Below are 144,179 nucleotides of genomic sequence, written 5' to 3'. Positions count from 1 at the left end.
TGGCTTGGACATGGTTCTGGCTTAATCTGAGCACTATTAGCACTCTTAACACTTGAATGCTGTGCACATGTGAATGTTATAGTGTATGTATTTGCACTTGCATTGCAGGTCATCAGTACACTTTCACTTCAACCAATTGTTCTCTGACAAGTGGCCATTTTACCTCAGCCATTAGGAATAGAGTCAATGCTAGTAACACATTTCCTAATGTTTGTGCAGACATTTCCTTGGATCTGAACGTAGATAATGCTTGTGAGGACGTGCATACGAGACTGTAGCCTTTTCCTGCTTTAAAGTCATTTTGTTTTTTGTCTTACGGTCTATCAGTTTCTTATCTAATGACTGCTTTTGAGCCTTCATGCATACTGAGAGGCTGGTATTTCTTTGGCTACTGTTGTGAGGCACATTTTCTCTCTCTCTCTCTCTCTCTCTCTCTAAGCTTCCTATTGAGATTCATGATGAGTCAGATTTGGACGGCTTGGCAACCAGCCTCTCAAACGATGTGGCATTGTAATGTTGCTCTAATTGCCCTGGTATAGACTAGAATTCAGTCTGAAAGAAAGTGGACAAAAGTTCACGGTGGGTCACTTTTGCTCACTAAGATGAAAGCAACTTCCATATTTAATGAGGATTAAACCAAAATGTCCTTTTCAGCTGGAACTCTGCAGGGACGGGTAGTGTCATATACATCCTCTCTCATGCAAAGTCCCTTTAGCTGTCTGAGGGCCTCCACTCCATGTCGCCCATGGCCAGAGGTAAATGAGTTTGCATTGGGCTGCATCAGTAAACGCCTTTCATAGTATGAAGCCCAATTGAGGGTTAACGTGTCACTTTATAAAATGATGTCCTGTATGTCCCATATGTAAGGGGGTTAATCCTCTTGGCGTGTTTTGGGGTAAAACCTTCATGAAGAGAAGTTCAAAGAAAGAATGCATATGGGTCTACATGTGCACACACACACACACACACACAGAGAGAGAGAGAGAGAGAGAGAGGGAGAGGATCTGAGTTATTCGCAAATCAACTCAGGTGTTAAATGAATGGGTATTGCTTTAAATTAAATTGACATAAACAAAGCATGAACTTCAGCATTAGTACACCATTGCACAATTTATGTTTTTGCAATTTTTTCAAAAAATTTTTCTATTAGAATAACCTTTGCTCTTCTCAAAAACATTTCCACTTGATATTTGCATGTAGTCATCCACACAATTAATTAAAAAAAAGGTGTTCATTGTGGTTGTGGTCAAGGCACTGTGCAGGTCACTTAGGTTCTTCCACTACAGCCTTGGCAAACCATGGTTTTATGCAGATGGATATTGTCATGCTGGAAGAAGTTTGGACCTCTTAGTTCCAATAAAGGAAATTCTTAACACTACTACATTCAAAGACATTCTATAAAATTAAGTGCTTCCAACATTTTGGGAGAGAGCAAATTATTGTTCTGATGGTGAGGTGTCTGCAATCATTTTGGCCTTAGAGCGTAAGTCCACATAAATTAATACTACAAAAATGTTCCCAAATGTCAATAATCTGCCGAACTCTGGTCACCAGGTTGGTACTAATTAAAATTTGTAAACATAATAATTAAGATGCTGTTCATACTGATCACTTTGGACTTATTTGGCAAGGATGGTATGTTAATGTGGCTGTGGCTTTTGATTAGCATGTTTGCCTCAAACCTCCGGAGTTGGGTGTTTGATTCCCACCTCCGCCCTGTGTGCACGGAATTTGCATCGTTAAATTGTCTGTCCTGGGTGAATGGGCATATGTGTGTGTGTGATTGTGCCATGCAGTGGGTTGGCACTGTGTTTAGGGTGTGCCCCACCTTGTGCCCTGAGCCCTTTTTATACTGTATGCTCCAGGTTTCCCACGACTCTTTGAAGGATAAGCAGGACGGATAATGGGTGAATGGATGGATGGCTTTATGTTACTTTCAGTAAAGTGATTTCATGATGTGTTCATGTAAACTAATCTGTTGCAATGTTTAATTTAAAGGATTTAATTTAATGTAATTTTACATAAAGCATTACCAATGCTGTATAGTTTAATATGTCTGAGATGTGTAGTGCCTTTATTTAAAAAAAAAAGAAGAAAAAAGCTGGTAATAAAATTATTTTGATTTAGTACCGATTAACAGATTTATTAAAAATCAATAAAGAAAAAAAAAATCAATATCTGTTTATGTTAATGATGGAAACCTCACCAGATGTTGTTAGGTGAAAACACTTTAAGTATTTGGGTGAATAACCCAAAGAGAGGATCATGTAAGGGAGTGCTTCGAAACCTTCCTAGAGAACTTTTCCCATGAAGCATGCTTAATCCTAACCTTATCCTGACACTTGACAACCCCCCCAGAACACACACACACACACACTCTGAATCCAGCAACCAGCAACATCCCCATGGAATGCTGAGGGAGAGGGCAAGAGTTTGTTTATGAAGAGAAAGCCTTCAAATGCTAATGCGCTTCGCTTGTTAGACGCACAGCAGCACCACGGGGCAGCAGGATGCAGAACTTACTAGTGAAGTGTTTCATTCATAAGATCACTAAAACTCTTCTTTTGTGATTTTAACCCCTTAAACTCCCAGCAGCTCCAGACTTAAATTCCTCACTCTCACATGTACCTCTGTGTACCTTTCCTATTACTTTCACTGTAGTTTCTAAATGCACGACTCAATGATAAGGCAGGATTTAAAGCGGTGATCATTTGTTATCAGGTGCATCCTTATCATTTTGACCACACAAGGTCCAACTCAAACATGACCTAAATTTACCAGCACAAAAAACTGCACTCAAATAGGTAGCCTACATAAAAGCTGAAGGTTAAAATAACATTCATGGGGATGCGAGTCTATTTCAAATAAAAGCTTGAATAAATTTCGTGAGTAATGGGAAGATCACAGCGTTTTCCAAAAACACAAATAACTTTTGTTACTCTCATGCATGCTCAGAACTCAAAGGGATTTGTTGGAAAAAGCCTATGGTGTTTTCCGAAAAATCAGTAGGCCTCATTAAAGAAGTCATAATAAACGTAGAGGGTATGACAGATCACAGTTCAGACAGATGTCCTATTTATGGGGTGACTGTTAGTGCATCTATAAAACATACAATGGACTTTTCATGGCTTACATCTCACAATAGCTAATTTCATTCAAGCCAAGGAAAATATGAACTAATCACAGTGCAGTCTGGCATCACTGACTAAGCGGCGAGCTGGCTGTGAAAAACATTACATGTTGTGTAGTGGTGAGTGAATCTGTAAAATAATAGGCATTGCGATTTTTCATTTGATTGTTTTCGTGTTTTCTTTCTTTCTTTTTTTTCGGTTTTCTAATCATTTCCAGGTGTGCAGTGCGTGTGGCTCAAAAGAGCAGCAATCATGACTTGTTAAATCAGAGTTCAGGGCTATAGACTCACAGCAGGCTCTGATAGTTTTAACTTGTTGATAGTTGTGAGCGTTTCATAGTTATATTGAGCACACAGGATTAAACAGAGGTTTTGGAGAATGAAAAAGGCACTGCTTCATAAGAATCGTCCAATTGTATACATTAGATATGCAATATTAAACTTCTTTCATTTTTAAGTATACAGTCATTAAAAAAAAAAAAACAGCATGTGTAATATTCCTTCAGATTCCGGGTTGTTAATCATTTGTAAGAGAAAGTTGTTTACGTTTTCAAGCCCCATGCAACTGGAGCAAGTGTGTTTCTCTGCTATTATTCAGTACATAAGGCCACAAGCACGTTGAAGCTGACCCTAAATTATTTGTCCTCATTGAGGCTTTTCAAAATAAACACTAGAAGAGGCAGATTCCTCCGGAGCCAGCAGTTCACAGAAAAAGTGAACAACAAATACAGTGGAAGCTGACAATGTGTAAGGCTCAGGGTGATATCCCTAGGACACTTTCTCGAAAATAATAACTCTCTAATGACATAATCCGAAAAGTTGTTACTTTGAAAGGATAGAAAAGAAAGAAAAAAAACTTGTTAAACCTGATATTTATTTGTTTATTTAGTAATCCTTAATTTTTTAGGAATCTGTTGTTTGAGTGTTAAAAATATTACTAGGATTAGTCGAAGAAAAAGTATTTTTATAGTTTTATAAATTGGCCTAAAGATAAGGATGTACATGAACTGTGCATGATTTTTATTAAGTAATTAATTGAATAATACAATAACATCGATCTCATTTTTATCTCCTACTAGTGACATCCATGTATTTATGAAGTATGAATACCTCTTCATCCAGCTTATTTTCAGTCACTAATTCTATTTCAAAGAAATTCGTTGTTAACTATTTTTCATTCACCATTTACTGAAATAGTGACTAAAGAGCTAAGAATGCATTTTGGCCTGCTTAAACGTCTATCAGCCAGCAGATGGTCATGTCGGAGAGTGGGTTCATAAAGTTTTGTGAAAAGGCTGGATACTCTCCAACAAAGAGATATAGTCATATCAACAAATAGACTTTGAATTTCACTCACTGACTCATTAACTCTTTCACTCACTCTCTCATTTACTCACTCATTCACTCAATCCCTCATTTGCTCACTCATTCACTCAGTTAATAAAGGGTAGTTACAAGCACACCTTTGGGACTGGACACACACATTCCTTGGCAGACTTTGCAAAGTCTACCTTTTCACTGGACTTGCTGCAGGACTGCATTTCAAATGGCTCTCAGTTTTCAAAAGAATTCGATAGTTCAGATCAACAGGGTGAAGAGGCCTTATTCTGTCTGCAGCATCAATTCTTTATTATTATTATTTTTTGTGCATCACGTGTCTGAGCACAATATTTCAATTCAATATTTTTAATTTTGAGACTAAACTTAATAATTTCTAGGGGTTTGTGGAGTCAGTTTAAAAAACCTAAAATAGAAATTGTGTAGCCTTTTACATGCACAGTTGACTTTTTATTTTATTTTATCTGAGAGTTTATGGTATCTATCAGTTAAACAGTCTATCCAGATCGTAGGCTGAAAAAGTAAGGTAATGTCAGGTATAATATTTCAGAAATCGAAAATGACAAAGGTATCATGAGAGAAAAACAATGTCAAAAACATCACAAGACAACAAGAACAGGCATGTATACATTATGAGAAGGCAAAACTCACATGCACCTGATCTTAAATGATCAAAACATATATAAAGCATCGCATAATCATGAGAAAAATAGAAATAAATAAATTCCATACTTGTCAATACAGATTTTAAATCCCACTATACACAAGCACTAAGAAGTAAGCACGAGGTCCTCATTGATGTGGATTCCTGGGCCTCACAGGTGTCATTGACCCTGTTTGTACGCATGTTGCATTAACTTCCTGGGACCTCATGCTTACATTTCAGTGATTAACAGGTAGTTTGTGATATAAACTAAAGGGTGATCCACGTGTGTGCGAGTAGTGCAAGTCACCCTGACGCAAATGAAAGTTTATTTTTTAATAAACATATAAATGCATTAGTGCGTTTGCAGTGACGCAAGGAGTGATCGCATAAATAGCAGCACAATAATATGCTTCAGAAACACTTTAGTGGTTTGTGGGTTAAAATAACAGCTATTACTTTCAATGTCAAGCTTAGTCATTCTTTTCATTCCACACATGTTGTTTCTTAATCTCTCGATATAAAACTATAACAAGTTAATACTAAATACTTTATTAGAAAATGACATCATGCCGCTGTAACTAATGAGTCCAGCACATTGAATTGGATTAGCAGTGAAACAATTATTATAATGTGAACCTGCAGAATGTCAGCTTCAAATGAAAGACTTTTACATCTTTATTGGTGAACCACATAGAATTTAAAATACTTTTGTGTAGAGCACCAATATTGAAGTATCATATCAATATATTTGGAACTATGAATGCTCAGCACTGTCTAAGGCCTGTAGACATTAAAATTAATAGATATACATTTTGCATCTTGTCTGCTGATATTGATAGTCCAATCCTGCAAAGTCAACCTTTTCCGTTCCCCCTCGGTACAGTGCGGTCTTTAGTGAAACTATTGTGCATTTAACACCTGCTTGATTACACATCAACTGTACATGCAACAACTTTTTACAGATGTACAGATCATTCAATCCTGCTTTTTATTTATTTATTTTTTACAAATTCGTTTATATTATGTCAGTATCAATATACGTATTGATATATGTCAGAGACATTCCCACATAATTGAGTTAATCAATATGCTTTTGACATCTTCATCTGAATGCAAACTAAATTGCTAGAATTATGTCCATTTTGCTATGGTACACAGCTATTCAACAACTCAAAGCATGACATGGCACTGTGTGTGAGAGAAAATCACACTTAGCTGGGGAGGTTCGGGTAGACTAAATGTATTTTGACTGTGTCTGTTAAACTGGCTGCTTACGAAAACATGATCATTGCAGACAGACAAACATTTCCACATTGTTTAGGTAAAATATATCAATGGCTTCTTGATGTAGTGATGTCAAAGCATACTGCAGGCAGAAAAACTCGTGTCAACCCCCCTTTTATTTTGTCTGTTTTCCACAACCAAGCCAAAACCTTAGTTGATCTGTGTCTACATAACATGAACTACTGTAACATTTGTAACAGTGTATACTGTATATCATGTAGAAAGTCAGATGCAATTTTTCTACAGGGTCAGTATCCTACAGCAAATGCTGTATATTTTGTTGGTCAGATGTGTGGTCAGTTTAGTTCAGAATTCCTTATTATTATTTCTTATCTCTTATTTAAACCGAATGGTCCTGGACCTCTAAAGGCATTTCATTTACTCTATAGACATCTATAGTCTGGTCTTCGTGAGGTTTACCCTCATTTTTTTTTCACCATGTGGTTGAGCCGGTGTCCTATTCTCTTTATTGAAGCCCTGTCCACATATATTTCTTACTGCTACATGCATGAACTGTAAAATTTACATTCTCAGTCATTCTGCAGTTGTGCCCTGCTGTGCACTTCTATAGTCCATCCGATTGTTTACTATTGTTGAGCTCACCAGTGCATTCTTGCCCCTTAGTAATGTACCACACAGTTTAGTTTGGCACCCCTAATTGTTTGGTCTCTGTCACTGTTTGATTGATTATTCCTTACTGGTACTGACTCTTCATTTTCCCCCTCACATTGTGTAAATGCCACATCAGGAATCAACACTAGACATTTGCTTATGTCTTTTGTGCAACAATACAACAACAGAGTGAGACAAGAAAGCTAAGCAGTTATATGTCCGGTTACTTCCGATGGTTTTGAATGGGGAAAACTGTATTAAAAGGATTGTGATTTCTGTGTAATTCACCTAAAACAGATGTCAACACCATCCGATGAATGCAGATGGTTATTGTTTTAGTCTTTTGGCCATTGTTCAATTTCCGGTCATTTACTGAGATGATATTCTAATACTGAAACTTGAAGTTCAGAAAAAGACAGAAGATGTTTTCAACTGTCCAGTTTTTATGCAGATTCATATTCCTGTTCTTGGCTGACAAGTGTTGAACCCAACATAACCTTTTTGCTGTTGGAGCCCTTTAGGCCATAAAGTCACTGTTGTGTTAATCGAGTTTGTCTGTTGCAATTGGATAAACAACCCCAAGCTGACAATAACACTGATAAAATGAATAACACTGTCTCAACCACCTGACATCGTGCAGACATAGTAGTATAAAACTACAGGTCAACACAAAACAGTTCATGTTTTTTCCTCGCTCCATTTTGAAGCTGATAAAAGGAAAATTGGCTGAAAAACTCAGATGAGTCACCGTTGCTAACAGCTAAAAAGGATACTTTTAATCTATGCTTTGGTCAGATAAAAGATCTGAGGAGATCTAAGAAGTCTGTGCCCTTGCTGCATTTTTGTTCTATGGCTTCTTGAGATTACTGTATACTTGAAAAGGAAAGACCGGCGCACTTTCTCAGAGAAAATTGAGTCACTGAAAGTAGCCAGACATCTGATGAATGTGTATGGCATGACAGCCCGACCTCTCTGAAGTAGATCATTTATACAAAAGATATTAAGTGCATTTCCTCTCGGATGCCATATGGTCTGGCTGAATAACTATTTCACATGTGTAGTCAGTGAATACAGTTGATGTGGAATTTGAACCCAGAGTGACTTGGTTACAAAATATGATGTGCTACTCCCATATGACTGGTCCATAAAAATGTCGAGCATAGTTCTGCCGTGTGGGTTATCAAATTATGTATGTGTCTTTTCTATGAGGGAAAACCTCTAAAAACACAAAACCTCACTGGCCTCCATTGGCCTCCCTCTGACAAAGAGGACTAACCTCTTTATCTCATGAAAGCCAAACAGCTGTTTTTTTTACACACCCCTTGTTCATTTTAACCATGTATCTGACATATTTGCTATATAGGCCAAAAGGAAGGAAGCTCATTAGGAAGTGGAGTGAGAGGTAGATACTCTCCCTGAAGACATGCTATTATTCTTAAACAATGTTTAGAGTGCAAAGTCTCATTTGTTTTTTGTTAGGAAAAGAATCACCTTAGGTTTGCCAAGGATCTTGATCAAAACCAGCCGCTTACGACTTTTAATTGAAGTAAGCTGGACCTCCATGAAAAGCACAAGACACATGATGTGACAAGTTATCCCATCTCTTTAATAGCTTTTCTCGAAAACAAGGCAGAAAGAAAAACAAGGTGAATAGCACAAGCATTACAGACATCCGGATTTTTCATATTTCAATATCGCGTTTAGGATCAGGGAAAGCACAAAGTCACTATGGTGCTTGCTGCTGCAGCTTGGAGACAGCTGCAGACATGATTCAGTTTTGTTTTTTCTAGCCTTTATTGATGTTTTGTACATGTGTTTTGTTCAAAAGCTTTTTTTTTCACCTCAGGACAACTTGGCAACCGGTGTGGAATGGAGCACAATGTGTCTTTCTAAATGGCACCAGGCTTTGAGGGGGAAATCTTTTCAGGAAATTATCATAGAAATGAAGATCACTGAAGCTTTCTTCTTATCATTCCCAAAGAAAACTGATTGAAAACTCAGCTTGTGTATTAGCATTATTATTGTACCGTTTTGCATCACTCACTATTATTCGGACTTTTTTTTTTTCTTTTCTAATCACTCACCCTGTGTGGCTCTTAAACACACAGCAATGAAGCTAATGTCACAGGGCATTTCCTCAAACACTCCATAAACACATACACATTATTGTAATACACTCATGAACTATGAAGTTGGGAAAGTCAGTCAGTTATGGTTTTTAATAGCCTACTTAAATGTTTCTGCTTTCACCGAACTTTCTTTACCAAATTGCAGTAAGTTTATGCCTCACTTGGAGAATAATACAGCTTAATGTTTGATGTTTTGATGGTTTTTATTTTCCTGTTGCATTTACAGCAGCTGTATGTGGGAGTCTGATGAGCAGGACAGATTTTTGGCAGGCAATCAGTGGACTAGACAGAAAGCTCCAATATGTCTCATGGTATTCACTATGAAGAGAAGAAGGATGATGGACAGTCCTCGCCGTATGTGCATACGCTGCACCTAAATAGTTTTATTTCGAGAGGTCAGGGTATTACAAGCAAGGTTTTGTTTTCAAATATGAATTATTTCTGCATTGTAACATTAATAAAATCCACCGTTTTCCCTTCATCCAAAGCTGATTATAATTTATTGGGCAGTGACCTCTGTGGGCTCCTTGGAATGAAAAGGAAAGGCAATAAGTGGACCTCAGGCATTGAGAAGTTAGCATAAAAACAGTCAGGGGGAATACAACCACTATGACTATCATGTCCGGGAAGGCCTTGGCAAAGCCTCAGCTTTTAAACAAACATTATAGCCTCAAACCCAGTGGATCTGACCAAAGGAAAACCATTATCACATGTGCAATTTCATTTCAATGAATCTGATTTTTTTAATGAGATAATTAGTGATTAGCAAGATTAATGATGATCAGGATGATTCTTATGTCTAGACATCTTCACAAACAACTGTTTTGAGGTTTTTGTAAGGGTGGAAACAACTTAATTTGTTTCTTCACCACAAAGCCACTTGCGCCACCATGTCCAACAGCCAGTTATGTACGCTGAGCAAAGCCTGGGTTTGAAGTAAAACTCCACTGGTATTTGAAAGAATAACACACCTAAATATCACCCAGTGAGTCATACAACTAACTAGGAACATTTACAAAAACACAAATAGACTCGCTTTCCAGTGTATCAGTGAAATTTAGCACAAGAAGCATACAGTGTCATTATTCATTTCATTTGCCGTGGTTTTGGCTGACTTTAGCTAAACTTTTCCAGTATGCACCATATTTAAATTGTTAGGTGTGACTGTAAACTGCTTATATGGAACATTTCAACAGCTTAGCCTTCTAAGAAACAGTACATTTACACATTTGTTGCTGTTTTGACAGGAGCACTATTGTTGTGTAGCAACAGCACCATTTAGATAATTTTTGCAGTCACATAAGCGCTTACATAACGAGTCATTCATTGCAATTGATGTGTAGCTCCTAACTTGGCCCCAAGGTTCTGAACGTCGGCACAGCCAGCTGACTCTAATCTCTAAGAATGTGGTACAGTACTTACAAACCGCCCTGAACAGTGGGAATCCCAACAGGCACCTAATACTTATTGGCCTACTCACCTACTATGGCATTTCAATGGTGTAATATATAGTGGTGAAAAAGAAATCCATTAAACAGTGTTCTTGAATGTTAATGTAGTTTTAGTTGATGCTTTTCCTGAGGGGGCTGACAGAAGAAGTTTAATGACAGTTCTACACAACATATTCCCAGAGTAATTTATGTCACCGTATTGATGACTCTTTATGCTTTGTACAAGCCTCTCTCTCTCTCTCTCTATCTCTCTCTCTCACACACACACAACACAGTGTATTTTTTCAACTCTGAATCACACTTTCCTACTCAGTTACAACTATAGAAATAGACCAAGTGAGCAAGAAATATGTATGTCCACATTCAGCAAATCATGATGCCATCAAAAAAGAGCAGTACAGTATAGTGAGTGATAAAAAAAATATAATGCACATAATAATAATAATAATAATAATAATAATAATAATAATACATAATACATAATACAATAATATAAAGTAAAAAATAATAAATATTACAAATTAATTAAATGTAGAATATAAACCTTGCTTGGTCCGTTTCTTGCTCAGAGTCCTGTTCTTGGCTGAGTGGAGTGGAAGCAGATGTGATCTTCTTTTGTTGTAGCTCAGCTGCCTCAAGAATAAATGTGTGATGCTTTTCTGCTCACCATGGTTGTAAAGAGTGGTTATTTTTGTGTTCATAGCCTTCCTGTCAGGCTCAAACCAGTCTGGTCATTTTTCTCTGATCTTTCTAATCCACAAGGCGTTTTCAGTAACAAAAATGCTAGTCACTGGGTGTGTTTGCTTTACACAACATTTGTAAACTATAAATACTGTTGGGTGTCAAACTTCCAGGAACTCAGCAGTTTGTGAAATATCAAAACTAGTCCATCTGACACTATCAACCATTCCCCTCTCAAATATTTTTCTCCATTCTGATTCCTTTTTTTGCATTGTGCTGCTTCCTCATTATAGTTTTGCCATTTTTAAAATAGATCTGCTCAATATCCTATCCAGCTACATGTCTGAAAATTATTGTTTCCCATTTATGAGTAAGCACATAACAAATGTAGACCTAGTATTAGTAATGGTTACTAATGGGGCTCAGGGAAACCTTGAAAGAGGGCCTCCCTCTACAGATGGGATCTGTCTAAAATGTGAAGAAAAAAAACATTGTGCACATTTTTTCGGTTTTATTGGCCATAGATATACAACCAAGAGTCAAAGCCTAATATTTATTATATGTTTAGACATATCAGTGAGGCACGACACAGGGAAATACTTTGATTCCAAACATCAGGCCATGCAGTTGACGTCAGTACACTCTTCACTGGTAAATAAGCTGGACCCTGCACAGCCTTCCACAATAAGAACAAACAGACGGAGAGAATGAGAGGGTGAAAATCAACAGTAGGGCAGTCATCTAGGATGATGGAACACATAGCTGTTCCAATGGCGTTTATATAGAAAAGTCTACAGCGGTTTGATGTGGGGGAAACCCTGTTGGTTAACTGTGAATAGTAAAAAAGTACTTTTACTAACTTTAACTGGAAAACCTATTACATCATATCCAAAATTAGGGAGCATAGAAAAGGAGAAAGGGAGGAGGAAGAAACGGAGAGGGAAGAAAGCAGTAAGGTCAAAAATTTCAACTGATTAACTGTTGCCAGTAAGAGGAGTCAGAAAGAACCAGACAGGTTGCCTAACTGGAGAATGTGTGTGTGTGTGTGTGTTTTGGGGGTGAGTTTGCCCAGAAAGTTTTCCACAGTTTCCTGATTTGCGTTTGTTGATTTTAGTGGCAATACTCACACTGTGTGATCTGCTCTCACTATGAAAGGCTTATGCATGCCTGTGTGTCTGACAGGGGAGCAGGGGTCAGGCTAGGGTTCAGATGAAGTCAGAATGCAATTATGTCTCAATGAACTAAGAGGGAAAGTAATAAAGAACAGCTGGGCGTTTTCTCTCTTGAAACATGTAGGCTTTTATCGTTCTCTTTTTCTCTCTGCTACTCAAGCATAAGGTTGGACTTTTAACATCTTTTTTCTTTTTTTTCTCAGGACGGTGTCAAATAAAAGGGGTCACAAAAATGGAAGTATCACCTCTCTTGCTGTAATCTTTGTGTGTTGTTACCTTGGATACTTGGCAGGAGGCGAGCGAGAAGTGGTCACTGAGTACAGCAGCAGGGGCCGACACAGGGAAAACCAGGTGGTTCTATTCGGGTGATCTTACAACTGCCTGCATATGGAGAAAGCACAGATGAGAGGAAAAAGGCCTACATAGCCGGGAAAAAAAAGGAGGGAAAAACAAATCAATCTCTCCTTGACAAGCTGCTCTCATCATCATCTCCCTATCTGTCTCCTTCAGACGTGTTTTCCAACCCCTGAGGTCCATAGATATGGTATCCAGCAACAGTAGCCAATAGTTTGTGGGAAACCACACGGGGAGTGGGCTCATGGAAGGAGAGATCACAGAGTGACACACATATAAGCAGCTCAAAAGCAGGGGAAAAAAAGCACAGTGAACTTTTTGTTTCATGATAAAGAGCTCCTGTTGCCCACATATCTGGAAAGAAGCAGAATGAGAAACATATTGTACACAGAAATATGTGCGACAAAAAGGAAAGGAAAATACTCAAATGCTCCACTTGGAAGAACATTACTCATCTTCCATACCATGTCAGCTCAGTGGTGCCCTGTAGAAAGTAACCGATATCAAGCACATATGGTATATATTGCTAAAGATCACATACAATAATAAGGAAAACATTTATTCACTGGGGTTTTTTTATGTTTAAACAATTCAAAAAAACTCCATTAGCACATTAACATTAGCACTTTTCTTTCTCACCAAAATTGTAAATATATTTAATAAAAGGAATGTTGACTATATAATTTAATACAACAAAAAAAAATAGAGAAACAAAACATTTTTTTCAGGAAAATAACTGGAATAATAGCTTTTTCCAACAATTAACTTTTCAGCAGTAAATTAACATTTTCTCTCCGGAAAATAAGCAATCTGTATTCCCTTTTCTATTCTTGGACGTCTTAGTCATACAGTTCCATTAGCTATAAATTATCATTATTCACAGCACATTAATGGTAGAAGTGTGCAGTTTCAGGTTTTTAAGTGTACGTTCCAAATGTTTTCCACTTTCGTTTGGGGGGTCATATTTTAAACAAGCTTCAGGACTTACAGTCTATAGTATTCCCCAGAAATGCTAGTTAACCACCACCTCACCCCAACCCACCATCCTATAAGCACACACAAGCATACACACACACACTCATTTTTTTCTTCACTTTCTCCTGCTGTTGTAACCAGCAAAAGATGTGTTTTTTCCCAAAAGCGGCCAAGTTCTGCTGTCTGGCTCTGATCAACGTCTCTGGGCAACAGTGGTCGACTGTGTGCTCAGCCCTCTGACTGGCTGCTTTCAAATAAACTTTCTGTGTTTCAGTACGCAGCATCCTGGCTGACCTGGTCACAAGTTAATAAAATTCCAGTCTCCACCCACAATCCCAAAGAGATACTCATGAATACTTCTATGCTAACTTTGCTTTTGTAAACAGTAGAATAATAGGTTTACAGTATTTAAATCACCTGAAAAGCCCTTTAGGTGTTTTTTTTTTGTTTTCTTTTTGTTTTTCTCATGTGCAGAATACTTTAAAAAATAATCTTTTGCATAGAGGTTATGAAGCTATCTCAACAGATATAAATGCATGTTTGATTAATGGTTGAAATAATAGGCAAGGCAGACAAATAAAAATAAATGAACAATTACAGAAGTGTCTGTCATTATTATATACAAATAACAAACATTAATCCAAATGTAGACATCCCCCTGCTCTTGAAGGCATGCCTTATTCCTCATATGCGTTAAATTATGAGATGCTTTAGGCTGGAGAGTATAGTTTTTAAACTGTACAAGCAACAGTGCTGGGCAGCAGTGGTACCTTATCCTCCAGTAGATTGAACACTCCCAAACATGGTGAACTGTGTGCATCTCCACTCCAGTTAAATTGAGGACATGCAGAGCCTCATGGGTAATCTCCAAGTGTGAAGACTCCTTAGATCCCAGCAGTCATTGCCTTGATGTAAACTTGAGACAAAATTATTTGAAGGTTCCATGTAGGGTCATCAGTATGCTGGCTCTGCTTTGTATCCCAATGGCAACTCTCCAAACACTGAGCTCTTTTCTTAGAAAGACCCCCACTCAAAAACACTATATGAATCAGCTGTCATAAACTAAAACGCCATACAGTCTGTATTGTATCATTAAAGTGGTTTAAATAGAACTGCATGCCAGGTTCGTCCATTAGAAATAAAGTTTATTCTGGGATTAAACAAGATATTCAGTGGAAACTCTGAAAGTTTGGCTGAAGACTAGATCTAATCTTTACATTGAAATCCATCCCTTAGTATAATACTCTAGATATACAAACAGTACAGTAATATATAGTGATCCATGACTTATTAACAGCAGAGGACATACAGAGCAAAAGGCATATATGGACATTTATAAATAAGTATCGAAGATGACCTCATTTTATGAGGGTCAGATGGTTTCAAAACACGAAAGAATCATTGAATATCTACAGCGTTTTTTGGCTTGGCTCAGATTGCTACATGACTACAGAGTCTGGCGGTGATACAACTGTCAGGAACAATCTATTGGATATATTTAATGAATGAATTCAAACTTTGGCAGATCAGATCTGCAGAGTTTGGCTCACATTGGTGCACATTTCCTCATGTGCTTTCGAAATAACTAGTAGTATGTCTGTGCAGTGATTAATCTGGTCAGTTTTCTCACAGACTGCCTAGCCAATGCGTAAAATTTGAATATTTAAACCTCTTAATTAACAGGTTGAACACATGTTTCCGAGCGTATTCCTGTCTCGCACTCAGTGTTCCCAGGATAGACACCTCATCCACCACATCCCTTAAGAGAAGATGAATCAAGGAATAAATTGTGTTCACCTCAGTCATTAAATGATGTTGACCTTTTTAAAAAAGCATTAGATCATGGCTTGCCTGTAGCAGATCTTTGGATATACTGTTTGTGGAATTAATAAAACAAAAATAATAAAATGACCTATAAAAATAAAACTAAATACAAAAAAAAAACTAAATAGAAGAAACAGAAAACATCACATAAAATAGAAAAAAATATAAAATAAAATAAAAAAAACATTCTCCACCTGTTTTTTTCACTGGCAGGCTAGCTCTTTAATAGTTTTGATTCACTTTTTGCTCACGTAGTTACAGACAGAATCTGACAGAATGAATACTTTAATATAAAGATAAACAGCTTAACATTTCCAGTAGTGTTACTCCTCTTATAAAGAAACCCAAAGCCAATTAGCAATACATGATATGACTTCACCTTTAATAGTGCGAACACACTAGTACAGGAAGCACAGGTTTTTTTTTTTAACATTGTTTTTACCCTCATTAAATACTTAATGCTCTTGTAAAAGTAAGGGGGAAAGAGTTTTAAGAGTACTGTCCAATCTGCTTACAAGAGGGAAAGCTGAATCATCTGGCTGTCTGAGTCCACGTATGCCACATATGTTTAACATGGAGGAGAGAGAAACAGCCTGTGGACTACAAAGATGCTTGCTGATGCAATTATTTGCTGTCTTATTGCGCACAACTTTCCACTGCTGGAAAGCTGTAGCTGAAAAAGAAAAAAAGTGTAGTCCTAGGAAAAAATTGATTTCCCTGATTCTGTATCAGTTAGATATTGTTTTTGTGGACTGACACAACCCCAGGACACTCTGGAGGATTCGTTCTAGGAAGAAAGATGTTATGCAATGTAAAAAAAATAAAAAATAAAATAAAATAAAAGGAATTTAATTACAAATAAGCCGGTTGCTATGATGTTGTTGTGTGGTCTCTTTCGCAAACAATAGAGATTTGCTTTCAGACAGCAGCATGCATCCACTCCCTTTGTGTGCCCTCCAAAAAAGCAGAATTACAGTAAACTAAGCCAGTGTTTGTACATAACAGCAAACTCAGGACACCCCTGGAGGCAAAAAATGTTTAGTTCCATCTCTTGATCTTTCCCTCAGAGAAGCACTGTTATTGCTTGTTGTTGCTCTATTTTGTTACTGAGCCCTAGGATTCGATTACAATAACACCGAACAAAAGGCCACTATGATGGTTTTTACTGGTTGTGCCACAAAAGCTCTGTACTTCCACAATAACTGTGCGGAGGAGGTAGATGGGAACGAGGCCAGTTTAAAGATTAGGAACTTTCTTTTATCTTTGTGGACACATTGTTGTGTCCTCCCTGTTAGAAATCACTGTGTGTGTGTGTGTGTGTATGTGTGTGTGTGTTTGTCCCTTAAATGAGGTAATGGTACTGTGACGTAGTTACTGCTGGGAGCTGGATGTTTAACCCTGGATATTGTTCTACTGTCTCCATAGCAGCTCATTCTTCTGATGCTATTTGTGCAGTTATAAAGTCACCACTAAAGCTTTCATCTTCTATTTGTCTTAACCCTGTTAAAGGTTATACAGTTTCCCCGTAACTTCCTCAGAATTAAACATTCACTGCTGCAGAACAAACATGACAAAGCAAAACTATTTCAGAGATTGAAATACACTTTTTCATGTGGACATTGTCCATGTGAGTTCTCCAGTTTTCTCCTACCTCCCAGAAATATACTGGTAAGTAGAATGTCTAGTCTAAATTACCCTCAAGTAGGAATGTGTGTGCTTTGTGTCATGTAATGGACAAGCGTTCCATTAAAAAGTGGCCTCGCACCAAGTATACCCTGACAAATGGCTCTGGGTTGTTGATCAGAGGGTTGGGGGTTAAAGCCCCAGCACTGCCACACTGCCACTGCTGGGCCCTTGAGCAAGGCTATTAACCCTCTCTGCTCTGCTCTGGTGCTGTATGATAGCTGATCCTGTGCTCTGACCCCAAGTTCCTGGGATATGTGAAGAAAAGAATTTCACTATGCAACAAATAACAGCTTCTTCGATAGGGGTTACATCATCACGCTTTATGTCATTCATGAGGTAAACAACAGACTTTCAAATGGATTCAAGGAAAGTGAGCTGCATCTGCAGAATAGTGGCCTTTTCACTCCAACTCCAACAGAAATTGCTTACTCTGGGTACTGTTTGACTACCACAGGGATTGTATGGCTTCCCACACAACTAAGTGCCAGCTGAACTAACATAACCTGGACTCAACTGCACTGCAACCATTTCCCATCCGGGATCCATTGTCCGCAATTAGTACTGAGGCACTTCACCCTGGTTGAAAATTCTCTTTTTTTTTTTTTTTTTTTTTTTTTTTTACAACTTCCCTTCAAAAAAGACAAGGGATAGAATTTTCTAGTTCTGAAAGTCCTGAGCAAAAGCAAACACTGGAGAGTCTCAAAATATTGAAAAACACTCAAACACGAACGGGTCTAATTATAAGGGAACAATACGTCAATTTGCAGCGCAAGCATTGGAACAGTTACAACTAAAGAAAACACAAAAAATGTGCTTTTCATGGAGAGGGAAAAAATCTGACTTTACAATCCCCTAGTCTCTCTCTGCCAACTTTATGCTGGCTGTTGGGGGAGAGGAAATGAAAGCGTGCTAGATTCTCCCCTCCTGAGAATAATACTAGCCCCGCAAAGCGCAAATCAAACATACAATCGACGTCACAGGAAACCATTTTAAAGCCTAAAACCTCCCATTGGGAGATGCAAGTGAGTGCGCGGGTATGGGCTGCTCAGCGTACCACTACACCTCCCTTTTTCAAAGCTTCCACCGCAAAATAACCTGAACCATACCACAACAGCACTGTGAGGACAGCAGTCTTTTCTTTCTCACTCCTCTTGTGTGTGCACGCTTTCTCTTTTCACTCTTTCTCTACTTGCTTCCATGTTAATGAAGTCTTCTGATGTGTTTTCAAAGGCCTTAAATGTTACTTAAGAATGGCCCTGTGGAGCAAAAAGGGACAATTCTTTCTCACCGGTCTGAATGAGGGATCCTTTCGTCACTCTCCTATCCACCAGCCCAAGCAGGAGAGTCGGTATTAATCTGTATCACATTAGCTTTAATTATCCTCAGAATCTGGTTGAGGCCCTGTGCCAAGCCCTCTCACATTTTCGTCTAAGGAACCCACATGACCCCAACCCCTCCTCTTCCCCCTGCCTGACATCTGAAAGAGGGGAGTCAGGAGGTCAGATCCCAAGCATTATCAGAGGTGTGTTTGGATCTTCTATTGGCCACGGAAAGGGCTTGCTGTCACCTTGCATGCCTCCGAGTGAGGCAAACGCATTTGTAACCTACTAAGGGTTGAGTCCACACATTTTGCTCATCTTGTACAATTTTTTCCAAAGTAGGCACAGGTCTGAGAGAGAGAGAGAGACAGACAGAGGCAGAGAGAGACAGAGATAGAGATAACCTGGCTAAGATGTTGTATGAAATGTAGTAGTGCTAAACTTAAATAGAAACCAGAGAGAAAGACATCACCCACCATCCCTTCAACAAACACCTCTTCAAATTAAACCCTTTTCAGAAGCTGTGCAGTCCAAAATAACATCAGAAGCCTTGCGTGCAGGTTTAAACAATGAAAAGCTTAAGGCATTCACAGTGAATACTTTCCTTGAGTGAGACCAATGGGGTTTCTCATATCCATTAAATGAAAATCCCCAGATGTTCAAGAAGCTCTAAATCTATTCCTTAAATATTTATTGCTGTCATATTTAATTGGACCCTAATTTACACTGATGTTTTTCAATTAACCTTTCAGGTTTTCCAAACGTCTGAATGTTTTTGTTTATATGAAGTAAGAGAATTAAAAAGGAAACTTACTACAAATATTGGTAGTGCAACAATAGAAGCCATTGAATATCAACCCTGCTTCAAGATTTCAACTTAATTCCTCTTGATTAGCAAACTCAGAGCTAATCACGAGGCGGTGGTGCTATTTTTCCAGTTCCTGACTGGGGTTTTTAAGGAGTAAAACATTTTCTCTTTCCATGTATACAGTAAAGCCTGAGCTAGTTTCTCCTGAATGATTAATCTGAAATGATTCTCATCTGCCTTCATTATTACAAACAGGTGTCATAACTGGTCACACATAGAGATACAGATAGTGACTACACATAGAGATAGAGATACAGATAGTGACTACACATAGAGATAGAGATACAGATAGTGACTACACATAGAGATAGAGATACAGATAGTTACTACACATAGAGATAGAGATACAGATAGTGACTACACATAGAGATACAGATAGTGACTACACATAGAGATAGAGATACAGATAGTGACTACACATAGAGATAGAGATACAGATAGTGACTACACATAGAGATAGAGATACAGATAGTGACTACATATAGAGATAGAGATACAGATAGTTACTACACATAGAGATAGAGATACAGATAGTGACTACATATAGAGATAGAGATACAGATAGTGACTACACATAGAGATAGAGATAGTGACTACACATAGAGATAGAGATACAGATAGTGACTACACATAGAGATAGAGATACAGATAGTGACTACACATAGAGATAGAGATACAGATAGTGACTACACATAGAGATACAGATAGTGACTACACATAGAGATAGAGATACAGATAGTGACTACACATAGAGATAGAGATACAGATAGTTACTACACATAGAGATAGAGATAGTGACTACACATAGAGATAGAGATACAGATAGTGACTACACATAGAGATAGAGATACAGATAGTGACTACACATAGAGATAGAGATACAGATAGTTACTACACATAGAGATAGAGATAGTGACTACACATAGAGATAGAGATACAGATAGTGACTACACATAGAGATAGAGATACAGATAGTGACTACACATAGAGATACAGATAGTGACTACACATAGAGATACAGATAGTGACTACACATAGAGATAGAGATAGAGATAGTGACTACACATAGAGATAGAGATACAGATAGTTACTACACATAGAGATAGAGATACAGATAGTGGCTACATATAGAGATAGAGATACAGATAGTGACTACACGTAGAGATACAGATAGTGACTACACATAGAGATAGAGATACAGATAGTGACTACATGTAGAGATACAGATAGTGACTACACATAGAGATAGAGATAGTGACTACACATAGAGATAGAGATACAGATAGTGACTACACATAGAGATAGAGATACAGATAGTTACTACACATAGAGATGCAGATAGTGACTACACATAGAGATAGAGATACAGATAGTGACTACACATAGAGATACAGATAGTGACTACACATAGAGATAGAGATACAGATAGTGACTACACATAGAGATACAGATAGTGACTACACATAGAGATAGAGATACAGATAGTGACTACACATAGAGATAGAGATACAGATAGTGACTACACATAGAGATAGAGATACAGATAGTTACTACACATAGAGATGCAGATAGTGACTACACATAGAGATAGAGATACAGATAGTGACTACACATAGAGATACAGATAGTGACTACACATAGAGATAGAGATGCAGATAGTTACTACACATAGAGATACAGATAGTGACTACACATAGAGATAGAGATACAGATAGTGACTACACATAGAGATACAGATAGTGACTACACATAGAGATAGAGATACAGATAGTGACTACACATAGAGATAGAGATACAGATAGTTACTACACATAGAGATACAGATAGTGACTACACATAGAGATACAGATAGTGACTACACATAGAGATAGAGATACAGATAGTGACTACACATAGAGATAGAGATACAGATAGTGACTACACATAGAGATACAGATAGTGACTACACATAGAGATAGAGATACAGATAGTTACTACACATAGAGATACAGATAGTGACTACATATAGAGATAGAGATACAGATAGTGACTACACATAGAGATAGAGATACAGATAGTGACTACACATAGAGATAGAGATACAGATAGTGACTACACATAGAGATACAGATAGTGACTACACAGAGATAGATACAGATAGTTACTACACATAGAGGTACAGATAGTGACTACATATAGAGATAGAGATACAGATAGTGACTACACATAGAGATAGAGATACAGATAGTGACTACACATAGAGATAGAGATACAGATAGTGACTACACATAGAGATAGAGCTACAGATAGTGACTACACATAGAGATAGAGATACAGATAGTGACTACACAGAGATAGAGATACAGATAGTGACTACACATAGAGATAGAGATACAGATAGTGACTACACATAGAGATAGAGATACAGATAGTGACTACACATAGAGATAGAGCTACAGATAGTGACTACACATAGAGATAGAGATACAGATAGTGACTACACAGAGATAGAGATACAGATAGTGACTACACATAGAGATAGAGATACAGATAGTTACTACACATAGAGATACAGATAGTGACTACACAGAGATAGAGATACAGATAGTGACTACACATAGAGATACAGATAGTGACTACACATAGAGATACAGATAGTGACTACACATAGAGATAGAGATACAGATAGTGACTACACAGAGATAGAGATACAGATAGTGACTACACAGAGATAGAGATACAGATAGTGACTACACATAGAGATAGAGATACAGATAGTGACTACACATAGAGATAGAGATACAGATAGTGACTACACAGAGATAGAGATACAGATAGTGACTACACAGAGATAGAGATACAGATAGTGACTACACAGAGATAGAGATACAGATAGTGACTACACAGAGATAGAGATACAGATAGTGACTACACAGAGATAGAGATACAGATAGTGACTACACAGAGATAGAGATACAGATAGTGACTACACAGAGATAGAGCTACAGATAGTGACTACACAGAGATAGAGATACAGATAGTGACTACACATAGAGATAGAGATACAGATAGTTACTACACATAGAGATAGAGATACAGATAGTGACTACACATAGAGATAGAGATACAGATAGTGACTACACATAGAGATACAGATAGTGACTACACATAGAGATACAGATAGTGACTACACATAGAGATACAGATAGTGACTACACATAGAGATACAGATAGTGACTACACATAGAGATAGAGATACAGATAGTGACTACACAGAGATAGAGATACAGATAGTGACTACACAGAGATAGAGATACAGATAGTGACTACACAGAGATAGAGATACAGATAGTGACTACACAGAGATAGAGATACAGATAGTGACTACACAGAGATAGAGATACAGATAGTGACTACACAGAGATAGAGATACAGATAGTGACTACACAGAGATAGAGATACAGATAGTGACTACACAGAGATAGAGCTACAGATAGTGACTACACAGAGATAGAGATACAGATAGTGACTACACATAGAGATAGAGATACAGATAGTGACTACACATAGAGATAGAGATACAGATAGTTACTACACATAGAGATAGAGATACAGATAGTGACTACACATAGAGATAGAGATACAGATAGTGACTACACATAGAGATACAGATAGTGACTACACATAGAGATACAGATAGTGACTACACATAGAGATACAGATAGTGACTACACATAGAGATACAGATAGTGACTACACATAGAGATACAGATAGTGACTACACATAGAGATAGAGATACAGATAGTGACTACACAGAGATAGAGATACAGATAGTGACTACACAGAGATAGAGATACAGATAGTGACTACACAGAGATAGAGATACAGATAGTGACTACACATAGAGATAGAGATACAGATAGTGACTACACATAGAGATAGAGATACAGATAGTGACTACACAGAGATAGAGATACAGATAGTGACTACACAGAGATAGAGATACAGATAGTGACTACACAGAGATAGAGATACAGATAGTGACTACACATAGAGATAGAGATACAGATAGTGACTACACATAGAGATAGAGATACAGATAGTGACTACACATAGAGATAGAGATACAGATAGTGACTACACATAGAGATAGAGATACAGATAGTGACTACACATAGAGATAGAGATACAGATAGTGACTACACATAGAGATAGAGATACAGATAGTGACTACATAGAGATAGAGATACAGATAGTGACTACACAGAGATAGAGATACAGATAGTGACTACACATAGAGATAGAGATACAGATAGTGACTACACAGAGATAGAGATACAGATAGTGACTATACATAGAGATAGAGATACAGATAGTGACTACAAATAGAGATAGAGATACAGATAGTGACTATACATAGAGATAGAGATACAGATAGTTACTACAGCAGTGACAATCACAATCCTCTAAAAACCTTTAGATTTTTTGTTTTCTTCTAGACATCAAAACACCTCCCCAGCTCTCACTTTTATTTCATCATTATAATAAGCTTATTTACAATGCAAATGTGTTTCTTGAGGAGAAAAAAAAAGACCACCCAGTGGGAATGAAGCATTGTTGATTGCAAATAAGCACTATGATGGGATGTCAAGAGTGATGTACTCACTCTCTCTCATTCTTTTCCCGTAGACTTACAACACATCCGTTGTCCAAAGAACAGTGCTTAACTGAATGCAGTGACGTTACGTGAGTTAAGATGAAACAGAGCTCCTGGTGAGGCAGCAAAAGCGTAATGAATGATCAAACCACGAACTGGTAACTATTATGAACTAATGGGAAGAGCAACATGGGTAGATTTTCCGAGCAGAAAACTGCAAGAACAGACCAAAAAATTAAATACAATTAGTGAAGTCTTAGCAGTCTTAGTTGTAAATGACGTCTTACCAAGTAATATCATAAATCTAGTCAGATTTGTCTAAATTTCATCATTATAATATTACAATAAACTATAAGATTATTGAGCCTATTTCTAGGCACTTCAAGTTTTTAAGCATTTTTCCTTGATCTAGTCTAGATCATTTTGCTTCTTTATAGAAACTAATTCTTAAAATTAGCAAAAGAATCTGCCAGGACAATAATAAAATTTAAGGCTTAAAAGTAGAAAAACATTCTGAGAAATAATCTTGGATTGCTTTATTGTAATCTTATAATAAGAAGTAGATCATTTTGACTAAAATATTTCTATTTACTATGAGGTCATTATTCGCAATCTGAACACAAAAAGAGGCAAAACAAATGAAACCATGAAAATGAATGGTTGAGAATCTAAAATCGAGTATTTTCTATTTAGACAGTAATGCTCAAATCACATTAAACATTGCTTACCTAAGACTTTTGTGCACACTTGTATATTAAACTACAAGACCTTTCAATTTCCTATTTTAAGATGATAATAAAACAGATTATATGATTACTAAACCTATTTTTTTGACCTATTTTTTTTAATGTTATGTTATGCATTTATTTCTAGAAGAAGAAGATTTAAAGCTTGAAGCGATTAGCGTTTAAAAACAAGCTGAATAATCTTACATTCAATTTATTAAAAAAATTCAATCTCATAATAGGAAATAGATTAATTTGCTTTTAATTCAAAAAGAGATTTTTTTCCCTTTTTTTCCCTTTGCAGTGTGTTTACATAATGCTTGCTGGTATCACCGGTATCTCATTATTAACTTAAACTGGAATATTTTTTGTCAACTGCCCCTTTAAGATCTCAAAAAATAAACAAATGAACAAATAAATAAATCATGTCTTTTCAAGCCTTGTATTATTTTGAGATATTTAGTGTTATATGTGCAACAATATATAGCAGAATGTCCTAAACGACAGCTGTGTGCACGGGCAGTCAGATGCAGTGTCCCGCCGGGCCAGAAAACAACGGTGTTTGTGGACGGGGCTGAGAGAGAAGCTGCGGGGTGACAGAGTGCATTGGCTGAGCTCAGATGAACTAACAGCAACCTAGGGGAGTCAAGAATGTGTCTGGCTCTGGTCCAAAACTCCTGCCTGCACAGGGTCTGCTCTGGTTGTCTTAGTGAACGTTGACAGTGAAATGAGTAGTAAATGCAAGGACTTTCTAAAGCCTGGTTTTGCCACTATTTATATGACAGAGTATTTATTGTCCTGTCCATCTTTGGTCATCTCCTACTGCAAGTCCAACACTGCAGGCATGCTCCTAATGTGCTATGATATTTGTTTTTCAGTGTTGTTTTTTTTTTGGCAGATAGAATTGGACAGAATGGCAGATTGATTTCAGGACTTCAGGAAAGGTCGCTTAGGATGCTGTTTATTTAATCCGCACACCAGGTCTCTCTAAGAACTCTTGTTTTGTATCAGCCACCATTCATGAGTCAAGATGACAACAGCTGTTATTATGAGGGGGAAGTAGCCCCATTACAGTTTGAACTACCAGACCACACAAGATGTTGGTAAAACCACATTTTTATTTGCCTGACAGAAACCACAATATATTAATATTGTTGAAAAGGTTAGTTTATCTTTCCTGATAGCTTTTGTAAATTAGCTGACGCTATGAAAAAAAAAAAACCAGTAAAACACGCAATAGGTCATCTCTGCTGTGGTTAGATGACGCTGACGTTTCAAAGGGGGTTAGAGACTCGCACGGCTGTAAAAGATTTAAAAGGAGGATTATCATTGGCCAAGTACGGATAGCTTCATTATAATTTTAGAAGCTTCTATGTATTCAGTGTAACATACAGATACAGACATGTACTATCTATCTAGTACAAGCACTACTATAGTACTAATTACTATCCTAAGTACTTTCTTGTGTATCACTGAATTTACATGGGTGTGTGCGTTTGTTCACACTCACAGTAAGAAGGCGAGAGAAACTGAAAGACTATTTAAAATATTTACACCCTTTCCATTAGCTTTTAAAAACTGAGCCATTAAATGACTCCACACACTGTAACCACACACACACACACTCACACCATAAAAAGGACACATGGTAACAGATGGAAGCGATGATGCGCAGCACTCCTAAATGGAGGAAACGCAGGAGTCATTTAACATGACGTTTCCCACTCAGGCACTCGATCACGTGTATGAAAGAAGTACAGCGCTCACATAGACACTAACTCATAGCTTATAAATGTGCACTCAATAATACCTGGTCCTCAGTAAAGACTAACAGTTTTGGAAAGGTGCATGCTGAAAAGACTGTAATTGTGCTCTTTATCTCCAGTACTGCTGAAAAGATTTTTCCTTGCAGTTATGCTTAACAATGAAGTAAATGGTATTTAAACAGGATGTGGAGATTAATAAAAGCTGAATTATATCATTGTTTCAATTACAATGCAGTTACAATATTCAGAACCCTTTTCATTAACACTCATACAGTTTTCCAGAAACAGTAGTTATTAGGCAAACAGGGAGAACACTAAATAAAGCACTAATAAGCTAAGGTTGCCAAATAACTGCTCTATTTATACTTATTACTCTACCACTGAATTACTAGAAAATTAAAATTTAGTATTAATAATGACATGTTTGTGATGATACACCCAAAATCCAAGATCTAGTTAACTAGAACAAGTAACACCACTGAACTACAAATAAGTTTTATATAATAAGATCACATATTGCAAGATTATTGCTCGACAAGATCTTCCGAAATCTGTTTAATTATATATTATAGTTATTATACAGTTGTCATAATATCCACTTGGATATTTTCTCACGATGCAGCTGTATGATGGCAGCGCAGTGTTTAGTAAGTCATTTAGGAAGTAACTGAAAGAAAAAAAAAATACACAGGAAGTTAAATAGGGGTGCTCATCAGGGTGAAACGGGAAGCAGATGAGGGTGATTGAGGCAAGTGAGTGTCATGATCATGTGACATGCAGGGGGTGATGTTTAATGTAGTCCAGTGTAGGATAGGCATCAAGGATGTATCATTTCATTTCCTGTGCCGCTTATCCGATCTATACTCGGGTCACGGGGAGCCTGTGTCTTTCTCAGGTGTCATCAGGCATCAAGACAGGATGCACCCTGGACAGAGTGCCAACCCATAGCAGGGCACACACACACACACTCATTCACTCACACAATCACACACTACAGGCAATTTAGAGACTTCAATCAGCCTAGAAGCATGTCTTTGGACTGTGGGAGGAAATCGGAGCACCCGGAGAAAACCCACCAAGAACATGCAAACTCCACACACACACAACCCAGGACAGTGGAGGTGTGAGGCGAACGTGCTAACCACTAAGCCACCATGCCGCCGGATGTATTATTTAACCAAGTAACTGCTAGTAAAACTGGAGCGCTGCATTAAATATTTATTAAAAATTTAAGGCAGAACCACAGAATTTTAACAGTGAAAAGGAGGAAGAAAAAATTATTAAAATTACTTTTAAAAAATTCTAATGTTTAAAAAAATGTTAATATATTTTATATATGTTTAAAAAAAAGATGTCACAATACTGATGATATCTCAAATGTGTACAGTGAGTTTATTACAAAATCAATGAGTTAAAGGTGATTTTTTTTCTTCATTTTCCCCTCAAGCCTTACACTCTGTCCAGTTATACGTCCACTCATGTTTTAAAATCTTTTTTTTTGTTGTTGTAATTTTTGCTTAAATTGACACAAAATGGATTCTACAGATTTCATTCCAAATGGGTTCTGCTGGATTTTTGATTTTGTTTCAAGACCACTGGTTAAAATGAGTTAATGAGTAACTGTTTAAACGTCAGTCCCTGAATGACATTCCCATCAATGATCAGTTTAGTTTTGACGTCACAAACTCTGGTATGTTACCAGAAGACCAAAAAAAAAAAGTGCATAATCAGCACTTATGTGAACTTAAGTGTGCATCCAGGATTTTATTTGATATGCGTAAGAGCAAAGAGGGGGCTTGGCAAATGCTGCACTAGATTTCCCAACTTTCACGTGGGGTTTCTTCAGACGATGAGAACACTGGACAGGAATCCAGAGTTCTCATCTCAGCACAGTTCTCTCTGTTGTCCAGCTGTTGTCTTAAGAATTTTTTTCTTCAATCAAATTGCTTTATAGCAGTGCAGGGGGTACTTGTTTCCCAGCAGAAAACAATGGACAAACACTATCAATATTGACGTTCTCCTTGGAGATCACTGGGATGGCAGGGTGAAGTCAGCCTCTCTGGTATGAGAACTGGCACAGGGATACTCAAGACATCTGTGGTGAAGAACAGCAGGAAGACACTGTTCTCATCAATACTTGAGGAAGAACTGTTTGGGCCACTTTGTAGAATAATACTGATGGAACTGATTTTATTGATCAATAAAGCAAGTTGCCAACACTGCTGACAAGAGAACAGCCAACGTTTGACCACAAAACTCAAGCATATGTCAGCGCTTGGCTGAGTTTATTTTCCAGATGTGTGCTACAGAAAGCAGTACCCTAATATCACCCTTAATTCATAATTAACGGCTAATTAGATTCCAGTCCCATCTACTTGTTTTCTATTAGTTCACAAAACAGACTCAGATATTCACAGGTCAAAGATCAAGCTGGCACAAATCGAGCAAATCCGACTTTTACAGTCCTGGGTGATTTTCATCTCATGCTTTAGCTTACAAAGCTGAGAAACATAGTTTTCAGGTGCTGCTAAAATCATAGCTGCTACAGCTATAAATGTCCCTCCAGAATTTCAGACATTTTTTTTATTGCTGTGTAAAAAATTGTGTGAAGTGAAGACAAAAATGTAATTATTGCTATGATAGCTGTACTCGTGTTCAATGCACGTAAATCTAAGAGTGGTTTGGCTGAAAGCACGTGGTGATGATGAAACGATGTGTCTTGGCCGAAATTTGCATCACAAAACTACAAGCTCCTCTGAATATTGGAGTTTGCTCGATTTTCTCTTAAACTCTGCGATTGCGAAATCCTGGAGGGACTGTTATACTGCTCAAGCATAGATATCTGCTCAAGCAAGCATTTAGACAATTATTTATGAAAACTTGTCAGAAATCCAAAACATTTGAGACACTAATATATGTAGGTTTTTAATGGAAAATGCATTCACAAACATTCACAAATCTTTGTAGGTTTAGGACATCTGAGACAGTAAGACGATAAAGCCATCATTTGAACCTGTCCTCTCTGGATGCTGTGTTCTGGACTCAAAAGGCATAATTAGACATGAATTGTGGCAGGTCTTTCAGAGGAACCTAAACCCATGATGAAGGCTCTGTGTGCTGCTTCATGTTAACTTCACCTCCGTTGGGGATAACAGTAGAGCAGACACAAGGCTGATAATATACAAGGCTTTGGGGACGCATTGTGAGTTCAGGCATGTTTACAGACAGCACAGAATGTACCGTGTCTCGGAAACAGAGGGCCAAGTTCAGGCGATATCGCTGCAAATAACTGGCCAGTGCAACAGAAACGTCTTAATAGTTCTCACGCCTTTTGCGATGTGTCTTTAGAGGCCAAACCATTCGGTGACTCCCCCTCTTCTAGGGTCTGGTTTCTGCCTCTGTCGCTCATCCTCCATGAATTTCTCCTGCATCGCCTCCACGGAGCCCTCCTCGTGCTGTTTTTCCTTCTCTGGAAAGATATCTGGAAATTGGAACGTCTGCTGCTGACCCTGTGTGGAAAGCAAAAATTCCATCAGGTTTATGTAGAGATAACATGAAAATGAGTCTACATTTCCTCTGATTGCTGACCATAAGCCTCTCTGGTGAAACCTGCTTGCTTTTACTGTAAGAGTCCTGTTTTAGATCGAAATCAAATGTCATCCATCATGCAACTGAGACTGTGAAGCATCTTAGGAAAACTTAGTCAGCCTCAAAGTGCGTAATAAAAAGAGGGTGGCTAGATCTTGAGGATGGAGGAACGGGATAATCAGGGAAACACTTCTTAATATAACCAAAGTAGTACTTCTTGCCTACACCCAAGACATAAAGACACGTGAGTGAGCTTTCACTCGGATGAGCTAAAATATCTACGGTCTGCTGCTCTCTCCGATTTTACTACTAGCAGAAGACATACTTGGTCTTTCATTTATTTAGAGATTGAAGAACATCCATAATTTAGTCCATTCCACAGTAATGGTTCAGTGTAACAGAGTGAAGTTAAGACAAACAGCTGTAGCTATTCCATACGAGCAGTTGCCCATTTTCTTCAACCTCTCTCTTTCTCGGCTAAATAAATATTAGCCTTTCCACTGTGCATACTTCACTCTATAATATCTAATGAGCTGTAATTCATTACATTTATTTAAAAAAAAAAAATCCTTCTCATGTCAAACGAAGGACATTTTGTGGTTCCGCTTTGGAGAAAGGATTCATAGCACCAATAACATGTCCCAGTAAATCAAAATATACATTTTTCATTTTAAACAGGGATTAGATTCACAACAGAAGTGCTAAAACTCCTGGATATAACATTTAAACAAGGAAGAAAACTAGATGAATGATCTAAACTTTTTTTTTTAAAACATACATTTATAACAGGAAGCCAAAATGGTCATGAAAATTGGCCACTCTGTGGCTTACTCAGTGCAATGGAATGAATTGAGGAGGAAGCCCTGTGGGTGAGCCTATTAATCTATTAATTAACAAGGGACAAGAAACAATAAATAGACCATACTTTCAGGTTTTCTACTAACTTTAAGAAAAGAGAACATTATGACCTCCATCTGGAATGTTGGTTTCTGTCTAACTAAGCCCCCAAAAATGCATAGACCACTACATTTCAATGGCCCGGTCCCACCAGGAGGACAATGAGAAGTTCATTACTTTGAAAAGGGGAAAAAAATAGCTGGCTTGGTCCCTCCAAACACAGTGGCTACATGCTGGTGGTGCTGCTTTTCCTCTGTGGATTAGGGCTCACCAATGTTGTTCCAGAGATAAAACAAAGTTGGGCAGCAACAAGAGGAAACAGGGGGATTGCTGCAAGCCATGTTTAATGAGAAGCAGTGCCGCTCTGGACAAATACATTTGGAGTTCCAGCATTTCTAACGGGCCGGGCTCTTATTTGGGCCGCAGTGAAGGAGCGTGGGAGTGGTGGGGGTACCTAATATCAACAGACTGGCCTCCAAAGCTCGGTAGTGGTGTTCGAACTTAACCATGTAGGAATGCGAAACCCCACACTATAAACACAGAGGACGAGCCAAGTCAAAGTACGAGAAACAAACCTATTAAATAGGCCCTTGGTAACGGAGTATCAAATCGGATGCCAAATATGCTCAGTCCTTTCACCTGTTGTAAACTCTGCTGAAGAAAAACACATTTAAGCCAAGACCGGCAGAGGGACCCTGTTTGCATGACAATCCAGCATGGAGCTCAAAAGTTTGGACACCTTGTATAAACACTAGAAGAACTCTCATGCAGACAGACTGTGGTCTGATTAAAGAATGGTGCATTCAGATCATCAAAACATTCACATACATTAAACAAGTCTCTTATTGCTGGCAGCAGCTGATGATCTGAATGTATATGATGTGTACTAAAGTTCTGTCTGGAGCTGGGGCACATTTCTATTCAGATTTACGAGTGGAATAAAACATTACTATGTGAAATGTATACACTGCACTGCCTACTGAGTCAATTAGTGCACTGTACAATATGGAATAAGCAGGACGGTGCTTAAAAGTTAACATTTTTCCACCACGTGCTCTAGACACATTACGTACCGTCACATTTCGTGAACTGCTTCTTCAATTTTCAACAAGAAAAGTGGGAATAACACAGTGTAGCATGGAACACACACCATGTTGGGCTCAGCCCAGATCTTCATTATATTGTTGCTGTTTTTTTTTTTTTAAACAATCATTTCAATGTCTGAGCTTCCTTCATGGATTGAACACATGGATTACAAATGCTTTAAAAAAAAAGAGTTAAGCAAAAGGAGCATCAGTCAAAAAAAGTCAGAATAAGTGGGTGTCCTGCAGTACAGGGAATTTACATTAAATCAAAAACTGAAAATCAGAAAGTAGAGGAGGTTACTTAAAATAAACGTGGATGAAGAATTTAATGCAACTAAATGTCAAACACGTTGACTAAAACATTAAACTAGGACTAAACATTTTGCTGTTGCATGCAAATGTAATTGCCCCATGCTAGTCACAATCATATATGCAATCAGTTAAACAGGAATAGCCGGCAGGACTTGGGCTGGTCTTGAAAAGATCAACAGTAATAGAAAGAGCAACACCCTGCCAACCTCACTCACCTTTTTATCCCTGATGTGTGCTCTACAGTGATGATCGCAAACAACATGAGCATGTTAGAAATGGCCAACAACCGTGCCAGACGTTGTTAGTAAGTGATTTGGGAGCTGTAAGTAAAGCTGTCTGCAAGAGTGGGGCTCCGATCTGCAAGCTTTCCTGTATCACTTCAATGATACGCTTCCAAATTTTATCACTGCTTCTCCACTTTATTACCCCAACATGATGTCCGCAAATATCCTGCTGAAGCTTATATTAACCTACACTTGGTTTTACAAGTGTTAATATAACCAGAGTTGTTGGAGTAATGTTGGAAGACTGTTAACAAATCCGTTACTAGTTGGGAGATCAGGAAATGCAGGAAGATGCTTGTAAATAGCTCTTTCTACCAGGCTTACTGGGTGGGCCACACTGTTACTTCCTCTGGCTTCAAAGTCTGGCCTATCAACTGATATACACAAGCTTCAGCTATTTATCTGCACTTACGATGCCTCATATCTCTGGGTCTTGACACACATACCACACCAGAAACTGGCTGTAATCAAGGTAGCAGAGAAGTGCTGGTGACAGGAAGAGCAGTCCGGGTATAAAGTCAGTCCTGAGAGAAGGTTAAAGCTAACAATGTGCAGACTTGCTGTTGCACCACAAACACTTAAACCAAAATGTTACAGGTAGAAAAGTCCATTTGGATCATTTACAGATTTCTGAATAAACTGCTACTCTTCTACTCATCGACAGCAATAAAAATATCAGAACAATAGAAGTGTTAATTTTACCGTTTTCCCCCCACTTAGGACAAAATAAGACTTCAAGCTCCGCCCAGATTCGCCAGAATCATGTCATATCCCTGAAAAGCATGTTTTCTGATATTCATGTTATGATTACAGTCCATTTCTGCTATAAATTCCACAATCTAGAGTAGATATGTATTCAATGATGGTGTATTTTCTATTTATTTTTTAAATCTAACATGGGGAAATACTGATCTATTGTTTTAAACAATTGACCCTGTTCACGTGTAGTGTCTTGCTTTAGACTGCTTCATAACTTGCAGCGTGTAAACTGAGTCACGTTCCATCTGCAGTCGATTAGCACCTACTCTTCTCAGTACATCATATTTCCTTGAAGCATGATCTGAGACTTACAAAAGATACACAAATCCAATCTCTTACTAATACATTGCACTTACCCCTCCTGATGTGCATGCTTGTGCTATGTTCTGCCTAAAATTAGATGTGGTTTTGAATTAAGGAGTAATTTTGCCATTGTTTATAGGTAAATGCAGTCCGCACAGCAGATGATGTCAATTATAAAACCAAAAAAAAATATTAACAAAAATATTGATAATTACTTATTGCAGCTGACTATAAACATTCAGGGCTAATGTCAGTCTAATGTTGTGTTTATTATATTAAAAAAAATGCGGTGGGAAAGAATAGCGTGACATTTTTCATAAGCAGTAAAAGCACAGATTGAGAAACAAATAAAAGGAAATAAACTTAAGTCAAGAGCAAGCTGTTCTTACCCAGCATGTGACCTCTTCTCTTGAACCTAAACTTGGACCAGCATTTAACCACAGTTCCTGACAATACAGCAGTCTGAACTAATTGATTTAGGAACATGTTTAGAATGGGGCAGATGGGAATACAACATAAAGCACCATTCTATCTGGGCCTCTGCTGAAAATTCTCTCTAGTCTATAGGAATAGGTATAAATCTATAATCATGCCTAATGGAAGCCATCTGAAAAAGTTATTGAACAATTGAACAGAGATGCATGTGTTTCATTTTCACTGCAATCTGAAGCTGGGATCTATAAGTGGTCAAAAAGCAAAATGATTGGGGAACAATTATTTTGACTTGTAAATATGATCAAATGTGGTGCCGGATCGTCAGCTCACAGTGAAAACAGCTTTGACCCAAAGGCAAATTACAGAGCTCTGCAAAGACCATTGGATCTGGCCCTGTCTTTGGTCCATATGGCCCCGAGCCAAGCTGTCTGTCCGCCTGCCGACCCCACCGCCTTCCTCATCCAGCAGCAGAGGGCCAGTGTTTGTGCAAAACACACTTCCTCTAAACATGAGTCGAGTGACCCAGCTGTCAAAACCAACTGCCCACAGCAGTTGAGAACATGATTCATGCTTGGCATTCCCAATGCCAAGACGAAGCTGCCTCACGAGAACCAAGCAGGAGAAAAAGCTTTAGTGTCTTTGTTCCCGTAACCACTCTAATGAAACTTCAATGCCAGGGAAAAGTAGTGCTAGGGAAAAATGAAACAAAACGTATTATGTTTCCTCACTGAGACGAGCCATAAGCCAGACATTTCACCCTTTACTGCAAAACAGAAGCGTGTTTCCACTGCGATTGCGAGCCTGTATTTCCCGCTGTGTTGTTCTAGACAAGCATCTGGCACGGAGTCCAGCTTGTTAAATAAATACAGTCAAGCCAAAGAGCCAACGTAAGGGAGGGGTGGGAGTGGTGGTACTTTCGGCCCTGTATCAGAAATCAGTCATGTCATTTTTTAAGCCACTGAGTCACTCATTCCACAGTGTCCTGCCTGACAACAGTGAGACCTGCCCTACTTGTTCAGGCTTGTTGGAGTCTTGGCTATTTTTTGGGCCACCAAGATATTGGACCCTGTCAACAACACCTAAAGATAAACCCAACGGTGTTGAAATTCCACCAATAAACATGGCGTCTAGACCCCTTCCTCCATTTCCAGCATTAGAAATACACAAAGGAAAATTAAGCATGGTTGGGGAAAAAAAGTCAAGTAGCAAAAAAAAACTGGGGAGTTGGCAGCATAACAGGAAGACCAGTGCCAGTATCTGAGAAATTTATTCTGAAAATGAGGCCAAAATAAAGCTGGGTGGTGCCTCCATGTTGAGAGACTGATCAGAGCAGCGATAGAGCACGAAAAGGTCAAGCGTAATCAAAGGGATTTTTATTACTGAAAGTGTTTACAGCGATATCTAAATGAGAGCGACCTGCAGGAAATGACAGAGCCGAGAAGCACAAGGTGTCTAAAAGAGGGGGTGATGGGGTTTAGTATGTTTTTCCTTATGTATGTGCCTGCTGACTCTTACAGAAGCTGTTGTGCAGTGGCTCCCTGCTGAAGAGCGGCATGTGTGAGCGAACTTCAAACAGGAGACCTCTACTTTCCCTTTCCATTATTTATATGCTGTATTCTCTCTTCCCATCGTTCGCCTCGAAGGAAACTCTGTTGCTGTCAAAACTGCAAAATCTTGTTGGAAATTGTGTGTTTGCATACTGCAAAATCATCCAAACATCCAAAATGTATATTTCTGACATTTTCTTGTCACTCGTCTTTGTAAAATAAAATCTTTAAAAAAAATATAAATAAATAAATAAATAAATAAATAAAAAATTGCCACTGAGTGAAAATCTTTTCTCGCTCACCATTTACAAAGAATTCCAGGACCTCCACAAGCCTTGAATCCAGCAATTCAATCTTTTTGCTCATAAGAAAACATGAGAAATTTGAACCGTGTGACATGGTGAGCAGAAAGAAGGTGCAGATGAGTTGAGATGAATACAATTTCTCTGAGTTTAATTGAAAAATAGGATTCAAGAGAGTTAAGATTTAGAACTCAACAGGAAGCCAGCTGTGAAGGGGAATGGTGGGGGATTTTTCCTGCCATTTGTCTTGGACACTAGGGAAAGAAAAGCCCCTCACCCTTTCCCTTTTGCCGCTGAAAGCTTAAGCTTAAGCTTACTGTACCCTGAACCATAAAGAATCCAGACCAGTGAGGTCCAGGGGTCCGGTGGTATGTGAAAATGAGCAAAGCCAAATGTTGCCACCTAGTGTTGATAAGATCAAGATTGAGATTTTAACACCAAACATTTTTTTTTTCAGTAAACACTCAAAAGGGTGTTAATTTGCTTTGGGTCAAGGGGGACACACTTAGAAAAAGGAAACTATTTGAATAGGAAAATAACAGTGTGCTTGATCCAGACTGGGTTTCACACTGTTTTGTTCCATGACAATTGAGCAGGGTTTTCCTCCAAACCCAGGTAGAACATTGTGATCTGATCCGAAAGGTAGCCTGGTTACCAGCTGGGCCAGCCTGAAACACTCCCCCAATAAAAACTCTGGGTTCTGGAGACGAGGCAATGAGATCTCTAACAAACAACCGACAATTAGCAGCAGCAATAGCTGATGGGTACTGCCAAATACTAGGAGGCACAATAAGACCCCTGCAGAACAACAATATGGGGGACGGGGCTGTTTGTGCAGAGCTACACCATGGTCTCCTGAATCATTACACGCATGTGTGATGAGAAAAGTATGAGAGAGGAGACTGTTTTTTTTTTAATGGAAAAAAAAAATCACTAATCTGATATTTAAGCCTTCAACGTTTCTAACGTGGGTTAAAAGGGGCTAATTAGACAAAAAAACAAGTCCCCAAGTCCCCCTGCCTTCCATTCACAAGGTAACTGTACACTAAGTTGGTTTATTGGGTACCTACTTTGTATCTATAGCCACTGGCCACTATATCCTGTAGGTATATAATTATTGATGGTAGGAATTTCCAATAGTTTCCAAATTTTCCACATGAACACAGTTAAGCCCAGAATGCTTTTAAACCGCAACTCAGCACGTTGTTTTTGGCACGGCTAACTAACCATACTCAGTGCGATAAAACCATGCGGGTGGGATAGCTTGATGTAGGTGTTCACTCATTCTCTTTCAGTATGTGGTAAAAAAATGGAGACAATTGTGCTAATTAGCATCTGGGACGACAGTTAAAAAAAAAAAAAATTCAAGCATAATTAAAAGGACAAACTAGAAGGGGGAAAAATGTTTGCTAGGTCAGACACAGCATTCTTGAGTAAATTGTTTGGTTTTACTGTAAATGATGACCATTAGAGTCCAATCATTCAGTCATTCAGACGAACACTGCTTTGAAAGGATCGTTTTACTGCTGGCCATTTAAGGCGAACCTTACGAATAAACAGGAATGACATAAATAATCTTTTTTTTATCTTTGTATAATTAATTATTGCTTAATAAAAATGTTATTAAACTGTCAGGTCCTCAGGTTGGTTGGTTGGTTAAGTTTATGTACAGAGTCATCTGATACATCATAACTGCATGGGCATACCACGACCTGCTGCTCTATAAACATCGGTCCAGGATAAAATAGGCTGTTTTTTACTAGGATATTAAACAGATTAATAAATGTTAAATATTGATAAACTAATATAAACATTAATTAGTGTGCAAAGGCGACAGATGATACTTGAAGAATGAAGAAACCGTAACCCAGGTGCCATAAAGCCTAATTATTCGTTGATTCCATTGTTATTTATAGAAATGGGCAAGTAAGAGGCCACGTTGGCAAGGGAAAAAACTCCCTGAGACGACATGAGGAAGAAACCCCGAGAGAAACCAGACAGCAAAGGAAACCCATCCTCTTCTGGGTGACAGCAGTGATTATGAGTCATTACTCATCCACAACTGTACACTATAAAGACAAAGCTGGTATACATTCATTCTTTCTGTAAATAACAGTCACTTTTTGGTTAAACGTATCAAGAGAAAATAAAACACTAGCCAGACACATCAGACTTTGCAATGCAAATTGCACAGCACAGCCAAAACATTGGCCAGCAGCTTGCTAGAGTTTTGGTTAAGGGCTCAATCATGAAATTTTACATAGAATTGTTTGTCTTATAGTCTGTAGTAATGCGGGTTACTAGCTCGCAATCCATTATTACATTAATTTTCCAGGTTAACCAAAACATGGCCAGCAAATTGTAGCTTTGACTCGTCTGGTGGGATAAGGAATTTATTACTTGTCCAATCATGCATCCACTCTCTCTTCTGGTACACATATCTACTAAAAAATGTAGAACAATTTCAGCTCACTGGATGGGTAACGCACCTAATACCTATTAACCACAAGTACCTGGGACCTTTGCAAAACAAATTAGCAATTTTGGAAAAAAACAAATCATATCCTAATGAGATGATGTTTTCAGGCTTTCGGCACATGTTTCAAATATGTTTCTCCAGATACGTTTAAAAAAGAATTTGCCTGCTTTGTCTTTCTTAACTCAGAGAGGCCAAAACAGCATCAGCTTTGATAAACAATGATTGTTTTGACCCTTTACTTCTGCCATTCTCTTGGTCTTGCTTAAGGCCAACATCTGCAGTTGTTCTACAAGTGTCTGGTCTAACAAAAGTCGATTTGTTATGCAGGAGATCTTAAACCAGCGAGTCCATATTTGATAAAAATTCTAAGTTAGAACTAAGTTAAGTTATTATTGTGAATATAGAAGCATAATCGTACATTCTTAACTGGTCGGTCACAATTTTTTACCATGCTTTTATTTCATGTAATTCCTGCTTTAAAGCTATAATAGTTTTACACATTATCCTAGGGTCTGAAAAAATGGAAGGTTTAAAAACATGTAATTTAACTATAATAAAAATATAAATAAATAATCATAATCATAATAATCAACAGTCTTCTCCTATTTCTTAACCACTACCACATTTTGAAAAATCGCTAAACTGTCAAAAATCACTGCTCTAAATGTTCATTCAAAAGCTGTGCATCTTGGTAATGATCTTTAGTGAAAACACTGAAATGTACCAAGACTTTACTCACTGCACATGTACATAACAGACTTGCACAGTTTACCGCGGAACCTAGATATTCTCTTTTCTGTCGCTCAAGACCTCCCTGCCCTGTCTCTGGACCTCCCTGTTTTGGCACAGCAACACTATGCGCTCAGTCGTCTCCCCGGTTTCACCCGTCAACCCCATTCACCACCCTCTTCCTCCATCGCCTCCTACAGCTCACAGCACCCACAGTCCCGTCTCACGTCTGTTAGCTGGAACCCTGTGCCTCACTCCAATCCTGGAGTTTGTAAAACGGGGGGATAGAAAGGGAAATAGAGCTGGAATATTAGCTCATGGAGCGTGTATGAGGAGGAGTTGGACGGGGGGAACCACTGTGGGTATCAGACCACAAAACACTCCCCCACATGTGGTGTCAATTAGGAACAATCTTGTTTTTTTACCCACCACTGAAAGGAAATGAGTTTTTTTTCCTTGTGCAGTGTTTTTTTCTCTGCAAACGCACCAGACTTAAAAAAAAAAAAGAAAAAAAAAAAAAAAAAAGAAAAAAAAAGAGAATCGGAAATTCGTTTTCATATCTATGCCTTTGTCAGCTCCAGATTTTTACGTCTACGATTCAAACCTAAATGAGGATGTCAAACAAATAGTTAGTTTTGTGTAACAATTCACAACAATAACATTTCATTTTTAAATTGCTGATGTGTATATTTAGTGCAGTTATGAAGTACAGCGGGAGTAATGCAGGCAACCTGATGCTGGATTTGAGAAGATTAAATTGACTGCACAAAGGCAGCAAAGGAAGTGATTCAGCTTTTCATAAGAGGAAGTTCCTCTTTAAAATATTGATATACGCTGATCCCATTACAGAAGGCTGTGTTTTAACAACTTTAATTATTTATTCATCTTCAGATTGAGGCTTAAAAGGGAGGATAAACAATCCGATATCTCTTTGACAACTTGAAAACTTCTGAAAACAAAGAACCTTTGCTAGAGAGATCAGAGGAGACCACCGAAGATATTTTCCTCCCTTTCAAAGCGGTGAACTTAAAACGCCAGGTTCCAACAATGGCCCTGGATTCACCCCAAGCGCAGGTGTGAACCCTGCAGCTGGCGATGCCTCTGGACCAAAACCAACGTTAACATTCTGGTGCCCACAGAAACAAAACTCTGAGCTGCCTGTGATAATAACCATACTTTGCCTGGAACTTTATACTATACTTCCTGCACAAGGCCTTGCACGTAACCAAAGACGACCTCTTGCCCCCTTCAGCCCATGTGAGAATCTGGCTTCTCTCTCAGGAGAGAAGGGCCAAGTGTGTGAGAGAGACAGACAGCAAACAAACAGCACAGGGATGCTGGGAGTAGACCACAATAAGATGAGGATTTCACATTAAAGGCCACCTTTGCCTCAGGGTTCTCTAAAGAAAAATAAGCTGTAACAAGCCCTCAAAAAGGAGACAAAAGCTCATAATGCCAACTTAATAAAACATTCTCATGAACAGATGATTGGGACTCTGTTGGAGGTTGTTTTACAATAGGCTCCCTCTGGTTTAAACTGTGTAATACTCATGTTTCTGAACATCGAGGTGGTCAGCAAGGTCAGTAATTCAAGATGCAAGCTGTTCCCCAGACAAGTCCAGGCTTTTTATTTTCCCCACGAGATCACACTCACCAGCTGAACGTATGCCACTTTGTAATCTGGCCTCTTCACTCGCTGGTTTAAGTGGTTCCTTTTCTTGTTTGTACCTGAAATGGAGAAAAAGCTCATTAATGACTTAGTCACCAGCTTTTAACAATTTTAATCATTGCTAACAAATGAAAATGGGAACATGGTTTTGACCGCTTCCTAATAACCGGCATCCTATGAGCCTCTTAAAAAACTGGACAATGTTCAACAGTTGTAAAAGTCGAAAAAATGCAGGAAATACTACCTTGCATCTCCAAACAAAGTGAAAGAGGGGGGAAAAAATCCATCCTGAACAACATACCTATTAATCTGTTTAATTAGCATTAACTATCATTTACTTTATAATGAAATTCTGAGCTGATTTTTATTTTCAATTTGCTGCTATATTTTCACACGGTTAACAATAGTGAAAAAAACTAGTGATGCAGCGGCGCTTTAGTCCTTTAGTCACTCCAGCTCCCATCAATATGACAGTGAATGTTGCTGGAAAACAGTAAATAAGAGAACAAGCTCTTGTTCTATTGCTTTTCAGATCAAACAGTGAAATTTGATTATCATATATCTTTGAGCTTTTTTTTTTTCCCTCTAAATGTGCTAGCAATGTCTTGCTTTTACATCAGAGAGCCAGACAACCGCTAAAGTTCTCATGGGAATAACAAAAATACAGCAACCAACCAACTAAACATGTTTCAGGTTGGACTTTCCCTTTAAGAGAGTGTATCTGACCCCGAATCTGATTTTGTGGGTAGAATTTGTGCATTTGCACAGTCACACACACAAAAAGGCAATTATTCTGCCTTCTTTAAAACAATAAATGTTTTCACAGACAGAAACGGGGTGGGTTTTGCCTGTAAGAAGGCTCAGGTCCATTGACTGTGAATAGCATGTTAACCTTTTACCAGATGCGCATGATGTCATTTTAAAAAGCCTGGACAATTTACCTAAAAAAGACGGCAAAAAAAACCCTTTTCCAATTTCTCAACCGCTGCCACATTTTCAAGAAAGGAACAACCGTTCCTTAATAAAAAAAAAAAAAAAAAAAAAAAAAAGACTGATGACTTCATTTTGAACCAAAAACCCAAAAAATGATCCTTAGAGAGCTTGGTTTTGCAGGGAGTACATTACATTGACATGTGATTAGAGCAGCGTTCTTGAACAGCCTCAGTGATTTAATGAGTGATAGTTCAATAGAGGTGGGGAAAAAAAGATGGTGGAAACCTCAGTTTAAGGTCAGCTGGTTCACTCACGTAAACCAGATGAAAAACATACTTTAGTTCATGTGTACCAACACGCTGTGCTCTACTCCAGCAGCATCCCACCCCGCGCTCTGTACCCCCTTCAAAAAAAAATTACATATTCCCCTTGTTTTGGGATTGTGGTTTGGCTACTGCAACATTACAAATCCCACGACAGAGGGGTAGCCATGGCAACTGCTTCCAAAATACCCCACCACACTCAGGGAGGGAAGAATGGATCCCTTGAGCGCTGGGGCGCTGGGGCGCAGGCCGAACCCTTCGGCCCACTCACACATCCTTTACGTCGCCAATGGAGTGGAACCCATGACGCAGACTGGGATACCTGCTCTGACGCACAAATGGATCACTTTGCCTTTGTTGTTGTGGGTGAATTTTTTTTTCCTTTTTTTTCCCTTTTTAATTGGTGTTCCACTATTTTTTTTTGTGTGTGTTTTATGTGGCACTCGTAAAAAAGGCAGCAGCCTGCTTGCCGGCTCCCCACAACATTATCGCAAAGAGCTGCTCGCAGGGAAATGGGACTCCCGGTGGCTAAAACCCAACAGGGCACTCATAAAAGTGATTCCCTCTTGTATTCAACAAATCGGTCTTGTTGCAATTTTCTGGGATGATAAACCTTGTAATAAGCATCATTTGCTCGTCCATAAAATCTTTTACATACAGAAAAGCCTTTTCGCTTTCACCCCCTCCATCCAAACACCACTATAAAATAAAAATCTAGCTGTGTAACTCCTTGGCTGCTGTGTTTAACAGGGCATCCCAGGACAGCTGATGGCCAGAATGCTGGAGCAGCAGATTTAAAGATAAGTGGCTGTGGAGAAAAAAAAAATCCATCTGATCACGCAAACTAGTGCTTGATGTCTAACTCTTATTGTTGTCCTCTACACCTCGACTGCTGTTATCAGAGAACACGGTTTCTGTGTAATATGAGAAGTCTAAAATATGCTCTGCTTGGTGGCTTAGGCCAATTTTTTGGCAGAAAAAGGATGGAGACAAAGCTTTATAGTGGAGTAGAGTGTCAATGGACTTTTTTTCCCCTTCTCTTATCACTGCATACCACAACATTTATGGCAGGGCAAAAGCTAAGCTGGTCTCAAATGCCTCAACAAATGATCAAAAGGTGCACAGTACATCAGTGCACAGGCTCCATCAGTGAAATGCAGTTCTGAAGACGTGTTAATAATGACCTTAGTAAAGTGTACAATCAATTATGTGGTAGCTTAGAGGTTAAGCAAGGACCTTAACCCTAAAATGCTCAATCGTATAAAATGAGATAAATTGTAAGTCGCTTGGGATAAAGGTGTCTGCCAAATGCCAGAAATGTAAATGTGATCAATTAGATAATACGAGAGCTCTGACTGGAGCAATCGTAAAATGGGCGTATGCTGTGAAATGTTTGGCTGTCCGGGAAAAACCATCGAACGTAACTGCAACTGAGTTCTGGGAAAAACAAAAAATTTTTACTAAAATGATTTTTCTTCTGCCCAACATGCTTGAACAGTTCAACTTTGAGAAAACAATATTTAATGTTGCCTTGGATTTTGAATAAGATCACATTAGGTAAATAAGTGGCCAGTGTCACCGCTAAGCGTGCTTCCCTAATGCAGTGAAGGTCATGCTTTGATCAAGCTTTTGGTTAAGTGCCATAGTCATATGTGTAAAACTATTTAAGTCTTGTCTTTGAGACGGACACAGACAAAGAATAAATATTTGAATGAATTTGGAATTTGAAAGCTAATGAAAAAATAGAAATTTGGAAACACAAAAAAAATCAGTGATGATTATAAAAGCACTGCTGCATTAGGGGCGGTGGTGGCTCAAGTGGTTAAGGCTCTGGGTCGTTGACCGTAAGATCAGGGGGTTCAAGCCCCAGCACCGCCAAGCTGCAACTGTTGGGCCCTTGAGCAAGGCCCTTAACCCTCTCTGCTCCAGGGGCGCTGTATCATGGCTGATCCTGCACTCTGACCCCAACCTCCAAGGATGGTATATGCGAAGAAAGAATTTCACTGTGCAGTAATGTATATGTGACAAATAAAGGCTATTTCTATTTCTACAGTGATCAGCAATCATAAGGATCCAACTCATCAAATTCTACAACTTTTGTCAGCAGATAAGACTAGAAAGACTAATGTGGAAGATTATGAATAAAGAGATTAGTCTACGTTTTCTAATGTAACGGGTCACTAATTGAATTTTTTCCTATCAGGTAAAAAATGTAGAGAGATAGATGAGGAATTTTTCACACCTGCCAGCTAAGAATAATATTTAGTTGATGACAGAAGAATTATCGTTGACTAGAAAGCTAGTTTATAATGGACATTATAATAAATAGTAATGGTCTATAAAAGATATTTGCTTCTTTATTTAATAAAATGAAGGCTCTTATTAAACATGAAAGGACTGATGAATGGAAGGATGGATGGGACTTCTGTCTAGTCTATGAATCTTCTGTCTGACCTCTCTGAAAGTATTGGAACAGCAGGGCCAATTCTTTTGCTTTTGCTATACACTGAAGAGATCAAAAGATGAATATGAATGAATCCAAATTTTAGATTTTATTTCCTGATATTTTCTTCTAGATGTGTTAAGGGGCCGATTTCTCAAGTGGTGAAAAATAATGGAACCTCTGACTGACCAGTGTTTCTTTTGATTGATTGTTTAAACAATTAATAGCTCTTAATGTCTATGGTTTGAGCACTGGGTTTCGTCTGTGAAGACTGCATTTGCGGTTAAAATGGATAAACAAACATATAGACCAGAGAGCTGTCTATGGGAGAAAAGTAAGCCATTTTGAAACTGAGAAAAGATGGAAAATCAAGTCAAGTCATTGTAGAATTATGGGGCATGGCCAACACAACAATCTGGAATGTCCTGGAAAACAGAGACTTCTGACTAGTACACTAACAACCAGACATCAACCAGGTCAAGCCAAAGAAAACAATGGAAACATCCAAAAACAACAGACACTGACATCACCAACAACCTCCAAAGGACAGGAGTGAACCTATCACAATCCACTGTTTGAAGAAGACTACAAGAGCAAAAATACAGAGGTCATACCACAAGATAAAAACCTCTCAACAGCAGTAAGAAAAACAGACTGGAATTCAGAAAGAAATACAGAGATGAGCCAAAAAAGTTGGGGAATCAAGATGAACTTCTACCAAAGTGGTGGAAAGGCCAAAGTGTGGAGAAAGAAAAGGATCTGCTCATGATCCAAAACATACAAGCTCATCGGTCAGGCACTGGAGGTGAAGGCTGGATCATGACTTGGGTTTCAATGGCTGCTTCTGGAACAGACTCACTAATCATTATTGATGATGTAATTCATGATGGTAGCAGCAGAATGAAGTCAGAAGTCTACAGAAACATTCTGTCTTTTAATTTACAGAGAAATGCATCAAATCTAATTGACAGGGACTTCATCATGCAGCAAGATAATGGCCCAAATCACACTGACTTCATCAGGGGGAAAAGTGTATGATGTGAAGACTGGCCATGTTAAGTCAATCACCACACCTTAACCCAACTGAGCACCTCCTGGAGAGGAGACTGAAGGGAGAAACCCCCTAAAACAAAGAAAAACTGAAAGAAACTGTGTTATAAGCCTAAAAAAACCCCCAGTGCAACAGTTAAATGATTTACAAATTAGGATTAAGCATTATTTAGACCGTCTGTTCCTATACTTTTGCTCACCTAAAAATATAGTCTTCTGCCATTTTCCAGCAGACCTACAGGTAATTATCAGGAAGTGGAAACTGTAAATATTCATATTATTCATCTTTTGATCTTTAACCCAAAAACGGTGTCCTTCAAAAACAAAATAAAACTGGCCTTGCTGATTCAAAGCTTTAAGATGAGTCTTTGTTTCAGTTTAGTGAATTGTGTACTTTTCACAATTTCACCTTGTGAATGGTTTTCCCAAGGAAAGAGTGGCACAGGCAACTCATTGCTTATACCTTCACGTGAAACAGTTCTCTTTTAATAATTACTGCTAAACAGTGGGAATGGAACTAAAACCGCCTGGTATCTGCGCTGAAAAAAAAAAAAGTTACACTGTTAAACAGTATGTTTTATACAGAAACCCATAAAAAATGAACAAAATGGTTCTGGCAAAAAGAGTTTCCCATTGTGTTATGGGAAAGTTTTGAAGGGTTCACCAACACCATTTCATTCAGGTTAATGTAATTCAGCCCAGATAAAGATAGGAGGGAAGACGGTGATCTAACGTGTAGCAGGAATCTACTCACAATACTGAATCCTTGTGCGCACCGAAGCAACAGGAACATTGTAAATCTTCTCCATGTAGTTCCTCACATCAAATTTGGTCATTCTGGGAAATAAAGAACAAACAAAACACAACAAAAAGTTTTGTTCAATGAGTTGTGCCAAGCACACAGATTGATCTGGTCTTGGTATTGTCAAGACACATGATTGTGTTTACGGGGAGATGTCAAACATTAGCGGTGAGTTCATTTAAAAAAAATCTAGACTCCTTCATCAAAAGACTATTCACTAGTTCATCCATAAACGGCTTGTAATTACGCCATGTTAATTAATGAATTACTGAAAAACTGAAACTTCTTGGATCATCACAGTTAGAGAATGCAATGCATTTCTTTCTTTCTTTTTTTAAAAAAAAACAAAAAAAAAACAAACCAACAAACAGGCACACTCGTGGGCACAGTTCCCTGAGCATGAATCATCAAAGCCAAACATTTCTAAGATTACCCGGCTTAGTCAGACTAACTCAGCTTTTCAGACGCTCCGCAAAAAGCTTTTTTCGAGCATAGCGCAAAAACAGACCTAACTATTGTCCTACACAGCGAAAGAACAAAGCCTCACAGAAATTCAACGTAAAACTAACCACCTCGGGTCACACAAGGAATCTGCGAGAACGTAACATTAAACCACACAGCAGTTTCGATACTGAGAGTCGAGTGATGTGTCACTTCGAAGGAATCGAAGACAACACACCTGCAAAAAAAAAAACTTTTATTTATTTACTTTTTTAAATCTAACCTCAGATCAGGTCTAGGGTGTGAGGAGAAGAGGACAATGCAGTAAGCGGGATCCTGTAATTTATGTGAGACAGGAACTGTGTACGTGTGCGTGTGTGTATATATGTGTGTGAGTGAGAGAGAGAGAGAGAGATTGAGTGAGCGAGAGAGCGAATGAGAGATGATTCCTAGAAAGCAAAATACTCAGCAGGCAGTGAGTGGAATGGTAATCAGGACAAACTGCTTTCCGAGTCATTTGAGTGGAAAAACTGCGCCTGATTAGAGGGCAGGAATACACTTCAGATCCTGGCCCATAACTATCTCTAAACCTCCACCACAAAGTCTGACCCTCAGCCTGCCCACCCATTATATGTCGTGTGTGTATGTGTTGTTTTCTTAACGGTAGTTACCATCAGCCTTCAAACAGATGACAAATTTCTAGGAAAGTGTGTTAGAATGGGGGCAAATGGGGCCATCCTTAACTACCACTGTGGTACCAGTCATGGGGGGGCCCATTACCACTAACTTTGTAGCCATGCTTCATAGAGCATAGACAATACAAGAGGACAGGGGAGACGTGTGTAATTTTGCATAAGGACCAGGGTTCAAGGAGTTCACAGCATCATAGGGGTCGATGGCGCTCACTCCATTAGGCTAGGGATATAACTACAAAAGCCTTTTTTTTTTTTTTTTTTTTTTTTAAATAAACAGATCACAAAAAGGTTTTGAAAAATGTAATCAAGCTTCAGATATAAACAATGTAAAAATAAACAAACATTCTCGGGAGTATTACACTTGGGGTCATTAAAAAAGATGTGACCATGATTTCACGCAAGAAATGTAAATCATGGTGAAGGTGAAGGAGCTTCTCATGGACGACATTATTAACCAGCACTTAAATGAAGAAAGCGTAAATATCCCTGTCAGTACAACCGGTTCAATAATATGCAGGTGGAAAGTTCTTCGAGCCTCAAATAATCCTCCGGCATGCAGGATTTCACAACACGCTCTCAGATTAACGATAAGGAAGGTAAGAGAGACGACAACAGTCAGTGGAAGAGAATTGCAGGACAACCTAAAAGCAGCAGGCAGAAGAGGGGGAAAAAGTAGTTGTGCATTTAAAAAGCATTTAGACAAATCTAAGATCATTTGGAATAAAATATTCTAGTCAAAGAAACAAATACTTCTTAGCAAGAATTCAGCTTATCCGGTTTAGTTAAAAAAACCTTATGCGTATGTCAACACACCATCATGATACAATCTCAAGATTTCACAATTTTGCTATCACAAAAATAAGTGCAAGATCAGAGAAACTCTCGCGATATTCCGAGTTTAAAATTTTTCTACATTGCCAAAGGTTTTCCACAGATTCGGCCTGCGATACGTCGCGAAATCACAACTCACACTCGAACAAAGCTCAATTCAATTCACGAGAGTTCAGCTATCGTAGAAACCAACTGCACGCGTCTTTAATGGTAGGAGTTTAAAAAAAGTATCCTGTTCAAACACAATGGGTTGCAAACAGTACTGGGGTATATTACGCATTATTAAAGGAAATATGAATGGAGCAATGCTCTGGGGCATGATAGAGGAGAATTTTAATCTCACAGGCCATGAAAATGAATCTGGGGAGAAGACTTCAACAAGACAAGAACTCCAAACATAGAGCTAAAATAACTCAAGGTCTCGCATTGGCCTAGGATTAGAATGAGAGAGAAAATAAGAAATCCTTGTAACCCTTAGGGTAATAAAGATGATTTGGCAAAAGAGGCCAGAATCGAGCCATAATGCTTTAAAAATCCTACATTATAACACACGTTTTGAAGTTCTAATATTGCTTATCTATAGTGCCTGAATATCTTTCCCCCCCCACATGTATACATTATTTTTGGTCACAATAATAAAAACAATATTGAATAAACATTGTGCTTGTATACAGCTGAAGTAGATGTGTGTGTAGATGTAATTAAATTAACAGTTGAAAGCACATCTCTAGTTGAGACCAGTGATGAACTCGAGACTGAGGAACGGTCAGATTTCACGAACCATACTGACATACTGGGAATTTCTACCTCTGTGTTTTCCAGTGATTCTGACAGATTTTATATTTAAGCAGGTTTCCAGTTTAGCTTAAATGGTCCAGATAGTGTTCATCGCTCAGGTTAAACCCCTACAGCAGACACGTAGGAGTAAGAAATAAAAGACGTAGTCGTTACACGGCACGGATCTGTCTGACTCCCTCATGGTTTCATATACACAGTAGCCCTTCTCCCTGTTGTTCCATCTTCTCTCCTGTTCGGTGTTTCAAAAGGGACCCCACCCTTCACACATAAAAGGTATTCAAAACAACACAGCTCATCCCTCGCTCTTTCACATACACCCACGTGCACACATCCTGCTTCTCTTAAACTCTTTCAAGCAGCCGGTTCATCAAAGAGGTGAAAAAACACGCCACTGAATGATGAACCTTTCCAGAATCGAATGAAAAGCATAAAATTACTACAGATGTTCAATGCATTTGAACAAACTAGACATTTAAAAAAATAAAAAATAAAAAAACAGAGTGCAGGGCAAAAACTAGAGTACTGCTAGAGAACAAAACATTGAAAAGTCATTGACATGGGGACTGTTGCAACAGCCTATAGTCTCAAAGACAGATAAAGCCAGAATGATAAAATGGCAAGGAAGTCTGTGGTTAAAGTGAGATAAGAGAGGGGGTTACACCGTTTTCAAAACCTTGTTTTTACTTCTTCAACTTTCGGTACATAAGGACAGACGGCATTCAGGCCAAATTTGAAGACTCAAAAGAGTTTTAGTGCAGTTAAGCACCTCTGCGTTTCGGCTCAGCCGATGGCTCAGACGGCACTGGCACTGTTCTACAGGTGAGGAGGATGCTGGATGCACAATAATGTACTCAAACATAACAAAAACCTGAAAACAAAAACCTGAAATCCTTCCAAGTGAAGAAAAATAAAATCCCCCCACCCCACCCCTTCCTCAGTGCTTAAGCGAGCACTAACACATAGAATGATTATGAACTTGTGCACTTTGGAACGCTTACCAACAGGATAAGTAAGATGTACGCCCTCAGGTTTAACTGAAAACAAAGCAGACTTTGTCCTCTTTGCATGTGAGCTCCACTATTAGAGCCCTCATTTACTGTTTGACTGCCTGTTTCATATTACAACGCTGCAACGAAATAACAAATGCTTGGACACGACTGACGATGAACACACGTCATCGGCGGACTCTGCTTTGTTGTATTAGAGGGTTGGCAAGATGTAAACAAGCCTGAATGAAGTAATGTCATTGATCGGGAACCTTTTCAAGCTATGTCTCACCAAGGGCTCTGGATAAAATGAAAGGCTAGCCTAGGACACACAAAAAAAAGCCCACACATCTGTAAAACATGTTTATCTTTAACTCGTTTCTGCTGTGTTCGTCTCTTTAGTTTTTTTAGTCAAGGCTTGAAATGTTCAAGACATCAGAATATAACCTACAATATTGTTATCCTCCTTATCACGCAGCATGGGTATGTACTTAATGCAAACCAGGTATGTTATGACAACATTTTTTTTTTTAAGTATTAATTTAAGAGAAGACTGAGGTTTTGTTCAGTAATTCAGGTACATTAGTTTGTTCTATATTCTTTACTATACTAAAAATACTAAAGATTTTTTTTAAAAAAGCAGCAAAAACATAAACAACAAGAAAGCCTGCCCAGTGCTGTGGTTTAATCCAGATCCTTGAAGCAGAGCCAGCTTTCTTTATTGAGGCTTTACTGCAACCTAGTGGTCACAATCTACACACACTCACAGGAACTTATACACACCTACCTGTACACAGAGGCACTGTATATATATATATCTATAATTACTGACTGCAACCTCTCTGTTATTGTGAACACTGTCACCACCTGCAAGTCTCACTGCTGTGCTATAAATAACCACACAGTGCTGTGAAAAGGTATTTGCCCCTTTCTTGATTTTTTATATTTATATAAAATATATTTATAACAGAGTAAATACAAGTTTTTAAATGATAATTTCATTTGTTAAGGGAAAAAAAAGATGTCCAAACCTGCCAGGCCCTATGTGAAAAAGTAACCCCCCCCACACACACCCTTGCTATATTATTATTATTATTATTATTATTATTATTATTATTATTATTATTATTATTATTATTATTATACTGTTGCACGTTGATAGACAAGTTGATTAATAAATAAATAAATAAATAGCAAATAAACATGTAAATAAAAACTAGTTATATACTGAGGGTTTTAACTCCCAACAACAGCTTTGCAAAAGCAACAACAATAATAAAAATATATACAAGTAACACATTTAGTTTTATTATATAAGAATTATTATTAAAATATATAAGAATTATTCTTATTGATCATATTAACAGAGTAATAATCCTCATTATTATTATAATTATTACTCAAAATAAAATAATTCAAATAGCCTGCATTTAATAAGCTACAACGATAACAGATTTACAATAACATTTAATCGTTCTCTGTATTGCACCCACTTACAACCTTTTCGAGTACGCAGAAGACAGAAAAGTTTAGATCTGTGTTATCATCCATTCTATCCATATTCAAGCTTTTTTTCCACCAAACAAAAAACAGATTTGTTCATGTGGGAAAAAAATGATTTTGGATTCTGAATTATAACATTTATTACAATAATTAAGTGGAAGTCTACAGAAGGTACATTTTTTTTCCACATGGAAAGAAAGATTAGGTGTGAGATATGAGAATAAGAAGGTGGGGGAAATAGAGATAAGAGGTCAGGAAGATGGTGTTATTGGAGAATGGATAGTTAAAATGTTTGAAGTCTAAAAGATGCATGTCAATATGTGTGCTAATGTGGCTCAAATCAGTGTATGGGAAAGCTCAGCCAGGAATGTCAGGTTTAGCCAAGAGAAGGAAAGAACAAGAGGACGGTGTATTGCTTGCTATGTAGACACCATGTGAGTGTGGCAGAAAAGGTTGAGTCTCAGGCAACCATCATTGTCTTAAGTTTCTCTATTTTGACACTTAAGACCAAAAATGCTCTGATATACTGTACATACTGCCACTGGTCCCTTCTTGTTGAAGGCTGTTCCATTGAGTAGAGGCAACAAAAACTGTTATAGGTATGTGCACACGGAGAAGGCCAGTGTCAGAAAGACTTCAGTGTGTGTATCTAATAAACTGGCCTGAGTGAGAACAATACTTACTCCATGGATATGCGAAACTGCACAGTGTCTGGAGGCTGAGGTTTCCCCGGTCTGACCAGCGTCATGTTGAAGGTGGGCCGGAATATCCTTATCTGAGGGTTACCCAACTGGTAAAGAGGATAACTACACAAGACAAAACAACGTAATTCATCATTCATACTGCACATGAAGTACTCAGAGGGCTGTGTTCTAATCCACCAGGAACAACTTGAACTTGAACACAGAACTTCATCATTAACATGAATAAAAATAAAAACAGTAACTTTAATCTTCTTGTATCATACAGAACCATATAGCACAGTTATTTCAGTGTGTGATTATTATTTCAGTTTGTGACTATTTTAGATTGTGACTATTACAGTGTGTGATTATTTCAGTGTGTGATTATTATTTTAGATTGTTACTATTTCAGTGTGTGATTATTATTTCAGTGTGTGATTATTATTTTAGATTGTGACTATTTCAGTGTGTGATTATTATTTTAGGTTGTGACTATTTCAGTGTGTGATTATTATTTCAGTGTGTGATTATTTCAGTGTGTGATTATTATTTTAGATTGTGACTATTTCAGTGTGTGATTATTATTTCAGTGTGTGATTATTATTTTAGATTGTGACTTTTAGATTGTGACTAATACAGTGTGTGATTATTATTTCAGTTTGTGACTATTTTAGATTGTGACTAATACAGTGTGTGATTATTATTTCAGTGTGTGATTATTATTTTAGATTGTGACTATTACAGTGTGTGATTATTATTTCAGTGTGTGATTATTATTTTAGATTGTTACTATTTCAGTGTGTGATTATTATTTCAGTGTGTGATTATTATTTTAGATTGTGACTATTTCAGTGTGTGATTATTATTTTAGGTTGTGACTATTTCAGTGTGTGATTATTATTTCAGTGTGTGATTATTTCAGTGTGTGATTATTATTTTAGATTGTGACTATTTCAGTGTGTGATTATTATTTCAGTGTGTGATTATTATTTCAGTGTGTGATTATTATTTCAGTGTGATTATTATTTTAGATTGTTACTATTTCAGTGTGTGATTATTATTTCAGTGTGTGATTATTATTTTAGATTGTGACTATTTCAGTGTGTGATTATTATTTTAGATTGTGACTATTTCAGTGTGTGATTATTATTTCAGTGTGTGATTATTATTTTAGATTGTGACTATTTCAGTGTGTGATTATTATTTCAGTGTGTGATTATTATTTCAGTGTGTGATTATTATTTCAGTGTGTATTATTTCAGTGTGTGATTATTATTTCAGTGTGTGATTATTATTTCAGTGTGACTATTATTTTAGATTGTGGCTATTTCAGTGTGTGATTATTATTTCAGTGTGTGATTATTATTTTAGATTGTGACTATTTCAGTGTGTGATTATTATTTCAGTGTGTGATTATTATTTCAGTGTGTGATTATTATTTCAGTGTGTGATTATTTCAGTGTGTGATTATTATTTTAGATTGTGACTATTTCAGTGTGTGATTATTATTTCAGTGTGTGATTATTATTTCAGTGTGTGATTATTATTTCAGTGTGATTATTATTTTAGATTGTGACTTTCAGTGTGTGATTATTTCAGTGTGTGATTATTATTTCAGTGTGATTATTATTTTAGATTGTGACTATTTCAGTGTGTGATTATTATTTCAGTGTGTGATTATTATTTCAGTGTGATTATTATTTTAGATTGTTACTATTTCAGTGTGTGATTATTATTTCAGTGTGTGATTATTTCAGTGTATGATTATTATTTTAGATTGTGACTATTTCAGTGTGTATTATTTCAGTGTGTGATTATTTCAGTGTGACTATTATTTTAGATTGTGGCTATTTCAGTGTGTGATTATTATTTCAGTGTGTGATTATTATTTTAGATTGTGACTATTTCAGTGTGTGATTATTATTTCAGTGTTATTATTATTTTAGATTGTGACTATTTCAGTGTGTGATTATTATTTCAGTGTGATTATTATTTTAGATTGTGACTATTATTTCAGTGTGTGATTATTTCAGTGTGTGATTATTATTTTAGATTGTGACTATTTCAGTGTGTGATTATTATTTCAGTGTGTGATTATTATTTCAGTGTGTATTATTTCAGTGTGTGATTATTATTTCAGTGTGACTATTATTTTAGACTGTGACTATTTCAGTGTGTGATTATTATTTCAGTGTGTGATTATTATTTCAGTGTGTATTATTTCAGTGTGTGATTATTATTTCAGTGTTATTATTATTTTAGATTGTGACTATTTCAGTGTGTGATTATTATTTCAGTGTGTGATTATTATTTCAGTGTGTGATTATTTCAGTGTGTGATTATTATTTTAGACTGTGACTATTTCAGTGTGTGATTATTATTTCAGTGTGTGATTATTATTTCAGTGTGTATTATTTCAGTGTGTGATTATTATTTCAGTGTTATTATTATTTTAGATTGTGACTATTTCAGTGTGTGATTATTATTTCAGTGTGTGATTATTATTTCAGTGTGTGATTATTTCAGTGTGTGATTATTATTTTAGATTGTGACTATTTCAGTGTGTGATTATTATTTCAGTGTGTGATTATTATTTCAGTGTGTGATTATTATTTCAGTGTGTGATTATTATTTCAGTGTGACTATTATTTTAGATTGTGGCTATTTCAGTGTGTGATTATTATTTCAGTGTGTGATTATTATTTCAGTGTGTGATTATTATTTTAGATTGTGACTATTTCAGTGTGTGATTATTATTTCAGTGTGTGATTATTATTTCAGTGTGATTATTATTTTAGATTGTGGCTATTTCAGTGTGTGATTATTATTTCAGTGTGTGATTATTATTTCAGTGTTATTATTATTTTAGATTGTGACTATTTCAGTGTGTGATTATTATTTCAGTGTGTGATTATTATTTCAGTGTTATTATTATTTTAGATTGTGACTATTTCAGTGTGTGATTATTATTTCAGTGTGTGATTATTATTTCAGTGTGTGATTATTTCAGTGTGTGATTATTATTTTAGATTGTGACTATTTCAGTGTGTGATTATTATTTCAGTGTGTGATTATTATTTCAGTGTGTGATTATTTCAGTGTGTGATTATTATTTCAGTGTGATTATTATTTCAGTGTGTGATTATTATTTCAATGTGTGATTATTATTTCAATGTGTGATCATTATTTCAATGTGTGATTATTATTTCAGTGTGTGATTATTATTTTAGTGTAACAATTTCCGTGCATGACAATTTCTATTCAAGTCTATTTGTGTGAGTAATCATTCTGCTGTGTGACAATATTTTAGTGTGGGATGAGTTATGCTATTCATCAGACACCAAATATTCAATACATTTTATTGTATGGCACTTTTAACTGTAAACTGAAACTGCTAAAAACGAGCAGGTTTAGATCCCTAACAAGCAAGCCAGAGCAGCAAGGGAAAACTCCCTGAGAGAGGAGAGCGAGCGAGCGCGAGCGCGAGCGCGAGAGAGAGAGAGAGCGCGAGCGCGAGAGAAAGAGAGAAAGAGAGAAAGAAAGAAAGAAGAAAGGAGATAACATTATCGTCATTACAAAGTACAGGTATCTAGCAACATATCTACCAGAAGTGCAAATAGAGGATGACATGGAGAAAGAACACTTAAGTGGAAAGAGGTTGAAAAGGAAATCCTTTCTCTTCTGGGTGACAGCAGATTATAAACCATTACAGCATGCAGGCGTACAGAGGAAAACATGCTTAAAAGTGTTTAGTAGACAGGTAAGGATAAGTGTGTGAGTGTATATGAGTGCTTAGTATGAGGATGAGTGTATGAGTGTTCAGGATGAGGATGAGTGTATGAGTGTTCAGGATGAGGATGAGTGTATGAGTGTTCAGGATGAGTGTATGAGTGTTCAGGATGAGTGTATGAGTGTATGAGTGTTCAGGATGAGGATGAGTGTATGAGTGTTCAGGATGAGGATGAGTGTATGAGTGTTCAGGATGAGGATGAGTGTATGAGTGTTCAGTATGAGGATGAGTGTGTATGAGTGTTCAGGATGAGTGTATGAGTGTTCAGGATGAGGATGAGTGTGTATAAGGGTTCAGTATGAGGATGAGGATGTATGAGTGTTCAGTATGAGGATGGGGATGTGTATAAGGATTCAGGATGAGGATGAGTGTGTATAAGGGTTCAGTATGAGGATGAGGATGAGTGTGTATAAGGGTTCAGTATGAGGATGAGGATGAGTGTGTATAAGGGTTCAGTATGAGGATGAGTGTGTATAAGGGTTCAGTATGAAGATGAGGATGAGTGTGTATAAGGGTTCAGGATGAGGATGAGTGTGTATGAGTGTTCAGTATGAGGATGGGGATGTGTATAAGGGTTCAGTATGAGGATGAGTGTGTATAAGGGTTCAGTATGAGGATGAGGATGAGTGTGTATAAGGGTTCAGTATGAGGATGAGTGTGTATAAGGGTTCAGTATGAGGATGAGTGTGTATAAGGGTTCAGGATGAGGATGAGTGTGTATAAGGGTTCAGTATGAGGATGAGGATGAGTGTGTATAAGGGTTCAGTATGAGGATGAGTGTGTATAAGGGTTCAGGATGAGGATGAGTGTGTATAAGCGTTCAGTATGAAGATGAGGATGAGTGTGTATAAGGGTTCAGGATGAGGATGAGTGTGTATAAGGGTTCAGGATGAGGATGAGTGTGTATGAGTGTTCAGGATGAGGATGGGGATGTGTATAAGGGTTCAGTATGAGGATGAGGATGAGTGTGTATAAGGATTCAGTATGAGGATGAGTGTGTATAAGGGTTCAGGATGAGGATGAGTGTGTATAAGGGTTCAGTATGAGGATGATGAGGAGTGTGTATAAGGGTTCAGGATGAGGATGAGTGTGTATAAGGGTTCAGTATGAGGATGAGGATGAGTGTGTATAAGGATTCAGGATGAGGATGAGTGTGTATAAGGGTTCAGTATGAGGATGAGTGTGTATAAGGGTTCAGTATGAGGATGAGGATGAGTGTGTATAAGGGTTCAGTATGAGGATGAGTGTGTATAAGGGTTCAGTATGAGGATGAGTGTGTATAAGGGTTCAGTATGAGGATGAGTGTGTATAAGGGTTCAGTATGAGGATGAGTGTGTATAAGGGTTCAGTATGAGGATGAGTGTGTATAAGGGTTCAGTATGAGGATGAGGATGAGTGTGTATAAGGGTTCAGTATGAGGATGAGTGTGTATAAGGGTTCAGGATAAGGATGAGTGTGTATAAGGGTTCAGGATGAGGATGAGTGTGTATAAGCGTTCAGTATGAAGATGAGGATGAGTGTCTATAAGGGTTCAGGATGAGGATGAGTGTGTATAAGGGTTCAGTATGAGGATGAGGATGAGTGTGTATAAGGGTTCAGGATGAGGATGAGTGTGTATGAGTGTTCAGGATGAGGATGATGAGGAGTGTGTATAAGGGTTCAGTATGAGGATGAGGATGAGTGTGTATAAGGGTTCAGGATGAGGATGAGTGTGTATAAGGGTTCAGTATGAGGATGAGTGTGTATAAGGGTTCAGTATGAGGATGAGGATGAGTGTGTATAAGGGTTCAGGATGAGGATGAGTGTGTATGAGTGTTCAGGATGAGGATGATGAGGAGTGTGTATAAGGGTTCAGTATGAGGATGAGGATGAGTGTGTATAAGGGTTCAGGATGAGGATGAGTGTGTATGAGTGTTCAGGATGAGGATGATGAGGAGTGTGTATAAGGGTTCAGGATGAGGATGAGTGTGTATAAGGGTTCAGGATGAGGATGAGGATGAGTGTGTATGAGTGTTCAGGATGAGGATGAGGATGAGTGTGTATAAGGGTTCAGGATGAGGATGAGTGTGTATAAGGGTTCAGAATGAGGATGAGTGTGTATGATTGTTCAGGATGAGGATGAGGATGAGTGTGTATAAGGGTTCAGGATGAGGATGAGTGTGTATAAGGGTTCAGGATGAGGATGAGTGTGTATGAGTGTTCAGGATGAGGATGAGTGTGTATAAGGGTTCAGGATGAGGATGAGTGTGTATAAGGGTTCAGAATGAGGATGAGTGTGTATGATTGTTCAGGATGAGGATGAGTGTGTATAAGGGTTCAGGATGAGGATGAGTGTGTATGAGTGTTCAGGATGAGTGTATGAGTGTTCAGGATGAGGATGAGAGTGTATAAGCGTTCAGTATGAGGATGAGGATGAGTGTGTATAAGGGTTCAGTATGAGGATGAGTGTGTATAAGGGTTCAGTATGAGAATGAGTGTGTATAAGGGTTCAGTATGAGGATGAGGATGAGTGTGTATAAGGGTTCAGTATGAGGATGAGTGTGTATAAGGGTTCAGTATGAGGATGAGTGTGTATAAGGGTTCAGTATGAGGATGAGTGTGTATAAGGGTTCAGTATGAGAATGAGTGTGTATAAGGGTTCAGTATGAGGATGAGTGTGTATGAGTGTTCGATATGAGGATGAGTGTGTACGATTGTTCAGTAAGAGGGTGTGTGTGTGTGTGTATAAGGGTTCAGTATGAGGATGAGTGTGTATAAGGGTTCAGTATGAGGATGAGTGTGTATAAGGGTTCAGTATGAGGATGAGTGTGTATAAGGGTTCAGGATGAGGATGAGTGTGTATAAGGGTTCAGAATGAGGATGAGTGTGTATGATTGTTCAGGATGAGGATGAGTGTGTATAAGGGTTCAGGATGAGGATGAGTGTGTATGAGTGTTCAGGATGAGTGTATGAGTGTTCAGGATGAGGATGAGAGTGTATAAGCGTTCAGTATGAGGATAAGGACGAGTGTGTATAAGCGTTCAGTATGAGGATGAGTGTGTATAAGGGTTCAGTATGAGGATGAGTGTGTATAAGGGTTCAGTATGAGGATGAGGATGAGTGTGTATAAGGGTTCAGTATGAGGATGAGTGTGTATAAGGGTTCAGTATGAGGATGAGTGTGTATAAGGGTTCAGTATGAGGATGAGTGTGTATAAGGGTTCAGTATGAGGATGAGTGTGTATAAGGGTTCAGTATGAGGATGAGTGTGTATGAGTGTTCGATATGAGGATGAGTGTGTACGATTGTTCAGTAAGAGGGTGTGTGTGTGTGTATAAGGGTTCAGTATGAGGATGAGTGTGTATAAGGGTTCAGTATGAGGATGAGGATGAGTGTGTATAAGGGTTCAGTATGAGGATGAGTGTGTATAAGGGTTCAGTATGAGGATGAGTGTGTATAAGGGTTCAGGATGAGGATGAGTGTGTATAAGCGTTCAGTATGAAGATGAGGATGAGTGTGTATAAGGGTTCAGGATGAGGATGAGTGTGTATGAGTGTTCAGTATGAGGATGGGGATGTGTATAAGGATTCAGTATGAGGATGAGTGTGTATAAGGGTTCAGTATGAGGATGAGTGTGTATAAGGGTTCAGGATGAGGATGAGTGTGTATAAGGGTTCAGTATGAGGATGATGAGGAGTGTGTATAAGGGTTCAGGATGAGGATGAGTGTGTATAAGGGTTCAGGATAAGGATGAGTGTGTATAAGGGTTCAGTATGAGGATGAGGATGAGTGTGTATGAGTGTTCAGGATGAGGATGAGTGTGTACGATTGTTCAGTAAGAGGGTGTGTGTGTGTGTATAAGGGTTCAGTATGAGGATGAGGATGAGTGTGTACGATTGTTCAGTAAGAGGGTGTGTGTGTGTATAAGGGTTCAGTATGAGGATGAGGATGAGTGTGTACGATTGTTCAGTAAGAGGGTGTGTGTGTGTATAAGGGTTCAGTATGAGGATGAGGATGAGTGTGTACGATTGTTCAGTAAGAGGGTGTGTGTGTGTATAAGGGTTCAGTATGAGGGTGTGTGTGTATCAGATGCATCTCAACTGCTTAGGTCGCTATGCTAGCGAGCTAACTCCTAACAGCATGCATCAACACAGCGCTTCCTACTAACGATGTTTAAAAATGTATTTATATTAAAAAGATCACAGGACAGCAATACTTACATTAATCGTCTCGCCATTTTGTAACTTCTCTCTGAGGCTGCTGCATAAGCTGTACTTAGCTTTAAACTTCAGATTCTGACAACAAATGTGCTCAAGGTCCTCTGTCGCGTCCGCTATGACTATCGGAAGTGACGACAGATTTCAAAATACAAGTCGGCGTTCGGCGACAGCGTTCGGCTGGTGTTGCTAGTAGAGCTGTAAGAATTCGTCAATGCGTCCGCCATATTTGAAAGGGCAAGAGTTCAAGTCTATGAAGAGATGTGGCTCTATCCTATCTAATGTGTGATACAATTCGTCAGTGCGTCCGCCATATTCGAAAGGGCAAGAGTTCAAGTCTATGAAGAGATGTGGATCTATCCTAAATACTGTGTTATAACTAAGCTGTACATTAGTTTAGGTTCATTTGATTTTCACAAAATCATGCTATTACATGCGTTGTTGATTTAAATTATGTACACATGATGATTAAGTCTATTTTTGACAGAAAAATAAAACATAAAACTTTAGCAAATGTTTAACTGTTATTAACATTTTTTTTCATTTATTACACTCTTATAAACACAAATAAATGAGACTAGAGATTGCAAGATTTTTAATCATATAACAGAAATAAGCAATAAATATAGACGTAAAAATCAGTGAGTGCAAATAAAATCATGGCCTAGGTTTTTAGCATTGTTGATAGCGACGTGTACAAAAAGCAGATTTGGTAAGAGGTGTAATGTGAAAATATAAAAAGTGTGAAAGGGTTAGGAATAACACTGAGAATCATAAAAACCTGTCCAGTTTTAATAGACACACCATCAGTGTCAACAGGGGAAAAAAACAGGCAGTGTGAATATTTTGGAAATGGATAAAACTCATGGGCTTTGCCTTGCTCTTGTGGAGTGTTTGCTGTGGTGTGTTACGAATAAAACCCTGCATTTGCCTCTTTGTTGTATCATTGATGTAGCGGGTTAAAGTGACTAATAGCAGAGGTGGTTTGAGATACAGCCCACCACTTAAAATATAAACAGAGCAGTGAGTAATGCTTAACATGGCAGTTGCATTATGTAAGTGTTATGTTTCCTTGTTTTAGGAAAAACACATGGCCTAGCAGATTCTTACATTGACGCCTACAGATATAGGGGTTTTAATCTAGTTATTTATCAAGAAAAAAGCATGCACAGTGGCTGGAGATATCATATTCATATTTTTTAACTTTAACTGTTTTTGTAGCTTGTCAATCCAATTTACCTTAATGAATCCCTAACCAAATAAAACTGTATGACTAAACATAACTGAATGGGAGTAATGCCAAGATGTCCATCAATGGGTATACTTTACGAGAAGTACTTTGATTATGGCAGGTGATTTCCACTCAAGGAAGGTTAATGCAGGAATAACAATGACATCTAGCCACCATCCACTCTTTCTAACTATGTGTCAAGTTCCAGGTCAAAAAATGGAGCAATCATCTGAGACTCCATCATGTTGTACTTTAGTTGTTGTTGTTGCTGCTGTTGTTATCCTTCAGCTGCTCCCTGTTCAGGGTCACCACAGCGGATTCCCTTCCTGACGCAACTCTCCCATTTTATCCAGGCTATAGACTGGCACTGAGAGATAACCCCTCCTGCTCTCCTGCAGTCAAGGACTTTGTGACAGCAACTGATAACGACATTTGTCATGCTTTACATAGATATAGGTTTACATAAAATTTGATGTGGTTTACATAGATATTTTAGCTTGCTCACTTTCGGAAAAAAAGGATGTTCAGCATTTTAAGTGTGTACTACAGAATACGAAACAGAGAAGTGGGGATTCAATTTCTCTATCACAGCTATATTAAAGTAAATAATAGCTAAGTTATGCTCAATCTACTGGCAGTTTATTAGGGGTTTTACCTCCATTGCAGCCAACATAATTTACACCTTACTTTCATCAAGGCAAACGCAAACTCTCATAAACCTGCCTATGGTTAGGCTGACCAAATTTCCCTGCAAAAGGTATTCATACCTACTGGCTTACTGAAGCATTGTGACACCTCACTCCCATTCATTGTGGAAGTGGAATCCTCAGAAATTGGGGTAGGTTCTAATGTTTCCCAGTGACAGCAAGATCCTCCTAAATTGTATCTGTTGGCCTTCCTTTCTCATAAGCTCTCCCAATCTGAATAACACAATAACTTAATCATTTTTAACAAAGAACTATTAGCAGAAGGTTCACAGTAGAGAAGTGAAAGTCTCAGTGAAAATCTCACTGAATCATGCTTTGTGGAACTCGTTACATGGGACATCAGTCAATCAAGTTCTCAGATAATTCCACAAGATCCATGTGCCTCTCAATATCAGTGATAAGCTAGTTATAGAAAGTCTGTTCTTCACTAAACATGGTACATCCCACCAACATTTCAGCATGATTGAGTGGCAGGAACCCATGCTTTCAGACATCTCATTCATTAACCCATGCTCCACCTCCACAAGCAAAAGTCTTTAGAACTCAGAAGTCAGCTTGTAACTGCTTCCACTGGCTCAACATGCCCAGGCACAAGACTTGCACACCTCTAGCCACTGATTTCATTACAGAGCTTTATGTGATAGGTTTAGCCTCCTAGTGGTCCAGTGGCAGGATCCTGCACTTTCATTGCTGCAGCCCGGGCCTGAATCCCAGGCAAGGACCTAACCCAGCCACTGAAGAGTTAACTCTGTATGCCGGTCCCAAGCCCGGATTAAATGGAAAGGTTGTGTCAGGAAGGGCATCAGGCATAAAAACCTGTGCCAAATCAATACATGCATACCCCAAAACAGGGAGCAGCCAAAAGAACAACAACAACATGTTAATTTTTTACTTTTCAACCCTTGGCCCTTGTTATCTTAGACAGCTCTGTGTCTTTATGCAACACCAGGGTTCTAGAGAAATGTTGTTGCATTGTACTGTGTACCGCATCAGCTAAATATGGTCGAAATAACAATAAAAGTTTCTTGACATGACTTGAGGTCTGCCCTCCTCATGAAAAATATTCCAGCAATCGCAGTCCAAATCACTGTGTTTAATAGCCCTTCCAGTTTTTTTCCAACAGCTTTCAGTCCAGAAGAAATCATGCTAAAATCATATCCAGGTATTTTGGCATGCTTGAACATTTTATCGTTATCCAACAGAACCTCAATTCACATATTAAGTCTTAAGAGCGATCACAGGAAACTTTGGGTATCACACACAAGCTAATGGCTTCACAGAAAATATGCTGGAGAGATTTCCAAATATATTATGTTAGATCCACCTTTAATATGATACAGCAACCAATCACATGAAAAGCCAAGAGAAATTACTTAGGGAAAAAAGAAGAAAGAAAGTTACAATAACCTGAGTGGGCACATTGTTTGTAATGGGCCATGTGACTGCTCAGAAAACCCTGCTGAAGCTCTTTAATGAGCTTACAAAGCATGTATGGGATATATTTCAGAAAAGAGTCATCAAGGGAGGTATACATAAGAATTTCCAAAACATTAGGTACCATGGAACGCTATGGAAGATGTCACTAACAAGAGAAAATGGACAAATGGGGCACTACGGTGACTACCAAGAACAGGACATCACTACAAAAAGACAACAATCTTTTGTATTCTACAAATGTTTTGGATATAAGATAGAAGCCCACACACCTGGGTATCCATGTGGCAAAATGTGTTGTGGTCTAGGGTAGAAATTTTGGGGCATAATTTTAAAAGCCATGTTTGGAGAAAAAAAACAAGAGTTCTTTTCACTTAAGCTAAAAAATTATGTATATCTGCAGTAAAGCATGGTGGTGGCAGCATCATGCTATAGGGCTGCTTCTCTTCAGCTTGTGCTGTTGGCTCAGGTCAACATAGCAGAAATCATGTATAACTCCAAACACCAAACTATTTTGACGCAAACCTTGCATGTGAAATGACTCAATAAGGACTAGAAAAGGGACATCACACAATTGCTAATTTACAATAGAATATAGAATATATTACATAACACCACATGGAGCTGAGATCCGCTTTAACTATTTAAAGCAACCCTCTTTCAGTAAGGCTTCTTATAAAACCCTTTTTAACAGTAGAGGGAAACCTTGATCCTTCCGTTTCCACATACCACATACTGGGAGCTGATCCACATATCTGACCCAACACTTAATCCGATGTTGCAGTGGGTGTAAAAATGACTAACTGTCTCATGAAAGGAACACTTGTCAGGGCTTCAATCCCATGCAGGCCTCAGTAGGTAGAACTGCTTTCCCAGCCTGTGATCAGTCATGTGCGTAAACTGCAGAGGGAAAAATATCTCGCCCTAGAATTGGTATTTATAAATGATTCTCATCTATCCATCTAACATACCCAATATTATCTGATCTGTAATCTTATTTACTTGTACCAAAGACCAAAGTGAGGTAAGGCTAGAATATGAAGCAGAATTGAACACTAGAACTGGAAATATCACCAAAGCAGATCAGTTGTTGGTCTTTTGGCTGCTCCCTTACATGCGTGAGGGGTTGCCACAGTGGACCAACTGGTCCGCACAACAACTGGGCACAGGTTTTACACCAGATGCCCTTCCTGACACAACCCTCCCATTTTTATCTGGGCTTGGGACCAGCACTCCATCCAGTGGCTGGGGTTTGGGCACTGGCTGGGAATCAAACCCTGGCGTTCTGCGTGGTAGGCGAGAAACCTACCAGTGAGCTACCAAAGCATGTAGTCATGTAATGAAAAGGGTCGTCTGATTTCGTTTTGAATTACAGGCCATGATTAGACTGTGGTCAGAAGTTGTTCACCTCCTGAGAATATGACACAGTATGACATCACTGACTGCTGCAATGACACTACGACATCACTGACAGTGACAGTGACAATGATAGTATGACATTACTGATTGCTGCAATAACAGTATGTCATCACTGACTGTGGCAATGACAGTATGACATCACTGACAGTTGCAATGACAGTATGATATCACTGACTGTGGCAATAACAGTATGACATCACTGACTGTGGCAATGGCAGTATGACATCACTGACTGTGGCAGTGACAGTATGACATCACTGACTGTGGCAATGACAGTATGATATCACTGACTGTGGCAATAACAGTGTGCTATCACTGACTGTGGCAATGACAGTATGACATCACTGACTGTGGCAATGACAGTATGATGTCACTGACTGTGGCAATGACAGTATGACATCACTGACAGTTGCAATGACAATATGATGTCACTGACTGTGGCAATGACAGTAATTACAGGCCATGATTAGACTGTGATCACAAGTTGTTCACCTCCTGAGAATATTACACAGTATGACATCACTGACTGCTGCAATGACACTACGACATCACTGACAGTGACAGTGACAATGATAGTATGACATTACTGATTGCTGCAATAACAGTATGTCCTCACTGACTGTGGCAATGACAGTATGACATCACTGACTGTGGCAATGACAGTATGATATCACTGACTGTGGCAATAACAGTGTGCTATCACTGACTGTGGCAATGACAGTATGACATCACTGATAGTTGCAATGACAGTATGACATCACTGATAGTTGCAATGACAGTATGACATCACTGACTGTGGCAATGACAGTATGACATCACTGATAGTTGCAATGACAGTATGATATCACTGACTGTGGCAATGACAGTATGACATCACTGACTGTGGCAATGACAGTATGACATCACTGATAGTTGCAATGACAGTATGACATCACTGACTGTGGCAATGACAGTATGACATCACTGATAGTTGCAATGACAGTATGATATCACTGACTGTGGAAATGGCAGTATGACATCACTGACTGTGGAAATGGCAGTATGACATCACTGACTGTGGCAATGACAGTATGACATCACTGACTGTGGCAATAACTGTATGATGTCACTGACTGTGGCAATGATGATATGATGTCACTGACTGTGGAAATGACAGTATGACATCAGTGTAAAAGTCATGCAATTTCAGTCACTGTGTGACCTTGGTTTTATAAGATTCTGAGATATAGGAAATCAAAGGTATAAATTTACATTTACAGTTCAAACAGGCCTGCATTTTAAGGATGCTTTATATTTATGTTAAAAAATTCTGAGATACTGTAATTAAAAAGCACTTTTTCATCACTAGACTAGAATAGAACCATAACATGCCTTGCAAGACTACTAACTTGCATTCAGTTAGTTTACACTGGAAATGTTGGTTTATAAAAACTAAAATTTATTTTTCTTGCTGCATGTAGGTAACATTTACTGATAAATATATCTGGTGTTAGTGAGAATATAGTTACGGCATTTGGCAGACACTCTTTTCCAGAGCAACTTACAATTTATCTCGTTTTATACAACTGAGCAAGGGCCCAACAGTAGCAGCTTTGTGGACACAGGATTCAAGCTCACTAACTTCTGATCAATTCCGTAACCACTACGCTAACAGATCCCCAATATTAGCTTTTGGTTGAGCTGAAAACATCCTTATTCATCCTTATTCATTTTGAATGATTACTGGCTTGCAGCTTTATCTGTACAATCTGTACAAACCCAGAGGAAACCCCCAGAAACTCCTCAAGCACAGCAGAGGCAGGAATCAATCCCTCACCCTGGAGCTGTGACATAAACCATGCTAACCACCAAGCCACTGTGACTCCCAGAAGTCAAGGTAAAAAATAGACACACTGAGAGGAATAAATTCTAAAGAGATGCACTCTTGATCTGTACCCTTTGAGGGAAAGGTACCTTTTAGTACTTTTTCTGAATCCAACTGCATAGGTTTTTCCTTTCAAAAAAGGTATCAAGTGGAACTTCTTTAAATGATAAATCCATGAACTATACAAAAAACAACAAACTTTTTCCTCAAAGATGTATATACAAATGTATTGTATATTGCAGTAGGTAATATGATCTGATTTCTAAAACATTGACTGGCTGCTGGAATTTAGTTTGAAATCTAAATTAATAGTGCTGGTTGGTACTGATGGCACTCAAAACTTCTCAGACAACAGAAAGTCGTACATGCCAAAGCTTTTCAACTATACAAATACTTTGTCCCTTGAATACATTTGCCTTTTATTGTTTAAGAGATATTAGCCCTGAAGCACGCCAGGCTTATTAAATTGACCCAATAAAATGCTGATTTTCAAAACCATGTGTACAAAAGTGTTAAATTCGTTGAAAATCATGCCACAAAAGATGCTAGCTTAATGTTGTGTTTCCCTCTACAGTATTAGAGGACATTAGAGTGTCTGTTGTTTTTTTTTCCAGGTCTCACAGTTAGCTCTTGTTTCCTGAACAATGGCTTGGCTAAATGTTTGACAGTCAGAGAGCACCAATGGTCTCAGATGCCATGCGGTTGTTGGATTGGGTCCCTGCAGTGGACTCATGGTGCATGAGTCTCCTGACAAGTTGCCAATGTTTTGCAAAGGGTGTGCAAAGAGAAGATGTCCGCATGCAACTCGACTCCACTCAACCTTCATCCAAAGGTCTGGTCTCACACTGTTCTCCAACTCTTCCATTTATAGATTCGACCAAGCAGTTTGTTTGTGACCGAAGTTGTCCCCTAATGCAATAACATACTTTTCCAAACTTATGCCATACAACTTGTTGCATTGTAAGACTTTTTTGTTTCCTAATTTCAAGTATTGTTCTCGCACAAAAACAATTTCTTGACCTTACTGTACTTTTTTTTTTAAATATATTTGTCACTAATATGTATGCACAATATAAACTAACATCTTATGGTGAGCTCCTATTATTAGATTATTTCTGGTTGTTTGCATATTTAAAATGGACCTACAATGCTTAGTTTATCATTTACAGTTCCTTTAGTTACAGTAAATATCATTCTGTGTGCACTTTCTCCAGACTTGCTGTGTAAACAGTGTCTTAGTCATAACTTATAAATTATGAGTTTTAGATTGTGTAATTATCCTGACATTTAAATAATGCTATTGTCTGTGAAGCACATAATAATTTAGAAGGATAAAAATAGATTGTAAAAAGAAAATGTCTGAGAGAAAAATACTCTCACTTTGGTTTGACCTGTGGCTAAGACTCCGGTTGCAAGAGCAAAGAAAAAGCTATGGAAACTTTTCTGACTAGGCTCATATTAAATGTCTAAAAGGAAGGGGAAATTGTAAATTGAAGATCCAGACGGGAAGATGGAAAACCTCTTTAGCTGAAACGAATATTTTTTTTCTTGTAAAGGGCTGCAGTTTTATTACTTTTGTCAAACACCATTTTACAGTCCCTCAAGGTAAGTCGGTGCCATTTACATTTTCCCACAATGCACTGATTGGGATATCAGTTTTCATGAATACACATGAAAAAAGTTCTGCAGCCATCTATGTCATGGTCGGTGGTCCACAACATTCCATGTGGAAACAGTTGACTGGTATTCATTATATACTAATTAAACAATTATCCTTGTATTTCAATTCAAATACAACTAATAATTCCACATTATGAATTATACAGGCATTCTGAAATTCCAAAATAATCTATTACTGATCGATTCAAGGCATATCTCAAGTTTTCTAACACTCTCCTCAGGTTATGGAAACTAGGGCATGGCAGCAATCAGTCAAACTTTTATTTATAGTAGTCTACTGCTCAATGGAGTCATATAGTTGACACCTGTAAAGTGACACCTGGTCACTGGAGGTGGCCCCAGAGCAACTTTGACACTGGACCATCACTGCAGTTGAACTTGACTTTAGCAACACATGCTGACCTCTGCGCATGCATTCACACACACACACACACAAACACACACACACACCTACTTACTTTTAAAGCATAAATTGTATTTTTTTTATAGTGATAAAGTGATCAGGAAATTTGCAACACACATTGACTCCCTTCTCTCAGAGTTCTTTCAACTGATTTTATGCTTTTAAAGGCCTTATGTTACCTAATCCAGTGGCCAGCCATGCCTACAGCAGCATACGACTTAATTCCACTCTCTGTCCTATTGTAATCATTTCCTTATTAAATTGCATTAAATAGTTATTAATAGTCATTAATAGTTAACTTTCATCACTGTCAAAAACATTTTTTTGTTTTTCACACCACTCTTATTTTTGCACATGATCGTTGGTTTCTGAAATAGCCAGTGTAGACCTAATAATAATGCTGTGGTAAAAATCACTAAGATATCAATTTCTGAAATTGGTGTGAACATTAACTGTAGCTCTTGACTGAAGACCTGCATGATTGGCTGAGTAGATAACTGCATGAAAGTGGAAATGTACATGTTTTCCTAATAAAGTGGATGTGTGTGAGCGCGCTCGCGTGTGTGTGTGTGTGTGTGTGTGTGTGTGTGAGAGAGAGAGAGAGAGAGACCAAATAGTCCTGTATTAGAAAGGGATATAAATAGCTATATTATCCTCAACAGCAGAGAAAGTCTCCTCTGGGTGTGTTTAATTGCAATGTATGGTTTGGTGCGTTGTTTAAGAGAGTCTTCCAACTCCATCTGTGTATTTCCATAAACAAAACAAGCCTACTCGGAAACTATTCCATTAACCCAGACTTTTCCCTTTCTAGACTTTAATCTATAGTTAATTCTGCAGGAAACTAGTTTTACTATGCTTTATAGAGCCATATTGTGCATATAAATCCATTAAAGTATCAACCGGCTTTAATGAAACACGTTAAAGTAGTTGATTGGTGCTGGAATTCCATTGTGCAGAGTTACAAAAAAAGTCCACATTAAAAGTGCCAAGGTTAAAACAGTCGTCGCGCAGAAAAAAGCATCTGGAGGATCCATCAGTGAACCCACAACATGCCTACAGTCACTTAGAGTCCAGAGTGACAAGCTTTCTAATATTAGAAAGTAGTTTAATTAATAAACGTGTAAAAAAGATGTATGGGAAAGAGCCACGCGCGCCTTAACCAAATGCGTTTTGGAGAGAGCGCAATGTGGGCTTCCTGCATGGGACAGTCATTTCTGCTCCCCAGTGCTGTCAACTGGGAATATGAAGCTTCCAACTCTCTCGGCACCCTCATCCCCCTCTCTCTTCTCCACCTTTCTGAATCTGAAGAAGAGCTTGGCGGTTACGTCAGACTCCGGAGCGAAAAGTGCTGGGCAAGCAAATAACGCGGCTAAGGAGCTGCTCTCAGACTCTGCTTCCAAAAGCACAGACTGCTCACTCTTGTGTGATCAGTCCTGTCAGTAAGACTACTGCTAAGAGCAATTCTGTAAGTCAGGGTCTCTTTTTTTCCTTACGCGCGCTTTGGAAACCGATTTTCCATGGTGTGACTAATACGCAACCAGGGACGATATCCAGAGCACACTGAGACGGCACGCTTTTTTTCTGTGACACGATGAGGCGTGTGAGGATTTCTCCAAGACTCCACGACTGATTAGGTTTGTTTATCCACCCGAGAGCGACCGAAATGCCGCACGCGCGAACCAGGAACCCGAGCCCTATCCCGGAGGTAACGTGGGACACAGGGCACAAGGAGATGAACGAGACGTGGAAGGGGGCAGTGGCGTGTCTCGGCGTGGCCGTGTTCTTTGTGATGACCATTGGCATCATTTACTGGCAAGTGGTGGACCAGCCCAACAAGAACTGGATCCTGAAGGGCAGTTTCAGCGGGCTGGTGTGGGAGCGCAGGGCGCATTCGCTTGTGTTGCAGACGCTCACTGAGGACAAGACGTTCGTGCAGATCGACCTGGGACACGCGGGCGGCGCTGAGGCTGATGTGCCTTTCGTGCGCAATCTTTGTTGGCTTAACAAGACCGAGTTCTGCTACACGTGGGACTCGGTGGCCGATGTGAGGATTTCTCTGGACGCCGGCGACGAGGCCGGAACAGAGTGCTACACCGTGACCTGGACCCCGGTGCACTGCCATGTGGAGCTCAAGGTAGAAACGGCGTGCGTGTTGCACATTATTGCATAAAACACATCATCTTCAACTGACAAATAATCTTATAGCCAAAAACCTCTGATATAGCGGAATTGATTATAAATTTAATCTACCTTTTATTTGACCAGACACAAGCAGCACAGACTCCCCATCTATAGACCAATAAAAACAGTGACATTAGTGACACTGGCAATAATTATTATACATATTAATTCATTCATGTTTTTAAAAAACAAACAAACAGACAAACAAAGCATTGTTTAGATCACAATTTGGAATTCACAGCGACAGAGGATCCAGATTTATCTTTGTCATGCAACAACTAAATCCTAAAGCGGTTCAAAGATTTTCAGAGCTTAATCCCTTCCGTTTGTACATTCCCTGCCCGCATAATACCCTGTCATGTGCCCAGGCTTGAACTACACAGAAGCCTGGAGATCAAAAAATCTAAATGTTTATACCTCTAATTATTAATGCCACCTTTTACAAAAATCCACCAACTGATCTTAGGTTTTTAACTTTGTCTTTGTTTCTTACTCTGCCTTTATATCTCTCTTTCCCAGGACTGCTTCTCCATGGATAATGTATCATGGTATGGTGGGGCCAGTGTCCAAGCACTGCGATGGCCAATAAATGATGTGGATATTTCAATGCAGCCCTTCACTGTCAGTGACCTGAGGGACAACCCCTCTGGCTTCGGTTCAGTCCTCGAGCGCTACTTCCTGGGATCATCAGGTGAGAAATGATGAAGGGGGGGGGACCTCATCAGCATCAATCCTGTTTGTATTGCACATCCATTCCACACTCTATCTCCATTCCTTGAGTGTGTCCTGTAGTGAATAAGTAAATGATACACACAGTCTTATAACTCAATTTTCAAGGTCCAGTTCTGATTATTATGTAGAAAATTAGCAGGCATTAGTGTTCTTAGAGTCTTGTCAGAATTCCTTAACAGTTATCTTTTGATGCTATAAAAAGAGATACAAGGCTAGAATCACAGTGATTATAATAGCTTGTGCGCTTATTTTCGGGTGTGAGCTCGATTGTGCGGACAGATGCCATGCAGATAGATGCAAATGGTTAATGTTATTCATTGAAGGGCTATTGCAGAGACCCACGGGACTCCAGACTACTAAGCCGACTATGAAAGGCATGTATGGCAGAGCAGCTGAAGTCCAAATGTAATGCACACACAACATTCTTTCCCTCTTTCACACTCACACACACCACAACATTATACGTATGTTTTCTTGCGCGTTTCTATCCGTTTATGTGCCTGTGTGTGTCCAAGTGTGATAAACATCAGCAGCTAAAAGTTGAGCACGATAATTGTGTTCGACGCAGCTGAAGAGAATTTGATTACAACAAAGGGCACAACATTAACTAAAGGACATCATTAATATCATGTGATACCACCAACAGTCTATTATGATTAAGGGTTTCTAACTTCATGTAACAGTGTTACAAGCTGAAAGGGTCGCCTGATTTTAATTCCAACATGCTAAAGAACATGCTGGATTAGTAAGCTGCCTAAAAGCCTCTTTAATTGACCCACTTTAAAACAGAAAAAAGGTTGAGCCGGTAGCCAGAGCAGTGGCAGAAAAAAAACCCAAACAAAACCCGCACACAGACAATAGATGTGTATGCACTGCAGTCTATTCTAGTTATTATGGCTGTGTACTCTAGCATGTTGGATTTGAAATGAAGATAACTATCAGGTTAAAGTGGAAATTGTCAGCTTTAATTTGAGGTTATGTCCGTCTATATCTGACTTAAATTACTGTCAGAAATTACTGTTATTTCAGACGACCAGTAGAAAGTGAACAGTTTAACATAATCTTAAATATAACTCTTGTGTTTAGTGCTTGGGTCAGTTATAAATCAATGACTGTTTGACTGTCCATGCGTCGCTGCACTGTCGCTGTTGTGTCATGCAACCTTTATCATGCTTGTATCAACTTTTTATTTCTATTTTTTTGTTTTTGTCATGTCTTCAATAAGTGAAACTCATGTTTTCCATGCTTCCTGCTGGTTGATTGATTTAACCAGTCAAGAACATTTCACTTTCTGGCCCTGGAGAAAACGTTTCAGAAGTGCTTCAGTGTTTCAGATTAGTGTTTGGTGCAGTCAGTTGTTTTAATGTTGTAGATTTAAAGTCAGTTGAAACGGTTCCCTTGGCAGACACACATGACCATGCAGCCATATTTGACAGAGAAAGTGATTACTCTGGAACAGGTTCACCTTTATCACGTTTTTCCATGAGATAATGTCTTAAATAAGACTATCAGCTGATCCGTGCTTCATATTAATGAAGCGAGTGGTTGATTTTGGCTCACCAAGTGTTTATCGTTGCGTTATCTTCACTGCGCCTGTGATTAATTGATTCTCATTTTTCATCTTCATGACAGGATGGGGGTTACTTGCTCTGACATTTCTCTTACTTCAGTCAACTTTACATCTTTGTTCGCATTCTTCTGATTAAACTAATGAACTCATTATTCTCTGAAGGACTATTTATTAAAAAAAAGTGCTACAGTTACTGTCTGCTTCGTACAAAATGGACAATAAGTACTTATGTGTATTTTTAAGTTAAATGCAGAATGATGTTTAGAGCAAAAATAAAAAGAAATTATTTAATTTTTTTATTTAAATGATTATTATTTAATTTCAGCCTCCAATCAATTTTGTGCCGTGAAAATGTGTGACATTGTAACCCACCTTTTGCCTAATTACGTTTTCACTTTACAGTTATTTACTTTATATGCATACTCTGTTTCTGTTGAGCAGATGAATGGATGATAAACATTTGACACATTTTCTTTACACACCCAACAATATTAATTTGGTAAGATGCACACATATGTGAACCTAAGGCTGAATATGAATCTATTTCAGTTTGTTTCTGTTGGTATTAATCTGCTTCCTAGAGCTTCCTTGCTCTAGAGCGACTTTATCGAAAGTATGTTTACTTCTAAATGGCAGGTTTTTATTTATTTATCTATTTATTTATTTGAATGATTCTATTGTACTATCATAAGATGCCATAATGTAAGCATAATTCTGTCCCGAGGTATAGTGCCTTTAATGCAGGTTTCACTGATTTGGATGGTAATAACAGCAATGTCATATTTTGTTTCATCTGTCTTTATCTGTTTCTATTTACGTTTGGTAACCACAGTAACCTTTTGTTCTCCATCAAACATTAGTATCTTATTATTTTCCATTTTCATTTAATAAAAGATATGTGAGTCTCACAAAGAAGCCTTTCTTAAATAAGATGAATTCTTTGGCATACTTTGAAGTTTCCTCAATTTATCACAGCAGATTAGACTTGGATGAGATAACTGAAGTTTGTTATCATGGCTAGTGTGTATGAATGATGGTGTGCAGGGTCCACTAAGTAGTGCACCTGCCACTAAACCAGCCAGGCTCCATGAAAAGAAATCAGACTGTCTCGCTGGCTGTGCCTAAATGCGCTTTCTCAAGCCTAGGGAAGGGATTTTAGATCAAATAATCCTCTATGGCCAAGTACAGATTTGTGCACATGTCTACAGGATTGGTTCTGTAGCAAATAGTACTTCTTACTAATGTCATAATCTTGATAGAAACCTTTTGTGAAACTCTAAAGAAGACTTATGGAAAAACAAGTAGAATTGATGTCCATGTCATAAGGGTTGATTTACAGAAGGATGACATACAAAAGGAAAAACAACTTCTGGCCACCGTCAGCCACCAGAACAGCTTGGCATAGATTTTTTTCTTTCTAAAAGTCTCTGGAACTACACTGGAGACATGAACATCATTCTTCTAGAAGATATTCCCTCAGGTGATGCTTAATAATGGTGATGGACCAAAAAGTTCTTTAGGTGTTTAGTTGGGTCAGGGGTGGAGTTATCCTGGATGAGACCATAAAAAATGTTTCATTATAGGATAAAGAGAATTTATCCCGGTAGTAGAACTGTTATTAATTTGCAGTAACTCTGCTCTAAGGGGGCACATGAAAATGCCTCCCTCTGTGTAAGAGAGCCATGGTTTTATTTTTCATTTGTCACCTGTCGGTAGCTTTAGATTTTTTGCTGAATGCTCATGGTATGAGGTTTGTTTTTAATTGTATTTCTAATGTAAGCAAAAACGACATAAATATTTTTCAACTGTCGTCACATCCAAGCTATATTCTCACCTCATGCTCAATGTTTCCTGGACTTGTTTGAGATCTGACCAGGATTAAATGCTTACTAAAGACAAATAATTATCTAGAACTGATGTAAAGACATGAGGACATAAGGCCAAATATTGTTGTCCCTTTAAGTACCCAGTCAGTATCCACTCTACTACACTCTCAGCTGCCTTGATATTTACTTACTACTTATTTGTAGGAAAGCTCTGACTGAATGTGAAAATAATTGAACCGTAATTGATTCTTGTTTCTTGTTTACTATTTACACAACACAGCAATACTTTTAAATCAAGCTATTCTCAGAGAACCATCAACACATTTATATTCGTATTGCTTTTCCATTTCTTTCTCTTCGACTCTGTCTACACTTTTTGAATCACAAACAGATACTATGATATATTTTATAACTGAATATCATTTTCATAGTTCACTGAGCCCTCGCAAAGCTTCCAGGCATATTTAGCCTCCACAAATCACACCTTCAGCACTCCTGTGCATGCACTTGAGTCGTAAATAAGTGTGTGTATATGGCAGGTGTGGAGGCTGAGCCCATGTGGCAGACAGCAGGATGTCTGCCTACATCGTTCTTTAATTCACCGTCTCATCTTCACAGCCCATACCGGATCCACAGGGGTGTACTTCTGACCTCACACAGTGCAGGACATGGAAGACAAATAGTTTTAAAATCCCTTAAGTCTTTATGGTCTCAGTTTGTTTGAAGTGCCTACCTAATGGACCTACAACATAAAGCATTTGGTTAATTAATCATTTCATAAATAGTAATAAATTGCTATTATGTCTTTCGGAGGACTCTGGAAGTCTTTTAGGGAAAAGAGAAAGGACAACACCATTAGGCATTCATCTTAGCCATAAAGTTCTAGTGGAAAATATTTCAGGAAAGCTGGTAGTATTTACTGTAGAGAATTGTTCTAAAAATAAGACGCTGCTCACTTAAGAACCCACCTTGGTCATAACTCAGACTAAAAGTCTCTTAAATTTCCCCAAATGACAGTTATTGATTCCCTCCTGTGCAAATTCCTGTATGTTGCACGCACCTTGAGAAAGCGCCTCAGAGCTTTTGAAGGCTCCTAGTTAAAAAATAAAAAAAATATAAGAGAGAGACTTAGTGTGCAATTGATACCAAAAATAGAACCATACGCAGGTCTACACAACTTCACACATGTACATTCTGCAGCTCTAAGTTTTCCACTTGATCTCCGTCCCATTTTTTTTTTTTTTTCGTTTCAATCTGAAGTATACGAAGTTAAGTTTGCTATTTAAAAAAGCATCTGGCAAACTCACTGGGTATTTGAGGGATTTCAAACATTCTCTAATAGCTTGTATTTATCGTTTCCAACCTGTAAATGCCATTTGTTCTTGTTTCTCAGTTTTAAAAATTCTAATCAACAAAAAGAAAGAGTGAGACTAGTGTGAGAGTGAGACGTCTGTTAGTCTACTTAATCTTATTAGCGTACTTGATCTTGCCACAACGTAGACTTTCTACCTGAGGAAAATTATCCAGACAAGCATAGACTCTCTATAATAATGCCTTCATCATTTTAGGGATTCAGTTATGTAGAGAAAGACGTTCTCAAACATTTTGTAAAATAAATTCCAGACCCCCTCAGTACAGATTAATTCATGAGCATTATTTTAACTTATACAGTAATAATATTACAGTGTAATTTCTATCTATTTATTAAAGGAAAATTTTCTTCCTATTCTTCAATTTTAATCTTTAATATGTTTGTTATTTTTATTGTTAGCTATTAAGATAAGCAAGAGTAAATACAATGATTAATAAACAATGATTAGTACAAATAGACTAAGAACTGTAACAACTCACTATTAAATATAATAACAATGATAACGATCGGACATGATGGGACTTTTCCACCACTGTAACTAAATTAAAAGGTTATTCTTCATGGACCCCGTGGGTTCCAGGATCCACTCTGAGAATTTCTGATAACCCAGAATAGGTTTTCTAACACGTTGAGGAAATAAATAAAAGCAACTGCTTATGTAAATAATATCATAATATCATGAACTCTATTTGGATACAGTGCATGTGCTGTTACAGCTTACAGCTTCTTTTATGATTAAACAAGGTCTACTTTTTGGTATATATTTTTCTAGTGTTGCATGACAGATAATACTGCTTTAAATAAGGAGACTCCTGACGTGAGTGTAGATATTTACAGTATTGAGTATTGAGTTGTGTATGAGATGATCAGCTGTGTCTGTGTGTAGGTGTGTGTCTGTGGGTGTGTATATGGGTATGTAATGGGGAAGGGCTGGGATCATGCGTTTTTAGGAATTTGTGAGGACCACATGTTATTAGAATTGCATTGGGAGCTATTTTATTTATTTTTAATTCTTTTTTTACAACTAAAACTGAGAACAAAAACTAAAGGAGCTAAAGATTTTTGGACGGACTCTCTCTCTCTCTGAGTGTGTGTGTGTGTGTGTGTGTGTGCCTGCATAAGGGGGTACTGACATGGTGGAGAAATCTGAGAGGCAGCGGGAATTCCTGGGAGGGCAGTCACATCTGCGGACACAATTATCTGGTTCACATCATCTCATCATTTCACATGGGTGCTGAGCTGCACCACCCGAAACGAAATGTCTCAAGCTAGACTTAAGGTTGCTTTGCTAAAAACCACTCTCTTTAGATCAAATTTATGTTTATAAATATGTGAAGTTAAACTTTAGGTAAGGATTAAGAACTCATTAAAAACTCAAAAAGTCAAAATTTCTTAGTAAAAGTGGCCTAATATTAGATGACTAAATAACACATAACCAGCAATGAAACTTTATATGGTTGATTAAGTTTCCGTATTTTAGAGACTTAATCTTAATTTGTCCTGAGGGTCACAAGATAAAATAAAATTTAGAATGAGTGGACTGAAAGGTACAAAAAAAAAAAAAAAAGATATCACCATGGGGATCCTCAAACATCTGATGTTTCCATCAGTACTGTGTTTTTTTAGTATATCGTGTCTGAAAGTAAAAGCTAAAATGTGTATTTTTAAATGATAGAATTTCATTTCTACATTTGTATTGCTGACAAAGCAGAATAGATTACATGGTAGAATATATCAACGAATCAGAAGATCGAGTTAAACAAACCAGTTTGCTTGGCTGTGTCTACTTTTAAGAGTAAAAAAGCTTTGAGCAACACACCGGATTAGATATATTTTCATGATAATAGCGTAAAGTTTTTATTAATGGACATTAGACTTAAAGGGTTTGAAGTTATTTCATTAATACAGCAACACATATATATATATAAGACATGTGACTAGGTGTGCTGCTGTGAGATTCAACTCCTCTTATTAGTGGTGCATCATAAGAGCATTTTTTCTTGTGACAATTATACTTCTATATCAATTCTGTACCAATATTCCTTTTGAATAGGCTTCAGGTTTCCTATGTTATAGAAAATGGTTGGAGGGATGGATAGAATGAACGGGATGGCTTACGAAAAGTGCATCTTGTGCACATTTTAAGGGATTCACTTACATGTGTGAGCCTGCAGCATGTATTTCAGCTCAGTACATTTCAGTTAAGTAAGAAATTTGGCCATGATTTTTTAATTACTCTCTTCACTAATTATCTGTCTAGCCAATATCTTTCATCACCTCTGATTCACAGTCACATTTGTTTGTTCTAATATGTTAATGTTAGTTTCTAAAAATACAGTCAGTTATATTTAGTTAGTTTTCTAATAATGCAGACAGTTATATTTAGATTGTATTTAGTCTCTATGTGAAGTAGGCTGTTTATTTAAGGTGTAAAATAGGGAACATCAACAATACTGCGTTGTAGAAAAAAATACAGGCTTTTGGGCAAACAGAGGACTTGAAAAATTGTAAAAAAAATTTGCATTGATTTTGGATCAAAATTGGTTTAATATATTTACCACACCCCTGCTACACAGCTCTACCAGTTTTAGCATAGCATGTCCATTTCTGGCCATGAAAATAGCAACTGGGTGAGAACAATAAATAAAAAATACATGTAGCCACATAGAGGGACTGCTGGTGCCATCTTTAACCAGCAGTAATGTGCTGATCCAATTTCAGAGAGCTTGTCCCAACATCACTGACCTGGAACCGCTCTTCTAATCATGTGACCCAGACAAACCGTTTAAGATGAACAGAAGTGATGGAACTTTTTATAAATATGAATAGAGCAGAATATGGAAACACTGTGTGTTCAAATGCTTTAGACATAGAGCCAATAGAAAAAAGCTGACCAGAAATATTTCTTAAAATGGTTGAATAATTACACATACAATCAAAATTACTTTAATTACTTTTAAAAATCGTTTAAAAACATTTTGTTATTTTATAGTTATTGTAGAGGTCTAAAAAGACTAAAACAGAAAAGCTTTGGATTTATTTTCCTGCTGCTTTATTTAAGTACATTGAAACTATATAATTTTATGAATTTGAACTATACTGTGCAATACTTGGCTAGTCACAATTACTTAGCTCCTTCACTTTACAGTGTTTGTTAAGTGAAGAATTTTTTAACAAACTGTGTTTGTCTTACTTAAACCTTTTTCTTTTCAAAATGTTGATTATGTCCATGTTACTTCTAAATGTGTGGATTTGCCTTTTATGTGTAATTATTAATCATAGACCCTAAATGTAAAAGATTTATTATTGTTTAGCAGTTAAAAGCTATTTTTAATAACAAAAATGTTGATCATAATACAGGCAGAAATATAATGCATATGGTCACAGTGCTTGTGTGTGTGTGTGCATGTGGCATGTAGATAATTTTCTACAGTCAATAGGAATTTTTGGTATTTTTCTATCATTTGCCAGAGTATAAAGAGTAGTAAATAATTGTAAAAACATTTTTTTTTGCTCCAAGCATACCACACACTTGGCAAGGAGTTTAACCTTCTTTTACTGTCCGTGCACTTACTGTCCAAATTCACACTACTCCTTGCTGTACTTATAAAACACTTCCCGCAGTGATGTCTGGACTTGGAAGTTCAGCCTTTTGTGATTTTCTTTTACCAACAACATCTGTCCGCTTGAAGCGATCTTAGGGGGTTGTAAAGATAAAGATGTTTTTTAGCCTCAAAGAAAGAATTAACCAGCTAAAAAATATAGTGAGCATTCACAAAACACAGGTGTCTGAAACTGGACCATACTTGTGTTTGAAATCAGGCACAATTTCACACAATTTAATGGCTGAAATGGGGTTTGAATGTTTTTAAAAGTCATACCTCATGTTGTGGCGCTCCTTCCATCTCAGCATAATACGCTCATTTCTGTCCATGACAACTGACAGTGCCATACAGAGGTATCAAAGGTGTTTGTGGCACCTTTAATTAGCAGGAGATGTGCTGACACAGATTCAGGGTCTCTGTCCTAACATAGCTGAGTTAGAACCTCATAACCATGTGAGTCGACAGGTTGATTTATGGCAGCGGTATTTAATATGGTATAAAGATATGTGGTGGCTTTCGTATATAATATATGCTCAGTAAGGATGTAACCAACTATGAACACATTTGGATTTAGAAGCAGCAGATGATGTGATCTAAATACAGATATGAATAGGACCTGCTCTATTTTTTGTTGTTGTTTAGAATGTTTGTCAGAAAGGTTCACAGGGCATCTGGTTAAGACCAGAGTTATACATTACAAATGGGATGTGGTGTAGGGAATGGGAGGTTTTTACTTTTATGCAGGTATGATATGAAGCTTGCAGGACAAGCAAAGAACAGTATTCATCGTTAGTAACTGCCTTGTCTGGGTCACATTGTATAAATTTGTTTAGATATTTTGGGAGATGTTGGAGCCAGAATTCACAGACCATGCTGATAGAGCATTTGCTCAAAACCTTTTTCTGCTAAAGCACTTTGAATGACCTCCAAGTATACCAAAATGTTGCCTTTCCTTTCCTGGGCCTTATATTTAATGTTAAGGGGGCAAAAACCTTTCCAGTTTAAGCTCCACCCACTTTATCTGAATACAGATACAGATAATATAATTGTGTTACACCCCTAATGCGTAGATGGGACTTCCTCTAGGATGATTGTCACTTATAGACTGCCCCCGTAGAATCTGTTAGAATCCTGTTCAATCATCAATCTATGCTATTTTAAAATGAAAATTAGGGTATGATCAGTATTGCACATTTACAAGGGATTTGGGATCTTTGGTCTTTTGCAGGTGTGGCAGTACTGGTGGCCCCACACATCCCGCTGCATGTCGGGGTAGAAAGCAGGCGGCAGTTCTGTCTTCAGACGACTCCCAGTTTGGCACGACTGCCCCTGCAGTACACTGTCTGTGTGGGAGAGAACGTCAAAGCCGTTTACCAAGAGTCAATACAACAGCTCTCCACGCACTATCGAGAACTGCCCAGCATGAATGTCTTACGGTATGGATTCTTCACAAAGTGAAATGCTTACATACATTTCCTTGATTCATTACAAGACAGCAGCATCTAAACTTATATTGCACTCTCCTTCATGTATTGTCAAGGATGCCTTTCTGGAAACTTCCAGCAAGTGTGGACTCAGGCGCAAAGATTGAAAGGGAGCTGAGAACCTTCTCTAATCGGCTGAAGAGGCACCACCTAGGGGAAGGGGTCATCAGCCTGGATGAACATTCCACATCTCTCCTCTCCAACATGGTTTGTTGTTCTTTTATTCTGCTAGAATGACAGGAGTTTCTGTGAACCATTTTTAGATAACCCTGAATAAAAAAGATATATTTAACAACAAATTAACACACAACCAACACCAATAAAAATAAAAATACAAACAGCTTGATGCAGCCTTGCACTTTAACTGCCCTTATTTTATTTTTTTCTCCCTAAGTTTCCTGTGTTATAGCAAAACAATCATAAAATTTATTGCCACTTTCAAGCCACTCCATAAGAAACCACATCTTGACCCTTCTAATTGTTGCCCAATTGTTCTGTTATTCTGTAGGAATGAAAAGCATGATGCTTTTCTGCTGTCATAGTACAAACTCGGTGCTGGCTTTTGCTTGTCTCGGATGATGAATATTTCCCTACTTTGGTGCTATTAGACCTCTGCTAAAGTGCACCATTTGGCACTTTAATGGACAGGTTTGAAAACACAGTCAGAGTCAAAGGAAAGTTTCTTTCCAGCTCACCAGCCTATAAGCATAAAATGATTCAAAAGTGCAGTATTGTTCTGCAAAGTTCCCTTTTAGACTCCAGATTATTCTCCCTTTATATCAATCCACATACACATGTAATTTGCAAAGATGGGTTGGCTGATGATAGATAATTAGCAGAACGGATTTAGCAGAACAGCTATGGAGAGTGGGGAAATGACTTAAAAACTTGGGTAAATCTTTGGTAAACACCTTTCTTCTAAATTCCCTTATGAGGATGATTCCACTTTAGAGTTTGGCGACTATTATATAAAAGCAAAAAAATATAGTTTATGATCTTGGTGTGGTCAATAGTTGATTAAAAACAATTATGGGGCATTTATCTTGCTAGATATACATTAGTTCATGATTTATTGTGGCCGTAGGAAAATAAAACACAGGTTCCACAAAAAAATCCGATGGGGTTCACAATTTATTCCATGTGATTGGTTAGGAGTCTACATTTCATTTGTATTTAACTGAACAGAAAAGGGGAAAAAAAAGGAAACAAATAAACCAAAGTACAGCGTCAGAATTACTTCTGTTCTAAACAATAAATGACTCCCATTATAAATGAAGGAAAACTGTGAATATCCAGACCCCCTCTAAATATCACCTGGTTACATTCTCCCCTGCATCAGGGTAAGCGTCCTCGATTACTCAGTTACAAACATAGTACTCTTAACTTCTTTCACCGCTTCCCGGAATAAAACAGAACTCAAATCAGCTAATATCTGTGTAAGTGCTGCCGGACTTATTGCACTACGATCTACAACTGACCTTGGCTCATGGTGCACATTTGAATGCTGTCCTGCATTAGGTCTTTTACTATGTCTGTGTGGTGCAGGGACAGGAAGAGTTAACACACCAGTGGCTTTCCCCAGTCTCTCCTTAGTCCTCAAAGCCTCAGCAGGCTCTGATGGAACATTGTCACCGTCAGAGTCACCCAATTCTACACTAAGTAACCCGTCAGACTCATGCGCAATACTTTGTCGACCAACCAACTGGGGGCTTAGGTCTCTTACTGCAGGTGCATGAGAGGCCTCCTTCCTCAGAACCACAACCTCTGAATCTAAATCCTCAGACTCTACTTCACCTGGACACTCTGACTTCTCATCTTGCGCCTTACTCCTTCTCCTGGGGGCAGGAGTAGGAATACTCACACACGGCCTGATGTCAACTCGGTTAACCCTCTTTATAGGCCCTCCTTCTAAAGGCTCTACTGTGTAGGTGTTGTCCAGGACCCCTACTACCCGATATATAACTGGTCCCCAGGCATCCTGGATTTTTTTACGGCCTACTGGCCGGTTCCTCAGGTACACCAGTGCACCGATCTCGATTTTCGGGCAATAGACTTTATCCTTGTGCAAGGAAATGCGCTCAGCAGCCTTCTGTTCAGAGTATTCCCTAGCCTTGACATGTGCATCAGTCAGACGCTTTTGGTGGACCAACAGCCAGTCATGTTTCTGGTCTACACCCTGCTCTTGCCCCAGTAGGGCGTCCACTGGGAGGTAAGGATCAGTGCCAAACAATAAATAATATGGCGAATATCCAGTAGTCGCATGAGGTGTGGCATTATATGCATAAACCAACTCTGGCAGGTATTCTGGCCAATGGCGTTTCTTTTCAGGTGGCAACGTCCTCAACAGGTCATGCAGAGTCCTATTGAACCGTTCACACTGAGCATTGCCAGTAGGGTGGTATGGAGTAGTGCGGCTCTTTTTCACCCCATAAAGCTTACAAAGTTCGGCCACCACTTCACTCTCAAAGTTACGGCCTTGATCAGAATGTAGCCGTGCTGGGACACCATATCTCATGAACCATTCCCTAAGTAGCACCTTGGCAGTGGTGTCTGCTTTCTGATCTCGTGTAGGAAAGGCCTGAGTGAACTTTGTGAAAATATCAGTGATTACACCCTAAGGTGGTGTCGAACTCTGCTTGAGCAAGTTGTCTACATCTACTGATTATATTCATTCCTATAATGCAAGGTACTGTGTTTCCAGGGCTTGAGATATCTTTGACCACTAGAAAACCACAATCACCCATTTTAATCCCCATTGTCTCTACTGCAAGCTCTAAGTAACCCAGGTAGGGTATGTCAAGCCCGTTGGCTGCTGTGAGTTTGAGCCAACCAGCTGTGGAGAGGATGTCATCATCTGTACCACACAAATGCGCTCTAAAAAACTGCTCAGTTATTGTGCTCACCTGACTACCTGTGTCTAAAAGGCCTTTAGTGGTGATACCACCAATTGAAAGCTCTACCACAGGACATGTACCAACAGCACGTTGCAACAACTGGTCACAGGCTGGGAGTGCATCTTTCGAGTCTGTCCGCCCACCCTCAATCGCTCGACTCCCAACAACCTGGGGACTCTTGTTTCCTTGTGAGTCAGACGATACAGGCTTCACTGCTCTAGAGCTCTGTCTTTGTGGACAATTCTTTGCCACATGTCCAGCAACTTGACATCTGAAACATATTGGTTGCCCATCTTCAGTGAATTTTGGTTGGGACCTAGGCCTAGGGGCCTCCAAACTTGCACTATTTCTGACAGACAGACGCTTCACAACTTGAGTCAGTTCACTAATTGCCTTTCCCTGCTCGGCTACCACATCAAGAACATCCTCCAAGGTGACAGGTTTCTTTTCTTGGACTCTGAGAGCTGAACACTGTGTCATACTACCATAGCGTGACTTGCTAGTCTTTGAACTAGCTGAGGACTCTTCTGCAGCCCAAAGCTGGACTTCATCTCTCACATCCATCATTGTACACCTAGGATGGTCTCTCACAAACTTTTGAAGCTCCCTTCGGAGGGATGGATCATGGACACCTTCAACAAACTGATCCCTTAATGCTACTCTCCCATTTGCGATAGAATCTGGGGAACATTTTACAATCCAGTTGAGAGCTTGTGACAGGGCATGAGAGAAATCTTGTATACTTTCCCCCTCTAATTGTTTTCTACTATAGAAACTGTGTAGGAGCTGAGATGTGCTACGTTTGTCCCTAAAAGCCTCCCTAAGGTACTCAAACAAATCGGCATCAGTAACACTACGAAGGCGAACCTCTTCTAAGGCTGGGCCCCGTAACAAAGACATCACAAAGTCATACTGATCTTGGACAGACTGATGTCTAGCCCGCAGCACCCGCTCGACTTCCTCTATAAAATCATCAACAGACCTGCCATCTTTTTCTATATCACCACAATATGGTAGTATGTGCCTTTCTCTAGGAACATACACATAGGATGTCTGATTCAGGGAAGAAATCGCCGCCATTGCTTGTTCATGTTTACTCTGCAACTCTCTAATTTGTTCTGTTAGATTAGCCACACTGTGGTCATCATCTGGGGCATGGTGAAATCGAACAACAACATGGTGAAATCGAATAATTAATTTTTTTATTTATTTATTTTTTTTTACAAAGATCTGACACTGATAAGTGCTCAAAGACCTACTGGTCTGATGTAACAGTTGTTGAAAAGTCCATCCAGCTGATAAGATCTTGCTGTCTCTGTGATGCTTCACGATGATCCGCCCCCAGGAATCTTCCGTCCACTCTTCACCACTACCGTATCATATACTGCACTTTACATTACACACACAACAACACTGACTCTCCTAACTCTGTTGGAATACCCCACTCCTGGTACCAAAATGTGGCCGTAGGAAAATAAAACACAGGTTCCACAAAAAAATCTGATGGGGTTCACAATTTATTCCATGTGATTGGTTAAGAGTCTACATTTCATTTGTATTTAACTGAACAGAAAAGGGGAAAAAAGGGAAACAAATAAACCAAAGTACAGCGTCAGAATTACTTCTGTTCTAAACAATAAATGTCTCCATTATAAATGAAGGAAAACACAAATTTGTCCTTGTTTCCTTACCATAATTAAACAGAAAGAGCAATAATTCCAACACTAACAATACTAACAATAGGGTAGTGGCACTCTAGGAAGAAAACAAAACATCTTAGAAGTGCACTAATAGTTACATTACAATGACACTCACACAATACACTTACATCACCAAAATATTATAATGGTTAACATTACTCACTTTTCCCGATGTTCCTAACGGTGTACACTAATATAATCACCCCTGCGCTACCAGGCCTCGTCTAAACGCGTGGCGCATCAACTTAGCCACACTCGCTAATCAACACAATCCTGTGTCAACATCCAGCTCCCTGGATAGTGTTAGAATAAACTCGTAAAAGAAACCGCGACCACCTGTAGCTTACTCTATAACTTCTTAATTGCGCGATTGCGCATGTGCACGTACACGCGATGACGTCACCCACCAACTCTTAAAGGGGCTCTCTTATTTGTCTGCAGCTATATACACATCAGTAATATTGTGAATATCCAGACCCCCTCTAAATATCACCTGGTTACATATAGTCATTCTTATTAATAGTTTGTTAATGGCAACCATGGTCACTATTTATACTCTGTTAATTGTTGACATTACACTGGTAATTTCTTTGTCTTCATAAGATTTTCTAGCATAAAAATGTTAAAACAGGCATTTTAATCTGATCAGAATTTGTTAAAGCTTGTAAATGTAAAGCATTTATTGTTGGCAATCTCTCAGTTGTCTGATTAAACTCACTGTATAGACAACAGAAGAATAACTGGCATCTTTGATGAAAATGTATTTGTTCGTGTGTGTGTGTGTGTGTGTGTGTGTCTGTGTGTGTGTGTGTGTGTGTTATCTGGGTTCAAGGTAGGAAGGACAGGTCACAATTTATTTCCATTTCTTTAAAATATATTCAAATTGAAGTATATTTACTGAAGACATGAAGAAATGAACAAAAGTATAATAAATTGATATATTCAAGGGGATGGAAAACTTTATAAAATGGCCTATATATAAATAAATTTGTCTACAGTTGTTACACTCAGATAAACCATATGAAATACATGTTGTACTACAGTGCAATGGACATTGCTTCTTGATTTAATAGGAATTTATTTTTAAGATTTAAGAGGTGTTTTGCATGTTTAGTACATACATCTTTGTATGGGAGAAATGTTAAGCCTGGATTTGGTCACTCTGGTAGTTTTACATGAGAAATGGGAATGTGTGAAAGCAGTCTTGACATTCTCTGTGGTCAGTTTATGAAGTTCCCCGAACCTAATCAGTGCCACAGGCGGGGGTGCCTGATGACAGGCATTCTGCTTTCACAGTTGGAGGAATCAGCCCAGGACTTGGGATCATGGAGTGTCAGAGTATAAGCCTCTGATATTAAAAACTTCAAGTTTGGTGCTAGTTAATGTCTATAAACTTGAAAGGCATTATTTTTTAAAGCGGATCTGTGGAACCTGAGCAGAGGTCAGTGAGGTGCAGGACTGGTTCTCTTGAGATGGAGAGACATTTCTCAGGTTCAACAAAATGTCAACAGGAGGGGAAATGGTTTCCACTGAGTTTGCTATGCTGAGAAGGGCTGTGAATATGCATGCCATTTTAATGCAGCTTCACTACAGCTGCTGTAGGAAATTTACAGAAACACTAATATTGATCATATTCTATTTGTATATATAGAGTTATACATGGTGAATCATCTTATTCTTTATGGATATAATGTCATAGTGACATTAAACAGGACAAAAATTGGATATTTTTTTATTCTACAAATATGGACACATCCACTGGCACTCTTTAAAGCTTTTATTAATACTGTAACCAAACACATGAATTAGTCAGACATTAGTCTGGCTTTTATATTCAATTGCATATATTTAAATTCAAACAAAATTTGATAGAATAGCAACAATTCAACACCAAATTTATTGGGTAAATGTGATATTGAAGTTTTGAAATTTACTAGTCCTATACAAGTAAAGGTTTCTAAAGGTCGCTGGCTGTGGCTTAGATTTCTTTCAATGTTCCTGAATGCCCCAGATAGAAAAAAAAAATGAAAGGAAAAGAGCTAAGATCCTACTCTTTCCCAAGAAGGGAATGTTCTCTATGAGTAATATACTTCATGTAGAAATATTCAGTGGCTTGTCAGATAATTTACAGGCTACTGTTACAGTAATTTTCTTCGATTTTTATTTTGCATTTTGATTGAAGATCCCAAGTTAGACTGAACTTAACTAGCTAGAGGTTTATGCTTAGTAACAAACGTAATACTTGTTATTGAGAGCTTAATACGTAATTCTTGTTTATCAAGCAGCTTAGAGCTTAATACTTGTTATTGAGAATTGATTGAGTCTCAGCAACCTATTTGTGAAATTTAGAATTTTTTTTTTTTTCAGGAGAAACCTCATCTGAACAAATTTGTTTTAACTGAGGAAAACCTTTCATTGTCTGATAGTTTTATGAGACTTCATGAAAGATACTGTTCTAGTGCTAAGTTTTATTAGTCTTTTTTAGTTTCCATGTTAGCTTAAAATAACATTCATAAGCACAACCAAGAGCTTGACTTGGAATGAATCTGGTTATAAACTTGCTTGCCAGTATTCTCTTTTTATTGCCCAGATCCTTCATAGCACACCATAGATTGTAGCATGGCAGAATGATTACTTTAAGCATACTCTATTCTTTTATTTTCACAGACACTGTGCTCCAGTTATAGTTTGAGTCATGGTGAATCCATTAATGGGTCCTATTAAAGAGATTATTTTCCACGTTGTAAAAGTAACAATCAAAACTTAATGATATTCACGGAGGAAGTTGATCCTTTGTTGAAGGAACAGAGGCATGTGGTTAACCTATGCGAAGAAGGAAGCCTATTCAACTGCAGAGGTACCAGGACATTGAAGCAGTGAGGTTTTTTCATACAAACATGCTCAGATCTAAGAGAAGGACATGTCAGTCAGCCCTAAGGTTGAATATCTGAGCTGGCATGCATGAGTATAGGTTTGCACCAGGGTTTGTATATAGTTTGGTCCATAGCCCATTGATTCCTGGCATGCAAGGACAGGAGTTTTGAATTTGATTCTTGCTGGAACAGGAAGCCAGTCTAGTCAGGAGTCACCCTCGATAGCGGAGTCACATGAGAGACATTAGCAGGAAACCGGCAAACATTTTAAATGCTCAGAGTAGATACAGTATACCAAGTAAAATGCAATCAGGAATTAACAAGAGCTTGTATATGATTATATGATTGTTTTGAATAGTCCTTTTACTGAAGTTGCAAAGAACAAATATGTAGGATCTGGAAGCTGTGATGCCGGATATAGTAGATGTCACGTGTTTTGAGAAGTTTGATCTGAGATTTTGTTTGTGAGGTTCAGCAAATCCTTCCAGCTCTGTTTTATTAGGGTTGAGTTTCAGAATATGGGTCTTCATCCAGAAAGAGATGTCAGAAAGGCAGTCTTATACCTTCGAGAGACATGATGGGTGGATGGAGGAAAAGAAGTTGTGTGTAAGGAGCAGTAATAGGAGAAGCCAATGGATCTAGTTACCAAGCCCAGGTATTTATTATATAAGGAGAACCAGAGCTCCAAAATTATTTTTGAGGAGATGAACCTGAATCTATCCATGTATGTATGTATGTGTATATGTATGTATGAGGCCAACCAGGTAAAAACATAGCCCTGGATGTCTATGTGTGCATGAGTAAATCTGCAGTTGGTGACACTGGTTTGGTCAAATTAGGGCATCCAAAACAGAGTACTGTACATCTCAAGCAAATTTAAAAAAAGAAAGAACCAGGCAGCTTCATAGTGATGCATTAATCACAGTAGTCAGTGATGGGATGCAGTATCACTTCAGATGGTAAAGCTATTACTTTAATAGCTTCACCAGCAGAGAAATGGCAGCAGTGATACTTTTAGAAAGAAGTAGCTGGCATAAAACTACAAGAAAATACATCATTTAACTGGTAAAAAAATAAATATTGTTTTTGTTATGAAAATTAAATTAATTAGCATTTATTATTTGTACTTTTTTTTATACTACAAATGCAACATATATTTTAACCAGTTAAATGATGTATTCTTGCAGGTTAGGGGAAGGCACAGTGGGTAGATTTGCTTAAACCTGAGTTATTTCTACCTGAGTTGTTCATGTGAGGTTCCTCTGCATGTTCTTCTAGTGTCTTTGTCTTTAGTGTCTAGTGGCAGTAGATGGGCTGGCTAAGATAAATTTCTCCATGGTGTATTCTTACCGCATGCCTAGTAAGTATAAGAGAGTGAGCTGCTTGTTGGAAGAACAAATATGCCTCAAAAATGGAATAGTAATTAGTATTTTGAAAACAAATGCATGTGGGGTTTAATAAAACCTTTTTACCTCATCATCTCCATACAAACTGTTGCATGTAGACTGGATAATAATAATTGGAGAACTGTTTTCTTTTAGAATTATTACCCGGAATCAGTGCCGTAGGGGCTATGTAGCCATGTTCTTTTACTTAAATTTTGTGAATTTTGTTTAAAAAGAGAAATTATTATGGATGCAGAATTGATCTAGCTAAAACACTTTTCCCATGTAGTGTGTGTGTGTGTGTGTCTGTGTGTGTGTGTGAGTGTGTGTGTGTTATCTGGGTTCAAGGTAGAAAGGACAGGCCATAATTTATTTCCATTTCTTTAAAATATAATTCAAATTGAAATACTGAAGACAGGAAGAAATGGAGAAATGAGCAAACGAATAATAAATAATTATATTCAAGGGGATGGGGAAATTGTATAAAATGGCCTATATATAAATACATTTGTCTACAGTTCTTACACCCGGATAAACCATATGAATTACATTTTGTACTACCATGCATGCTTCTTGATTTAATTGGAATTTATTTTTAAGATTTAAGAGGTGTTTTGCATGTTTAGTATATACATCTTTGTATGGTCTGGGAGAAATGTTAAGCCTGGATTTGCTCAGTCTGGTAGTTTTACATGAGAAATGGGAATGTGTTAAAGCAATCTTGACATTCCCTGTGGTCAGCATAGATCATGACTTTCTCCAGGAAAACCTGACCGTAGTACATACAGCATACATCTTTACCTTAAATTGTAGGTTAGATAACCATAGCTTTAAAGTATTCATGCCCAAAATCTTAAAATATGATTTTCAAGGTGATGTGTACTTTTGACATAACTAGCACCTAGAAAAGCAATACACATATGGTGTTATACTGAATCTTTCAACATTGTAAAGGGAGAAAGCATTGGTTCTGTGCTTAGTAAACTGAAGGTAAGGCTGCTATTCCAAGCATAGTGTCACATGTCACCATTACACTAACACTAGTAACCTGTAATACTTTATAAGCTCACGCAGTAACCCATATACTCACCCAGACTTAGACGGAAACCAGAGCTTTAAAATCTTGAATGAGAAAAAAAAAAATGCAGCCATTTGTAGGGTCAGTATGAACCATTTTACTTTGCTTAAATTGATATTTTTATACCTGTATAAAAGTCCGCTGTAGTTTACTTTAATTTTTTTTTCTTTGAAAATAACTATCTCTATCAAACTATAACCCGTGATACTGTCATGATTCTTCTGTAATAAGTCATGTTTTTTTCATGGTACCTTAAGTAACATTGGCAGTTAAACACTATTTGGTTTTACTGCGGTAATTATGTTAGCTATCAGTAAAACTATGGTTGCCCAACCTGAGGTTTTTTCACAGTAACAAAGTTCATCTTTTTTAATGTAGCCAATTATTACCTTAGATATTGGTTCTGTGATTATTAACCATTAGTCTGAGGTGAAATAATGAAAAAGTGTTTGTAAGAGTGTTTGTAAATGTGGGGTGATGTGAGAAAACCCACAGGCTGAATTCTGGTTAGCAGACAAAGAAGACAAAAAGAAAATCAAATATGCAAATATATCATTAGGTATAAAGATATTGTACTCAGAAATTAATTGAATTCCTTCATGCATCTATTAACAACCCAAACCATGTTATCCTTAAAATCCATGTAAACATTTTTATCCTTATCCTTTCTTGTCTTCAGGACCATGAGTACCACAATGGCAGGAGAAGGGCGTCTAAGAGACAGATCAGGGACCTCCCTTTTGTGAAGCTTCTGAACATTTCCGTAACCCTGTCCCCATATTTAAGTGTGGACTCACGGCAGTTTCAGACCTCCATACAAGACAAGATGCAGGATTACTGGCTCAGCCTGCCTACTGGTCCACAGGCTCAATTGGTACATGTTTATCAGTTCTGCATGTCCATGATACATGGACAAACCCATAGATGCCATATATCCATTGTCTGTCTCCCTCATTGTCTTTGTTCCTCAATAGGTTCCGTTATTAACTCAGTGGAGAGGAAAGTACTGCGTCAAGTTGAACATCACAAATCCAGAAGCCACCAACTGGTTCTTGGAGAGAGTGAGCAGCCTGCACAGTCGTTTGGACATGGAGTATGTGATGTTAGAGGGTGGGGAAGGAAACCCATTTGAAGAGAAGACTATGCGACTTTCTCCTTTCCTCAAAGGAGATGAATACATCAGGCTCCTGGCAGACCTTGCTGAGAGTATAGGGGGGAATACTATTGTTAGCGCAGGGACAAGGTTAGTTAACTATAATTCCTCAACTACAGTGCTTCTTTGAATTTGTAAAATATCAATGTTCCTCTCTTTTGTTCATATTAATGATTATTCACAACCAAAAAACCAGGATTCACTTCACTCATGCTAAACCTCTTCCAATCTAATCAAATATTAACATCACTCATTACAAGGAGTTGTTGCTAACGTTATCCTTTTCTGCCTTGGTGTCTGGGTTTAGGTCCAGCCATAAGCCTTTGTTCATCCGTATGAGTGCACTGCAGTCTGACTGGAGCTATGCTGGCCTCAAGGGTATCATTCCATCCCTGCTGCATTACAGCCTGTTGGGCTACAATTTCTTCATTCCCGATGCAGTAGGTAATAGACTTCTGTACATCGTTAATATCACTTCCAACCCCTTTACTTCTGCGTTCTTTTTATCTGTTGAACCCAGATACTATACAGTAAAAAAAAACTCATTCATAGGGTAACCTTGATAGCAATATGGCATTTGAAATGTGCGTTTTATTCCTCTGGGCCACAGGAGGCTCTTTATCCTATGAGCTGGTCACAGACGATGAACTCTTCATTCGCTGGCTGGAGATTGTGGCCTTTCTTCCTGTGCTCAGTTTTCAGACACCTCCATGGGCATCTGACAAGGTAGACAAGGTGACTTCCCTCACTCACATGACATAAACATTGTTTTACTAACAGAAAATTGTGTCTCAGAAAATGTGTGTTGTGCAGCAGAAGGCAGAGTTCACTGGCTCTATAATTACAGCATCACTGTGTTATATGACCATAAATTATGTTTACACATAGTTACTTAGCAAATGAAAACTGCTGGGTTTTCCTAAAGTGGTTGAAGTTGACTTTTAAAAACTACATTTTAAAAACGAATAACCTAGACATGGAATCTGCTTGCCTCAGGTACCAAGGATACTGATTTGTCCACCTCTTTCTTGCTTCTTCCTCCTTACATAAAGCAGGAACATAATATTCACTCTCTCTGTGTGAGACTATGAGAAACACATCTTAACCATGGTTAGAAAAATATCTGCGCTTCTCTTTTCAGCGTTTTTGCTCACAGGTATTGGTATGTTTGAGCCTGCGGAGAACAGTTCAAGTTTCGGACAAGTGTAGAGGATCCTACAGGCTGCTATTTTTCTTGCATTTGGCGGAATAATTGCTTGGCCTTTCCCCAACGTTACCTGTGGTTAAGGGTCCATCTGGTTCACATTAAATTTCTTTTCAAATTTGTGGCCCTCAGTCTTGACCATAATGACAGTCACTGCAACTCTCAGGAATGACAATGAATTGAAAGATGTAGAGATTATGCAGAGACAAGTAACAGTTTCCATTTTGAATGTCATGAGAAAACAAGTATGTTGTTTATTTCTGTGGGATTGTGGGATAATAAAACATAGGTGGACAATACTTTTATGACCCGTGTTGTTTTGCTGCATATTAAACTGTGTTCTATTCATACTTGTTAAAGTATTATTGAACAACGTTTAGTCTGATTTTAATTTTTGGAATTTTTCTCTGCCCTGTGTGATGACTCATTAACTTGTGTGTGTGTGTGTGTGTGTGTGTGTCTAGCACCCATTAGAGACCTGTTAAATCAATGGCCATATTCAGCCTGAATAGAAACATAACCAAAATGGTAACCACAGGTCTGTTTACTCAATTTGAAATTAAGTTGAACTCAGGCAGTGATTCGAGTCATCACACTTTCTCACAATGCATTTTCTTTTAAATAAATGTGCTTTTACTTGGTTCCTGTCATGGGTGGGATGTTAGCTTAAAGAGAAAGAATTCACATCTTTTTTCCATCTAAAATAGAAAAGAGCATAAATCTTGATAATGTTAAGCATTTTAGGCATTCTGATAGTTAAACTGTTTATGTATAGGGAAGCTGCATCAATAAGAATTATTTATGAGACATTTTACCATCATAAGTCATATTTTTTAGACTTCCCCTGCCATTAATACCAGCCATATTCATTGGAATTTTGCAAAATCATGAAAATGCGTTGTGGTTCCTCTATTCATTAACAATGTCATTTAGATACTAGATACTCCATACTGCTATCATAAGAACCATGAAAAAGCATACACAAATTCCACCAACAGTTTGCTTATTGGTTTCATCTTTGACTTGCCTGTAATATCAAACTTAGGTCTGGTCAGAGCTAAGCTTCAGCTCACATCCACACAGCTTAAGGTGATTCCTGATTGGTGTAAACAAGTTAATATCTTTTGCCATGTCTTGGGATGCTAATTGTTTGGTCTTCTCCAATTTTTACAGGTCCTTAATGTAACCAGACTCTATATCACTAAACGCCAGGAGTTTGTAGTGCCTCTGATCGAGAAATATGCACAGGAGTGGCAAGCAACTGGAAATCCCATCTATCGCCCTCTGTGGTGGATCAGCCCTAATGATTCAGACACATTCACTATTGATGATGAATTTCTCATTGGAGATGAGGTGAGTTTCCACTACACACGCACAAAGCCATGATAAAAAATGCATTGACTGGATGTCTTATGGCTTAAAAAATCTTATTGGTTATTCATAACCAACAAATATAAGAAAATGGTACTAAAATGCATGAAATTGTGATAAAAACCTGTGGCTGAAAATCGGTGAAGTAGACAGCTACAATGTAGAACATCCTGACTGATTGATTGATTGATAAATTGATAAATTGATTGGTCATTAAATTGATAGATCTATCTATCTATCTATCTATCTATCTATCTATCTATCTATCTATCTATCTATCTATCTATCTATCTATCTATCTGTCTGTCTGTCTGTCTGTCTGTCTGTCTATCTATCTATCTATTTATTTACTTAACAACAAAGAAATGGGGGTCATAAAATAAAATTTCATACAATATCCCATAGTAATATAGTTGTATAGTAGTATCCCACCAACTTCTAATGCCAAATGCTTTTCAGGTACTTGTTGCACCAGTGACAGAAAAAGGGGCGTTGCAGAGAGACATTTATCTGCCAGGGAGTAACTTTCAGTGGCAAGACACCAACAACGCTAAAGTATTTGATGGCGGGACGCTCCTACAAAGTTACCACGTTGGCCTTGAGGAGGTGCCTGTATTCATCCGAAAGACGTCTTGAGGCCAACTGTCTGACTATCACAAGGCCGATTTTCTATTTTTGACTTTTTATTTTTCAGTTGTGCAGATCTCGAGTTGCACTTTCCACAAAGACCATTTTCTGTGTTCTAAGGCACAGTCTTGAGATCATGTACAAGATCATTTTCTATTTGCACTTTACAAACGAAGGTTATTTATATTATCTTTAATATTCTGAAATCATTTGGTTTCATTTATCTGCTTGATTTAATTGTGATAATTCAATGTTTTCTACTTCTATTTTGTTTCTGGTAGAACTGTGGTTTACATTTGATAAATACTCACAGCCTTAAAAAGTTGATCTGCTTCCATCGGCCGTAACATGGAGTTGAGCATCAAGCGCGTAATTTACTTAAAATCATATTTTTTTTTTCTTTAAAGAAGACCAAACAATCAGTGAAAAGATACTTCTTGTCGAGGAATAAACTGTAAAGATGGAGCCTCGCGGTGACACCAGAGTGGACACGTCGTTAAAAGTCTCTTAATTTCACTGAGCAGGCTTTTCGCTCAGACTGTTGGCTATTTTGTTATTCTACATGTACCTCAAGTTTTTTGTTATCTTTGTTAAATGTGAAAAAAATTCAACCAGCATAACACATAAGAGGATGATGCACAGAGCAACTATATGTAGCATAGTGCAGTGATTTGACCCACTGTGAGCAAAGCGCAAAGAAATGGTGATCACCTTCTATGCAACAAAATGGTCCACCGTCATTATTTACAGCTGCAAGTCTTATTCTAGAGTACTGGTAAATGTCCAATCAATCCTTTTTTCTTTTTTTTTAATTATTATTATTTCGTTAAAGTGATTCGTAACATTTTCAATCTAAAATAAGTGGAATTATTAAGAGAATATAATGGTGATGGTAATAGAATCTTTATTATTTCTTAAATTACCTAATTGATAGATATTACAAAAGCTGTCTTGTCCTTCCATAGACATTAATATTCATTAAAACACAAATCAGATGCACTTAATATAATGTAATTTGAAGTGAAAAATGTGTGAAAAGTGCAAAATGACATTGCATTAAGGGTGCTATGTCTCCTCAATATTCACAATTCAGTGCAAGCGAGACATCAGCACCTGTATTTATGAGTTTATGAAACCTGAATCACTGTCAAATGATGTTCCAGTACAGAGAGAACTTGACCAGTGTGGCATATTGCCTTCTGCGATCTTAATTAATCCTGATAGAGTAGTCAATGTTTACTGTAACAGCAGGGCTCTTGGGTCGAAGATATCAAATGCAATCAAAGAATGTCTTATTGAAGCCCTGTGTTGAAATGTCTTAATCTCTTTTTTTTTCATATATAAACACATAGTTTTCAAGCAAGACAAACTGTGATGTTTTTCTTCCTGTATTCATGGAACCTATATTCTGATAATTCTGATATAAAGTAGTTTTTGCTAATGTCTGTCTAAAAGCTTTAGTTATTTCATGTCTTTCAAGTTCCGACTCAATTTGAGCCAGAAGTGCCTCACACAAAACAAATCAGTACAGCAATGTAGTAGATCTCTGACTGTGCCATGCATTTGATCTGTGAATTAGAAAACTAGAAATGTCAGTATACAATAAAGTTTACACTTTTATGCTATAGAAATAGACAGAAGGTTCCTGTGTCATACTTTCTGTGAAAGAAAAAGATGTACTGTATACGAAGTTGGTAAAGGAAATTATGTAAGACCAATCTGAAAGCCGCTGAAAAGCCACTAAGGCTTCATCTAAGATCGCTGAATGAAAATGCATAGATGTTAATATATGTGTGTGTCTATGTTTGTGTGTGTGTGTGACCTTACCATGCACTCTGTCACAGTATATCAGTAGCCACACTGATAGCAAATATCTACGCTAATTCCACTTAAACCCAATAAAAGGTATTTATAGCTACAGTGTGCATGCAGAGGGAATCATATGGAAACACCATTAAGGGACTCTCTCTCACCCTCTCTCAGGAATATCTTCTCCTATATAGTAAATATCTCTAGGCTACATTTTTTTAAAGGCACTTTTTGTTTTATGGTAAGGAAAACACCATAATGTTGGTGTATATGTGGTTGTAGAACATACATCACAGCAACGCTATCAGAAATGAAGTAGAATGTTATATTTTCTCTGCTTTGCCAGTGCAGCAGGGGCAACTTCTTTGAAAGATGAATTTAACCGGTGACATGTTATGGGACGAGCCACTGCTCGCTGGGCTACTTTTAGAAAGTGCAAGTCAAGGTGTAATATTTCACTGCATGGTAGAGTGAATAGGTTTCCCAGCTTGCCAGGCAGAAAAAACAACTAAAAAAGTCCATATGCATAACTGATATGTAGAAGGTGGCAAAATTATGATTATAAACAGAGCAAATGATATTGAGTGTAACGTTCCATTTTAGCATCTATGCATACTCTGGGTAGGCATGTCAACGAATAAAACTGATACTGTGAAAGTTATTAGCCACCCACTTAATGATCCGAAGATAATAAAAAACAACAAAACATTTGCGGTTCTGTGCGCCGTTACAGGGCTTGGGCTAACTAGGAATGCAGCTTTGAAATCAAAGCTGGCTAGCGGAAACACCGCCGGGTAATTTGGACGTACCATTGTGGTCAGAGTCATATAGCAACTTCCTGTTGCTCCCTCCTGAGACATCTGTCACCCTGTGATAGCTTTAAGCATCTCCCCATCATCTCTAGCTTAAACAAGATTCTCAGCAGTATACGTTTATCTCACAACTAGAGTATATTTAACTGTAGGTAGAACTGTTTAGACTGACTTGGTAACTAAAGGCAAGGTTTTTGAAATTATAACTGAAATTACTGTAGTAGATATTACACATGGAGTCTCTGGTCACTGTTTGATGCCCCTCAAAAATAGTTTAGAACAGATTCATTTGAAGTGTGCTGATGCCGGTCTGCAGCTGAGAAACCAGAGAACAATGTTGTTTTTGTTACTTTGCATTACTTTTAATGTAAATCAATATCAGGAACTTCACCTTCACAGTACTTTTTGAAATATGTATGTGTGAAATGTGCTCAAACTCAAGCCTGGAGGTCACTGACCCATTAACCAATAACAAAGTAGCCTTGGGTGGGCCTCCATTAGGTGGCAGAATCAATATGGAACAACCTCTGAGTATTGAAGTGCTATAGAACGCAGAAAATACTCTCTAACCCTCAGCCTACATCCTTCTCAGCTTGTCTGCAGCATTTGATACTAATCACAAGATCATTGGGATCTACACCTTGAGCCGGGATTTTCTTCTATCTTTCCTAAGCTACTATATAGCACAGAGAGATACAGTTTCATCTCCTCCTCACTACTGGAGTTCTCCAGAGTTCAGCTTGTTGTTTTCATTTCATACACAATGTCTGATCAGATCTTGTAAATTCTCCTGTGCCTCAATTTCTCTATGCCACTTTTTTGTTTTTGTTTTTCCTTAATATGTTTTATCTCCTCTTCACGTTTCACATTATTTACATTACCTGATCAACATTATTAATGACAGTAGGTACAAAGTGAATGCACTCAATCGATTGGTAACTGAGTATATTTAATAGGTAGCACATAGATATGAAGAAGCCAGATAAATAAAATGTGATAGCATTATTCATACAACAAAACTAAATCTGATCCTGGTCAGAATGGTGTTGAATTGCAGGTGTAAATTTAAATTAATGCTCTTGCTTTGATTTATTATTATTTTTAAAGGAACTAACACACAGATGCTTCACACAAACGGTTTCTAAAATGTATGTACTTGCTGATATGGTTAGCCTTTCTGCTGGGAGACATTTACTTAGCATCAAGTATCAGTCCTAGTAACAGTCAGAGGCAAGGCTGTAAGAGACACCTAAGAGAGTCTTAAGGCCAGTTTCTCAGTAACATGACAAGCTGCATTCTCTGCCTTATTTCAGGACGAGAGAAAAAAAAGAGAGGGGTTATAGCTGAGCTGTTATAATGTAAATGATAACAGAAACTAACTTGGGTCCTTGAATGTTCCACATCATCTATAATAATAATAATAATAATAATAATAATAATAATAATAATAATAATAATAATAATAATAATAGGATATCCCAGATGAAGACAGAGCAAAAAGTCACAACATGAAAAACAACATAAGGCTATAAACCAGTCAGATTTTTTAAAACTAATAATAATAATAATAATAATAATAATAATAATAATAATAATAATAATAATAATAACAACAACAACAACAACAACAACAACAACAATAATAATAATAATAATAATAATAATAATAATAATAATAATAATAATAATAATGCTGTGTTTTAATGTGCTTTAAGGGAGCATTAAAATATTTCAATTTCTAGAAAGCACATTACAGATAATCAAGATCAAATATCTGTAAAATATTCAAATGAAGGTGAGTTGATTTTAGGGGCTATATGTATTTGAGCTAACTACATTACTGACATTAATGTCCTGAAGAGTCTCCTGTGGAAGAAACCTTGACACTGAAGACTGCTTCTTTTAGAGAAAGCTTCACCATATCAACACTGATTGTAGATTTTTCTTTTTCAATTAACTACAAAATGTGTATTATTATTATTATTATTATTATTATTATTTGTGGATCATCTATAGAACACACAACAAATTTAAAAGATTTAGACATGCAGTTTATTTACATTCAGTTTTGGGAGGAAGATTTTAATAGACTTGAATTGACATTTATTCCATCAGTGTGTACATTTCCATTTTTTTTCCTTCGGATGAGATTAAGCAATATCTTGGAGATTTCAGGAAGCCTTAATGAGTTGTTCTAAAATATTAACATGACAGTTGTTCATCTGACAGTGACTGCTGCTTCTGTAGATAATGCCTTATAAATACATTAATTTCCATATACAACATTGCAGTTTCACAAGTTCCATTCCAACTAATCAAGTAAAGCAAATCAGAAGAGACTCTTGGGTACAAACATTTTCATAGATCCCTTGTTCTTTGTAGACTCATTTGAAAAGAGTTGCAGTAACCTCAAGAGTTTACTTCTGGAGACTTTTTTAACGGTTCACAAAACAGCTATATGTTTTCCCTGCTTGTATTCAGAGTTAGTTGCTTTTTTACCCACATGATGCTACTTGATGTAGATTTCACCCACTATCTCATAATCAGAATCAGAAACACTGTATTGCCTGCGAGTTGTGCTCACAAGAATTGGTTTTAATGGATATTGATCTGTAATATAATATGTCGCTGTAGAGAAAATCTTGAGCCATTTAGAATTGTTGCAAAAACATGGTTGTAATTGATAACAAAACTTATTTCTATTAGAAAACTCATGCCAGTGATATATTTGAAATAATTTAATTCAAGTAAATTCTCACAGCATAAGTTCTCTAAGGATTCCCCCTAGTGGCTGTCCTTCACCATAGCCACTATTACATGAACCCCTAGGTTCAGCAGTGCAAGTAAAATAACTGCTAAAAAACATTGCATTGAATTTGCTTTGCATTGACACAGCACAGAAAGGCAGTGGTTATTTTCCCCAGAGTCTTATTTAGGTTTTGGAGTGACAACTGCCATTCAAGTTTGATATAAAATACGGGTTGTACAAGCTGAGAATTTCAGCATGTTGAGTAGAGGGGGAAAAAAAGATAGATGCAACAATCCATTTTAGATAAAGGCCCAATTGAAATGTACATACTTAAAACCTGAAAACTACATGAATAAAATTTCCTCTGTCATGCATTATTTATGATATTTAACATTCTCATTTTTGGTTTATCAATCATAAATTACAAATCGACAGTACAATTACAATCTTCTAACAAACAGAGCATTTCACTGAAATGAAGCCCCTTTAATGTACGAAGACAGAAGTACAGTTCATTTGATAGCCTTCTTGTCCAACTCGAAGAGAGCAAGGATGTCGAGCATGGCCTGCTTTATGTGGCTGCCGAAGCGGTGAGAGTCCTATAAAGACAGACAGTCAGTAATCGCTGCAAATTCAACATGCACTCAGCACATAAAAAAGTGTGATACTCACAGTCTCTGGACTGGAATGCTTGCTGGATATGTGGAAGTTGATGAGGTCTTCTCCAAGAATGATATATGACACACCATAACCATCATCTGCAACCTATTATGAGAAAACAGTCCATGTGGTCAAAAGATTTCCCACAGAAGCTGTCTAATGGGATGCTTTTACTCTGAACACTTTGTGCTGACCAAGCTATGAATATTAACCATCTATTCTCATCCATTAATTGCTTAGAATTACACAATGAACCTGGAGGAAAAGATGTCATGAGACTTACCGGTCCAAAGCCACCTCCACTGGTGACATACTCTGGGTGTTTCTTCAAATCAAAGAGATCTATCTGCTGTAGAGGAGTCTGACTGGTGGACAGTCTCCAGGGTTCAGACAGCACCTACACACATACAAAGGACAAGAATGATGTGCTATGTTGCATTTCTATCATTTTGTCTTGTAAACTATCAAACATCAGCAGTCTTATTATATATGTCATTGCCTGTTTATAGAAGGTTCATAACCATGGGATCTCACCTCTTTGAGGAAGGCTGAGTCATCTCCCAGGTACTTGGACACCACATAGAGGCAGAAAAGATGACGATCGATGCCTTTGCCAGTCATGGCCATTCTATAGAGGTCCTGGTGCTTTTCTGCTGCCATCTTCAGAAGTCTCAGCTTCTCTTCTCTCTGAATGAAGAGAATGAGATTTTATGCAGGCAGAATATCAACCACTGACTACAGTGTAATAACAAATAGCTAAGATAAAAGGACTCTCTCGCACACTCTCTCTCTCCCTCTCTCACTCTCTCTCTTTTATGCAGTGGACTACCACATGATTGAAGTGGCTGGTGAGGTGTTATTTTTTGTTAATTTTTCATACCATATAATAAAAAAAAAAATGAATAAAAATGTATATAACAGTGAAAAGATGAGTAGTCTTACTGTCTGTTTTTCATCCATCATGGCACGAACAAAATCACAAGTCTGCATGGTGCAGGAGCGAACGGTTTCGGTGCGGCCTTCACGGAACAGCCGCGTCATGGAGGCTTCGTACGTCAAGCAGAACTTTTTCTTATCCTAAGATAAGGACGTGATCATGTCACATAAAGTAGCTGAGGCATAGAATCCCAACTGAGAGCACTCTAAATAGAGGTTAGTGTTGTTACCCGGAAGTGAGCGAGCTGGAGTGCGATCTGAATAAAGGCGTCTGGGCTGGTCTTGCACTTCTTGATTAAACCTTTGCCAAAGTTGTTGAAGGGGAAGATGTGCATGTCTACATCATCGGCTAAGGCATTAGCCACTTTCAGAGAGCTGCTGATCACAGACTGACACTGGAGAGAAGAGAACAGGATCATAAAAAATATCTGTCTGTCTAATAATTAGCCAGAACAAGCAGTTAATGAAAGAATGCAAATAAGCACATTAATGGTGTCTGAATGTCAGAAGAAAATGAACTTAATCATGAGAATGCTTAGCACATAAAATAACCATGGTTAGAGTTGAAATGAAAACATATACAGGTGCTGAGAAGTTAGTAGCTGTATACCTCTTCTGAAATATCCCACTGGAGGCGCTGGGGTCCAGGCAGATTTGGATGTGGTTTGCCGCGGCAGTGGCCTTCTTCAGTGTAGCCCAGCTTTACAGGATCCATAGACAACACTTGCTGCATGCATACACACACACACACACTTTAATCCACATGATTATTCATTAATCCTTTTCATTTGTTAACATGTTGATGAACATGGGCGGACCAATCACTGTTTTGTTTTGTTTTTTTGCAGTTGAGTGGTTGACAAGTAGATTCAGCAAACATATAAAGAACAAAAAACTCCTTATTTACTTTTTTAAAACATTTTACAATGACGTGATACACCTCAGTGTTGTAACTATGCTCCCCAATCCTACACACATTCACTGAGGTGATGGTAGAATGATTTTTACTAGGCTAATTAATCAGAAATAGGATCACGCAGGGATGTGGAAATGCTGATGAAAATACATCTCTGTATGCATGACTGTAATGCTCATGCTACCAGCACAATATACCCTTAAAATATTAAATAAAAAAAAATAAAGACAAGACAAATCTTTCATGTGCAGTGGATGGACAGAACATCATACATCATGGCCAAAACTTTGGCCAACAACCTGCTGAACTTTTGTCAAAGGCTCAAACATGATGTGCTACTTGACTATATACCATTCATTCTGTTTTTATTGGTGCTTTTAACTAGCTAACTATATATTAATACATTAGATTAAATAAACATTAGATTTTATTTTAGTCAATTTCTAGGCAATGAAAATGTGGGTCTGTGCAACACACTGGAGCTACAAGTTGCTCAGCAGCTTATTTGTCTGGAATAATACATAAGATCCATGTATGTGTGTTTATGAGAATCACCTCCCACAGGTGGCCCACAATGGGGGCATCAGCCCAGGTATGCTCAGCATTCAGACCCATTGTGCCATTCTTAAATACGATCAGGTTAAAGGACTTGTCAAACCATCTGGAGGGAAAAGAAATTACATTTAGCATTTCATCTTCATAAGCAACATACTGTAGTCTTCAGACTTGAGTCTATGTACCAACATTAGGGCAAATTACATCATTTCAACTTCTGGATGGGAATTTAGTAATATCCTGACCTGTCGTGGCATTTTCCATGAAGCAGAGATTTAGCATAGCTGTCGAGGGACTGCACAGGGTTATCAGGCTCATAACGCTGCTCTGTGTCGTCCAGCGTGACAAAGAAAGCAGCCTTCTCCACTGCGTCCAGAGACTGCTTGTTCTTCCCCCTGCTGAAAAACTCAGTACGGGCCTTCGCCCAAGGGACTCTGCAAGAGAAAGAAGAAGCAAGTTGGTTATATTATGTAATAAAAATGCATATACGACAACCCTATAAAATCTTTTTTAAACTCTTATTAGTATGTTTAGCCTTCCTATTAGTATGTTTAGCCTTCCACTAGGCAGTGATCAAATAACATTGTCCTTAACCATTACATGATAACAAGCATATTGAATATTCTCTCTCTCTCTCTCTCTCTCTCTCTCTCTCTCTCTCCTCAGCTCCCAGTGATCCTGACCTCATCTTTTCCCCGGACCTGCCTGATCCATCCTGCTACCCTAATTCTGGTTAGAACCTCATCACAGGGAGATGAGATTTTTGCAGCTCTGGAACTGCAGTGTCTGGTATAGATGTCATGCAGAGAGAGGAGCGCACACCCAGAGGTATGCTCAGTTGGGCATCTTAATTAATTCATCATTATTCATTTCCAGCAAATGCTTTATTCCTGTCAGGGACACAGTGGATCTGGAGCCCATTTTTGGAATACACTTTAAATAGCTCAGGTCGCATTTATTTCAGCTAATTCACATATAAGCATATTTTAGGGGACATGGGAAGAAAACACAACCCAGAGGAAACCCACGTAGACATGGGACAATCGTGTCAAACTTCACACTGACAGTAATCTGAGCTCATCGAATCGGGGGGACTTCATTTTCTCTGTTGCTCCCTCTTCACATGTTACTGTTCATTTGGTTACATATGGTGCTGGCTTATTTATTTGGATTTTTATTTAAAGTCTAAGAAGATTTGGCATGTCTAATATCTATTTAGCTAAGGAACATTCTGATTGAAAGAGCTGAACATCTAGGCTTGTAATGTAAAAGAAAGGCCTCTTTGCTGTTAACATAAACTGATAATATGCAATTAAACAATTATGTCACCAAACTGGCTGAATAATTACATAAAATAACTCCCATACTGAGCAAAACAACACTGAGAACCAGTTTAGCCATCATCATGCAGGCCTGCCTCACCTGTCTCCTGCGGTAAGTGCAGCCAGTGTCTCCTCTCCAGACTGGGGTTTGGATGTATCTGCCAGAATCCTCTCCATCTGTTGCTCAATCTCCCTGGGCAACAGCAAGCGGCCGTCGTAAAACATCCACACCTTGTAAAAGCGGCCCTTGTGATAAACCACAATGTGCTTGCTCTCGTTCACGTGCTGGATGGTATCTACATGTGCAGATATATGGAGAAGTGTGGAGTTCTTACAGTAATGTGAATTGAATTACACTTATTAACTACCAGAGGAAAGGATTGACCACTGTGATTTAATATGACTAGAAAACTTCTCTACATTATTGGAACGTGACCATTGTTTAAGTAAGTATAAAACTTCCTCACATGGATGAGATGTACAATTATAAAAACTGCTATTTTAGATTAATCCATAGAGTCAGATATTTTCTATTATGTTTTCTATTATCTAAGAAACATAGGATATATTCTGAATTGATTAGGTCTATTTCACTGTGGCTATCCAACAACTTGATCAATGCCTGACATTCACAGTGTAAGGAAATCCCTCATAACTAACAAGGATTTAATTGACTGTTTTTACTTCTGTCATTTACAAACTTGCTCCTTAGCTAACATGACCTTTGTCAAGGTCAAGCTTAAGGTTTTGTCTCTTTTAGTTGCTTGCCAGAATTCAGCTACAACATTGTTTTTTTCCCCCCCAGACTGCCACACACAGTATAAAATCATACAATGATCTGGTTAGTGAAAATTTAAGACTGCATTTAATAATTAGCTTATTATTAAACGTTAACACCTAGTTTATAGCAATTGTATCATAATTGTACAGCAGCAAGTGTGTTAATGTATTTCAAGCAAGTATTAGTTTAAGCCAGTTCATCAAGTTTAATGGCTGTTAAGTGATGTCCATTCAATGTGAAAAAACCATACAGGCTTTCATAAAGCTACCAGGTAAACACCCTCAGGGTGGGATAATTGGTGGTTGTAAAAACAATAAAAGAATCATCATGCCTGCATCCTGCTTTTGTAAAATTCAGAGTAAACTCTTCTCTTCTTCTCTTTCCCTTTCCCACTTACAATTAAACACTAAATGTATTTTCATTGACACAGGTACTACACTGCAGCATATTACATGAACCTTGCTACCAATTCAGGCTTCATTTGTATCAAATCCTACACTCCCTAAACTCATGATAAAAATTTTACTGGAAGAAAATCACCCACGGATTAAACACACACACACACACATGCACATGGCTCACAAGATCAGACCCACGCAGGTACATGCATTATAATCCAGACCCACATGCACTGTTTGACGAAACGGCAGATTAATTCAGATTGGAAGTTGAGATGCACAAGCAAAGGACAGAGGACAGCTCTACCTTCTTCTACACCTGGGACTCGAGTAGTGTTGAACATACGCTCATACTGGGATGAGCACATGGGAATAGTGTTTTGAACCATGAGCTGTAAAGCAAAGGGAGAGTCAGACACTCACAAAGGCACAGGGGAAAACCCAAAGTCCAACTCAACCGCAGAGCCACTTGGAGAGAATGAAAAAGATGAGTGATATAGAATAAGAAGAAAAAATGATGGTGGAAAATGAATGGAGGGGTGAGGTTCACATGGAAGGAAATGAGAAGCGCATTCGGGATTATGGACACGTAGCCTCATGTCACCAGCATGACACTTTGTCACTTTATCACAAATTTGTTAGAATTTGAATCAGACTATGAATCAGAATACACCTTTTATTTTAATTGGATGTTGTTATTCTACTATGGAGCCAAATAAAATAATGCATATATTTCAGAAATACTAAAACAATTGCCAAATGCTAAAATGTGCTGACTGCTAATGATGAGAGGCGGCATGTTATTGGTCAGCCGGTAGCAGGGGATTTTAAGCACTGGTGGTAGATGGCCCTGTCTACCACTGGTGGCATCTCTTACCTGTCTCCAGGCTTGGGATGCGAGACGTGTTAAACATCCGCTCCCACTGTGCCGAACACAACGGCACTCTGTTCTCCAGCAAGTAAACCTGCGCATGTTTAACACAGCCGCATCCAATAGCAAGGAACAAAACAGAGCAGTGTTTAGGGGAGGGCTTTTTAATAATCACGCACATTTAAGGATAGTGAAGAAAAACTGAGGGATGGATAGAAGAACGAGAGGGTGACAGAATGAGAGAATGTTAGTGAGTAAGAAAAAGAGTTTAAAAAGGGTAAAATAGATAAAGGACAGGGGTGACTAGATGTGAATAAGATATAGAGAGTGAAAGAACACAGAATCAGATAGAGATAAATAGAGTGAAAGAATAGAGACTGTGATAAGGAGACAGGGAGAGTGAAAGAGAGAAAGAATGAGGAAGGCAGAGAGGGAAGTTTTGTAGAGCTTGAATGACAGATCAATGCACATCTGGTACTTGCAATCATTAAATTCTCGGATATACACTATATTGCCAAAAGTATTCGCTCACCTGCCTTGACTCGTATATGAAATTAAGTGACATCCCATTCCTAATCCATAGGGTTCAATATGACGTCGGTCCACCCTTTGCAGCTATAACAGCTTCAACTCTTCTGGGAAGGCTGTCCACAAGGTTTAGGAGTGTGTTTATGGGAATTTTTGACCATTCTTCCAGAAGCGCATTTGTGAGGTCACACACTGATGTTGGACGAGAAGGCCTGGCTCTCAGTCTCCGCTCTAATTCATCCCAAAGGTGTTCTATCGGGTTGAGGTCAGGACTCTGTGCAGGCCAGTCAAGTTCATCCACACCAGACTCTGTCATCCATGTCTTTATGGACCTTGCTTTGTGCACTGGTGCACAGTCATGTTGGAAGAGGAAGGGGCCAGCTCCAAACTGTTCCCACAAAGTTGGGAGCATGGAATTGTCCAAAATGTCTTGGTATGCTGAAGCATTCAGAGTTCCTTTCATTGGAACTAAGGGGCCAAGCCCAGCTCCTGAAAAACAACCCCACACCATAATCCCCCCTCCACCAAACTTTACACTTGGCACAATGCAGTCAGACAAGTACCGTTCTCCTGGCAACCGCCAAACCCAGACTCGTCCATCAGATTGACAGATGGAGAAGCATGATTCGTCACTCCAGAGAACGCGTCTCCACTGCTCTAGAGTCCAGTGGCGGCGTGCTTTACACCACTGCATCCGATGCTTTGCATTGCACTTGGTGATGTATGGCTTGGATGCAGCTGCTCGGCCATGGAAACCCATTCCATGAAGCTCTCTGCGCACTGTTCTTGAGCTAATCTGAAGGCCACATGAAGTTTGGAGGTCTGTAGCGATTGACTCTGCAGAAAGTTGGTGACCTCTTCGCACTATGCACCTCAGCATCCGCTGACATCTCTGTGTCAGTTTACGTGGCCTACCACTTCGTGGCTGAGTTGCTGTCGTTCCCAAACACTTCCACGTTCTTATAATACAGCTGACAGTTGACTGTGGAATATTTAGGAGCGAGGAAATTTCACGACTGGATTTGTTGCACAGGTGGCATCCTATCACAGTTTCACGCTGGAATTCACTGAGCTCCTGAGAGCGACCCATTCTTTCACAAATGTTTGTAAAAACAGTCTGCATGCCTAGGTGCTTGATTTTATACAACGGTGGCCATGGAAGTGATTGGAACACCTGATTCTGATTATTTGGATGGGTGAGCGAATACTTTTGGCAATATAGTGTATTTGACCTCATGTTATATATGAAAAGAAAGAGTATTTGTCTAAAGTCAGTAGCCTAATATTAGCTTCATGCTTGTGCCACACCTACATTCCTCACTGTATAACTAAATACATTTAGTGTTTGCTCACTGTAGATACTGACTGCTCCATAGTACTTACTCAATAACATGCTTTACGTGAATAAAATGATAGGAACTTTGGAGGTTAAGGGATTAAGTTTCTGATATCTAAACAAACCAGTTCCTGAGTATTCTCTGTGTGTGAACTTCCACCAATGCCCAGAGTCTGTGCATTTTGTTAACAAGAAGGGTGTTTAGTTCTGCAAGACAGATAACTGTACAAATGTGAAAATATCCAGTTCTCTATTCAGTACTTAGCATGTAGTATGTGTGTAAAGAACTGTAGAGGAGTTCTTTAAGTTCTAACTAAGTACTGCTTAAAAAGACAATGTGACATTGGAGTACAAGGAAATGAGTTTAATAAAACACTCACAGGTTTGATCTGAGCTCGGTCCAATTTCCTCCTGTAAAGCATGATGGAGTGGATGGCATTCCCCGCCCGGGCAGCTTGCAAATGAGTAGGGAAGACGTACAGAAAGTCCTGCAAGTGTAAATTAAGAAAATCCATTTGTGAATAATCATTCAGAAAATTTATTTTTAAAGGGATGACATGCCACATATAAAAATGTTTCAAAATAACTCAAAGTTGTCTATTTATGTTCGTAATAGCCTTACTAGGAGACTCACGGACAGTTTAACGCACACTCGACTCGGGCAAGCGACTTCCTGTACGTTATAGAATGCAAAATGTTTAATTTTTTCTTAATATAAAACACCAACAAATAAGTCCACACTAGTAAGCACCATATCACTGATGTTTAATATTTGCCTTTTATGGCCTCACTCCTATTATTCTCACTTTCTCACATTCATTACTCACATTTCTCTCATAATGAATGAGAGAAATGTGAGTAATGAATGTGAGAAAGTGTTCTCACATTCATTACTCAAATTTTTCTCATTCATTATTGTCAGCTAGCCCAAAAATCCCACTAGAAAAAAGAAATAGCTACTTGTGGCTTTGTTGCCCGCCAATGTTAAAAGAGAATAACTAGCTAATGTGAATTAAAGACAATTTACATATTAGACCTTATATTCATTAAATATATTTTTATTTGATTTAAGACACTGTAAAGACCTTTGTAAAGACATTCTGATTAAACGTGCAAGGTGAAGGTTAGTTGATCATCCACTTGGTGTACAGCCAGTAGTAGGTTATTGTTCTGCTTTGACACACACTGTACCAACATTTCTGAGATCCAGTGTCTCAAATATGAATGGCATTTTCTTGAGTTTATACACAAAACAAATGTACTTGAAGTCTTATTCTGCTTAAAGCTTTTATATTATCTAGGCAAATTATTCACTGTATTATAAAAAATATACAGTTGGATTATCTAAATTATCCATAAACATATACATCGGGGTCCAAAGGTTTGAGACCATACTGAAAATCCTGTATGTAAATCTTTTTGGAAATAAAACAGCTTTAGAATGTTGAAAAATGAAAACAAATTGAAAATAAACGTTAGGTATTTATGACTCGGCGCTACTTCAAGGTCGAGTATTAATATTTAAGAAAACACCTTGAAACTTCCCTTCTATTAAAGCATGTGTTCTAACAACACTCCGATGGATTTGATATAACTTGAATTATCAGGTTTTACACATACTCGTGTAGTCTATGCCAGCTGACATATACACTGTCATTAGAAAAAAAGGGGCATACCAAATACTAAGAAATTCTGAAATTCATTTAAATATATCTCTATGATCCCTGCCTTTTGCCCTAGTATCCTGGGATAGGCTCCAGATTGCCCATGACCCTTTGTAGGAGAAGCGCTACAGATGACAGATGGATGGACGGATGGACAAAAGGATATCTCTAAGATTTTACTTTTCACTCATTATTGCTAAAAATTTCAGGAGAAATTTTGTATTATATTAGAAACGGATGTCTAATGCAAGCATTTCCACTGGTTGTTTCAGAATTTTGGATCTCACTGTACATTTTCATACTCCATATTTAATATAAGATACACAATTAAACAGACCTTCTTTTCTGATATACCACTAAGGAGAGAAAAATTATCTAACTAACCATGCTGAAAACAGCCCTACTGAAATCAACTGTAAACAAGAGTGTCATGGATATAGTAATGAGGCCCTAAGGATCAATGATGTAACCTTTCTCTCTCTCTCTCTCTCTCTCATATGCTGCCTAAGACTGTAAAACTGTTATACAAAATCGGTTATCATAAAGCAAATGTGTTCCTGGGAAAAACTACAATCTTTACCATTGCATAGTAGTTGCTGTTGACCATGATCGGTCCACGTCCCCGCAGGTAAACATACTCCTCCCACCAGTCACTGACCTGCCATAACACAGTAATAACAGGATTTAAACATGAATTCAGTGTCATCACACTACCCTCAAAGAGTTGCAGAAGTGCAAGTTAGTGACAACTTACATAATTTGAGGCCCAAAATGCCTTGAGCTTCAGGTACCACTGGAGTTTGGGGCCCAAGTTGTTTTCGAAGTCCTTCGCTAGTGCTTCCATACGTTTATACTGTTCATCATCCATTAGAGGACGCACTGATTCAAGGTACTACACAAATGAGAGTCATGTTTGAAGATCTTTTTTTTTTAAATACAAAATTATTTAACTATAGTAACACTGCTAGTGGAAAAATGCTAGAAGCGTGCTGAATGTGCTGAAGCTTTAGTGTGTTTTGGACCACATCATCTAGGGAAGCATAAATCTTACATTACTTTAAAGAGACTAATGTCTTCCCTAGCATTCTAATTACTCTTACAATTATATTAGAACATAAAAAGTACACTATAATGAAACTGACTTGAATGTTTCACTTACTGATACTCAAACTGTTTAACTGTTCATTAAAAAACAAAGAAATAAAAGGTTGCAACATCAAAATCCCAGTTTAGAACTGTTTCATACAAAAATAACTATTTTATGATAAGAAGACGTTAGAAAATTCATATTTCGTTTTTGTAAAGGCTACATTCTTCTCTTCTACAATAATTCAAGACTCACTCTTTTCACAGTGTGCTTCACAGGAGGCACGGGTAGGCGTGGCAACGAACTCTGGAAACTATACAGCATTGGCTTAGGTCCAGAGAACAACTTCACCAGTACCTGCAGTGATAACAGGCATCAAACAATTGGAATGAAAACACAACATGCCATAAAACAAGCTCTGAAGGACAAATACAGTACATGGCCTTTCCAGATACACACTACATGCAACAGTGTTGGAACAACAAGGTCATAGTACTGGACAAACATGTCCAGTGGACAAAAAAAGGTTTTATAAAAGCTCTTAGTAAGGCAATATAAACTCACAAGCCAAATTTTGGTTCTTATGGACAGGGACCCATGGCGACTGTACATCCAGCCATGCCAGGACAGCAGAGATTTCAGAACGTTCCTCATGACAAAGATGATGGTGATCCAAACCCCTGTCCCAATCAGCATTCCACCAATGATTTGCTGGGTGTCATCTGTTATGTATTTACTGCAGAGAAACAGAACTGCTTACATAAGGGGCCTCCCCACAGTTTCAGACCTGCAGGTGGTGATCGACCTTTTCAGACTGCTTCCAGTGAGAAAGCTTTGATTCTTTTTAACTTCACATAATAGCACAATTCACCCGAAGATTTCTATCTTCTGTCTTCTATCTAATGTTCTGGGTAGCTTTTAACCATCCCATCTGTGTTTTATATTAAACCATATGTATTCAGTGCTAACAGAATCCAAAGTGAACAATAACACATGCAGCAGTAATAATATCAAATAAATAACCATTGAAATAGGCTAGAATAAAGGAAAGTTTCATTTTTGCCTTGTGTCAGCTCCTCCAAGGTCTAAATGCACCCATAGGATTTACACCTCTTCATAAGCAGCCAGACTGCTAAACCAACTGGTCACACACTTAATTGGTACTTAAAGCAAGCATCCATTTTGAAACAGGTGTTATGTGAAATTCTTCACCATATTTATATTAACCAACCAAGCTACATAGCTAGTTTATCATAAAGGAGCATCTGTTCTGTCATATTCTGTATGATTTTTAGCAGATGGGTGCTTTTAGAGAATTTAAACAATCATCTCCAAACATCTGGATGTTGCCCAATCAACTGGATGTGTTTTTCAAAAGAGTATAAGAAGTCTTTACATGCATTTCCTACATATTCAGCAGTATGCTGTCCTTACTAATCTGATTATATTTTACTTAGTAATGCAGGCTGCTGAGCAACTGTTAGTAAATGGAAAGCTAAGATGGACTTATTTACAACTTTACATGCAATAGATTATATTATAGGTTACATATAGTATGTGAAATGAGTATATTTCAGTTACTCACCTGATTGGCAAATGAGTTGTCAGTTTATTGAAGAGTCCTAAAGTTGGGTCCAGATTAGCATACTTTGTGTAAGTCATATAACCCCCAACCACAACTAAGAGCCCAGAAGGACTTCCAGGATAAACTCCGGTCATAACACCATTCTGTGGAAAGACATGACCATGTACAGTGCTTACAGCAATTATAGTGTCACAATTTCCACATAACACAACAGACATTTATAAATAAATAAATAAATAAATAAATAAACACACAACAATTGAAAAAAATCAAACATAACAACAAAATACATTGATTTTAATGTAAATGTTCATTTATCGCCATGATATTAAATGACTATAAGATTGTGGCCATTCCTAATAGGCCATATAAAACAATAAACATTGTAATCCAACAATTCCCTTTCCCAATTCCCTTTTATTGCAAGAGGATTCTTTGAAAATACCTTGAACCTAATGAACCTCTTTTTCCAGGAGTGTAAGGCGGAAAGATAGATCTGCCGTAAGGCTTCATGACACAGGTGCAGGTCAATGCCATCTGGAGTAACAGTAAACTGAAAGGCCACTGCCTGGTGAGCTTCTGCCATGCTGCTGCTGAACACTCACTGTCTGAGAAAAAGAAAGCATCTGTAATTCACTTACTCATATTGATCAGGACTTTTGCTTACTCATTCTGTGATCTGCGAATCATGCTCTGTAAAATGAAACAATTAGCATCAACATCAATACATGGCTTTTAGTGAAAGTTACAGTTGAAATGCCACGTTCAATCTATAGGTTACATATTCAGCTACATGTTTAAATATTCAGTAGAACATCCCGTAACCAATAAAAAATGTTGAAATGCATCAAATATAGAGAAGCCACCAAACAGCTACTTTAAATAGACAGAACTTTGAAAGTGTCACAAAATGAAACAAAGACATACTGAAGGAGTGATTCATTCATTTCATCAAAAACACAAATATACTTCCTCCAAAAAATAAAAAACAGCCTAACTATCCCACCTAAATACATTCTCCTCTTATAGTGTCACAGCAAACAAAATGATTATACTTTGCGTATGCATACTTTAATGCATCCTATCTTGCTGTCATGTTGTTAGCCAGTTGTTCAGATAAGTGCTATTATTTACTAGTTTTCCATCAAAGTGCAGAAGAAATAAACACCTTACCAGTTCAGCAAAAAAGCCTAAATACATTATTTCTCTGTTATTTTCTAACCTCAGCCTCTTTCACCCTCTCTACACATTCACATGCTCTTACTCTGTCCCTTCTGAGTGGCTGTAGCTCCTGCCAGCCAGACTTCTACTGGGATGGGATTACATTTGATGTATTTTAGCTGCAGTATGACGTATGCACACAAATTTCTTGCCAATTCCCACTCAAGAACCCTGACACTACATGGACGGAATTCCAATTACAGCTTTGTAAGGACGAACCACAGCAGCTCGGGAACATCACAGCCCAGGAAAGATCACAACACATCTTTGGCTCCATATTCGTTATCATAATCATCAATAAACCAAAGTGGATACATCACACAATATGAATATGAACATGCAATATGAATTTGTTGGCAAATTATGGCCAATATAGCTTAGCAAGTGTTTACTTAGCTGTTATCTGCTTTGCAGCCAGCTAATATAGAATTAAACATGAGGTAGAGAAAAAGACAAAGGCATGGTCTTTGTTACAGGGAAATAATCCCTGAAGGGCTGGTAGGATGTGGTTTGATGCAAAGCAGAGTTGCTTTTAACACTAAAGTAGTTTCCATAAATAACACATCCCAAAGTGTTTTACAGTGTTTTAGTGGTGTACCCACACATACGTATGTTTTAGCAGTTTTATCATATGTTTAATGATGTGGAATATCCGCAAGATAGATTAGTTCCATTTATGACTTTATGACACCTATAAACAGTCATTTGCTCAACAGCCTCTCCTTTTTCCCCCTCTTCCTTGGAACAAACAAGGCAAAAAATTACTGTTTGTCATGTTACAGAGAAACTAGAGCTTGCTACATTCCCTGTCTTGAAGATTCTTTGATTAGAGTAAACTGCTACAAAGCAGTGATACAAAAGACTCCATTCATTTTCAGTGTTAAATAAATCTCTTCAACGACTACATTTTACAAATAATATCTGAAATTCTGCTTAAACTTAGGCATAGCTGATATCGAGTGTGCAACATACATTTACATTTATGGCATTTGGCAGGTGCCCTTATCTAGATTGACATACAAAAGTGCTTTGAAGTCACTATCAATAAATACGTCAATACTGGTTCACAGGCAAACACACATTTTTAAATAATAAAACTGTTTTTAGTTGAAACATTTCATGAAGAGGCAGGTCTTCACCCATCGTCAAGTGACTCGGCTGTTTTGACATCTAGGGGAAGTTCATTCCACCGTCGAGGTGCCAGAACTGAGTCTATAGCTTATTATAGATATAGATAGGTAGAATCCTACAGATAAGATAATGTATTAAAGCGAGCATATTATTATTAATATGACATACAGTATATGATTATATATGATTCACACTGCAGAACTTGAGCAATGCTGTGTCATTTGAGAAAGTTAATCAGTGTAGATTTGAGAATTCAGCACTGTGGTATAAATAACACTAAAGTTATTAGTGCCAGCTGACTGGCCAAACAAACCTACTGAGACTTGACAAACTAATTTGGAATTTTAAGAAACTGCAGCAACAGTGAAAGTGTGAAAAGGTAAAAAAAGGACAGTAATAACTTCATAACTATACAGCGTTGTGAAGAGTGAACCGAACAATTACTTCTGTAATCATACTGATTGTTTACACTAAGTTACTTTCAGTGAAAATATCACATGGTTGATAACACAATTTTATATGCCATAATTTCTCGACCTGTATATATATAAAATTTATTTAGGAGAGCCAAAGGGCAGTCGGGTGAGAAGGGCTGAGCTCAAAATGTTGTACATGGATATAAAAAATAATTTGTTAGTAAATAGCTCTGATGTATGTTCGTGATTTAAGAAGAAAGCAAATGGGAGATGTGTAAACACTGGGTTAAAATTAATATTCCATTTAATTACATTTAATTTTTTTAATTTTTAATTTAATTGCCAAGAAAGGCATAAACTAAATGTTTTATGACCAACAGCTCATCTGAGCTCTTGCAGGGGATGCAAGAAACCAAGTGGACTTTGGTTTCTTGCCTATTTGTGGATGTTTTTGTTCCCATAATATAGCCCTCATTTCTCAGAATAAATAATAAATGACAAAAGTTAATATTTCTGCTGTCAAATATCACAATGACCTTGAAATTCTGCCACATATGTTAATAAATATTTAAGCACAACTACAGAACAAAATGACACGTTATCATTGCAGAGATTGTACCTATTTATAGTCTGTTTAGTAAGTAACATATTAAGAACCTGCAACTTAACTAAGAAAGACGAGATTGCATTGCTCAACACCTTCTTGATACGTGCTTGCTGTACGTGCCATGATTTTTTACATACTATTAAGAAACAGAGCTACTGTGTGACGACTGGTCCAAATAGCCAGATGTTTTTCACTGAATTATGCCTATTGCTAACATAAAATATCAAGATGAACAGACCCCCACACACCCCACACTCCAACTAAATGCTTACACTCTCATATCCATAAATCTGGAATGATTAAAAGACTATTTCATTGGCTTAAAGAACTTTTGTGTCACTCCTCCTGAAAAGTTCAGCTTCAGCAACCAGCTGCCTAAACACACGCCATGCTGGCAAGTGTTTTTCCAACTTCCTTATTACTTGTCTAAGCTTGTTTACTTGTTTGAGATTCTTTAATTTCCTTTCTGTTGTTTCATGTTCTTAAAAACAATTTGCCTGCTATGATGCATTAATAGCAGTATTTCAGAAATTGTTTCCTTCTACCAGTTTCCCCAGCTGTGTCTGTGTTTTGCCAGCTGTTCAGGGTCAGTGATTTTTCAGCAGGGAGTTTTCATATTTTGCATCACAGCAACAATGAAAATACCAGGTACAAAATTAAGCAGTCTAATATTTTAGTAATATAGAGAGATTTCTAAAGCTAAATGGGGTATTAAACAATAGTACTAGTGTAATATATCATAGTACTTTTAAACAGGCTGATGTTTAAGCACCTTGTTAAACCTGGCAAAGTGTCATGTGATAACTCCAATGTGACCATGGAAACAGGTAGCTCTCTGTCACGTGCAAAAGCACAAGCTGCCTGTGCACAGGGTAAACACGGGGCGAGTCTGAATTTGTAAACATTATTTAAAACTAGGGAAATATAATGCTTTGGAAATATGTTGTGTACACTGTACCCCTTTTTTCTGCTTTTTGGATGCACTTTGTAATGATATTCAGCCACCTAGCATATGTAGAATGCTGTTGTTTACTTTCAAGGTTATATCATTGGCATGAGACTCAAAGGCATCTGAAGTCGTATGAAGGACACAGGAAGACGTCGGTTCTAATGAAGGCACATGTCCGTCCGTCCCCCAAACCCCTACCCCCTTCTTCTCCTCCTCCTCCCTCCCTGAGTGTGTGTGTGTGTGTGTGTGTGTGTGTGTGTGTGTGTGTGTGTTTCTGGGTCACGTGACATGCCAGTGCTATTGGAAACTAGGTGAAAGTTCGCCGCGTTGCAAGCATGAGGAAAACCACGCCAGCTCTGTGCAGTGCGATCATGTGGGTTTTGTCTAAAATAGAAAGTGCTGCATAAATACGTGGCGTTCAGTATAAAGCTTTATAACGTTTATATCCATCTTAAACATTTACTATTATAAGCGTTGCCTTATAAATTTTATAGAGGGAGGAATTAAAAACCTCGATGTTCAGTAACTTGTTACAAACCGGTCCATATGCTGGCTACACACGTGTGTGTGTGTGTGTGTGTGGGTGTGTGTGTGTGTGTGTGTTTTAATCACTGTAAATAAAGTGCACAAGGAGGCTACTGGAGTTTAAATGCAAAACTATTAAAACTGCGATGTTAATAAGGAGTCGATTTTTTTTCTCCGAATACCGGAATGAACTTGAATGAAGTATATTATACATCTATGCCGTAATTTACAAATGACCTCTGTCTGGAATCGAGCCGGACACCTACTGACCCTGTTGTGCAACATAACGCCGGTGTGCTTGTAGCCTTGTTGACAAAACAATGACAATGTCACCGCCTGCAGGAACCGTGATCTGTAATCCCACAACAAATTGATGGAAATGCATTTACATAATAATCAAAAAAGTGACATAACTGGAGCTACCGACATCCACCAGTGCCATTTCCTTGACTGCACAGTTAACTGTTATTACTATCGCCGTTGTTGTTATTATAATTATTATTATTAGCATTATGTCTTGCTGTCGTAGTTAAACTTCCTGATCTACTCAAATCTACTGTAACGGCTTGTAGGACAGGATATTTGATTGCTCGGAGTCGTGCACTTTAACCTACTTTCCGTACCGGTACTTGAACCTCACTTCAGCCTTAGTCTACGCTTCATAGACTACACCAGCAGTTTAACTCGGTGTCCTTGTTTTATTAGAAATTCATGGGTAATCTCACCTTGCCCGTGTTCTGCTGGAGTGTCTGTCTCAGGAGAAGGACTCGGCGCACTTACGCACTTTACTCCAACACACTGATGAATGAAAGTGAAGTACAACAGGAGACACCGCCCACTCTCTTACGTCACATACTTTCCCTGTAATACAGTCAATATATATATATATATATATATATATATATATATATATATATATATATATATATATATATATATATATATATATATATATATATATATATATATATATATATATATATGTATATATATACACTGATCAAGCATAACATTATGACCACCTACTTAATATTGTGCTGGTCCCCCATTTGCTACCTAAACAGCCCAGATCCATCACGAACTGTGTTCAGCTTTCTATCAGAACCAGCATTAACTACTTCAGCAACAGTAGCTCGTCTGTTTGATTGGACCACACAGACCAGCCTTCTCTCCCCACAGGCATCTACGAGCTTTGGCCGCCCATGACCACTGTTCCTGCCTCCTTCCTTGGACCACTTTTGATAGATACTGACCACGGCTGACCGGGAACACCCCACAAGAGCTGCAGTTTTGGAGGTTCTCTGATCCAGTTATCTAGCCATCACAATTTGGCCCTTGTTACAAACTCGCACAAATCCATACGCTTGCCCATTTTTTCTGCTTCTAACACATTAATGTTGAGGACAAAATATTCACTTGCTGCGTAATATATCCCACCCACTAACAGGTGCCATGATGAGGAGATAATCAGTGTTACTCACTTCACCTGTCACTGCTCATAATGTTTTGTATCCTGGTATCCTGATTGGTATCTCTCTCTCTCTCTCTCTCTCTCTCTCTCGCTCTCTCTCTCTAAACACACACACACACACACACACACACATATATACATATATACATATATATACATATATACATATACATATATATATATATATATATATATATATATACACTACTCACAAAAAGTTAAGGATATTTGGCTTTTGGGTGAAATTTATGGAAAATGTAAAAAGTTCACACTACAGTGATATTATATCATGAAAGTGGGGCATTTAAGTAGAAGCATGCAATGGTGATTTCCTCATCTCAGACAATTTATTGAAACAAAAGACAACAGTGGTGGGTATACCACAACAAAAAATGTCAATGTCTCAATAATTTGTCATGTGCTCTTGCCCATCAATTACAGCTTGACAACGACGTTGCATGCTGTTCACGAGTCGACTTACTGTCTGCTGAGGCATGGCATTCCACTCTTCTTGAAGGGCGGCCCTCAGATCATTGAGGTTCTGGGGTGCAGGGTTACGAGCCTCTACATGGCGACTCAGCTGATCCCATAGGTCTTCTATGGGATTCAGGTCTGGAGAAAGTGCAGGCCACTCCATTTGAGGTTCCCCAGCCTCCAGCAGCCATTCCCTAATGATGCGACCTCGATGAGCTGGAGCATTGTTGTCCATGAAGATGAAATTAGGCCTGTGTTGTTCATGCAGGGGCACAATGACTGGATTAATGATGTTATTCAGGTAGTATTGGCTTGTCAAGATGTAGGGCAGTTCTGTATCGAGTAGACACACACCTGCCCAGACTGTAACACCACCTCCACCTAAGGCTCGTCTGGTGACAATAGTGGCTGATGCATAGCGCTCTCCTTGACGTCTCCAATATCGTTGGCGGCCATCATTTCTGCTCAACGTGAATCGACTTTCATCAGAGAACAGCACTGAGGCCCACTGGTACCTCGTCCAGCATAAATGCTCCCTGGCCCATGCAGGTCATCTAGCACGCAGACCACGCTGATGTAAACGGTTTCGAATGGGTGCCTCTCACCTCCCTTAAATGTGCCTGGAGTTGAGTGGCATTCATCATCCGGTTCCGCAGGTCACTGTTCACAATGAAGCGGTCATCAACATGGGATGTGGCCAAAGGACGTCCACTTCTATGCCTTTCCGTGACTCTTCCAGTCTTTCTGTATCTCTGTTGCAACCTGCTGATGACACTCTGTGACACTCTAAGCTCAGTGGCCACTTCCCTCTGAGAACATCCTGGTTGAAGCCTCACGATGGTGAGGTACTGTTGATCAATGGTTAGGTGTCGTCTTGGTCTCATGATGTCAAAATGTGAACAGCATGATGAAGAGGACTGTTTAAATACCAATTCTAATTGAACCAGAAAATGTATTGGTCGATTCATGGATCAAACACCAGTTGTGAATTTTGCCGTTAAGCACCTTGTTAGAGAACAGCAAGTTATGCAAAAAGTACTGAAACACTGAACAGTTGGACATGTGCATTCAAAAGTGTAGAGAAGGTCAAATTAAGTTCACCTGTAAAGGTTATAGTGCATTTTAGGTGCATACTGAAATTTCACCAGAAAGCCGAATATCCTTAACTTTTTGTGAGTGGTGTATATATACGCATTGGTCATTCTGTACACAGGGACATTGTCAAGTTGGAACATGTTTGGGCCTCTTAGTTCCAGTGAAGGGAAATTGCAATGCTAAAACATACAAATACAGTATATTTCTTTGCAGTTGTGTGGTTGCAACCTTGTTTGGGGAAAAAGCACATATCTGTGAGCTCATCAAGTGTCCTCATAGTTCTAGTCATTTAAATAAATACATTTATGGTATCTGGGAGACGCCATATTCCAGAGCATCTTACAGAAGTGCTTTTGAAGTCTCTATAAATGAATACATCAATACTGGTTCACTAGGTCACAGACTAAGAATACCATCAGTCTAAAACTAGATATGGTATAGATAGATAGATAGATAGATAGATAGATAGATAGATAGATAGATAGATAGATAGATAGATAGATAGATAGATAGATAGATAGATAGATAGATAGATAGACCATACTGAAATATCCAATTTGGTCTGATTAGCCAGCAATATACAGCCTCAACTGTTCAATCTCTTTGCTACTATTTGGTATTTTCCTTCTTACCTGAATAAATTGTTGTATAAATATTTTAGATTTTCTTATTGCCTTATTTTCTTAAAGATAACTTGTCTATAATGTGCATTATTTGTGGCTATTCAGAAAATCTTTCTTTCTTACCAGCTGCCAGAGATGGTATACTAATTTGACCCCTTCAGTCTGTGTTTTGGAAGTTGGCAGACTAGTCCAAGGTTCACTTCCACACTGCACAGTATTTACCTTTCTTTTAAATTGCCCAATGTGCTTCATGATTCATAACACTGTAATGAAAAGTGAATAATCACAGTGAAAGGAGGCAGCACTTAATTTGGTGTGAGTTTGGTTTTTGTGTTATGTTAAGGCTATGTAGTATTAACTCATTATGGCTGTTATTTTTTTCATTGCGTGATTATAGATGTTTTTCTTCAAAAACAAGTGAAGCAAAAAAAAGTCCTGCCTTCTGCTCTCTGAAACATTAACTGAGGATTAATCATCCATTTATTAATGTCACATAGGTTATTTATACATTCTAAATAGATCTGTAGTTCAAAATTTGGAAAAGACACTTATTATGAGGGAATATTTGGCCTGGGTCAAAATCGACCTGGACCTTACTGTGAAGGCATAAAAAATATGAAAAGGTTAATGTTGTTGGATTTTGTTTTATGTTATAATATTTTGTTTAGTGTTTTAGTGTTTTATACACTATATTGCCAAAAGTTTTAGCACACACCCCCAAATCATTGAATTCAGGTGTTCCAGTCACTTCCATGGCCAGATGTGTATAAAATCAAGCCTTTAGGCATGGAGACTGCTTCTACAAACATTTGTGAAAGAATGGGTTGCTCGCAGGAGCTCAGTGAATTCAAGTGTGATAGGTTTCAACCTGTGCAATAACTACTAAATATTCCATGGTCAACTGTTAGTGGAAGCAATTAGGAACAACAGCATCTCAGCCACAAAGTGGTAGGCCATGTAAAATCGCAGAGCTGGGTCAGCGCATACTGAGGCACACAGTGCGCAGAAGTTGCCAGTGGTGTAAAGCATGCCGCCACCGGACTCTAGAGCAGTGGAGACATGTTCTCTGGAGTGAGGAATCACGCTTCTCTGTCTGGCAATCCAATGGTCGAGTCTGGGTTTGGTGGTTGCCCGGAGAACAGGCCTTGTCTGACTGCATTGTGCCAAGTATAAAGTTTGGTGGAGGAGGGAGTATGGTAAGGTGTTGTTTTTCAGGGGTTGGGCTTGGCCCCATAGTTCCAGTCAAAGGAACTCTTAATGCTTCAGCATACCAAGACATTTTGCACTTTTTCATGCTCGCAACTTTGGGGGATGACCCCTTCCTGTTCCAACATGACTGCGCAACAGTGCAAAAAGCAAGGTCCAGTAAGACAGGGATGAGCGAGTTTGGTGTGGAGGAACTTCACAGAGTCTTGACCTCAACCCGATAAAAACACCTTTGGGATGAATTAGTGCGGAGAGGGTTGGGCTCAGCCCCTTAGTTCCAGTAAAAGGAACTCTTAATGCTCCAGCTTCATACCAAGACATTTTGGACAATTTCATGTTCCCAATAGAACACCTTTGGCATGAATTAGAGCGGAGACTGCGAGCCAGGCCTTCTCATCCAACATCAGTGCCTGACCTCACGAATGCATTTCTAGAGGAATGGTCAAGAGTTTCCATAAACACACTCCTAAACCTTGTGGAAAGCCTTCCCAGAAGAGTTGAAGCTGTTAAAGCTGCCAACTCCATATTAAACCCTACGTATTAAGAATGGGATGTCATTAAAGTTCATGTGCATGTAAAGGCAGACGTCCCAAACTTTTTTTTCTTGGCCACCAATCAGGCTTTTGATTAGATACACTCTCGGAAAATGGTGCAAAATTGTAATTATACTGAACCTTTAAAACAATTTAACATATTAAAAAAAATCTAATTAACATAAATGTACCGTATTTACCTTCTAGAGCAAATATTTAAAGGTCAACTTTCTAGGTTAAAAACAAACACTTTTTGTACTACAGGCACAAATGTTGTACACATAACTACCACCCCAGATTAAGTGTTTTACCACAAACCTTGTAAACAAAGTTAAATGCCCTAAATGTTCCTCATACCCTGGACCATGATCTAATTGAGTAGGCACATAAATAACCAAAGTTATTTTACATGCACATGTAACAAACAGGCATTATACCTGTTGACCATATGAACGATAAATATAAGCAGCATACTTTAACAAGAGGAAAAAACAATATATTTAAAAGGTTATTTAAAAATGAAACTGTAATAAAATTAATTGAGCTTATATATATATATATATATATATATATATATATATATATATATATATATATATATATATATATATATATATATACACACACTATATTGCCAAAAGTATTCGCTCACCCATCCAAATAATCAGAATCAGGTGTTCCAATCACTTCCATGGCCACAGGTGTATAAAATCAAGCACCTAGGCATGCAGACTGTTTTTACAAACATTTGTGAAAGAATGGGTCGCTCTCAGGAGCTCAGTGAATTCCAGCGTGGAACTGTGATAGGATGCCACCTGTGCAACAAATCCAGTCGTGAAATTTCCTCGCTCCTAAATATTCCACAGTCAACTGTCAGCTGTATTATAAGAACGTGGAAGTGTTTGGGAACGACAGCAACTCAGCCACGAAGTGGTAGGCCACGTAAACTGACGGAGCGGGGTCAGCGGATGCTGAGGCGCATAGTGCGAAGAGGTCGCCAACTTTCTGCAGAGTCAATCGCTACAGACCTCCAAACTTCATGTGGCCTTCAGATTAGCTCAAGAACAGTGCGCAGAGAGCTTCATGGAATGGGTTTCCATGGCCGAGCAGCTGCATCCAAGCCATACATCACCAAGTGCAATGCAAAGCGTCGGATGCAGTGGTGTAAAGCCTGCTGCCACTGGACTCTAGAGCAGTGGAGACGCGTTCTCTGGAGTGACGAATTGCACTTCTCCATCTGGCAATCTGATGGACGAGTCTGGGTTTGGCGGTTGCCAGGAGAACGGTACTTGTCTGACTGCATTGTGCCAAGTGTAAAGTTTGGTGGAGGGGGGATTATGGTGTGGGGTTGTTTTTCAGGAGCTGGGCTTGGCCCCTTAGTTCCAGTGAAAGGAACTCTGAATGCTTCAGCATACCAAGACATTTTGGACAATTCCATGCTCCCAACTTTGTGGGAACAGTTTGGAGCTGGCCCCTTCCTCTTCCAACATGACTGTGCACCAGTGCACAAAGCAAGGTCCATAAAGACATGGATGACAGAGTCTGGTGTGGATGAACTTGACTGGCCTGCACAGAGTCCTGACCTCAACCCGATAGAACACCTTTGGGATGAATTAGAGCGGAGACTGAGAGCCAGGCCTTCTCGTCCAACATCAGTGTGTGACCTCACAAATGCGCTTCTGGAAGAATGGTCAAAAATTCCCATAAACACACTCCTAAACCTTGTGGACAGCCTTCCCAGAAGAGTTGAAGCTGTTATAGCTGCAAAGGGTGGACCGACGTCATATTGAACCCTATGGATTAGGAATGGGATGTCACTTAAGTTCATATGCGAGTCAAGGCAGGTGAGCGAATACTTTTGGCAATATAGTGTATGTGTGTGTGTATTATTTATACCTTGTTTAAATAATCCCTTGGCCTTGTGTTATTTATTCAAGGTATAAATAATTCAGAATGTCGTTAAGCCTGTGTTTAAGAATTGAAAAAAAAACAAAATAAATAAAATCTATATTTCTCAGCATGTAACATTTACCACGCGAACTTCTTCTACTATCTGAATCCTAAATAGTCTAGTGAACAAGTTGTACACTTATATAGGGTGTGAGAATAAATTATTTCATGCCTAATGGAGCTGTGTGATTTGGACACGCCCACAACCAATAATGTTCAGCGGCACAGAAGCTCGTCGCTGATTTGCTGGCTCTCGGAGAGCGTGACGACTATTCCACCAATGAGAGACGGCGATGGTGTGAGGCCAGTTTTTTTGCACCTTCTCAGTTTAAGAGCGTGAGGACGGCCTGAAGCCTGAGGTAAGTCAAAGGCTATCATTTTTTTAGCCTCTACGTTCACAAGCCTCTTTATACTGTATATAAACTGTGTGTTATGTAAAGGAGGAAGGTGTTGGGTTTAACGGGTGACCGAGAGCGTGGTCTGATTTCCACGCGCTGTCACACGTTCAGGCGGTCGGTGTGCACCATGTGGGACTCTCTCTCTCTCTCTCTCTCTCTCTCTCTCTCTCTCTCTAACAAAAAGAGAGTAAGGACTGAAATAACTTCACTCTGCCAAAACTTTCTCTCATGCTCCTAAGGAATAAACCGAACTAGTCTCCGCAGGTACTTACACCGGACGGTGCTCTGTCATGATCCTCGCCATGTTGTATTACCGCTAATGATGTTAATGATCATTATATGTAGTTGTGCAGCTAGTGAGGTGATCACTGTATATAGAATAAAGCGCCGTCACTTCTGCTCAATTATAGATGATCGAATCCCACGTGGTAGAAAGTAGCCTGCGGTTTGATTGACAGCTCCTTTTGGCGCCGGTGGCTTTGATCTTGTTGGCCAGTCTGTACAGGACAACTGACACTGACATGATTCTTGTCTTATTGTAAATCCTTACAAAATTATTAATGTCGTTTAAAACTTTGGGATCAATGACAAAAAGTGCGAAATGACTGTACATTGAATTACATTTCACGTGAATAGGGTATTACACAGACCAGGCATAACATTATGACCACCTGCCTGATATTTCTGTTGGTCCCCCTTGCACTGCTGAAACAGCCCTGACCCGTCATGCACTGTGTATTCTGACAGCTTTCTATCAGAACCAGCATTAACTACTTCAGCAGCAGTAGTTCTTCTGTTGGATCGGATCACACGGGCCAGCCTTTGCTCCGCACGTGCATCAGTGAGCCTTGCCTGCCCATGACACGGTCACCGGTTCACCACTGTCCCTTCCTTGGACCACTTTTGATAGATACTGACCATTGCAGAACACCCCACAAGAGCTGCAGTGTTGGAGATGCTCTGATCCAGTGGTCTAGCCATCACAATTTGGCCCTTCGTCAAACTCGCTCAAATCCTTCCCAAATCCGTTTTTCCTGCTTCTGACACATCAACTTTGAGGAAAAGATGTTCACTTGCTGCCTAATATATCCCACCCACTAACAGGTGCCACGATGAGGAGATCATCAGTGTTATTCACTTCACCTCTCAGATGTCATAACGTTATGCCTGATCGGTGTATATAAATGCTGATTTGTAGTTCGTGTTGGAATAATAATTTAATATTTTATCTTTATATTATTTTTATATTTTGTCTATCGCTTTTCTATTGACCAAGCATGAGACACAGGAAAGCAAGTAACTTTCTAGAACTACCACTCAGGCATGCTAGGGACTAATTGTTGAATCCTGCTCAGTAACATTATCTGCACACAGTTTGTTTACAGATCTATTTGTCAGTTACACTTTTGATTATAAACGTTGTGTTCCTGGGCGTTCTCACAGTTACATGAACTGGTTCCTGCAATTAAAATGGATTTCCTATATGTTATTTATTCTCCGTGCTAACAAGCAGGCCAGATTCCATGTTAGAAAAAGAAGTACGTTTTCCTGATAAACCTGTTGAAATGCTAGATAAACCTGCTGGACTAGTAGATTTTCATATGATGGTGTCAGGATTCACACTTGGGTGTGTGTGAATGAAGGCCTTTTCCATCTCTCATTTGTCCTGTTGCAAGTATAAGACAGACAGGATATGTTGTCTTTTTAAATGACATTGAATCATTAGCATGGATAATTACAGCTTTGATTACAATCTGTGAATTGAAAAGATTATAAACATATAAACCAAATACCTGCTTATTGTTTTCCTTACAGCTAAAAGGCATCTGTGATGGAGGCACGAAAAAACGAAAAGAATGAAGCCAGAGGTATACTGAAGGTTTTTAAAGTGTCATGGGCATTTCTGTAGTTTCCCTGACAGGGTGACATGTAGTACAAGTCATGCAGCATTTTTTTTTTTTTTTTTAAATCATCCCTTAAATTTGCATATTTGTGTGTTTCTGTTCATATCTTGTATAGTACAGTTACAAGATCCAGTCATACTAGTATATTTCCAAGGTGATTTCTGTTGTGAAAGAGCCAAAACAGTGCTGTTTTTGGAATGTGCTAGTGCTTTTCAGATTTTGTGATTCCCCTATATTATGATTTGATAGCATCTTGGAGCAGTACTTACTGAAAACAAACCCTTTTTTTCCTTTTCACAGGTAAGGGAGGAAGCAAAGGTTCACAGTGTGACAGACCAGAGATCATAACTCAGGTAGAAAGGTATGAGCTGTGAAGAGAGATTCAGATGATTGAGTGTCTGTATTAAAAAAAAAAACATTTAGAAAATATTCTGAATAACAAAGCAGGAAGACCTTGGGTATTAGATTATTATCCTGCATAGCTTTGCATATTGTTTGCTGTAACTTGATTACCAACACTTGGAAGATCCAGACATCTGCACTACAGTAAATAATAACCCAAATTCTCTGCAGGATACCGAATGTCAATGCCCTGCCCAAAGCAGTGAAGAGGAGAGTGTATGCTCTGAAGAGACTGCAAGGCCAGTGTGCTCATATAGAGGCCAAGTTCTATGAGGAAGTCCATGAGCTGGAGAGAAAATATGCTGGTCTCTACCAGCCCATCTTTGACAAGGTTAATATTTATCCCTGTTATATCTCATAATTTATGGAAACTCAAGTTAAATATAGCAGCACAATACTTAGTGTATGCAGCAACAAAGGCAAGTGAGAACAACAAAATCTCTAGAGGAGCTGTTCTGCCGTTTTTGGCCATTGTATACAAATGGGAAGAAATACTAGCAGTCCATCTTGTCCCATGTGCACACATAATGGTTGCAGCTCAGGCTTGTATCAGTAGCCTGTCCCAGTGCTAAATTCATCCTCCACCCAAACGAGTTGCCGACTGATCTCCCGCATGTCTGGCTGTTTCCAAGGCTGGGGACAGCTGAATAACATTCAAAACTGTAAGATTAAATCATTTCCCTCCTGTGAATTAAATGCTACGTTGCCATCAACATAATGTGTTGCTGAGTAGAGTTCAGAGAGGGTTTTCACAAGCAGCCCTGTAGGGCGTTGTGTTGGGCTGCCATATTACAACATCTAGAAGACTTTGTAATTAGCTTTTGGGTTTATGTTAGAGTAAAATGAGGCATTGTAGCTCGGTGAACACTAAATTAATTTGATATTACAGAAACCTACTCTATACAAGTGCACAAACTAATCTAGTGTGTGTTGTTCAGAGGCGGGCAGTGGTGTCTGGAGCAGTGGAGCCCACCGACGAAGAATGCGAGTGGCACAGTGAAGGCGAAGAGGAAGAGCTGTCTGTGAGTACCTGCTTATTGCATATCTGCTGCTATTTGGGTGAAATTTGCATCTTGGGATAATGTAGGGATCTAGAGGCCTTGACACACCAAACTGAGGAAAGAAAGAAAGAACTAGCTGAAAACATGTCTTCTGTGCAAAGTTAAATACGCTGCAAAGCAGACAGCTGACAGCCAAAATGCATGTATAGGAAAGAGCTCTTCATATGGTGTGTGTCATTATTTGTATTAACAAATCAAGAATTTTTTTCTTCTTAGTGCAGTTTGATTTGAAGAAAGGCTTCAAGTCTGCATTTGTGCTTAGGCAACAAGTATTATAATATAAAACACTGTCAGTATTCCCCCTTATTGGCTGTGAGCAGTGGTCACTGAGGTCATATGCCCCCGGGTTTACAGATGGAACATCAGAGGAAATGAAACAACTATTGGAAGATGAATACCTGAGTGATATTTTTTTTTTTATGTGCTAAAAAATAAATTTCCAATGAATATATAAGATGAGTGATCCACTGAATGCACATTCTCAATGTTAACTTGTCCACAATCACAAGTGACTTATGAATCACTATAGGCAGAAGAACAGAATCATTCCTATTCTTTCAAAAGGGGGACACTGATATGGAGGTTCATTTTGCTTTAATTTGCATCCAAGAATCGAGCTCACTTGAAGTGGTTTAGAAATGCAGATATGCATTAAAAATAAATAGAATTGCAGAAAAAAGTTCTTACTTTCAATTTTATCAGTCATCTATACTTGCTATGACTGTTATTAGAAAGACCCAGTGATTGCTGATGTTTTCTGCTCCGACAGGAGGATATGAAAAAGAAGGCTGCCCTGGAAGAGAAGAAAGAAGATTCAGCCACTGCCGAAGACCCTAAAGGCATCCCAGAGTTCTGGCTCACCATTTTCAAGCATGTGGACATGCTGGGGGAAATGCTCCAGGTGACTACTTAATCGGTCCACCCTTATATACAAAAAACAAACAATGTACAGGAGCTCTGGCACTGTACGGATCTTTCCATAACAGCTGAATTAGAAACCCCACAGCAAAGTAAGTTCATTTATTTTAGACACAAACATTTAAATGTGGTTTAGACAGGAAGAGGTTTTTGAAAACGGAAGTTCTTCAGACATGCAGACTTTCAGTTCTGATCTGGCTAATAAACAGGCAGCCAGTTTCATACAACATGATATTTTGGATTAACTTAATTACGTTGAAGGCGTGAATGGATAGACCAGGATCTCAACCTGTGCAGATAAGCAAACCATTGCACCAGAGCTAGAGGTAGTCGGGAAAGGTTTGCAGACATATAGGAAAAATAAGTTTAAACATTTATTTCTGCAGATTTATTTCTACCTTCCTTAGGTAGGATATTTTAAAGAGTGAGCTTTAAATGAACTGGGGGTAAAAAGGTCAGGTAGAAGAAACTGCAGGCCACTTTATTTATTACTAAATGTCCTTCTTCAAGAGTGACGGCTCTCTAAAGCACAGATGTATGTCCTGCAGTGTTTTCCCTTAATATTATTTAACACATCTCAGCTCATCAGTTTATTCCCAGGGTATTCATGGGATAAATCTGGTGCGTTAGAATGACCTGAATTTGACAATACTGACCAGCATCCCCATACTAACATCACCGACTCTGGAATGCAGTTTATTCCGAATGCTTTTATCATATTTTTTTTGCCTAATATGAAATCTATTTTTCCTACATGGAAAAGGTATGAATGTAATGAGAGTGGTCACATTTACACATGTACTTTAGATGTGACCTGCTAGACATGACCACTTTGCTCACTCAGGTTTAGCAGTTTGAAGAGTCTCCACTAGAGGAGCAGTTGCTCCAGTCATTGTTATATTCAATCAAAACTGACAGCATCTGGCTGTACATGACCCTATAGCGTACACAAACACATTTTCCATTTTAACCATGTGAAAAGTTTTTGTTTATATCAGCACATTTGAATCTGTAGGCTGCATTAGCCAAACATGCTGGTGCAGAGGGAAATGTTACTCCCTCATAGGCTCATAGGTTCAACTCTGAGCTTGAATTATTATTTGCAGAGTCTTGCAATATCTCCATGTTTCCATGCAGGTTTTGTCTCACCTCCCTAAAGCATGAATGGGTGTACTGTATGAATGTGTGTATGCAAGGTCCCCTGGGATAAACTGGCATCCCATGGAGGGTGTATTCACTCTTCACACACACTGTTTATGATCCATTACAGCCCTGACCAGGATGATGCGTTATCAGACCATCACATGATCATACTATTTACATTTTTTCTCTTTTTAGGAGCATGACGAGCCTATCCTGAAACACTTGCAGGACATTACGGTGAAATTCTCTGCACCCGGAGAGCCAATGGTCTGTACTGAATTCTCCTCCTCTTTTTTCCCCTCCTCTTTATCACAAACAGCTTTCGTGCTATTTCTGACACCGATTTATTTTGTGTCCTAAACCAGAGCTTCACTTTGGAGTTCCATTTTGAGCCTAACAGCTACTTCAGCAATACCATCCTCACTAAAACATACAAGATGAAATCAGAGCCAGATTCAGCAGACCCTTTCTCATTCGAGGGGCCAGAGATAGTGGACTGTGAGGGGTGAGGAACACTGTCACACTACACGCATTACTTTCAGGAACTGATTGAAATATGCAGGAAATGATATGTTTATTAAGATGAGAACTTTTGCTTGTTTTTTTTGTTTTTTTATCCAGCTGCAAGATAGACTGGCAGAAAGGCAAGGACATAACTGTGAAAATTATTAAGAAAAAGCAAAAGCACAAAGGTAGAGGAACAGTGAGGACCATCACCAAGGAAGTGCCACAGGATTCCTTCTTTAACTTTTTTAACCCTGTCAAAGGTAAGATAATCCTGCGAGGAAGAGTTCATTTTTCAATCCACACACCCCTGTGATTAATGCAGAACTTTTTACATTAGGGCCCTCCATTTTGTCTGTGTCTGTAATGTACAGCAGGTGGCAGCACACACCCATCTTTAGTTTTAGCTGGCTCATTGATGTAGCTTTGTAGTCTTTGCTTTCAGGCATTATGGATATAAAAACCCTTTAAATGGATTATGAACATCATCCATCTGTTTCAATATTAGGCTGATTATTTAAATATGTACAATAAAAGTTTGGCTATTGTTTGTAGCCCAAGAGATTTTTCCTTCTGATATTTCTACTAAACAGAACATTAAATCCAAAAGGCTTCTTTTTGAGTTATTGAGTTTTGGGTTCAATTTAAACCAGTTAGTAACTATAATAACAGTAACTCTGCAAATGCTGGATAATGATATCCACAACTGTAGCAAAATAAAATTTTCCTTTCAACCTTCAGTCAACCCTACAGTGTATTAAAGCATTTTGCGCTTTTTAAATATATCGTTAGCTATATTTAGCTCTTAACAGATGAGTATGAATGTCTCTCTGTTACAGTAAATATTACCGCAAGCTATATTATAGTCTCGCAAATAAGCACACTTCTAAGCATGGAACATGGAAAATCTGTTCCCATGTGGCATTTTAAACTGTTGATAATTTTGTATTGTTATACATTGCTTTTGTCAGTGTGACTGTGCTGCATGTGACGTTTCTTTGTGGCTCCACTACATTTTAGTTTTATTTATTTGAGCTAAAATGACACAGGTGCATAGATCATGTAGTCCAGAAATGTGGCTGCATGAGGCCAAAGGAGAAGCTGATGGAATTTGCTTGTACTGAGTGGGATGATGATTACTAATTTATATGCTGAGCTTTCACTAGAGAACTGCGCAGTCAGGTGTGTAGTCATGTGATGATTTTCCTCCCTATTGAGTGATCCCTGGATTAGTCTAGTCATTCATTACCTGCGGATACTGTTCTGGCCTGGTGTAATTAGTGAATAGAAACACATGACTTGTTTCCTTCTGTGCTAGCTCCTTTTCACCTCGGTTAACCAGAGTCATTTTCATTTGTCATTTTTTTTACATCCCAAGTGCCTGTGAAAGAATGCAGTCTTACCTGTAGAAAGGTTTCTGACGAAAGGCGCAGGAAGTCTTTGTGTGTGTGTGTGTGTGTGTTGGTGGGGGAAAAAGTGATTTCCTTAGAATGCTTCATAGGTGTGGCATTTGCCCTTAAGTGATGGTGGATCATGAGCAGTCACCATAGCAGAAACTAACCGACTGCATGACGTCATATTCTTTTCATAAAGGCAGCTAGAGACCATAAATGAAAAGAAAAATACTTTTGTTGGATTTTAGCTGTATTTCTTTTTATTATATCATTTGTTCTGTTCTATAGATGTTAATGCATTTTTTTTCCCCTCCTTTTTTGTTTTTTTCAGCATCTCCAGATGGAATGGTGAGTTTGACCATGAAGTTGTCCTGGCTGAGTGTTTGTCCTCCACTGTTTGTAAACATTTTGGAGATTAGTTCAGCAGACTAACCAAGCATTGTGCAATCATTACCGTAAAGACACTTTAATTGCGTCTTTTCATCCCACATACTAATCCAAGCTGTCACAGCACATGCGTCTCTTGCGCTTTAGCAATTCTAACAAAGTTAGACTTGTGCGTCACAGTTTTCCTGTCAGCACCCACTGCTGTGAGTAAATAAGCACAGCTCCATTCAAGTTAGACTGAGCAGATTCCACAAATAAGACCTTTTCAATATGACCGATTTGTTGACTCTGCTTAAAATGTTCACCCCTTGGTAATTTTTCGAAACATTAATGTAGTTATTAATAATATATCTAAACTGAAATAATGGCGTGATTTAATCAGTGCTGTATTTAGGATTTGTGTGTGTGTGTTTCAGGATGAGGATCTAGACTTCACTCTTGCCACAGACTTTGAGATTGGTCACTTTTTCCGAGAGCGGATCATCCCCAGAGCAGTGCTATATTTCACAGGAGAGGCTCTGGAAGATGATGAAAGCGTACGTCACCACTCTTAAATAAACTGCTGTAATGTTTTTTCAGTTTCATTTCATTTCCCTTACAGGATCGAACTTGCAAAAAAAAAAATAAGATAGATAGATACTTTATTCATCCCAAAGGGAAATTCACAAGTGAATAGTTGGCCAGATGAGGAAATAGATATTTGTGTCAAAGCCATCATTTAAGAGATGTCTTCGCCAGAATAAATACAGAGGGTTTACCACAATATGTAACCAAATCTAAAATCCCTGTACAGTTCAGCAACAATAAAAAGGTACTTATTTAAATAAGGATGTAATCTTGCTTTTAACATTTGATATACAGTCAAGTCCAAACATATTTAGCAGTCGATCACAGTATATTGGATTTGAAATTAAATAATAAACAATGAATACATAATTATTTATTATTTAATAATAAATAATGAATGCAGGTTTTCAGCTTTAGTTTGATGTGAATAATGAAGCAAGTACTTTCTTATTGTTGCTGAACTGTACAGGGATTTTAGATTTGGTTTACATATTGTGGTAAACCCTCTGTATTTATTCTGGCGAAGACATCTCTTAATTGATGGCTTTGACACATACATATCTATTTCCTCATCTGGCCAACTATTGCAAAAAGCTGTTCATGATTAATGATCGCTTCCTTCACTGGCAATAATGACATTTTGGGCTTGATGTTAATGACAACAGATTCCAAATGCAAATGCCAGACTCGATAAGCTCTAGGCCTTTTAATCATTTGCTTCTAATTTAAATAATGTAGGAATAACACCTAAAGCTGGAAATGGAACAGCTGAGCCCCCAATTGTCCAATTACTTTTGCCCCAGGGGACCTGCATATAAAGTGCTGTAATACCTACACTGACCCCTCAGTTTAGATGTAAATGCCATTAAATTAAAGCTGCACTGTATCACTACATTTCACCTCCAGTACACTGTGGTAGAACAATAAATTTAGTCACGATATTCAAGGACCAGGATGATAGTTGTATTATTTTCAATACTGATTTGTGCCTTGCAATTTTTTTTTCTGTCTGCGTGGGTGCAGTTTGAAGAGGAGGATGTCGAAGAAGGCGATGAGGAGGTTGGTTATATAAATCTTCATTAAGTGTTCATTTATGAAATACTGTAGGCTCGATCGGCGTGACCATAGTTTGAACTACTTTTGTGTTTTTCAGGATGCTGAGGAGGGTGAAGAGGAAGACGAAGGCGAAATCGACCCCACTGTTAGTGTTTAGATCTTTGTTTTCAGTATTCTCTGGCATCTGTCTACATATACGCTTAATGATGGGCTTTTGGATGATACTGATTCAAACACACTGATCACTGTAGCTCTGGGCTGTTCAACAGAGATGAAAAGATGCAGGCAGAAACATGAGACTGAGATCATAGTTCAGATTTAATAGTATACAGCTCCTAGGACACGCCTCCAGACTGTGAGCCAAGTGCAGCACACTAAACATGATTTGTATTTGACATGTCTGTAAAAACTACAGCTCTGTTCCCTTATTTTAACGATTGTATCCAAAAACAGAAACTCATCAGTTTTCGTTTGTCAGATACAGGATGGTTATAAGGCCTCACAGCTCTCTCTCCACCCCAGTGATGCAGTAACGTTTCTAAACTGTGTCTATCATGAAAGCATTTACCTTGACATAAAAACACAAAGTAAAATATTATACCCTGACCGATGAGCAGAAATGCCCTAATGCTATAAAACTGGGTGTGTTTGCTGCATTTTTTTGGTCTTGTTGCTATAGCAATATCGGAAAAACATCATTTAAAAGGTATTATATTTTTGATATTTTGAGCACTTTAATAAGAATACATTTTGTGTGTAATTCAAGAGCCTACATGTACATCCTTCATCATTTCTACAAGCTGTAAGGCAAATCACAGGTTTATATTAATGTGCTTGTTCTAATACGTTGTCATTTCTATAGTTATAAAATAAACGTAATGTTTATATAATGAAGCTTTCTGTAAAATGTTTAGTTCCAGTTGGCTTCTCCTTGTAAAGGTCACTAAATTTTGCGTTTTATTTTCCCAAGAGAGAAGAAAAAGAGAGGCTGCTGAGCACATGACTGTTTATAGCTTAGACGACCTCAGTGAAAACAGGAACTAACTTGCTTCATGGACATTCCACAACATAAAATGACGTTATAAACTGATGTATACCAGCTTTTACAAGTCGCTGTGTACAACAGGAATAAAACATGCTAGAAAGATTATTTAGGATTATATGAAAATGATTGTCATGTTTTATTTCTTACATATCAGCTATACAGTGTATGGTCCTGTTCTAGTATCTGACCCAATCATATAAGACGTACACTTGAACAGACATGCTGGATCTACACAAAAGTAATAAATAAAATGACTACATTGGTGAAATTGGAGTCTGATGTTGAACAGCCCAGCATGCATCTCTGCTAATCTGCTTCTGATTGGTTAATAAATGGAATGATTGACACTAAATTTATGCACGTTTCGTGTGTAATCTGATTGTTGTTCCCCGTCCCCTTTGTCCTCATTGCAGGCATGAATCATTTACACTTCCATGCATTCCTAGGTAAGGGACATTAGTTCCAGCATGTTGTCTGCTCCATGACATCTACTCTCTTTCCACTGACCTTTAATTTGCTTCCTTAATTATAAGCATTACGTTAATATAAGTCATCCACACGCTGCATTTTACAGCCGCTAGTTATTTCTGTTTCGGGTCTTGGTGTTTTTCAGTATCCCAGTCATGTAAATCTCACCTGCCGCATGCCTCTCAGCTCTTCCATCATGCTCGTCTGTTTCATGGAGTTAGTTGGACATTTGAAATGGCTTGACACATTCTCTCTGTCCGTGTCTCTCTTTATTTGTATGTGTGTGTGTAGAAAGAGCCTCAGCCAGCAGAGTGTAAGCAGCAGTAAGAACAGAGATGTCCCTCAGCGTGATCTCGTCTCCTGCTGGACCTGCCATATACCTTTCAAACAAATGCAATAGAACTCCAAACACCATGTAGGAAATGCATGATCATTTATGTTTACGTCACACAGAGATTACCTCTGTATTCAAAATAGAGCATTCAAAAGAAAAAAAGTGACTACAGTTCTACATCTCACCCTTTTTGACCTAAGGCCTCTTTTGTAAGCTTTTCCGTATTTGTCTGGAATTTTTGTTTGAAGAGATTACTGTGTGTGTGTGTGTTTCCCCCCAGTATATTTATCTTTTCTCAGTTTTTTGTCACTGTTCTATGACTGGTGACATTACAGAATCCTGAATATACCCCTGGTGGTTTTCACACTGTAGGTCACTCAGGGTGTTTTTTTTTAATATTTTCTTTCACACATGAAACTGCTGTTAGGTAACTTATAATGGAACTGTTCTCTCTGTTACAGCACAGTTAAGTCAGTGTTAATTTTGGGAGGGCATCATACCTAGCCTCATGTAGCTGGATGGAATGGAGTACAGTAACTGAAAGCAGCTAGGAATTGCCTTCAAGGCTGAGATCAGTGTCAACAGAACAGAGCAATCGCTTGCACTGGAGCGTCAGTACTATTAGAAACACAGTATATGCTTCACTGATTTACGTTGATCTTAGCCTTGCTAACCAGAACAAGCATCACTCCTGCACTGACTCTTCTACCGTTAGTCAGATTTTCAATGTATGTGGCCAATATGTTGTATTTTTTTTTTTTCTTTGGTAAGTTCTGATTTAGCACTGTTTATTCCTTTATATTTGCTTTAACAAGACTAAAGGTTGCCAATGCATAATACCTGCAACAGTACTCTGAGCGATAGGGGCTTTGTAAAGTTTTCTTCATTTTGTTTGATCAGGAGTTTTGGGTGATAAGGAGCAGGTGAATGTTAGCCCAGTGGCTTTCTTTTGCACATCGTACCATGTTAGACCTCACTAAAAAAAAAAAGATGTGGAAAATACAAAGTGCTTATCACTCATGTTAGACAACACTGACGTTAAACAAAAAGCACTTTGGTCTGGATTTTCAACCAGGTTTCTTTTGTTCTGTGAGCATAACATTCATGCATAGTATCTTTTTTTTTTTTTTTTTTTTTTTTTAAAAAGACAAGTAGCTCTTGCTTGAGAAAGGGCAGATCTTAAAGCCGCTGCCCAAGTATTAACCGTATGCTAGCAATGGCCTTAATGGGATTGTCTTGGGTTTTAATGCAATATTGTTTTCGATTTGTATAAAATAGTCAAGAGTATTCTATTAAACATTGTGTAATGTGATCTAAGCAGCACTCTGTGTGTGTACTCTGCTGTGAGTGTGTTGATTTTGTTGTATTTGCAATGCTCCTCGCTCTGTGAAGAAGAATATAATTAGGAATGTCTGCACCCATCATGCAAGGAAAATTGTGCTTGAGTTTTCCCTGAAGCTGAACTCCTGCTACAGTGTAGCACGTCAGGAATCTCAGCACTGATGGATCCGATACTGCTCTCACTTCTCGCCTCTGGTGTGATCGGAATGTGCTCCGACATTCTTTAAGATGTGTCTCAATTGCTTAATCGGGTGGCTGAGATTCCCTCACTGTTAACACTGCTGCTGTTTTAGTCAACGCTCTGAAACCAACACCTTTTTGGTCATGGGCAGCAGGACTAATGCTTTAGCTCAGCACAACACAGTCTTCCAGCGTTACAGGCAGGTGAATGTTCTACGTGGATACTGCTCTGTGTATTGTCAAGCTTTCATCGGAAAAGTGTTCTCATGCATTCCAGGCTTCAGTCTTACAGCGGCATGTGGTGACGTTTTCTTTAACAAAGGATTCAAAATCGAACCTTAAAAAGCTAAATATGATGAAGCACTCAAAAAAATTATTTTTTTCCACTGGAGTATGAAAAAGTTACATCTACAATTCTCAAGGGATCATTACTAGCTCCTTTGTAGAAGTTTAAACACTATGCAGAACCTTAATACTAAGTGTTTCACTGTCAAAAAGGATTCCAGTTAGAACCATTTTAGACAGTTGAAAGTACTTTAAAGAACATTTAAAGGCTTTTGTGGGGAAAAAAGGTTCAGTCTAGCATGCTAAAGGAGGTATTGGTTGCACCTTTGATGGAAACATTAGTTAAAGGCAGAACCTTACAACTGAGTCTTTTGCTGTCAAAGTATGGCACTTTTCTAAAGCAATCAGCCCTTAACTGTCTAAAGAATGAATGGACATCTGAACAATTTATTTCATTTATGTTTAAAAAAAAAAAAAATTATGCAGGGTTTGGTTATCCATCAGAGCAACCCTTAAAGATGCTATGTACAGGTCTACAACTAAGAAAGGATTCCAGTTCTGACCTGCTTAGGAAGCTTAAAACCTTTTGGATGTTTTTTTCCCCTATAAGTGTAAGTGAGGTATTCCATGATCGGGGTGTCATTTGTATCCCACTGTTGCATTTACAAATACACTATATTGCCAAAAGTTTGGGGGCACCCACCAAAAATCATTGAATTCAGGTGTTATTAGTTCCAGTGAAAGGAACCCTTAATGCTTTAGCATCCCGAGACGTTTTGGACATTTTCATGATCACAACTTTGTGGGAATAGTTTGGGGATGGCTCCTTCCTGTTCCAATATAAATGTGCAAGGTCCATAAAGACATGGTTGTATGAGTTTGGTGTGGAGTCTTGTTATGCTGAAGCATTAGGAGTTCCTTTCAGTGGAACTAAGGGGCCAAGCCTAACCCCTGAAATTACAACACCTGAATTCAACGATTTGGAGGGGTGTCCCAAAACTTTTGGCAATGTAGTGTAAGGGTGCAAAGTTTAAAAAAAAAGAAGAAGAATCTTTCACAAAAGATTTTTATTTGCATGTTTAAGGTAAATAAAACCTATATAAACATTTCCCCTTCCCAGCCAACTTCACCCAAGTGGCTCTTTCAAAACCTCTGTTCATCTGTATTGAGATACGAACATCTGCCCTTCTCCTGTTACATCCTCTAACAACAGCTTCCTCTGTGCAAGTCTGTCCTGTCCTCTTAATGTCCTGCAACATCAACAACCATTTCAGAGATATAAACAGCTTTGTGCCAGTGAAGCCGGGCCTGTGACTCAACTGTGCTAAAATAATAACTAATGAATTGTTCTCAAATTAATGCCTCGAGGCGTGGTTGTATAACCAGGGTGGAAAGTAACACTATTCACAGTGCTTGAGAACATGCTTCACTGTAATGGAGACTTTGGAGAGTCTAATAAAATTGTAGTAATTGAAATTAATTATGCTAAATTAATTCTTGATCTCCATTACAGAGATAATCTATAATTAATAATAGATTAATATATTATTAGAATGCATTTAACTGGAGGACTGTAAGCCAATGAAAAGACAGAATGTGCACATTTTTAGTAATACATTCAAGATCCATCCAATGCAATGTCTGAGGGAGCAATGTCTGAGACAGACGGGTATCCCTGGTCCAGTTTATCCGTTATTTTCAATTTTAAATGCCCAAAGGAAACCAGACATGCTAATAAAATTCAAGTTATGTGAGCCAAAACTCCGTAGAAATATCAGCTCAATGTCCAGCCTGCAGAAATATGGACAGGTAAGCCATTAGCTAGCTGAATGAGCTAGACTAGCTAGCCAGATTTGTTGATATTTAACAGGAAATGATCAGGATAATGTTTAAGCTTAACTATATAGCTAAAAATACACTATATTGCCAATATATTTGGGAGCTAGGCCAAAACTGAGACGTCTGCCTTTACATGCACATGAATGTAATATGGAGTTGGCCCGTCCTTTGCAGCTATAACTCTTCTGGGAAGGCTTTCCACAAGATTTAGGAGTGTGTTTATGGGAATTTTTGACCATTCCTCTAGAGGGTGCATTTGTAAGGTCAGGCACCGATGTTGGACGAGAAGGCCTGGCTCGCAGTCTCCGCTCTAATTCATGCCAAAGGTGTTCTATCGGGTTGAGATCAGGACTCTGTACAGGCCAGTCAAGTTCATCCACACCAAACTCACTCATCCATGTCTTTATGGACCTTGCTTTGTGCACTGGTGTGCAGTCATGTTGGAACAGGAAGGGGACATCCCCAAACTGTTCCCACAAAATTTGGACCATGAAATTGTCCACAATGTCTTGGTATGCTGAAGCATTAAGAGTTTCTAAAAATGGAACTAAGGGCCCTCCACCTGTCCCAAAACTTTTGGCAATAAATTGTATATGAATTAAAATAAGCTAGTTAGCCAACATCCTAACAAGCTATCTTTTTAACATGGCCCATCATGCTTTCTTTATATATTATTGTGCTCACTTCAGCATAAGTCACTTGATTAATATAAATGTTTAGAAGAGTGACTTCTCATATATATTGTCAGGTTTTGTGAAACAGATTTTCACTAAAAGACTTGTTTACTCAAATCTGTATGTTTAGTATTGTGTCTACCAGTGGCTGTAGGTTATGAGACAAATGTTCTGCTTCAGTATTCTAGGATCATCCTAAATGTATAACTCTTATTGACATTTGAAATGTTCTAGAAGTGCTTGTTATTGACCATGGGACAATCTACGGTTGTTCTTTTCCGTCTTGTAAAGATGTTATGTCTTTCCTTTACAAACACACATAGTCTCAGACCTTGATGGCTTCCTTTAGCGGTGGGAGGCAAAATTAGTTTATCATAACTATGTGGTGAGTCAGTATGACAGAAAGCAAGCTAACTAACAATAACACCAAAAAAGCACTTGATTAGCCATGTTATCACGGCAAATCTTCCCGCCGGTCAGCAATGATGTCGGCTCTGTTATTGCAACAGTAATAATTTGGATAATTTGTTTATTGCTATTTTCCCATACAGCAAGTGATTGAGTCTGCATTTAACGAGTCTTCCTTCTCCTGAAATAGACGTGTATACAAATGAGCCGTTAACATGAGCTAATGGATGGACGTCTAAGATTAGCATGGCAGTGCAATGGACCTGGGCCAAATCCCTGGTTGTGTCTCTTGCTCTGTGAGAGTCTGGGGTTTATTTTCTCAGATTGCACTCCAGTAATATCAACCTTAATTGGGTGAAACCATTTGTACAGATTTTATTTAAGCTACTGATGGATCAACCTTAAATAAGTAATACAGGTAAGATTTAAAACTGGACTGTAGGAAGGCCAGGGACTTTACATAATCACAGATATTATCTGGATTTTATTAGCCTACATATAGCTCACACCTTGTATGGTTTATGTGCTTATGTACTCTGCTGTGTTTCTGAGAAATACGTTTTATATATCCACTGCACCACAGAGCTAATGTTAGCCATGTTTTTTTTTCTATTGAGGTGAACTCTATTTCTGAAGTCAGAAGATACTTTAAATACATAATGAATTACATGGTGTACTTTAAGGACAAGCACTTTAAACAACAAATCCAATATACCTTACCTTCTGAATCCAGAAATGGACATGGAGTTCTCTTCCCAAAAACAACAACAACAACTACACCAAAAACCAGGTCTAACATGTTGCAGTAGATACACTATATATAAAACTTATTTATACTTATGTGACCTCATGTGCATCTCCCAGTATATAGCAGACAGACAAGCTAAACTAAATTCTTTGTAAACATGGATCAGTGACAGTTAGAGAAGAGGAACAAATCTGTCATGGTTTGTTGCGTGCGATATTGTTAGGTGCAGTACATTCCATCTTATCTTTAGAAGCATTGTTTTTCCTAAACATGGCAATTCAACTCAAGACAAATGATCTGGTTATTTAATTTACATTATACCAATTGTGTCTAGAAAAGTACTACCAGAAATGTCATACCAAATCATAAATATCATTCTAAATATCAGTGTAGTATTTATAGAAACTATTTAACCTTGTCATGAACAGGAAGCAGGTGTATTACACAGCTATGCGGAAAGACAATGAATTCTGACATTCCTTGTCATGGGAAAGTTGCAGCCTCTCTTGCTGGAATTTGTTGGTTTGTCTGTGACATGAATGAACAGCAGTTAGGTGAACCCTTATAATGCCTAATGGGTTGTACTTGCCAGACTTTTTTTTTGATCATCCGTCAGTCATCCATCCCCCTCTACAGTACAAGATTTGCCCAGAACAAAACA

The 144,179-nt window shown here is 38.2% G+C and overlaps 4 protein-coding genes across 10 annotated transcripts; 2 read left to right on the top strand and 2 right to left on the bottom strand.

Annotated features, from left to right (window-relative positions):
* Positions 1-29,509: 29,509 nt before the first annotated feature.
* On the bottom strand, positions 29,510-60,620 carry mrpl23 (mitochondrial ribosomal protein L23). Its single transcript, XM_058408791.1, has 5 exons — positions 60,463-60,620; positions 52,475-52,597; positions 46,490-46,572; positions 40,972-41,045; positions 29,510-30,106 (listed from the first exon to the last, which is right to left on the bottom strand). The coding sequence occupies exons 1-5, from the start codon at positions 60,477-60,479 to the stop codon at positions 29,942-29,944; spliced, it is 462 nt and encodes a 153-aa protein (XP_058264774.1). The 5' UTR covers positions 60,480-60,620; the 3' UTR covers positions 29,510-29,941.
* Positions 60,621-70,048: 9,428 nt separating this feature from the next.
* si:ch211-236l14.4 (SITS-binding protein) lies at positions 70,049-97,892 on the top strand. Of its 2 annotated transcripts, none has more exons than XM_058407497.1 (10): positions 70,049-71,331; positions 71,898-72,069; positions 81,712-81,919; positions 82,024-82,174; positions 92,577-92,771; positions 92,872-93,140; positions 93,358-93,494; positions 93,661-93,776; positions 95,428-95,607; positions 96,085-97,892. In XM_058407497.1, the coding sequence occupies exons 1-10, from the start codon at positions 70,861-70,863 to the stop codon at positions 96,259-96,261; spliced, it is 2,076 nt and encodes a 691-aa protein (XP_058263480.1). In that variant the 5' UTR covers positions 70,049-70,860; the 3' UTR covers positions 96,262-97,892. The 2 variants fall into 2 exon arrangements, with proteins under 2 accessions (XP_058263480.1, XP_058263479.1); XM_058407496.1 differs by having other exon boundaries at positions 70,050-71,331; positions 93,661-93,785.
* Positions 97,893-100,459: 2,567 nt separating this feature from the next.
* Positions 100,460-122,917, bottom strand: cpt1ab (carnitine palmitoyltransferase 1Ab (liver)). 4 transcript variants are annotated; one of them, XM_058408316.1, is made up of 19 exons: positions 122,897-122,917; positions 114,707-114,869; positions 114,262-114,404; positions 113,241-113,412; positions 112,932-113,033; positions 112,344-112,481; positions 112,170-112,247; positions 110,306-110,413; positions 108,068-108,155; positions 106,112-106,307; positions 104,935-105,123; positions 104,690-104,795; positions 103,829-103,945; positions 103,449-103,613; positions 103,225-103,359; positions 102,817-102,969; positions 102,566-102,679; positions 102,295-102,387; positions 100,460-102,221 (listed from the first exon to the last, which is right to left on the bottom strand). In XM_058408316.1, the coding sequence occupies exons 2-19, from the start codon at positions 114,845-114,847 to the stop codon at positions 102,135-102,137; spliced, it is 2,325 nt and encodes a 774-aa protein (XP_058264299.1). In that variant the 5' UTR covers positions 114,848-114,869; positions 122,897-122,917; the 3' UTR covers positions 100,460-102,134. The 4 variants fall into 4 exon arrangements, with proteins under 4 accessions (XP_058264299.1, XP_058264297.1, XP_058264301.1 ...); XM_058408314.1 differs by lacking the exon at positions 122,897-122,917 and adding an exon at positions 119,836-119,971; XM_058408318.1 differs by lacking the exons at positions 108,068-108,155; positions 122,897-122,917 and adding exons at positions 107,498-107,582; positions 119,836-119,971.
* Positions 122,918-126,719: 3,802 nt separating this feature from the next.
* nap1l4a (nucleosome assembly protein 1-like 4a) lies at positions 126,720-139,181 on the top strand. Of its 3 annotated transcripts, XM_058408647.1 has the most exons (15): positions 126,721-126,821; positions 128,676-128,728; positions 129,065-129,125; positions 129,338-129,497; positions 130,105-130,188; positions 130,997-131,128; positions 132,484-132,555; positions 132,654-132,793; positions 132,910-133,055; positions 134,518-134,534; positions 134,990-135,109; positions 136,164-136,199; positions 136,294-136,341; positions 137,655-137,687; positions 138,001-139,181. In XM_058408647.1, exons 2-14 carry the CDS (start codon positions 128,692-128,694, stop codon positions 137,658-137,660), a joined length of 1,059 nt encoding a protein of 352 aa, XP_058264630.1. In that variant the 5' UTR covers positions 126,721-126,821; positions 128,676-128,691; the 3' UTR covers positions 137,661-137,687; positions 138,001-139,181. The 3 variants fall into 3 exon arrangements, with proteins under 3 accessions (XP_058264629.1, XP_058264630.1, XP_058264628.1); XM_058408646.1 differs by lacking the exons at positions 137,655-137,687; positions 138,001-139,181 and adding an exon at positions 137,167-137,622 and having other exon boundaries at positions 126,720-126,821; XM_058408645.1 differs by lacking the exon at positions 137,655-137,687.
* Positions 139,182-144,179: the final 4,998 nt, after the last annotated feature.

Source organism: Hemibagrus wyckioides, linkage group LG14 (assembly GCF_019097595.1).
Source record: "Hemibagrus wyckioides isolate EC202008001 linkage group LG14, SWU_Hwy_1.0, whole genome shotgun sequence".
Classification (NCBI taxonomy): Eukaryota; Metazoa; Chordata; class Actinopteri; order Siluriformes; family Bagridae; genus Hemibagrus; species Hemibagrus wyckioides.
This window is presented reverse-complemented; position numbering and strand designations above follow the sequence as displayed.

Excerpts from the sequence above, each read along its gene's own strand:
- mrpl23 (XM_058408791.1), bottom strand. Across the intron at positions 46,573-52,474 it reads CAGTTTCGCATATCCATGGA|AATGACCAAATTTGATGTGA; the intron begins GTAAGTATTGTT and ends TTTATTTCCCAG. Across the intron at positions 41,046-46,489 it reads GCGCACAAGGATTCAGTATT|GTACAAACAAGAAAAGGAAC; the intron begins GTGAGTAGATTC and ends TCTCCATTTCAG.
- si:ch211-236l14.4 (XM_058407496.1), top strand. The coding sequence starts at position 70,861 with ATGCCGCACGCGCGAACCAGGAACCCGAGCCCTATCCCGGAGGTAACG. Across the intron at positions 71,332-71,897 it reads ACTGCCATGTGGAGCTCAAG|GACTGCTTCTCCATGGATAA; the intron begins GTAGAAACGGCG and ends TCTCTTTCCCAG. Across the intron at positions 93,495-93,660 it reads CTTCATTCCCGATGCAGTAG|GAGGCTCTTTATCCTATGAG; the intron begins GTAATAGACTTC and ends TCTGGGCCACAG.
- cpt1ab (XM_058408316.1), bottom strand. The coding sequence starts at position 114,847 with ATGGCAGAAGCTCACCAGGCAGTGGCCTTTCAGTTTACTGTTACTCCA. Across the intron at positions 112,248-112,343 it reads CATTTTGGGCCTCAAATTAT|GTCAGTGACTGGTGGGAGGA; the intron begins GTAAGTTGTCAC and ends GTGTTATGGCAG. Across the intron at positions 103,614-103,828 it reads AGTGGGATATTTCAGAAGAG|TGTCAGTCTGTGATCAGCAG; the intron begins GTATACAGCTAC and ends TCTTCTCTCCAG.
- nap1l4a (XM_058408645.1), top strand. The coding sequence starts at position 128,692 with ATGGAGGCACGAAAAAACGAAAAGAATGAAGCCAGAG. Across the intron at positions 131,129-132,483 it reads TGCTGGGGGAAATGCTCCAG|GAGCATGACGAGCCTATCCT; the intron begins GTGACTACTTAA and ends TTCTCTTTTTAG. Across the intron at positions 136,200-136,293 it reads TCGAAGAAGGCGATGAGGAG|GATGCTGAGGAGGGTGAAGA; the intron begins GTTGGTTATATA and ends TGTGTTTTTCAG.